The 140,948-nt window shown below is 52.4% G+C and overlaps 2 protein-coding genes and 1 pseudogene across 3 annotated transcripts; 2 read left to right on the plus strand and 1 right to left on the minus strand.

The window, feature by feature from the left end:
- Window positions 1-3,530: 3,530 nt before the first annotated feature.
- Window positions 3,531-3,806, plus strand: LOC131926094 (large ribosomal subunit protein eL37-like; annotated as a pseudogene).
- A 36,961-nt stretch (window positions 3,807-40,767) lies between these two features.
- On the plus strand, window positions 40,768-101,397 carry Col18a1 (collagen type XVIII alpha 1 chain). Its single transcript, XM_059281396.1, has 41 exons — window positions 40,768-41,633; window positions 58,702-59,246; window positions 66,739-66,825; window positions 68,380-68,436; window positions 70,091-70,220; window positions 74,586-74,662; window positions 74,941-75,126; window positions 76,253-76,279; window positions 77,278-77,340; window positions 77,444-77,521; window positions 77,780-77,833; window positions 78,000-78,158; window positions 78,620-78,682; window positions 79,438-79,464; window positions 81,154-81,285; window positions 81,843-81,905; window positions 82,756-82,782; window positions 83,761-83,796; window positions 84,317-84,388; window positions 84,629-84,664; window positions 84,928-85,017; window positions 86,073-86,102; window positions 86,203-86,229; window positions 86,564-86,626; window positions 86,889-86,963; window positions 87,822-87,848; window positions 88,055-88,108; window positions 88,465-88,539; window positions 89,818-89,886; window positions 90,315-90,357; window positions 90,886-90,948; window positions 93,855-93,898; window positions 94,252-94,380; window positions 94,847-94,991; window positions 95,078-95,151; window positions 95,440-95,571; window positions 96,646-96,678; window positions 97,717-97,965; window positions 98,516-98,713; window positions 99,259-99,374; window positions 100,164-101,397. The coding sequence occupies exons 1-41, from the start codon at window positions 40,928-40,930 to the stop codon at window positions 100,375-100,377; spliced, it is 4,575 nt and encodes a 1,524-aa protein (XP_059137379.1). The 5' UTR covers window positions 40,768-40,927; the 3' UTR covers window positions 100,378-101,397.
- A 1,899-nt stretch (window positions 101,398-103,296) lies between these two features.
- Window positions 103,297-119,116, minus strand: Slc19a1 (solute carrier family 19 member 1). Of its 2 annotated transcripts, none has more exons than XM_059281745.1 (6): window positions 119,051-119,116; window positions 112,445-112,680; window positions 110,053-110,806; window positions 109,632-109,824; window positions 107,930-108,071; window positions 103,297-104,228 (listed from the first exon to the last, which is right to left on the minus strand). In XM_059281745.1, exons 2-6 carry the CDS (start codon window positions 112,631-112,633, stop codon window positions 103,962-103,964), a joined length of 1,545 nt encoding a protein of 514 aa, XP_059137728.1. In that variant the 5' UTR covers window positions 112,634-112,680; window positions 119,051-119,116; the 3' UTR covers window positions 103,297-103,961. The 2 variants fall into 2 exon arrangements, with proteins under 2 accessions (XP_059137728.1, XP_059137729.1); XM_059281746.1 differs by lacking the exon at window positions 119,051-119,116 and adding an exon at window positions 118,550-118,633.
- Window positions 119,117-140,948: the final 21,832 nt, after the last annotated feature.

Here is a 140,948-nt window from a genome sequence, read left to right on the forward strand (position 1 = left end):
ACAATGAGATACAGAGTATAAAAGCTAGCTCCTTTCCATTCTGCCTATCAGTCCAGCACCTTCAGCCTCTGGGTGCCGCTCATGCCAGCCTCAGGACGACAGTGGGACTGGAAACATTTTCCTAAAGTCAAGTAGATGGCCGTGTGCCCAGCAGGCTATCAGTACTCCATCAGCTTGTCTGTGGACCAGCGGCTGCCAGACTCTGGTTTTCTGAACACGGCCCAGGCCTCAGCTGTCCAGAGTGAGTCACGTGTCCTCGGTTATCCAGAATGGACCTGACAAGCCCTTAGTCCATTGCAGAGACACAGTGACAGATGTAGATCTAGGAACTGGACCTTATTCCTTATGGAAGTGACCAAACTGCACCTACCACTGAGCAAGTGGGCCTTTAGAAATTTTAAATTCCGCCGGGCGGTGGTGGCGCACGCCTTTAATCCCAGCACTCGGGAGGCAGAGCCAGGCGGATCTCTGTGAGTTCGAGGCCAGCCTGGGCTACCAAGTGAGTTCCAGGAGAGGCGCAAAGCTACACAGAGAAACCCTGTCTCGAAAAACCAAAAAAAAAAAAAAAAGAAATTTTAAATTCCATCTTTCATTTGTGTTAGACCAAAGCGGCCATGTCAGGCTCTCAGCTTATACCTGGGGACTGGGACCTTTCCCTAGAGCACACATGATTGCAAAAGCCTCTGAGCCAGCCTTTGGCCAGGTGCGCAGCCTGGCTTCTGGGCCTGTCCAAGTTCAGGACGAAGTAGTGGAGTTTGCTTATATCCCGAGGGGAGCTGTGGGAGCTACACCCAGGGCCTGTCAACAGATGCTCCCTGTTGCATCTCCAGACTTCATCTGTCATGGAAGCTAACAGGTCTCCTTGTCATCTCTTGGGGTCTGCGATGATGAGTCAGCCATGTTAGCCTGGACTCGTAAGTCCCGCCAGCCCTGGCAACTCCTCTGAAGGCCACTAGCCGGCCAGAGGACCGGGCCACATGCAAACTTCGGAAGAGGAATCCTGTTGTGCCCAGGGAAATGGCACAAGGCTGGAGGCTATGGCCTGAGGACAGTAGGACCTGGTGGCATTTCATTTTTCTCCTCCAACTCAGGAATTGAGGGTGAGGATGTAGAGCCGTGTGTTATTAGATCAAGGTGGTGATTCTGAGCTCCAAATGTCTTACCCACCGGCCTCCTAACATTCCATTGCTTCCTTCTTTGCCTTCAAATATATCCCGTTCTTTCCCTACCAGATTCCCAGGATTCCTCCTCTAGCCTTCCCAGCGCCCCCATTCATTCCTTTCCCTGTCTTTCCATTGTCCTCATCCCTTCTTTTCAAGCCCCCCCAGTATCCCCACCCCTCTTCTCTAGGGCCCCTAGCGGCTTCACCTCATCTTTCCAAGCCCCCCCCCCCCCCAGTATCCCCCCATCCCTGTGGTCAGACTATATCTCAGCAGGTGTTAAGCTCAAGCCAAATTTGTTTCTGAACTTCAATTATTTAGCAACCGTTAATCGTTGAATTATAATGTCACAGCCAGCCCCTCCCCACATTGTGGCCTCTTTGTCCCCAGCCCCTTCGGAAGACTCCATTTCCTCCTCCTACATGTCATTGTCCTGGCCAGCCAGCATTCCTCCTGAGATAAGATGAAAGATACAATTCTGTCTGGTGCCTTATCTCTTGAGTTCTCAGGCAGTCTGTTTGACCTTTGCCCTCTAGCTCTAGTGAAGGGTTTTTTAACGTTTTCTCTCCTGTCCCGCTGGCTGGTCACTGTTCAGGCAATGTGCACCTTGGGGGACTGCTCTGTGCAGGATGCTGCTGGGATGGAGTGGTTCTGTGGCCCGTTGCTCTTCAACTCAGCGTTATTCAGCCTAGAGCAGACTCAGCTGCCTTCCTACTCTGGACTGGACACAGCTCATCTCCGTCCCGCCTGGGCTGTGTCCTGATTCACTCAGGCCTGACCAAAATGTCACCAACTGGCATCATCTAGGCTCTGGGTCACTTTATTCGATCCTCCTGGTGAGTTGTTGCAGTCTGGGCTGCCCTGCGACCTTCACTGGGGTTCCCCATCCCGTGTCAGCACTCACCTGGGGTTCTTTTTTGTTTGTCTGATTGACACAGGGCTTCTCTGTGTAGCCCTAGATACCCTGGAACTCACTCTGAGACCAGGCTGGCCTCGAACTCAGAGATCTGCCTGCCTCCGCCTCCTGAGTGCTGAGATTAAAGGTGTGTGCCACTACTCACAATTTGTCTGAGGTTCTTGACTTTCCTCTTTGGAGCTATCCCCCAGCAGTAGTTCCATGGACCTCCTCCCTGGCCTGCCTGCCTGCCTGCTGCCCTGTGGCTGGGCAGTTTGTGATTCTTCAGTCACTGTGGCTCTACAAGAGCCCCCAACCTTTGTCTATCACGGCCTGTGCCCACTTCCGCTTCCTCCCACACTTAAGGGGACCTTTAAACACACCTGACATCCCAAGCTGAACCTGTTATTAGCGACCACACAGCCTGAACACTGTTAATCTGATCTCAGCCAACAAGGCTGTGGTTTGGACTGATTTTTCTGTGTCGGGCAGAACCAGGCCACTTCCATGAGACTTCCTGCCCCAAAGCTCTCCCAGACCTGCGCACTGTGACCCTTCCTCAATACCTCCCTCCCTCCTCCCCAAGCCTTTTCCTGTAAGTCTTGGTGACCTCTGTGTGGCTGATGAGTCCTGCCCCCGAACCAGTGACATCCAGTTGTGTCCTTGCCTGCACTTACCCACACAGGCCAAGAACCTCAATAGACGCGGAGTCCCACGGGAATGCCTTGTATCATTGTCACCTGAGGCTTGCAGCTACATAGTGAGTGGAGAAAACACACATGTACCAGGGAAAGGAGATCCCCCACTAACGCTGAACCTGCTGTGGACATTTCTGGATGTCACCTTCTTTTATGAAAAAGGAAGTAAGTGACACAGGAGTGTCTGCAGTTATGGGACTTGTGTATGACTGGCCTGTATTCGGAGACCTGTTGGCTCAGTCTTTTCTGGCCCTGGACATGACCACAAGTATTAGTGACCATGCGTTCCCTCCTGGGTCCGGTCATCTGCCTAGAAATGTCAGCTTTAGCACGACAAATGCCTGTTTGAACAATTCCCCTTCTCTACATTCTCAGGGATCCTTAAGTTCTTTTTTTCTTTTTTTTTAAAAGGTTTTTTTTTTTTTTTTTTTTTTTTTTTATTATGTATACAGCATATATGACTGCAGGCCAGAAGAGGGCACCAGATCTCATTACAGATGGTTGTGAGCCACCATGTGGTTGCTGGGAATTGAACTCAAGACCTCTGGAAGAGCAGTCAGTGCTCTTAACCTCTGAGCCATCTCTCCAGCCCCGATCCTTAAGTTCTTAACATGGCCCCCCAGGGGTGTGGGTCCTCCATGTGGTACCTAGAGTCCCAGGTTCGAGAACTGAGTGCCTGAGGCATTCACAGGCACAGCTGATATTGAATAGTTAATGTCTTAAAAGATGTGTTTTTGAGCCCCTTCCCTTCTCTTTGGCCTCTGTGGTAGAAGCAAGATGACGAAAGGACAAACGTCATCCTTTGGAAAGCGTCGCAATAAGACGCACACGTTGTGCCGCCGCGGTGGCTCGAAGGCCTGCCCCCTTCGGAAGTCCACCTGTGGCAAACGTGGCCACACTGCCAAGCACAAGATCAAGTGTAACTGGAGATGAAACGGTACCGGGTGGATGGGGCACCTAAAAATTGTCTATCGAAGATTCAGGCATGGATTCCGTGAAGGGATAACACCTAAACCCCAGAGGGCAGCTGTGGCAGCATCCGGTTCATCCTGAGGATTTCAATCAGTCATTACATAAATGTTCTGGTTTCAAAAACTTACCAAAAAAAAGGATGTAGTTTTGAGCTAAATACTTAGAATTTCCCATCTAACCGTGATAAACTCTACGACAGAGTGGCTTTAAGTGGCTATGCTGCTGTCCAGCCGACCTGCAGAGCCGCCAGCTTTGCCAAGGAGCCCAGCTGCGGAAGGCACGTTTGCACCGGAAGTTCCCAGTGGGCCCTGGACCAGCATCTTCCTGGTCATTTTCTCCTGACACTGGTAAACACAGAGGCACCTCCTGCTGAGGGGATTTCTCACCTGTTAATCTTACTCATTCCTCTCTCACATCCCATGCCTGCCCTCCTCTGTCTCCTTCCATCCGTGACTCTGTTTTCCTTGGCTCTTGGCTCTGCAGGGCCACATCACCTCCCCGGGGAACCAGTGTATCTCTAAGACTGGCTCCCTATTAACACTGGCTACCTTCTGCAATCCCCCTGCATGGCTCCTCATGCAGCCCCTCTTCTGTGCGGGCGTGGGGGACATGGGGGGGGAGTGGAGTGGGGAGGATCTGCGTAGTCCCTCCTGGTGCATACTACCTGTGTGGCCCTTCCCCTGTTCATCCTCCCTTTGTGCCCCCCCATCCTCTGTGTGGCCCCTCCCCTGTGCATCCTCTGTGTGGCCCCTCCCCTGTGCATCCTCTGTGTGGCCCCTCCCCTGTGCATCCTCTGTGTGGCCCCTCCCCTGTTCATCCTCTCTGTGTGGCCCCTCCCCTGTGCATCCTCTGTGTGGCCCCTCCCCTGTGCATTCTAGGTGTGGCCCCTCCCCTGTGCATCCTCTGTGTGGCCCCTCCCCTGTGCATTCTAGGTGTGGCCCCTCCCCTGTGCATCCTCTGTGTGGCCCCTCCCCTGTGCATTCTAGGTGTGGCCCCTCCCCTGTGCATTCTAGGTGTGGCCCCTCCCCTGTGCATCCTCTGTGTGGCCCCTCCCCTGTGCATCCTCTGTGTGGCCCCTCCCCTGTGTATCCTCTGTGTGGCCCCTCCCCTGTGCATCCTCTGTGTGGCCCCTCCCCTGTGTATCCTCTGTGTGGCCCCTCCTTTATGGCCTGCACCTCTGGCATGAGAGGCTCCACCTATACGGATTCCTATAGAGGGGCTTATGTTGCACAGACCCACCTAAGGCCCTCTGGACTGCTCACAGAACCAGGGGATGGAGAAGTAATGCTCTCCACAGAGTAGCCAAGGCTGAAAGACAGTGGTGGAAGTAAACTGGCTTCATTTTGTCTTAAGAGATGGGTGGGTGGGAAGCTCCGTTGCCTAGGCACTCTCTTTCCTGTGTTCTCAGGGATAGGTCAGACAGCTTCTGGGTCTGTGAAAGGTATACAGAATGCTCAGGAGCCTGTTCTCTGTCCTGCTGAGCCTCAGGTCCTCTGGGTGGCCTGTTCTGTTCTTGGGGCAGATGACTGATTGGCTGGGAGTTCATGTGAGCACTCTCCCTGGGGCCACGGGGTGCTCCGCTGAGTCCACCCTCCCTGTTCTTGCCATATAGTGGAAGCTGGGATCTAAGTTGGACTTGTTATTTTCCACCAGGCACACATGGTTTTTAGCAGGTTTACTGGGCATTTCAAATGAAGGCCAGCAACACCGGCTGATAGAGGAAAACCGTGATGGACCCTCCTCAGAGCCTCAGTGAGCATGTGCTTGAAGGAGGAACTGTCACCAGACCGCATCCTGGCCTCAAAGACTTGATCCTCCTGTCTCAGCCGCTGAGGGCCCTGTGTGTGCGCTGCCATGCCCTGCTGCTTCTTTCGTTTATTTATTGAGACAGTGTAACTTAACGTGGCCTTGAACTCACCCTCTTCCTAGCTCTGCCTGCGTCCTCACGCACTGCCATGCCTGGCTGAGCTCCCATTTCCAGATGCAGACTGTTTAATCACATCCGTAGCCACATTCTTGTTATGGGCCTGGCCGCTGGTCCCAGGTGGGTCTGACTCAGACGAGCTGTTTAGATCCATGTATGGGCACACAGAATCAAGAATCAACCTCTGGAGGGCCAAGAACACAGGCACAGGTGTCCCCCCCACCTCGACCGTGTGTTGGCGATGAATTCTCACGTGCTTGAGCAGCTGTGGAAGGGCAAGGGTTCTCTCTCTTCCAGCCTTGGCTCCGTAGCCCTCCTGACAGTTGCCAGCTGAGGTGATGCTGTCGTAGGCTGGTCGCGAGAGGATCCCTGCCTGACTGGCCCTGAGCACCTGTTGGACATGTTTGCAGTGTGGGGTGAAATATCCGGTCATTAGCTCCTTGTGCCCATTGGCTGGCAGGACTGTGGGTAGCAGAGAGTTAACGGAGGGGGCTCCCTGCAGGCGAGCCCAGTGCTGGGAGGCCACTGGGAGGCCGCGATCTCCAGTTCTTTCTTCTCCAGTTCTTTCTGTGCTAATTGAAGACGTGACATTCCTGAGGATGAAAGCCTCTTTGTGTGGAGCCGGCAGGCAGCTGGGCTCACAGCCCTAGGTCGCCTGTGCCGCAGCAGCCCCAGAGCAGGTAGCGCATGGCCCTGGCTGAGGAATGTCCCCACGAGGCTCCAAAAACAACTTCCTCCTTTATTCGTGCTATCAGCTCGCGGTGCCTGCCGATTTGGGTCCCAATTATAGGTGGAGAACCAGGGGAAAGGTTGTGCTGTCTAGACACTAATCCTGAGATCGAGTTTCTTCTGCGCTGTATCCCAGCAACAGGATTACAATTGGTGGGAGGTGGGGGTGAATTCTCTGGGGCTGGGCCAGGGGACCCCAGCTCCTTCTCTGTTCCATACCGACTTTCTGGTGTGGGAAGTAGGGCAGGGGCAGTAAGGGAAACCCCTGTGGAGAAGAGGTTGCAGGACTCCACCAGGTGTAAAGCGAAGGCGCTGCCTGTTCCCCAAGGTCTTCAGTAAAGTGGGGGAGGCTGAGCAGTAATCCGAGGAGCCGTAGGCAGCAGAGACCTTGGTGGGGTCCCACCTGTGGTCAAGGGCAGGCACCTGCTCTGCTCTGTCGCAGGCTGCTCATGTGTCGGGACTGCAGATTGCTGTCTTTTCAGGGGCCAGAGGGCAGCCTTTGCTTCTGCTCAGAGGCTCCAGCCACGCATCCCTCACCCGACTCTGCCCCTTCTGATTGGTGTCCACGGTGACTGCGGTAGCGCGCAGGGCGAGGAGATTTGTGCCGCCTGTCTGCTCCACGCTTTGCAGGCTCCTTGAAGGAGGCGGATAGGCAGATGGCTGGCTTTACGTGGGACTGGATCTTACCTCAAGGCAGGACTCCTTCTCAGGCAGTGTGGCCCCCACGGGGGTTTGTTTTGCCTTTGCTACATCAGGGCGACAGTTCAAATCAGGTGCCAGGCGTCTGTGCCCCTGACATAGGGACTTACTGCTTTGTTCACAGCCCAAGAGCTTAATGGATGTCCTGGGTGAGAGTCAACATCCGCTGGTTAGACGAGGCAGAGCCACAGAGGCGCACAGACCAAGCCGTGGGGCTCACATCATCGTGTGGATGAGTGCCCCTGGGAAGGCAGGGAGGAGGCAGCTTTGTAGATGGACACTCCGACCTGGGTATGCGTAGATGCAGCTGCAGTAACAGTTAGACCCCATGCTTCACATGTGGAGCAGCAGAGGTGGTGGTCTGCTGTGGGCTGGAAGGAAGCTCAGGCTCTTTGGGGCCAGCCAGCTGTTTGGGGCCAGCCAGCTGTGCACATTCTCTGACTTTTATGGAGACCCTGATGCTTTTCACCTCCCAAGAATCGAGCAGCCAGATGGGTGAGTGAAGTGAGGACAGCTTTAAAACTCCAAGGCCCTGCCATGTGTGAAGGTGCTCACTTATCATCCCTGCGCTTGGGAGGCTGAGGCAGGAGGATTGCCTTGAATCTGAAGAAGCCAGGCTAGGCTACATAGTGAGCATGTGTCTCAAACAAACAAACAAACAAAAACAACAAAAAAAAAATAAGAACTAAACCAAGACAGAGCTCAGGTGTCAGTCTTCACTTCCACTTTCTTTTTTGTTTGTCTCTTTCTTTTTTAAAGATTTTTTTTTATTTATTATGTATACAGTGTTCCACCTGCATGTATGCCTGCAGGCCAGAACAAGACACCAGATCTTGTTATAGATGGATGTGAGCCACCATGTGGTTGCTAGGAATTGTCCCCAGGTCCTCTGGAAGAGCAGGCAGTGTTCTTAACCTCTGAGCCATCTCTCCAGCCCTTTGTTTCTGTTTCTTCTGATATGGGTTTCTCATTGGCTTGGAGCTCAGAGACTTGGCTAGACTGGCTGGCTGGTGACCCCCAGGCATCCTGTCCCTGCCTCCCCAGTACTGGGATTACAAGTGTATACCACCATACCCAAATTTTTAGTGGGGTTTTGGGGACCAAACTCAGTTCCTCATGTATGCATGGCAAGCACTTTACCAACTGCATTCCCTCCTCAGTCTCCCACCTTTGGGGTCTCTAAGCACTGTGTGTCATGTATGTAAAACCTGCAGGCTTTCATCCATGCTCCATGCTGCCCATGGCATGGTGGGCCTCCTCTCATCCCACACTGGCACATGCCTGCATACGCATACACAGTCAAGCTAAGGCTTAACGTCGGCAAACCCTGAATGCCTGGAATTGTCCAGAGACCACCTTCTGTCTTCCCTACTCTCTGCAGAGCCCCAGCTGCCATGACAGTGCCGTTATGGCCAACACAGAGCAGACAGGAGCAGAGCGGCAGGAGCAGAGAAGGTTGCCGTCTTAGCCCAGGATGGACATGCACTGGCTCCCTCCCTGGCTATCACTGGATCCAGGGTAGGGGTGAAGGCGGAGGGTGGGGAGGATGCAAGGGCTGGACTCTGTTCATGGTAGGGCAGCAGTTCAGGGACTCTGGCTTAGCACACAAGGCAAACGTGGCCACTTGGTGGGGGACTGTTGTGTAGGACCCTGTGGGGAGAAGGGAGTCTACCTGCATGTACTCTGACTGGTGCTTAATCACATGGGTGCAGCGGCTTCCTTTTCCTTAACTACAGGCAAACTGAATTTGTAAATGGCCTCTGAGCTTAGGGGAGTCGAGGAGGACCATGTGCATGTCTGATTTCATGAGTTCCTTGAGCTAGGCCGCCATCTTCTGCTGAAATGGGTGCCTTCGGGAGCTGCCAATGCTTGGCGGAGAGAAAGGTGTGAGAGACTGTGTGAGTCACACTTAAGCTGAGCCTTTGACTTCTGTGGAATGTGGCCTCATTCCCTTGAGACTACGTCTACCTGGCGGCTCCTCCCCCTCCTCTCACTAGCTGTGGCCCAGCGCTGTGGGCTCTAGGCCACTGAGTCACCATTAGTGTTGAGTTCCTGTCAAACATTAACAGGTGAAGCTGGACCCTGTTGAAGAATAACCCGCTTACCCTCCAGGCTATGATGTCCCAAAAGGCACGACTGACGGTGCCCTCCAGTTGGCCAGTTTGGGGTCCACTCTGATCAATAGTGTGCATGGTCCTTACAGGCAGTGGCCGGGCACACCCAGCTCCCCTGGTCAGAACACTTCTGTTTGGTGTTTTGATGAGGAATCTGAGACGTAGGCGGTGGGAGCAGTTGGTCCCCGTTGGCTCAGATGCTCCCCATTGGTTCAGATGCTCCCTGTTGGCTCAGATGCACAGGGCAGAGAGCCATTGTGTTGGGTTATCCGCAGCTGTCCAGCAGACAGTCAAACCTGGGAAGCTGGCAGCTGGGGCTGGTGGAAGAGTCCTGTAGGGCTAGGCAACAACCTGTGGGCTGTGGAGAGTCTCCAGTAGCATCTGACCCGCCCTTTGTAGTTCACCCAGGCCGCTGAACAGACTCACACTTCCTCGTGGGGCCTGGTGTGGCTGGCAGGGCTGCACAGTGCCAGCTTGCTCTTGTCTCTGGTGAAGAAGCAGCTTAGGTGTCTGTGGCCTTTTCTGTGACTTCTTATCCCATAAACCTCTCTGTTCCCCGTGTGGACCCTGGACCTTCCCACCACTGTCCAGTGTATCTACTGTGCAGCAACCCAAAGTGCCCTGCAAGGGAGGGATCCCAACCAGAGTGGGGAAGTCTTGTCTGACATCCCCAGCTTCTCCACCTGTCTAGACCTTGCCTTTGTAGGTCTGGCTCCTGGTGACGGAGGAGTGAGGACTCAAGGCTCTGGGCTTAAGATGGCAGGAAGGAAGTGCCTGGAACTGCTTATGGAGTGCCTGGGGCCCATGCCCCCACCTCCTTATACCCCAGGGTGACCAGACAGACCCAGAGCTGAGGGTTCTTCTCAGGGCCCCGAAACAAATGACTGAGCCTTGATTTGAACTTGGCTTTCAGTGTTAAACCCTATTCATATCATAGGATGCAGGGAGGGAGATGGAGGGATGACGGAGAAAGAGGGACCGATGCTAAAGGTCACCTCCAGGCATCTGTCCTCATTTGAGGTCACAGAGTGGTTCCTTGTGTGAAGGGTCAAGGTCCCACCTTGACGGTGGACCTGCTTCCCAGGCCTGGATCTACTATCTGTGCTGTGGCTGATTGCCACTGTTCCCTCTAATGTGGGAGAATTTAGGAAAGGGTTGAGTGTGCGCCATCTTGCCTCCTTCCTGGTCCCGGCCTGAGTGTAAATCAGTGCCTGTTTCTTTCTTTCTTTTTTTTTTTTTTTTTTTTTTGGTTTTTTCGAGACAGGGTTTCTCTGTGTAGCTTTGCGCCTTTCCTGGAACTCGCTTTGGAGACCAGGCTGGCCTCGAACTCACAGAGATCCGCCTGCCTCTGCCTCCCAACTGCTGGGATTAAAGGCGTGCGCCACCACCGCCCGGCCAGTGCCTGTTTCTTAAGCCACATGTTTTGCACGGGTGCTCTGTGAAGATTTGAGTCTCTTTGCAGCGAAGCGGGTTCCTTGGGCAGCTCCTTTCGTAGGTGACGCATTGTCTAATGCAGCTCCTTTTGTTGGTGACACAATGTCTAATGCACCGCGGGATTGCAGCAGCAACTGCTCAGTGAGCCTACAGAGCCCCAAGGCCAAGGGGTTCAGCTTACGGCATCTGCCAACTTGGTGGAGTCTGAGCTGACTTTGGGATGCTGGGGATGGGAGGAAGGAGCTAGACCCCAGCCTCACTTTATGCCCTGGGCTGACCGGTGTTCTAGGGAAGGCCAGTGGTCCAACAATGGTGGGGTGAGGACCCAGGTAGCAGGCTGAAGCAAGAATGTGGCTTTGAGTGCCCCTTAATAGGGCCACACCTGGTGTAAAAGGCTTAGCCTGGGGTCAGTGGCAGCTTTGGCAGTGTACCTACCTAGGTGGCCGAGGAGCCTTAAAGGACCCTGGAAACGTTGAGAGAGGTGGCCGTGCCCTGATAGGTCAGTAGGGGCTTCCTGGAGGAAGTTCCAGGGACTTTTCAACTTTGAGAACACACCCCTGAGTCTGCCTCCACAACATAGCCAGCCCTCTGGTACTCCAAGTGGCCAGCAGGGGAGCAAGTGGGCACTTTGGCTCTTAGCCATCAGGTACCTGAGAACGCCTTAGGGCTGGAGTCCCCAGGCAGAGGCGTTTTCCTTTGGTTGGTCTTTGTGGCCCTGAATGGTGGGGGTCAGCATCAGGAGATGGAGCTGACATGATGTCCTGACAGAGTTCTCACCACAGAGGAGGCCATGTTTCAGGGGTTCTCCCAGGCACTTTTCTCATTGCCTTCATGAAGATGATGAGCCAGAGGAGAGCATGGGCCTGGGCACTTGCTGAGCTGCAGCCATGATCCTGCCCTGTCTGAGAGATGATGGCCTGTCCCTTGGGGTGCTAGCTACCGCGGGGAGACCTGTCCTGTAGGTCTGCAGCATCTGCTGGGGAAGTGAGCTGCCATTGTCATCCTCTGGATGGGTAGGCTGGCCGGCCATTCTGTACAGCAAGTTTTAGGCTCTTGCCCAGCTCGCTCCAACTCAGGCTACAATGGTCTCAACTCAGGCTTCAGCCCTCCAGGAGATTCAGCTTGGCCTGGTCTCAGCTCAGTCAGTTTGGAGGGCTCTGGTGTCATGCTGTGCCCTTTTCTACCATGTTCAGGGCCCACTCCTGAGACCCACGCATTTCCTCCGTGGACGTGGTGAGGAGGCTGCCATGAGGGTGAGCAGCTGTCTTGAGGAGTTACGCCCTGCTCTACCTCTTGGGGGCCAGAGACTGTGGCAGTAGCTAGATCCACACAGAATCCCCTGGGGCACTGTGTGTTTCCCTGAGGCAAGCATTGCCTTTCTTACCTCCACTTCAGCCAAGAAGTCCTGAGAGGCTGTAGTCTGCATGTGTAGTACTGCCCCTCCCCCATGCCCTCCCCTGACCCTCTGCTTCCCCTGCAAGATTCTTTTGGCTGGGTGTCCTGGAAGCTATACTAAGCTGGAGCTAGGACATGCGCCCTGCGGCATGGGCTGAGCTTGTAGCAGCCATGTACCGACTGTGGGCTGTACGTCTGGCCCGCTAGGGTGGTGCCGCTTATCCATGGGACATGGCTTGCTAGCTGAGAATGTCATTTGGGTGATAACTTGGGTGTCCTTAAGGCTTTGCCAGGGGTTCATCTCCCAATGGCTGTGCTCCTTGGCATTGATGCCGCCTGTCTCTCGCCCAGCATGCTGCCTCTGTCCTTTCTCAGGGATCTGTGGTTCGTTTGAGGGCTACAGGAACCAAGAGAAACCGTGTGTGTGTGTGTGTGTGTGTGTGTGTGTGTGTGTGTGTGTGTGTGTGTGAGAGAGAGAGAGAGAGAGAGAGAGAGAGAGAGAGAAAGAGAGAGAGAGAGAGAGTGTTCCGTGGCACTGAGACTCCCACACATGCCCTTGAATGGGGGCTGAGTGGGGATGGGAGGAACTAGGTCAGGCTGCATGCTGCTCCCAAACCCTGCCCTATTGGCCGAGGCCCACCCAGGAGGATGGATTCCTAACAGCACCCAATGCCCCTCACTTTCCCTTTAGCCTCTTTTCTAAACTATACATGTATATATGCCATTTCTTAAGCCAGGCTCTCAGGTATGCTCATGAGGTTCCTAGTTCCAAGTCCATGGTCATGAATGTGCTGCACACCAGCAAAAGGACCATACTTCCTGTTTATGCTTTTTTGTGTTGCATCCCTTATCCTCTTTCATCTCTCTTTTTCAAAAACTATTTTTTAAATATTTGTTTATTAGGTATACAGTGTTCTGTCTGCATGTTTGCCTGCATGCCAGTAGAGGGCACCAGATCTCATTACAGATGGTTGTGAGCCACCATGTGGGTGCTGGGAATCGAACGCAGGACCTCTGGAAGAGCAGCTGATGCTCTTAACCTCTGAGCCATCTCTCCAGTCCCCTCCTTCATCTCTTACTCAAGGTTGCTATGGACCTGAGAGGCTGAGTGAGACCACCCATAGTTCACACGCTACCCCTAACCCCCATTTTCACCTAAGTGACCAGTGTCTACAGGGCCTCAACACTGCATTCTCCAGCTCCTTCCATACCTCTCCCCAAGAGGGGCCCCTTCTTGCTCCATGCTAACCTCTGACTTCAAAGCCTCTGCAGCTGTGTTGATGTGGGCAGATGGGCTTCCTGGGGCTCTGCACAGCTGCAGTGACCATGAACTCGGTTGTGGATTGCCAACCGTGCCGGCTTCCGCTGTCTGGACCTGCGGTTACTTGCTTCAGTCTCTCTTCCGTACGGGGAGGGTTCCCGGGGGCTTCTGAGCACCCCGCTCCGGCCGTCCTCACACTGAGCTCCCTTCTCATTTCCTCTCATTTTCTTGTCATCAGTCTGCCGGGGGCAGGTGCTGGGCCTGTGCTGGGTCTCCAGGCTGACAGCCTGTGAAGGGGGAGGCTCAGGAATGTGCTGGCACCTGGCCACTCCTGGGCTCTGAGCTCAGGTCTGACTAATGAGGTGACTCACCTGAGCAGCCGGAGAGCCTCAGGCAGCCTCCCTGATGGTTTGGTCCCTTACCTCAAAGAGCTGGGTAGACATGAGGCCTCCTGGGTGGGTCCCCCCGGGGACCTCTTCAGAGTGAAGAGTCAAGGCCATTAGTACCACTTCCTATGTTGTTCATCCCCCACGGCCACCCTTGGTCACCGTATGGCAGTGTGACTGTGCACCTTGCTATGTGGTTCAGGGTGGTGGCCTGCAACTCCTGTGGACTGTATTGAGTCCAGCTTGGGTTGGAAGGTGTCAGGCTTTGGATTTGAGCTGTCCCCAACAGGCGCATGTTTTGAATGCTAGGTCCCCAGATTTTGGTGCTACTTGGAAGGCTGTGGAGCCTTTAAGGGGTGGGGCCAATCTGCTGGGAATAGAGCATGGTGGGGAGGGGAGGGGAGAGCATTGAAGATTCTGCTTCTACTCTATCTCTACAGTCTGCTTGTGTCACGTGGGTAGCCACTGATAGAGCTGTGGATGGTAAACACCGCGTTTATGAAGTTTCAGATGGGAACAAGGACTCGATTGGGACCTGGGTTAGAGGACAATGAAGTTATATTCCAGAGAAGACCATGGTGGCATTCTTCCTATCTCCTGAAAATTGGAATAAAGTTGAATTAAAAAGTAATGGACTAGTGTATGTGGCAGAGACCCCTCCCATCGAAGACTCTGGGGTATCAAAATGCAGATGTGTTAGAACTTCATTTAAAAAGCAAGAGCTAAAGGGGTGCCCAGCAAGGAGCTACCCGGGGAAAGGTTTGTCCAAGTTTAATCAGTTGGACGCTCAGAGGCCTTGCAGCTGTGGTCCAGGGGTGCCCGGCTACTTCCTGAGTTGGCTGCAGAACTTGGTTGTTGTCTGTGCGGTGCTGGCTTTACAGGCATGAGGAACATTTAAGAGTTGTGAGGTTAGGGACTGGAGAGGTGGCTCAGTGGTTAAGAGCGCTGGCTGCTCTTCCAGAGGTCCTGAGTTCAATTCCCAGCAACCACATGGTCATCACCATCTATAATGGGATCTTATGCCCTCTTCTGTCATACAGACATATGTGCAAATAGAGCACTCATATACAAAAATATATAGATCTTTAAAAAAAAAGTTGTTTGGTTAAAAAAAGGAGGGGGGGTTGGACAGCGGTGGTGGCACACGCCTTTAAACCCAGCACTCGGGAGGCAGAGGCAGGCGGATCTCTGAATGTAAGGCCAGCCTGGTCCAGGACGGCCAGGGCTACACAGAGACTGTCTCAGAATGTCTAAAAAAAAAACCCAAACCAAACCAAACCAAGAAAAAAGGAGTTGTGAGGGATCGTGCTAAGGTTTAAAAACAAACAACAAAACAAACCCAGTTGTGAGGCCAGGCAGTGTGTGGCAGGGTCAGAGTGCCTGTGGAGGTCCCCAAGCAAGACAATGCAGGAAGCTTTGAGGGTGAAGCCCAAGGTCAGTAGGGACCCCGAGACACTGACAATGTCAAGACCGTGGAATATCTGCCAAGGAAAGCTGTAGCTGCCTAGTCCCAGAGGGAGGCTGTGTGTACTGCCAGCAGCAGGACCATAATGGCAGGGCTAGAGCTATGCCAGTTAAGCTCACATCCCACCGTGTCAGGGATGCTGGCCATGAGGCTCCAGGGCTCGGTGTTTGCTTGCTTTGGCCAGCTCTTCCCCTTCTATCCCCCACATTCCTCCCTCTGGGAGTAGGAGTGTTTATTTTGTGCATTGTATGTTGTAACTATGCACTTTCTTTCTGGTTTTTGACAGAGACTCACCGTTAAGGAGTTGGCCTTGTGCTTCAAGGGAGACTTTGGACTTTTGAACAGCGTTAGGGCTGTTAAAACATTTTTGCATCACGAGAGATGGCCGAGAGCCTTTGCGGGGCCAGCAGGAGAAATTTATGGTTTTTAAAATGGAAATGTCTCCTATGGGCTCATGTTTTGAGCACTGGTCCCTAGATTGTGATGCTATGTAGGAGGCTGTGGAGTCTTTAGGAGGCGAGGCCTGCCTGGCGGGAGTTCAGTTCCAGGGGTGGACCTATGAAAGTTTGGTCCCTGGTTCTGTCCCTTATTTCTCTGCTTCCTGACCACACCTGTGAACAAGCCTCTGCCTCACACTCCCATGGCCATGAACTCCACTGCGCTTTTCTCCCTCATGATGGACTGTAAGCATCTCAGAACCCCAAGTCCAGATGAACCTTTCCCCTTTGTTTCTGTCACAGTGAGGCAAAAGTCACGAACGTAGATGGGCGGGCCGAAGTAGATGAGGTTAAGGTATCTGTGGCTTCAGGTAGTTGCTGTGCTTGCTGGGAGACTTGACTGAGCAGCCTCCAGGGGAAGGTAGGTTGGGAGGGGCCACCCCGGCTGACTGGAATGCAGGGTGTGTACAGAAAGGGTCTGCAGGCTAGGAGACTTCGAGAAAGAAACCGTGATACATGGTGGCAGGTTCCCCTGGTGTCCCGTCCTTGGTCTTCTCTGCACGGGAACAGAGGGATCCTTCTACTTTTTCATTGAGGCCGAGTTCTCATAGCATAGGACTGAGCATCTCACAGTGAATGATTCAGGGATATTTGATGTTGTCCAATAATCACTGTGGTCTAGTTCTAGAACATTCTCATTGTCCCAAAAGGAACCCCTGTATCATAGATGGTCCCAGGAAGCCACAAATCTATGCCACCCCTGAATCTGTCTGTTGTTGCCTCCTGCTTGGGTAGAATATTCCAGGTGTGTCCTGGACTCTTGTATGTGTGGGACTTGCATGAGCTCCTGGCTTCTCCGTGACCTCAGTGTTTCTAGGTCTGCCTGTATAGTGAGCATCAGGCAGTGCTATGCTGGCTGGCTGGTCATCTGTTGGACTGCTCTCTCTCTCTCTCTGAAAATGTGTTTTCTGAACTCCATATATCTAACTAGAGACTGTGGCCTCTCTACAGCCCTGGTCTCTCTTCGCTTCCTTCTCTACATGGCTCCCAAGCTGCAGCCTTTGGGGATCACAGTGAAGGTCTCAAGGCACAAAGGTGCCTAGGAGGAATGGAGGGCAGGTCTCTGTTCCCTGGGTTGGAGCTCATCCATACCGTGGGAATCCATGCTTCCTGCTGTGCCCCTGTGAGAGAGGGATCATTCCCAGTGGAAGAGACAGGAGAAATAGGGAAGGCTGTCACACCACAGCCAGTTCTTAGGGGGTATTCATTCATTCACTGGCGTGTTTGCCCATCCATCCATCCGTCCGTCCGTCCGTCCGTCCGTCCGTCCTCATACTTGGTTAGAAAATTCTCCATGTGCCTGCTCTGAATCCAACTCTTCCTACCCATCCCCAAGGTTCACTAAGTGGGTGGAGGATCCTTCTCTAGTTCCAAGCTCATACATCCCACACCTAACAGGTCATGTGACTCCCTCAGGCTGCCAGCTGCCCTGTGGGGATGGACAGTCCTAGGTGTTTTCTTTCTTCCATGGTCAGGATGTTGCTTTCTTTTCAGGTCGTTGTTCCCACCGTTAATGTCCCTTGGACCGTGGTTTTAGCGTCTTCCTAAGGTGTAGGATGGCTGCCTTGACAAATGACAGCTTTGACACTAGGCTCTTCTGCGTTTCTGGGGCTTCTGCCTCAGCGCTTGGGCTACCCGACACTTCCTTCCTTGGTTTCTCAGTACACTCTACTGCCTTGCTGGGTACTTGTGTGGGGATGAGAGTTATGTCCATGCCCAAATATTGTGGGCCCATGGCTTATGGCTGGGGGTATCCTCCTCACTAGTCTCCTACCTTCCCTTTGGGTGCTGGACTCTCCTGTGGGTCAGAGCTATAGCCGAGGTCCCTAGCCCACGACTTGTAGTGCTCTGGTAGTCGATGGCCCCTTTGTGGAGAGTCACAGGCAGGAAGAGGTGGACCTCAGCCACCTGTATGTTTGAGTGTTTCATTCACAATGAATGTTCTGGGCTCCTCTGCTTGAGCCTGGACAAGCTGTCAAGGAGGGAGATGGGCTTAGGCCCACCCAGGGCACGCTCAGGGTCATTCTTTGTGACCCTGGATCTGGTTACAAAGGCAGATGGAGAGCGTGGGTGGCTGGCTAAGACCCTGGAAGCCCAGGAATGTGGAGCAGACTCCTCTCAGCCTGGGGTCCTAGGGTGGGTAGCGTGTATTTACTTTTATTCTTAGCAAAGAGCGCAGAGTGAGAGCTTTGAGGGCCGGCCCAGGTCTCCATTGACTGAGCACATGTCCAGAAAGGCAGATCCATTGTCAAGCACAGCAGAATCTAAAAGGACAGGAACAGCCCCCTGTGGAGAACAAAACCCCAGGGACCCTTCCATATCTAGTCCATGACCAGACCTAACTACTTGTCTACAGGGTGGGTCATTCCTCTTCCAGGTGTGTCTCTCTCTGGAGGATGGCTGGCAGGGGAGGGTCACATTCTGTTTACAGTGGCTTGTCTGGTCTGTAGGTTGCCCTAGGAGGGGTGTGACACAGAAAAGGGTAGGCTCCTTGTCCCCTCCACTGTGGACTGAGGGATGCCTTCACTGAGGTCTGAGAGCAGCAGTGACTCCCACTGAGAACCTGTTGGTACAGGGACTAAGGAGGGGGCAGGTACCAGCTGCCCCATGTGGTAGCTGTGAGAGCCAGGGAGAAGCCGAACCGCTGTGGCTCAGGGACATCATTCTAATACCTCTGAAAGATGGTGACTTTCCCAAGGCCCCTCAAACCCTGTTTTGATTCTCCTCAAGGCCTTGGACTTGGAGAGAATCATGTGCTCTCAGTGTCTGCCTTTGATGTGGTTTAGGCATGCTGCTCTGGATGGCCTGAGCCATGAGCGTCCGTCCGTAGGGAGAATAGAGCCAGTGCCTTCGGTCTCTGGGGCCACAGCAGAGACACCAGCTGGTCCTACTTTGGGTATCCTTGAGTTTGCTTCAGAATGGAGAGGGGCTGGTGTGGCCAACATGCTTCTGTCCAGCAGATGCTTTCTAGCCCAGGGTGTCAGCTATCTTTACTCTTCCCTTACCCGTGGACACCCTCTGTGGGCGTCTGCCCCCACAGGTGCCCCCCGCCACGCCCACTGGCTTCCCTCCCAGCACTTCAGAGCAGACCCAGGTTGAGAGCAAGGAAAGACAGTTATAGAGCCCATGGACAAAAAGCTCTAGGTTTCTTCCTGCCACCACCAGTAGGATGGCTTGGCTGGGTTTTTTTTTGGGGGGAATCCCAGCAGGATCCTGCCATAGCTAAGCAACTGGTACTCCCACAGGGTCTTGCCGACGGCAGGCTGGCAGTGGTGGGACTCCAGGAGAAGGTAATACCTCAGATGTTGACCCCAGCCTCCATGTCTTAAGGCCGCTTGGTCCAAGTACGTTGCTGTCAGGTTTAAACTGAATAAATACAAATGGGGTAAGTGGTCCATAGTCTGGGGTGATGAGTCATCTGCGGGAGGGACATTTCCCACCCTGACTCCTGTTCTGCTGCTGCTGCCTTGGCCACACAGGCTTTGGAGAGAGCCACATGGTCACTCTCATTTACATGCATTTTTATGTGAGGAACCCTTGTGTTCCAAATGTGTGGGGTCCTCAAGTTTGCCTCTTCTTGGGCTCTAGGAGGACTGTCTGGGCCGTACAGCCTGGGGAGCAGTCAGGACCAGCAGGAAAGCAGCCCATTTCTGTTTGGTCTGGTGGCAGAACGGCCTTCCATTCTATCACTGTGCATGTGGACGCTTCCTTGAGCCCTCCTTGGGCCGGAAGCTCATCTTTTAAGTAGGCAGTACAGGATATGTGCGGGCTGAGAAGGACGAACTCCTTTTTTACAGTCCTATATACCAAGCTGTGAGGACCTCAAGGCGCCTGTGAAGAGGAAAGCTTCTGCCTGAGACCCGTCCTGATTCCCACGACAGGAACCAAAGTCTGAGAGAGCACTGGAGTTCCCACCACCCTGTCTAGTCCTCTCGCCACCCTCTGGACTTCCAGAGTGACTCTGAATATGCCCTAAAAGTCTATCTGGAAATGTCTCCTGCAGGCAGAGGCCCCTGTGCCCTTCCCCGTACTGACGGTGACAACCCCTGATAGGGTCTGAAAGGCAGCCGTTCCCACAGATGATTGCCGTCTTTGAAACTCCGAAACGCTCAGCCAAAGAAAATAACAACAACCCTTGCCTTCTGAAAGGGTCCAGGATCCTTTAATGTTTAACTTCGTTTGACCTTGTCAGTTTCAAGAAGGACAAGGAGGGGCCCCCGCTGTTTGTTCAGATGGCGATAGACGCTTGGAGGGGAAAGGGACATTTTATTCAATTCTTAAAATAAGAAATGGTTTAAAACAAAACCAAAAAACCTCTTTACTTGTAGAGTTAACCATTCTTAGAAGATTTTAAAATACCAAGTCCACAGACCTCATCCCAGGGCCTGTGAGGAGGCTTAGGACCTGGGTTTGCCCTCCTGAGAGCGACCCTGGGGCGGGGAGTCCTCAGAGAGAGAGGGGCAGTGGGTGCAGCAGTGTACACTCCAGTCCTCAACCCCATGTGAGCTCTGTCCCGTTCTCCTTACACTGACCACTAACGCCCACTTCTTCCGTCGGAGGCCCCACTGGGTCACATGGCTTCTCTAAGCCCCAGTGTTCCTCTCCTGCAGATGTGCAGAGGCAGAGATAGGCCATAGGCACAGCACCCCTGGAGAGGTAGATGCCCCTTGTGGACAGGGGTTCTGGAAACCTCTCTTGCACTCTTCTATGGGTGATGTGATTGGGCGTGGGTTTGGAGGAGCAGCCATTGGACACCCCTCCCCTAACGTCCAGCTGCGTCAGAGTCCTGGGTGAGCCTGGGGTAGACCCAACTCAGCTCACACTTGTCGGGTGAGGTGCAGGAGGTGGAGAGGCTTGGTGAGTGCCGTATGCAGGGAAGGCGGTCCTCTGTTACTATGGAGTAGTTTGTGTGCTGCCCAGAGCAGCCCTGAACATGCTGCTTCCCAGGTCCCTCTGCTCCTCCCCTGAGCCCCTCTGAGCAGTATGTGGGTGCCCAGGCCTTGTCTGTTTGTCCTTCACACCAGAGTAGGAAGTGCTAGACAGAGCAGTGCTGAGTTCTGCTCATCTGGGTCTCGTTGGAGGGGAAGGGTCTGTGCACTGGGGCCTTTGGGTCTTCTTGGGGGTCATCCCTAAGGCCAAATGATTTGGGGTCCTTGAAGACAATGCCAAGAAAGGTTTTTAAAGATGTTTCAAAATCCCACCTACAAAGTTCTCACATTTCTCCTGCCATCCATATGAGTGAGTGATGGTGGTCCTAGCAGTTGATTTCTTCAAGCTATACAGGGGACCTCTTTGCGAAGTGGGGGTCAGGAAGGCCTTAGGAATAGATGGAGAGTAGCCCACTGTCTCACCTTTAACCTTTTCAGTGAGCATGCCCCATCTCTGTCTTGGGCATGCCTCCATTGCAGGGTACACGTGATGAAGAGCTGTGTGTAACACCTCTTATGAAACATGCCCGTCTTGTGCATCTTCTGTGACTCCCCGAGACCACATTCCTTGTGATTTTGAAGCTCAGTGTGGAACCCATTCCCCGCTCCCATATAGAGTGAAACAACTTTTTAATTGGGCAAAATGGGCTTTGTTGGGGCCTGCAGGCTGGGGCTAGCAAGGCATGGGCAGCTCCCTGTCTCACTGTGGGGGCTGCAGACTGGGAAGGTAGTGGAGTCCAGTGGACTCGTGGCCAGCAGCCAGGCAGGCAGAGGGAAACATCTGCCCACAGCCTCTGTTTCTTAGTCCTGTCTGCCTGAAGCATGATGGGTCAAGGCACCAGCGTTCTAGAGGTGTGTGTGTGGGGGTGTGTTCTGCATCTTACACGCTCACATATACACACACTCAAAAATACGCTCTTTGGGCTTTGGTCTTGTGTGTGGGCAGCTTCTCCTCAGCAAAGGGAAGGTGGGCTCCTGGGCTCCTGGGCCCTTTGATGGGTGCCGATCTCTGTGTGCTTCTGGAGGGCTCTGTGTGGGGCAAGCCCACAATTCCTGTGCCTCACGTGGGATGAAGCCTCCCCCGTTCAGTTCTTTCAGAGAACAGCTTGTTTGCCGAATGGCCTTAGCAGATCTGTCTGCAGCTGGAAGATGCTCCATGCTGACCTGTAAAGATGATTTCCAGATGGAACCCTAAGGCCCCTTGGGGTGAGGTCTGAGGCTAGGGCAGTTTACAAAGCTCTTGTTCAGAGAGTGGTATAAAAAGTGACGTGCTTGAAACCTTTATGGCTTCTTGGCATGGCCGAGACAGTTTTATTGTATTTTACAGGATTATTTGTCAATAACAGATGAGGGGCAGGACCAGCCCTTCCCATGATCAGAGAAGCTGGGGCCTAGAATCCTGATATGAACAGGAAGTCCGAGAAACACTCAGATCTCATTTAAGAGATCCCAGGGCCTCACACAGAGAAGTCCTTGCAAACGAGGCCTCAGAAGACAAAGGGGGAGGCCTGGGGACAGGGGGACAGAGGGAGTGGTGCAGGGTGGGGCGTGCACAGAAACTCTGGATCCCAGAGATAGGTCAAGGCTGCAGAGAAGGCTCACACAGCCACAGGTAAGACTGGGCCCTCCTGAGGCTGCTCTAATGAGTGACCAGGAGTCCTTGGCTGAAGTGTTTATCAGTACCCAGCTGGAAGCAGGAAATGTGTCTGACTGGCTACAGTCAGGAAGTGTGACAGGCAGGTTCCTGCTGGGAAGCCATTCTGCCTTTTCTATCTTTTAGAAGCCACTCACCCCCTGTGATTCTTCTGCCGCAGGGCTAGCTAGCATGGCCTTGGTGGGGAGTCCCTCTGGCTGATTCTCTTCCCTCTTCCCCCTGACAGAACCCCGTGGGTCAGGCTACCTCATCTTCCTGGCTTCCACAGTGAAGTCGCTGGCAAGGTCCTTGCAGATGAATCGCTCAGCAGTCACAGCTTCCAAGGATTGGGACGGGCACCTTGGCCATGGTTCTGCTGAGCTCACAGAGGAAAAGACAAAAATGGGTCATTTCCAGCCCATAAGGCTGGGCTGAGCTGTGGCTCAGTCAGAGAGCGCTTCCCTGGTTAGGTGGGCGGGAGGCCTGGCTTCCTCCCCAGCACTGGTGGAGGGGGCAAATCCACTCCCAGTGTGGACTGTAGGGCAAAGGAGCTGCTCTGTGCTTTGCCGTCCAGATTCTAGGGTCTCCGTCCCTTCATCCCCAGGGTCCCACTCTTGGAGTTTGCCCTACACACGAAAGGAGATGCCATCCACCAGGAGACAGCACAACATTATGCTTGTAGCTGTGTGGTGCTGGACCAGGCGGGTACCTGGTGATGCAGGTGGGGTGGAGGCTCAGAGACTTCTGTCAGGACTGGAGCTGCCCACATGCCTTCACCTGAGGGTGGCCTGACGTGTCCTCCATAAAGGCAGGGCACAGTCGTAGGGGACAGGCTCCATCTATGTCTATGGGCTCCTCCTGTGTGTGTGTTTGTGCAGTGTGCCTGTGTCTACTGTGTAGGTGTTCAGGTGTGTTTCTGGCACATATGGATGTGCCTGTGTGTGTGTCTGTGTGTAGTTTTGTGGGATGTATCACTGTGGTCTGTGAGTGTATCTGTTGTCTGTGTGAGCATGTGTTGCTCTCTCTGACACATAGTGTGTGTGTGTGTGTGTGTGTGTGTGTGTGTGTGTGTGTGTGTGTAAGAGCAGAGGAGGTGTGGACAGAGGCGCTGTGTGTGTTGTGGGCTGAGAAGTTATTCTCTCACTTTCTGCATTACTGTATGTGAATTTCTTTCCTGATACAGTATCCCACGAAGAGCGGAGCCAACTCCTTAGTGTTTTGAAAAGCTTGCAAGTGGCTAAGAAATGCTAGATCTGCGGCTCCCTCTGGTGGCTGGCGTCTGTCTGCTGGACCACACGTCCAGGGGATTGCAGATCCAGAGTGTTTTCCTGGGGTCCCTGCCTCAGTGGACATGTGGAGGCTGTCACACTTGAGGATGCCAAAGCCTGACTTTGGAGGATTCTCAGAAGATAGTCACCTAGGCAGCTCAGTGCTCACTGAGGTCCTGCTGAGTGACTCATGGTGCGTGCGGTTCAGCACCCTCAGTGGTGTGGGTGGAACTTGGAGAAAGCCCCTGGGAAATGTTTGGGTGAGGGCCTGGGCCACCCACCCACTTCTCCCATGTTGTCAGTGGTCCAGAGATGGTGGGAAGCAGATTTGGGGTGCCAAGGCTGGGCTACCTGACTCCCTGGTGTCCCCCACCTGCCTTCCAGGCTGCAGGAGATGGAGAATAGGGGTGTGTGGCCCGGCCCTGCTGGGTTGCTTGGTCTCTGGCATTGGCTGCACCTTTCTAATTGCATTCCATGGTTTCTGGGTGGAATTTAATGTGTTCCTTGACCGTGTGCCACCCGGCGAGGTGACTGGTGAACAGCCAGGAAACCAGCTTCCGGTTATGTCTTAGCAGGCCATAGGTGGGTTTCCGAGCTACCACTGGGAGGAAGTGGGGTGTTCAGGCTGGGGTCCAGAGCTGACCCAGTAACCAGGGACCTTTGTCCCTACCCTCCTGCTGAGGCTTCAGTACAGATCCAGCGAAACTTGAGAATCACTTAGACATTTTCAAAGAATCTGATGGCAGTCTAGGAAAACAGAACTGACCGTTGGCCATGGGCCCAGGCACAGCATGGCCTCTCCCTCAGGAGAGGTTAGCCTTTCTTCCAACCATGCTAAAGTAGCAATGAGTCCCCAGGACACAGACTATCAAGGACTTCCTGCCCTCGTTCTGGCCCTGGGAATTTCCACAGCTTCCGGTTGCCCCATGAGGGCAGAATTCACCACAGCTCCCAGACTCTTGTTGGTCACTTTCTAGCAAAGAGTTAGTGTCCTCAGATGCCCATCATATCTATCTATCTATATCTCTCTCTCTGCCTTGGGCATGTCTCCCTGCCTGGTCCTTTAGCAGGCTTTCTCTGAGGAGCTCTGGAGAGGGTGGTGTGTAGACCCCAGGCGGAGCACCTCCAGCCTCTGCTGAGTGAGTGGTATGGGAGATAAGCAGAGCTTTTGTACCCACGTGAGCAGCCCGAGTGAACAGCTCTCGAGGGCACAGGGTTCTCCTCCTGGGGAAGATGCTGTGGACTTTCAGTGTCCAAATAGCTCTCAGGCCTGTGTGGGGAGAGGTCCTGAGACTCCCTGGGGCCAGTTGGGGGATCTCAGAAGATGGAGGAAGGTATCATGGTTTCTCCTGGAGATAGATCTCAGGGTAGCTTTTGAGAGGACCAGATCCTGGAGATATATTGACATGCTTGATTAAAATGCCAGCACTGCAAAGCAACTTGTTAAAGAAGACAAGAGAATAGAGGAAGGAACGGAGAATGAGAAAAGCCCCAGCCCTGACGTTGGCCCTGGCATGCATGGGCTGGCTAGCAGGTGCCTCTGCATTGGCAATGTGCAGGCAAGCGCAGGTGGGCATGGAAGTGGCCTTGCGTGATTTAGTGACAGCATAGCCCTTTTACTCTTCCTGGTCCCATTTTTTCCACTGCTTTCTGTCTTTCCCCACAACTGAAAGAAGAAAGGGAAAGCCAGCTGAGGTCCCAGCTGTGGGCTCCCCGGGTAGTTTTCTGTTATCACCATGTATCTACCCATGCTACTTTAGTAAAGTTTTCAAACAGAACATTCTGAGAAATAAAAGGTGCAGAAGGCTCTGTTTATGGATCTAGGCAATGGGGCCTCTGACCTACATCAGGGTTACCCTCCCCCCCCCCCCCCCCCGTTGCTTAATGAGCACCCCTCCCTGTCTCCCTGCCTCCCCCACCCCCTCCCCAGCCAGTGCCCAAGACCCAGGGAGTCAAAGGGTTGCTCTGCATGGAGTAGAAAGGAGACTTGTGAACAGTGAAGCCCGGCCTGACACCTGGCCCCTCCTTGGCCAGGCCCCCTGGGGAGATGAGGTCACAGTCATGTGATGTGAATCAGCCATGACTACATGCCAGCCTAGGCTGCCTCCAGCAGAGGCCACTGTGACCCTGGAAGTTCAGCCTTTTCTTCCTGCTCCCACTGTGCTTTGGTGGCTGTGGGAGTCTCTGGGGCCTTATAGCAAGTCTCACATCCTAGGCAGCTGCAAACAGGACCTCAGGCCTCATCCTGGCTGCCCCAGGGTCCCTGGAATGTGGCCATGTCACTGTAACCCTCTGCCTCCATTCTCCTCTGGCGTCCTCTTGGGTCAGTATCTTACAATAATGATTGCCCAGTCCAGGTCCAACCTGGTCGTCCAAAGGGTCTCATCTTGGGGTCATTGACTGATTACATTTGCAAATTTCCTTTGTCTTTGCATGGCTGTCCACAGGTCCTGGGTGAGACAAGGATACTTCGCCTCCACAGTGTCCCTGACACTTTCCTCTCTCCCATTAGCCCTGGAACCCTGAAGAGTGATCAGCTCCGACCCCAAGTTTGTGCATCCATACCTGGCATTTAAGTCAACACACCCGAAGTCCAACAGGCCCACTTATCTATTTACCATGGACCGGGAGGCCCCAGGCGGGGGTGTCTCCAAGGCGAGGTTTGGGTGACCATAGGAGGGTCCTGCCTTAGACACAGTGAAGGAAGAGCCCCCATGTGCCCTCACAAGAGGGTAGATGGGATAGAGGGGCTGGGAACATCAGAGCATCAGGGACTCCCTTGCAGCATCTGCCTGGCCTCCATTATTCCTTACTCAGCTTTTAGATCCCCTACAGAATGCAGGAAGAGAGGCACATGGATAAGAGGAACATGTGAGACAGGGCTGGGGCAGGGGCCACTCAGAGGAGAGGCCAGGCCTTGCAGGGTGCTACCCAGAGTATGCCTAGCATTGTCCCCAAAAGATTGTGACCAGCTGCCCAACCAGTGCAGCTTTGCATAGATAGGCTTTGTTTCTGGCTACCTGGAGGAGCAGCCTGGGCCGGGATACTGCTATGAATGACTGGCCACTACCCACTTGACAACTGCATGCGATGGATGTGAAGAAAGCCAGGGAGTCCTCCTGGACCTGGCTCTTTGTCTCCCTGAATTTAAAGTCTGCTCGTGGGCTTTGAACTTGTGATTATAAAGAAGTCACGCGGCTGTGTATTCTCTGGCTACATCAGCTGCATTGCCAAAGGCCCCTCTGGCCTCCAGTTCGTCCTCACCTGAGCTCTTAGCCTGGCTAGCTCAGCCAGTTCCTCTGTGGTGGTAACTCTACCACGCTGTGCTGGTGTGTTCCCCTAGTCGATAGACTTGGATATATCCCAGGACCTGGAATAGTCTTGAAATGGAAAGGGAGCAAGATGGGTGTAGCTATATGACTGATGATGGCCCCTGTTGGGGCACTCTCCCTGCTATCACGGTCCTGGCTCACAGGGACTTCATTCTGCCCTGACCAGGTGCAGGTCAGGTGTCTGGGTAGCCTTGCTGACAATGGCCTTGACATGCAGCGGCAAGCTGTGGGTCCCTACTCCCATGGTGTGTGTACATTGGAAGAGACCCCTGTCTTGTGTCAAGTGATACCTATAATTCCAGGCCAGATCCGGTTTCTTCAGAAGCAATAGTGTGTCTGCTTAGCATAATTGTGAAGGTTCCCAGGCCCCAGAAAGTGGTGGTTTTACTCAACAGCTAGTCAACCTTATTTCTGGACAGCTGAGTGGCCCAAGCAGGCCCAGGCCGTGGCTGGGGGGGGGGGGGGGTCACAAAGATGTTAGCAGATTTGCAAGAGAATGTGAGTAATGCAGTGTGGGTCCTGGCTCCAGGGTGTGCCTGACCCCATGGCCCCACTAACCCAATTATGGCAAGTCCTCGTCTCCTCACCCTTGGGAATCGAGTGGCATGAACATGCCCTCCATCCTTCCGTGAAAGGACCCAGTTAATAAACAACTGTTAAATCCTTAAAAGCCAAATGGGACATTCACCAAGGCTGTCTAGCTCTACCAGGGGCATCCAGGAGGCAAGCGTGCTATTTACCATCTGCAACGCACAACTACTGAGGACCCCCACCCTGGGCAGGAGGTCTCAGGCTCTACCCTCTGCTCTGGCCTGCGTGTTCTCCTAGATTCACAGGTTCTGGAAGTAAGGACAGTTCTGTGCCTATCCCTGGTTCGTGTGAGTCATGTCTCACAAGAGCAACTGCCCTCCCATGTGAAGGATGAGGTGATTGTGTCCAGTCAAATATTAATTTCCTGGGTCAAGAGTCTTGGCTTGGGGCTGGAGAGATGTCTCAGTGGTTAAGAGCACTGACTGCTCTTCCAGAGGACCTGGGTTCAATTCCCAGCACCCACATGGCAGTTCACAGCTGTTTGTGACTCCAGTTCCAGGGGACCTGACACCCGTGGCAAAACGACAATGCACATAAAATAAAAAATAAAAAATTTAAAAAAAAGAAAGAAATGAATCTTAAAAAAAAAAAGTCTTGGCTTGAAAGAAAGCTCAAGCTCTCTGTGTGCAGTTACAGAGAGGGACAGTTAATTACAGGCAGCAGGGACAGTGCCCTTGGTATGTACATAGCCTACAGTGCATCTCACAGAGGTCCTGGCATCACTTAGCTCCAAGGCTCCTAGGAAGGAAATGTCATCCCTGCCTAGGAGGCTATTGCAGTTCCCCTCCCGTACTGGTCCTGATGGTCACCCACGGCCACCTTTCTGCATTTTGTAGTGGGCTTTTCCACAGCTGGAGCTCCAGGGCTGTGATACTGAGATACCCTGCACTGTGTTATACATCCAAAAATCCAGAGCAGCCAGGGTGTGCTTGCTGAAGGATGGAGGAAAATGTGTCCACGTGGCAGGGGGGGAGTAAAAGGGCGCAGAGTCCCGCCCTCCTTCTGTTGTCCGTGGTATGGGGTGGTCTGCATGGTAGTGGGCGAGAGAACATATGCATTAGTGGGTGGGTCTAACCCCAGCAGCTAAGTCTAACACAAGCGTCAAGTGCTGGGAGCCCATGCTGCTCCTTCAGGGTGAGGTGGATGGGGAGCTACAGAGCCCCTTAGCTGCAGTCTGGTTCCTGAAAAGGCCCCTGTTGAGTTTGGAAAGCATGTTAACTGTATCACTAAGGAAATCTATAATTTAAGGAAATTATGAGTAACTCCCTTAGAAAATGAGACTGAAAAGTTAAAAAAGAAACATTTCATGAAATCCTTGAAAAAAAAAATTCGGCCTCATTAAAGATCAGATATATGCAGATTAAGGATCTTGGGGTTTGGAAATGTGATGTGGGTGTTTTTCTTTCTTCCTTTTTACAGCTTTATTGGCATAATTCACAAGCCTGCAACCCACTCATTTAAAGATATAATTCATTGTTTTTGGTGCATTCCAAGATAACACTATCAACTTTAGAACATTTCCTTAAACAGTTTGGCTTTCAGCCCCTTCCCCAACCCCTCCCCTGCCCTGCACAGCCAGTGTTTGGCTTTCTGCCAGGGTATTGCCAGTTCTGCGTATTCTGTGTGAATGACTTACGGCGTCTGGCTCCTTTTACTCAGTGCAATGTACTCTGGGGAAGTCTAAATCGTCTTTCATCCACAGCATAGCACACGCCAATGCTTCATTCCTTTTTTTGTGGCTGAATAATATTCCACTGTTTGATCGACCACTTTGGCTTGCTGTTTACACTGGGTCATCTTCCCAGCTCTGCTATCCAGCCTCTCTCTGTGCAGGTAGTTTATCTCCATCGTAGTGCTGTTTATATGGATTCCTCCATCAATGGTAATGGAATTGTGCATGACTTTTGTGTTGTAAGTTCTCGGTATCTCTCAGATAGGAATCCTTATCAACTATACAAATGCAAGGCTTTCTTCCATTCTTGATGCTATTTCACTGTCCAAGGCGTGGCTCGCCTTTCTTTCCTTGTTACTGAAGCTGTCTGTGGTCATATAGAAGAATTCTTTGCCAAATCCAAGGCCACAAAGGTTTATTCTCATCTCTTCTTCTAAGACTTTGTGTTTTTAGCTCTTACCTTTGGGTCTTCTTTGGTAAGTGGTGTGAGGCTGGGGGTTGGTATCATCCCTGGCACATGGCTACCTTACTGTACTATCTGTTCAAAGAGGACTTCTTCGCCACGGACCAGTCTTGGTGCTCATGTCAAGAGTCAGCAAACCACAGACTAGTGGGTTTGATTCTCTCAGTTTTGCTGCTCCGATATGTACACCTCTCCTTGTCTCAACCCTGTGGTGCCTGGATGGTTCCTGCTTTGTGGTTAAGTACTGAAACTCTGGAAATCTAAGTCCTCCAGCTTTGCTCCCACATAGTGCTGCGAACAGATGGAAACCTCTTAGAAGACCAGTGAAATGAACACATTCCTAAGTGATACTAACTAGTCAAACTAAGTCAGTATGAAATAGGCGTGAGTGTCAACTATCAACTGAGAATCTAGAACCACTTGGGAGACCGGTCTCTGGGTATGCCTGTTGGGGATTGCCTTGATTACATTAATTAATATGGGATGGCCCATCTTAATTGTGGGTGGGACCATTCTCTGGGCAGGGGATCCTGGATTATATAACATGGAGAAGGCAGGCTGGGTGCTAACAAGCATGAGTGCTTCTGACTTGGATATAATGTGCCCAGTTGCTTCCAGCTCCTTCTTGGTGCATCTGCTTCCTGCTTGTGATGGACTGGAACCTAGAACTATGAGCTCCAGTAAGTCTTTCCTCCCTGAAGTTATTTTGTCAGAGTATTTAATCACAGCAACAGGAAAAGAAAGCGAGACAACATACCAAAAGCAGAAAGGCAGACTTACGGCCTGTCAAGAAAAACCAGAGCACCTCATAGCTGGTTAAACCACCTAAACACCTCTTCACAAACTCTCAAAAGACAGAACGGGGACTCCCCCCACCACACTCTCTGAGACAGGGCTTCACTATGTAGCCCCAGCTGGCCCACCCCCAATTCATTTTTGAGACAAGACGAGAATATCCCTGGCAGCAAAGATAGACAAAGACATCGCAAAAGGAAGGAAGGAAAGAAGGAAGGAAGGAAGGAAGGAAGGAAGGAAGGAAGGAAGGAAGGAAGGAAGAAAACTACAGACAAGAACATACAGATGTGAGCATAGACACAGAAAATTTTAACAAAATGATAGCAAATCAGGCTAGGCATGGATGGTACATTCCTTTAATTTTATCACTTGGGATGCAGAGGCAGGTGGGTCTCTGAGTTTCAAGGCAGCCTGGTCTACATAGCAAGCTCTAAGCCAGCCAGGGCTGCAAAGAGAAACCCTCACTTTAAAAAAAAGAAAAAGGATAGCAAATCTAGCAACACATAAGGAAGATTATATATACCCATGACCAAGTGGGATTTACCCCAGAAAAGCGAAGTTGTCTTAACATCTGAAAATTAACACATTGCATTATATATCAGTAGAGTAAAAATATCTCGTGGACTTTGCAACAGATCCAGAAAATGCATTCGGTAAAATCCATACCCTTCTGGAAAAAAACTCTATCAACTTATTAAATGACATTTATGGAAAAGGGAAAGCTAATGCAGCTAAGGCTGGGCAGTCCCCTTGAGGTCTGGAACAAGGCACGGATGTCCGCTCTCACTACTTCTATTCACCACTGTACTGGAAGAGCAGCCAGGCCAGTTAGGCAAGAAAAGAACATAAAAGACATCCACATTGGGAAGCAAGAAGTGAAACTATCTGTTTGTGGATGCCGGGCCTTGAATTAGGGAAAGGAATCCACTAAAAAACAGCCGGAACTCATGAGTTCTGCAAGCTTGCAGGACACAAGAGCAACATTCAAGAGCCAGCTTATGTGTATACTGTCAACAAACAACCCACAAAAAAAGTCACGAGAAAAAGCCTGCTTATAATAGCTTCAAAAATTCATAAAATATCAAGGGATAAAGTTAACAAAAGAAGTGTAAAGTGTATTTTAAAGCCGTGAAACAGCACAAACAGTAAACAACAGAAATCAAGGAAGTTCTGAGAAGTCGTCAGTAGTCCAGCCCAGCTGCTTACAGATCCCCAGAGCTCTCACCAGAATTCCAGCTGTGTAGAGCCTCATGGGACCCAGACCAGCCAAATGATCTTGGTTCTTGAAGGCTGTAAAAATAAAAGCCTACTGTGTTTGTGACAGGTGTGGATGGTTCTAGAGTCTGCAGTCAATCAGGGCACACTCAGATCAGCTTCGTGCAAGGGAACATTAAATTTCAGCTCTGAGAGGTAAGGTCCCTCGGGGTCCCCCACCCACTGCTCTCGCTGCCTTGAGTTTGGTTGTTAAGACACTGCCTTGCTCAGCTTCTCCTGGATCCTTGCCTGGTGGTTTTGAAGACTCTGCAGGAACAACTTCTTGAGCCCCGGGGGATGATGCATCTCTTCCCACCTCTGCTGAGTCATCTTGAGTCCCTGAGGTGAAGAGATGGAAGGAGTGTCCCAAGAGGATCAGAAAGAAACCTGTTTCCCCAACGAGCAGTTAGTTGCTGTACTCCTCTGGATCCACGGGAAACTTGGCCACATTTCTTACAGGCTCCCTCTTTCCTGAACACATATCCACACATATCCACGTACATGAATATCTTCTGTACACATATTATCTGTACATAGCATATACTATACCATATTATCAGGAGTTCTGTTGCTGTGAAGAGACACCATGACCACAGCAACTCTTATAAAGGAAAACATTTAATTGAGGTGGTGGCTTACAGTTTCAGAGGTGAAGTCCATTATCATCAAGGTGAGGAGCACGGGAGTATGCAGGCAGACATGGTGCTGGAGAGGTAGCTGAGAGTTCTACGTCTCGCAGGCAACAGGAAGTGGTCTGTGACACTGGGCATAGGAGACCTCAAAGCCCACCCCTACAGTGACACCCTTTCTCCAACACACCTCCACAGTGACACCCTTTCTCCAACAAGGCCACACCTACTCCAACAAAGCCACACCTCCTAATAGTGCCGTTCCCTTTGAGGACCATTTTCTTTCAAATCATGACACATGCATACATTCATGAACCCACCCATACATATGCACGTATACACATGCTATCCACATACACAGAACCACACGCGTCACTCTGCGCACTGCTGTTTATATGGAACCCGTGCACACGGAGCCATATGTATCTCTCTGCATACTGTCGTTCACACACAGCCACGTGTGTCTCTGTACACTGCTGCTTACATACAATCTAGTGTATATGCATATCCATGCCTGGGTCTGTGTCTCCTCACGGCCACAGGTGTCCACATGTGGGCTCACCTTCTTGTATGTCCCCTTGCCGACCTTTGTGACCCTAACCCTCCTGCCTGTGCCCTCTGAACATTCCCACACCTGAGGAGCTTGTGACATCTGTCTGCCATGCAAGAAAGGGGACATATTTCAGATAGTCTCATTACCCCATCATCCCGATAGGTACTATAGATGCTTTAAATATGTTTCTTTTTAAAATATTATATTATGCCGGGCGGTGGTGGCGCACGCCTTTAATCCCAGCACTCGGGAGGCAGAGCCAGGCGGATCTCTGTGAATTCGAGGCCAGCCTGGGCTACCAAGTGAGTTCCAGGAAAGGCGCAAAGCTACACAGAGAAACCTTGTCTCGAAAAACAAAAAACAAAAAACAAAACAAAACAAAAATATATATATATATATAATTAAAAATAACATTATATTATTACTTTAAAAAAACTGTGTGTGTGTGTGTGTGGGGGGTGGTCATCCACTGTGTCCCCTGCCATGGTGTCCTGTCCCGTGTTCCCTGCTCCCCCACCCCTTTTTCTTCTATCGGTCATCCTGATCGCCCTGGCTGCCTTCCTCAAGGAGGCTCAGCGGAGACCCCATTGGACACAGCCCTCTTGTGTGTTTCTAGACCCCCCCAGCCTGTAGGTGGGGAGACCCCATTAGACACAGATCTCTTGTGTGTTTCTAGACACCCCCAGCCTGTGGGTGGGACTGGGCACTGCTTGGCCTTTAATCAGGAGCCAAGAGCTTGTCACTGGTATGTCACCACTAGTGGAGGAATCTGGATTGAGGACTGGGAGATTCTCCTTCCCACTCGCAGTCTCCTGTGCTCTGCCATGCGACCCCAGAACCTGGGTGATGACGATTGGGGGCGGGGGGAGAGGATGGGGTTGACTTGGTCTCTTCCCTAGGGAGGGAAGGGTTACAGGACCAAGTGGAGACAGAAGAAGGGTTCTGTAGGCCAGTGGTTAAAAATTAGATAGGATGTTGCAATGTGCCCTCTTTTGCGTTGGATGTTGGGTTGCGTGCTTGGTGTGTGTGTGTGTGTGTGTGTGTGTGTGTGTGTGTGTGTGTGTGGTGGGGGGAGCTGTGCAGGTTTCTCAGGTGACTGAGCACTACCAGGAAGGGGGAGAGCCTGGAGCCCTGATGTGGGGCCCTGGCCACCTGGTCTCTCACTGCCTAGCTGCGGCTACTTTTCCTCCTCCTCCTCCTCCTCCTCCTCCTCCTCCTCCTCCTCCTCCTCCTCCTCCTCCTCCTCCTCCAAGACAGGGTTTCTCTGTGTAGCCTTGGCTGTCCTGGAACACGCCCTGTAGACCAGGCTGGCCTCGACCTCGCAGAGATCTGCCTGCCTCTGCCTCCCCAGTGCTGGAATCAAAGGTGTGTGCCACCACTGCCTGGCTAGCCACCTCTTCTTACTCTCCAGGAAAGTTCCAGGTGACTCTAACAGCCAGCCAGCCAGGGACCAGAGAAGGCGCTGCCTGGCTGGGGTAGAGCCCAGGCTGTGAAACCTAGGGAGCTTATCCAGCTTGTCTGTGAGGCCTTCCCGAGCTGAGGAGCCTTGAAGGGGCATCACCAGAGCTTTCGTCCTTTGTCCTTTCGTTGTAAACGTTGCCCTTAGCGCAGTGCCCTGCAGAGAGTTTACGGCTGCGCACAGATGATAGGGGTTGTGTCTGGCACAGGGGACAGTGGAGAAGCAGTGTTTGGATACTTTTTGGGTGAAATGTCACCTGATGGAATGACAGACACCAGGATGACAGGTGTCCAGGCTCTGTCCCTCATAGGCTTGGGGACAGTTGCCAGGGTCTGGCTGGGTCAGTGAGTGGGACCAGGACACTGTTCCTGTGCTGACTGGCCCCCTCAGCCCCCCATGTGGCCTCTGTATCCAAAGGAAGGAGTCCACAGAAGACCCGAATCTTAGTGGGGTGGTTTAGATCACGCTGGCCCCACATGGGGGACATGGGGGAGAGCCATGTGGAATGTAGGCAGTGGGCTGTGGTGACTTCCTGGCTCCTCCGCCATTGTTCTTTCCTAGTCAGCTTTGGGCTAGGCTGTGGCTAGCCCTGAGAGACCCATAGAGATGTACAGACTCCAGGGATACCATGGGCTAGGTCTCAGGGTGGCCTCCACACAAGATGTGACACCTGGCAGTGATGGATGAGCTTCTGACCCCCGAGCTCCCAGCTGACTCCCAGAGCCACTGCGAGGCTCACAGCCTCTTCTGTCTTAACGGCTCACTTTGCTAAGAGCCGGTTCCTGCTCAAATGTGGGTGTCTTGGAGTTTTTAATGAAAATAAAAGACTGCATTATTCAGGAATCCAAACCAGACGGTCCAACAAGACAGAACAAACCCTGGCTTGGGGCAGGGGTGCGTCTTGCCGCTGCAGAGAGAGGGCGGAACCTTCTGGAAGGGACTGAGTGCCGGGAGGAACGGTACACGCAGAGCTAATGACTCCTTTCACATGGGTGCTTGCCCCCTTGTCCCCATGGTGATGGGAGGAGGGCTTGGTCCCTGAGCCAAAGTGACCCTGGCCTGAAGAAGATTTGGTGTTTTCTGCGAGTGTAGAGGTTGTGCTTAGCGGAGCTACAGTGATGCCCTAGGGCACATGAGGAGGGCAGAAGATTTACAAACAGGAAGTAACAGGGTAGTAGGGGCATTCTGGGCTCCTGAGGGTTTCAGGGAGGGGGTGGGCAGTTTGCCAGATTGAAACACAGCTAAAAGGGGCGCCTTTAGGTTCCCAATTTGGTAGCTCTCTAGTTCCCAAGATTCCTTGTGTCCCTGTCATTCCTGAGCTGGGAATGATGGCGCAGAGGGAGTGGCTTCTTGCATGGCAAGAACTTGCTGTGGCACACCCAAGGACCTTGGCAGGCAAGGGTGAGGGACGGCTCGTGTCTTGGTACCTTGATTCTGAAGCTGAGATAAACTCATTCGCCCTCCCAGGTGCTTCTGGGTTCACCAGAGGTGATCGTTCCCCAGAGCTTTGCTACTGTCCACCTTGACCAAGTCTTGAGCCTTGCTGGCTGGCGAGGGCAGGAGGAGTCACATGTGACTGTCGTCCGGGAGGATCAAGAGAGGACCTGTATTGACTGCCTGCCATGGTAGGGGCAGCTTACACCAGTCCTTGAGGCCATATTGGCCCTCAGACTCAGGAGGCCCTCCACGCTATGCTGGCTGCTCAGTCGACTCAGAAGGGAGCTGGATAGACCATGGCTCTGTAGAGGTCAGCACAAGTGTGTTGCCACAGGCCCCATGGAATGGCTTGATTTCCAGGTTCCACACTATGGGAGCTCTGCCAACAGGAGCCTCAGCATGGCTTCCGGGAGGGTTATATTTGACAGACTCCAAGGGCTACACCAAACAAGTCGGGCCCTGGTGCCTAGGGATAGAAGTGACAGGTTCCCCTCACAAGGTGACGGGCAGCAGAGCAGGAGTGCCAGCCCAAGGTCAGACTCAGATGCAGTCCGAGAAGGCCTCAGGCATTTCCTCAAATCACAGGTTGCCAGTGGACACTGACTTCTAGGAAAGTTGTTCTCACAACTGCCCGAGAGAGGAAGGGAAGCTACAGGCCCACGGTTGGGAATCTGGAGCATGGGGGAGGCCTGTTTCTGGGGCATTGCTGTTCCTGGGGCCCGCTGTGTGTTGATTCTTGTGTTTCTGACCAATTCCTCCTGCTCTCTAGGAGCTGGAGTGGGGGCTCATGGGAGGTACTCTCAGTGGCTGCCTGGGGGACTGTGTGATTTAGCCCAGTTTGTGATGAGTTCCTTGAGAACGCAGATACGCAGATGTTTGCTCCAGGAACACAGTCTCCCCACTCCAGCCCCCCCCCCCCCCCCATCGTGTTCAGCATTCAGCCTGCCCCTGCCAGGGAATGAACCTGAGTCAGATGGGGAGGGACTCCAGACTGGGCCTCTCTCCTCTTCAGGTTCTTAGCCCTTAGACAATGTCCTCTCTTTACCTTTCCTTAGATGTAGGGATCTCTCTTTAGCATGGGTTCTCTCTCTGGCATTGTGGCTGTTATCATCTGGGCCAAGTAGTCTCCATGCTTCTCCCAGATCTTGCATGACACTATGCTGTCCAAAGGGTCTGAGGTCTCCCTTGACCAGGCAATGGCAGGGAAATGGGTTGGTATTGCTCCTGACTCCTCAGCTTCTCTTCTCTGTCCCCAAAGGGTGATACGGCATTTGAAACCCTGTCCTGTGCTCTTGTGGGTGATGCCAGATGGGACCCTTTACATAGGGCTGGGTGGGACACAGATGATGGCCTCTAGTAGGCTAGGACCTTGGCTCTCCCTGAGTACACACACAGGTGTTTCTATGAGCATGTGTGTATGTGTGAATGTATGAGCATGTGTGTTTGAGTGTACTGAGTGGGCATGTACGTGTGTGTGTGTGTTTGTGTGTGTGTGTGTGTAAGTACACCTATGTGGGAATGTGTGTCCATGAGTGTGTGTGCATATGCATGTGCAGTGTAAGACTCCCGATGGAAGCCAAAGCTTAGAGCCTGAGCTATGAATCCGTCCATGGTGCTCATGAGTGAATGCTGAATCTGTGATGTTCCCGAAATGAGCAACCAGGTGGGGGAGTGCTAAGCATGAGTGAATGCTGGATGAGGTGCAGGTACTCAGGGCTGGAGGGCCTCCTGCCCTCCTCCATAGGCCCCTTGAAATGGGACCTATTGCCATGGCATTGCCTCCATCCCTGGCTCGTGGCTTTCCCCGGGCATTTCATGCTGAGTCCCTGGGTGCAGGACCAGCCTTCCAGGCAAGTGGTCCCGGGAATAACCATCTGAATGAGGCAGGGGATGTTGAAGGTCTCTCCTCCCCCTCTTCCCTGCCATAGGGCTGAGTCCCTTTTTCCCATACATGCAGGGGAGGGGTTCTGGACTCTGCCCTGGGATTTTCCAGAGACATTTCGAGGCATGAAATCACATTAGGGAGTTTTCAAGCAGACTGTTCACTGGGCATTTTTAGAACAGATGTAAGCATCATGGGGATTAACTTGGAGACGTAGGACTCGGGGGCGGGGCAGAGATGTGTGCATGTGACTGCGCCTCTCCTAGAGAGGGACTTGGTCTCCGGTTGTCTGCAGCTGCATTCTGATCCCGACAACACAGCCCTGCCCTTTAGACAGCTATTGATCGATGACGCCCCACATTTTGATGTGGGGACAGTTGGGGACATGCCTGTCCGTGGGGCTGTTTCATCACACTGCAGCATCGCCATGGCGCTCAGCCTGGGGGGAGGGTGGCAGTGACTCTGGGGACAGCTTACAGAAAGCGGGGGCCAGGAGGGGAAGCTGGCCGAGGCTCTAGAAGGGGCGTAGCCTGGTGGTCAAGCTCTGACATGTGATTACACGAGCGTGTCTGTGTGTGTTCACGCACAGGCTGCCTGCCAGGTGCCATTTCTTCACTCCTCTGGGCTCTTGAGCCGGGCCCATGGCCTCTGTGTCTTTATTTCTTCATTCTGCGGAATGGGTTCTCACAGGGCCCTCAACATGTGCCTGGCTGGTGTGGGGACTCTGCTGGGCTCACCTTTGTACTCAGTTCTCTGGGATTCCAGCTCCATGGAGTATGGATGGGAAGAGTCTTTTGTCACTGGGGAAACTCAGGGAGGAAGCCAGGGACTATAAGGTAACAATTAGAAGCGGTGCTGGAGTCGTGTCCAGCCCTCATCATCGCTAGGAACCCCAGGCCAAGAGCAGGGAAGGGGCGAATGTAGGTGAGACCCAGTGCTGGGTCCCTCGAGTGACAGACCTCTGTCCCTCTGCTGGGCCCTTCTGAATGGGACCGAGGGTGGCCATCCTTGGCAGTGGCTGCTTCTCCAGAGTTCATCTCAGGGCGAGCCTTGCCACCTTCCTGCCTGCTGGCCATCGGACACTTGTGTTCGTTGAGATGTTTTGGCTTCTCATTCTCGGGTCTCTGCCTGAACCAAGCTCCTGCCCTTCCTCCTCTGTAGCTGACCTGTTTCTGCCGGCCTAGGCCCTTCCCCCTAATGAGGCCCCACTTCCCTGCAGGCTACCTCCTGCCTCCGTGCTCCTCCTGGTCCTGAGACTGCCCTCCACCCTCACTTAGGGCACAGACGCCAGGCACCATGCCTTCCTTCAGAGTCATTCTTTCAGCATCCTGCCTGGACACCGAGGGCCTGGAGGAAGTCTGAGCAGCTGTCCCTGCTGTCCCCGGATAGCTGGGATCCACACTGGCTTGAACTTGGTAAAGAGCTGGGCAGGAGCGAAGTTCTTGGATAAATGCCGACCTTTCCTGGGTGGGGGTCCCAGGTGCTGCTCTGGTTGGAAGTGTTCCAATAGATATGGGGTACCTACAACATCCTAGAGAGGCCAAGCCCATCCTACCGGGCCCTGTGAGAAGTGGGATCAGGACCACTCACAGCACCAATGCCCCTTACTCCAGTGCGTTTACCCATCTTGGGTGTGGCTGGGGTACATTTTTCACCCACTTCAGTAGTGATGGGAGCGAGGCAGAGAGCTGTGCCCTGTGGGGTCCGGGAAGCAGGACCATGGAATGTGGGAGCTTGCGGGGCATTCTGTCTCCTTGGCTTCATTTTTGTGGATGATGGGTTTGATTAGATACAGAGTGTCTCAGAAATGCGGAAACCCAGCTGTAGCCTGGGCCTCTCTGTCCAAAGCCCTAGGGTATGTGGGTCATGTGGGTGGTTGCCCATAGCCTAACCCCCAAATCTAGCTGTCGAAGAGGTCTCAGTGTTGTAGGGGCTGGTGAGACATGCGGCCAGGTAGCCAAGCAAGCGTGAACCTTCCCCACCTACGTCTTGCTGTTGCCTAGGGTTCACAGGCAGGAAGGTGGGCACTGAGGCAGGAGGATGTTCCTGGTGACCATCCAGCCTCTCTGAACTGACTGGTAGAAGCCTGCCTGACCTCATGGGGTCAGGACAGTGAAGGCTGGTAGGTATCCGTGTGCTGCAACCCAGAGCAGGCTGCGGGATTGACAAGCCACCTACATACAGCTCCTGATGCGTTCTAGATAGGGTGAAGTTTTATCTGAAGCTGTGTGAAGGAAAAGAACAGAAACGGTACGGGAAGCATATGGCTGCAGGCTGACCAGGTGAAGCATATACCTGAGCAGCAGCAATGCCCTGACATAGCCTAAGGGGATACCTGATAATGGTGGAGTCCCAGTGCACATGAACTTGGCCCCCAGCTCTACATTAGCCCCTGGGCTCCACCTAGGATGTGGGCAGGACTCACTCTCCAGCCTCACTTTGCAGGATTTAGGGTGATTAGTATTCACAAGCCCCTAAGCAATGCCATGCCCTCTACACACAGCCCGACTCCATAAGACAGGAGTCAGGGGCCTGCTACTGGATATCCCTTGGATAAATCCCACCCGTTTTCCTTTACCTTCATCTTGAGACTCAACCACGGCTACAATCTGTTAATTTGAAGCAACTCCCAAGAGTTAGTTTTGAAACACTTGCAAGGACCTAGAGACACCAAGGACAACGGAGCAGGTCACTGCAGAGAGAGAGCACCAAAGGCAGGTCATATGAGAGAATTTAAGAATGAATTAGAGAAAGAAGTAATGTGTCCACCAAGGCCCCAGTGGTCTCTTGGGGTCCAAGGGACAGGATGAATTGATGGCTTTAGGGTTTGAGTAGGTAGGAAGACTGCAGGTTAGGTTAACTGGGGATGGGGGGGAGAGGGGGTAGGGGGAGGAACAGACACCCACCCTGTCTCTGAAGCAACAGTTGAAACCCAAGAATTGAAACAGCAGCAAGCCGAGCATTTTTTTAAACTCCATTTCATCAGAGAATGGTGGCCAGCAGCCAGGACTTCCGGGTGTTCTCCCATGGAGGCAGTAGGAGCTGGGGCGCGGCCTCCATGTCCCCAAGGACCCTGGCCAGGCTCCCCCACGCCCACACACGCTCTCAGCAGAGTCTCAGCAGCTCTCAGTAGCACAAGCTGGCGTTCCACTGGGTGTCCCTTGACGGCCTTTCTGCTCTGTGGCTGCTCCTGGAGGTGCAGAAAGGAAGGAGTTAAATGGAATCTGAAGGTACCGGCTGGGGGGGTCACCTTGATTCTCAGGCTGGGTTCCTTCCCTTCTGCCAGAGGGAAGTGGCGGAGGAGGGAGACTGGGAAACGTGAATGGGGGAGGGTGGGGACCTGGCAGGCCCCACCTCCAGGACCACAGGAGCCGCCCCAGCTCAGAGGCTTGCACTGCCCCGATGGCTCCGGACCCCAGCAGACGCCTCCGGCTGCTGCTCCTGCTGCCGCTGCTGCTCTTCTGCTGCCTTGAGCCAGCCAGGGCTGACGGGAATTCCCTGAACCCCCTGAATCCCTTGAATCCTCTGGTGTGGCTGTGGCCCACCAAGACCGACGATCCCGTCTCCGAGCCCCAGATCAGTTCACCTGTGCAGCTCACAGAGAACCCCACCACGCACGTGGTCCCCCAGGATGGCCTCACAGAACAGCAGACGACTCCTCCCAACCCCAAGCTGCCCCTGGAGGATCAGCAAGCTGGCCAGAGTGGGACCCCTACAACCCAGGTCACCCCCATCCCCCCGACGGCCTCTGCAGCGAGCCCAGACATGAAGGAGGAGAATGTTGCCGGCGTTGGAGCCAAGATTCTGAATGTGGCTCAGGGCATTCGGAGCTTTGTCCAGCTGTGGGATGAGGACATGGCTGCTGAAAACTCTGCTGGGATGGAAGCCTCAGCTTCCCCCTTCACTACATCCCTCCTCACCCCTACTGAGCTCTCCAGCGCCACCCAGGAGGGCGAGACCACTCTCTGGCTAAGCAGTGGCGTTCCAAGTTCTCCAGATGTTCAGACAACTGAGGCTGGCACCCTGGCTGTGCCCACCCAGCCACCTCCCTCCCTGAGCAGCCTCCAGGCACCACTGAGAAGACCCTCAGTGCCACCAGCACCCCCAGGTAGAGCTTTTCTCTCTTTTACACAAATCAGGGCTCCTCCCTGGGGGAGCCAGAAGCCCCCCCGGCAGCCCCGGCATCTGGAGGGGAAAGGACTCTTGCCTATGGCAGCCAGGCCCAGCCAGCAGCTCCAACACTCTGATGCCCACTCTGACATCCACAGGCACATACCTCTTCCGCTTCCCCTGGTGACGGGTCCCCTGGTGACGGCTTCTCTGAGTGTGCACGGTTTACTCTCTGTCCCTTCCTCTGACCCCTCAGCCCAGCTCTCTCAAGTAGCAGCTTTACCTGGGTTCCCTGGTGCTTGGGTTTCCCACGTGGCTACCTCTTCAGGGCCTGCGCTTTCCAATGACTCTACCCTGCCGGGAACTGGCTCTCTGACCTCTGCCAGCCGATGCCTGCCCCTGCCGCCCACTTTGACCATCTGCAGCCACCTAGGCATTGGACACTTCTGGCTGCCTAACCATCTGCACCACAGAAGCAGGGAGGAGGTGGAGGCCACTGCCCGGGCATGGGGGCACCTCCTCCAGACAAACTGCCATCCCTTCCTTGCCTGGTTCTTCTGTCTGCTGCTGGCTCCCTCATGTGGCCCAGGCCCACCACCTGCCCTGCCACCTTGCCGTCAGTTCTGTGAGGTCCTGGAGGATGCATGCTGGAACGTCCTAGATGGGGGCAGGCTGCCCGTCCCCTGTGCCTCGCTCCCTTCTCAGGAGGACGGGTACTGTGTGTTCATTGGGCCAGATGCAGGTAACCAAGCGGCCTCCATCCTCCCCTCTCCTTTTCGCTTTGTCAAGAGAGCTCCGCCAGGGCCGATGAAAGTCTGGCACAGGCCCTCCTGCCCCTGCCTCACTCACTGAGCCTGGGTAGTGGCATTGGAGAGGTGCTGGGGTATGGTGTTCTGTGAAGGGGAGGAGGCTGGGGTCTGGGCGTGGCCATGACCACAGACAGGGTCTATGTCTGCAGCAGGTGTGACAGGTCATCACCTGCCCCAGGTGCTCCCTGAGTCACAGGGAGACTTAGTCCACACAGAGTTAGCCAGGGGCTGCCTCAGTGACAGGCTGGAAATTGAGAAACCAAGCAGTAACGGGACACGACCGAGGGAACTTTGATTCCTACCAAATTCCAGCTGCTCCGTCCTTGTCCGTAGCCTCTGAGCCACGTTGTCTGAAGTTCTCCCTGTGGCCCCAGCCAGGCTAGCCAAAGGGCTGAAAGGTGCCGGCCACACAGGGAGGGTTATAGGCTACGGCCTCCTATACAACCCACAGGCTTCTGCCCAGCCAAGCTCTGGCATACATAGCCTTTGATGGCTACGGAATGGCCACGTGAACAGAAGAGGGAGTCATTCTTCAGATTATCCCAGGGTCAAGGCAGGGCAGGGGCAGTTGGACCAGGCCCTAAGTGGCTTCCTTTTGTGTCTAGTCAGGGACCAGGCCCTTTGGATAGTGCTACCAAGCTGTGCTCCTGACCTCTCAGCTCCTGTTTGGGTTGGGAGCCCTTGGCCAGCCTGTAGGACGTGACATCTGTCCTCTGCGTGAGGGGAAGTGGCCTTGACCTTTAGTCAATGGGCTCTGGAGCTGGGAGGCTCTGCTGGACTCAAAGGGGTGTCTGCTGTAGTACTTTCAGGTATGTAGTAATGCAGCCATGAGGATTCCCTGGGATGCTGTAGGGAATCATCCTGTTGGATGCCAGCAGGACGGACTTGGGTGGTTCCTGGCAGGTTGCTGGCCCAGAGCCTGCACAGACCCTGTGCAGCAGGCCTAGGGTATAGCAAGAAAAGGGCTACAAGTAGTAGGACAGGGTCAAGCATTAGATAGATAGTACTCAGTCCCAGGAAAGGGCTGGACTGGAGGAACGTGTGGGTGGAGGACCACCCAGAGGATGAGCAGGTCTCTGGCTGAGAAGATGCATGCAGAGGGTAAGACACAGACCATGGGCAGAGGACTTGGATGTGTGAGCCTGCTCCAGGAAGGGCCTGGGCTGTGCAGAAGCCACGGAGATGCTCATGGCTTCATTAGGGGCCACAGCTGGACCTGAGAGGGTGGGGCCACCCCAGGGCTATTGGCTCAGATTTTACCCAGCTGGTGTCACAGGGAGTCAGTCCCACACACATTCCATCCTTGAAATAGCTGAATGTGGAGTGGCTCAGGCTGCTTCCCGGTGGAGGCCCGCACCTGGCCACAGCTGGCAGAGCCCGTCCTGCATGGATAGCTCCACGGGAATGTGTTTTGACAGGAGAACAGCCTACCACATCTTCTGTTAGGGCCATGCAAGATGATGGGGAGTCATGTGGGCTGCTATCCAGGGTGAGGAGGGCCTGGCTGTGTGTCTGCTTCAGGGGCAGCCAGAGGCTACAAAGGCATAGGTCCTGTTAGGTGCTGGAAGGAAGGCCAATCCTCCTCTGAGTGAGGGCTCAGCCACATGGGGTGCAGGGCCAGAGCTGGCGCATGTGGCCCTTACAGTGGAGCTTCATGGGACACTAATGTCTTTATCTGTACCTGCCTGGTCAGCCAGTGGCTGAACATCTGGACACACTGGGCTCCATCCCAGCAAGGTCCTGGGGACTGGTCCATCAGCACTCATGGTCCACATCTCTGCAGACCACATCTGGGTAGCAAACCTCACTGAGGCCCCTTTCCAGGCGAGGTTGGTGGGGGAGGCTTCCATGGAAACTCAGGGGTAGGAGCAGGAGAGTCCTTTACCTTCTCCAGCCTCTCAGCCTCTCTTTCCCAGGCTCCTTCACTCCAGGGTGAACCCCACTCCTGCTGGGCCTCTGTGGCAGACTGGTCACTCCTACCTCAGTGTGGAGTAGGGCAGGTGGAGTTCCTGGTGGGACCAGAAAGAAGATGAGGAGGCAGACTCGACCCCTCCCCCACAGTGTTTCCCTAACCCCTTAGTGGCAGCTCTCAGATTTAGACTGGGAGGTGCTGGGTTCGGCTCTTAGCCCCATGACCCTCTAGGGGCAGGGACAGTCCTTGACTATGAGGAGGTGCGGGGATTGGGAATAATGAGTTCCTACAAGGGAGCACACACTTCCTCCTCAGGGTCTGACCAGAACCCTGGTAGGTGTTTCCCCCTATAATGTGAGCCCACCCCATTCCCCTCATCCAGGCCAGGGGGTGTCGTCTGACTCGAGTCCTGCAGTCCCCTAAGCCTTGCACACCTGGCCTTGTCCTCCTAATTCAGCACCCCTACACACCTGGGCTTACACACCCAACTTCAGTTAACTCGAGTTTCTGTTTAACTTTGATCCGAAGAGACAAGACACTTTTATGGAAAAGTACCTGAATGCCTGTGTACACCTGGAGCAACAGTCCTGGCCTTACACATCTGCACACCTCGCCTTGCACACCCGGCCCTGCCTCGCACCCTGAGGCCCCTGTGCTCACGTGTCTGGCCAAGCTTGTCACTCTTCGCCCATGTCTTTTCTTCTGACCCCTGAGGGAGACCATGAGGCGGGTGGCTGGTGCCAAGGTATCAGGGGAAATGTTACAGCATTCAGTCGGTATGTGAGTTGTGATAGCTAGGAGGTAGAGGGTCACCTACCATGACATGGTTAGATCTGCTGGTCAGCATGCAGCTGGGCCCCTGGGAAGGGTCGTCTTATATAGGCTTGTCCTTTGGGTATGTCGGGGGAGAGAATGAGGGATGTGCAGGGTTACAGTACCCGGGGTTCTTGTCTCCCACGAGTACTGACCTCCTCCAGCTGCCCATGAGTAGGGCTAGTATTGGGCCTGCTCCTGCTTTCAGCAATCTGAGTGGGGCCTGGGGATGACACGGAGCTTGAGTCAAGGGGCAACATGAAGTCGGGCGTTTGGCCTTGCTCACACAGGCCTGGCCTACCCTGGGAATGAGAACAGAAGCAGGTACGATTCCCCAGGGAGCCTGAAAGCTCTCGGGAGAAAGCAAGGTCCAGGGAGTCCAAATCCTGCCTCTGCAACAGGCTTGCAGACATACTAGGTGTAACTAAGAGTCACTCACAGTATGACTGAACCTCTGAACCCCGTGGACCCTGCTGGACTGGTTGTGGAGCATTTGAACAGCAGTGGGAGTATGCTGTGGGGGGTTCTGCTGTGTTTATCGCTCTGGCAGTCCACAAATGCCATGGATACTCCCTCCATCGAGGACCCCGGGAGCTCCCAGCTATTCTCACCTTGGCTTTTATCTGGCTCCTTAATCAAATGTGAGACTTCGAAATGCTGCTGTTCTTTAGGACGCTTCAGTTAACTCGAGTTTCTGTTTAACTTTGATCCAAGGAGACAAGACCCCTAAATGGAAAAATACCTGAATGCTTATCTCTCCCTCCCAGCAACCTGCAGATAAATGTTGTGTGCAGGGTGCTAGCCGAGCTGTCCACAGACATCCCTTCCTCCCAGACACACCAGATCCACTGCGCCGCCAACTTGCTGGGGTGTCCAGGCTTAGGGCCCCGATGAGCTGCAGCCAGAGAAGTGTAGGAGCTTGGAGAGAGTCTGCAGGAATGGATGAACATCAAGGATTTAAAGTATAGAGTGCAACAGCTTCATATACAGATATGCTGTGAAACAGTCACCACTGAGTTATTTGGCATATCCGTCACTTGTCAGGGCTACATTTAAATCTACTCCCTGAGCAGGTGTGTGTGTGTGTGTGTGTGTGTGTGTGTGTGTGTGTGTGTGTGTGTGTGTGTTACTGGGGATTGAACCTAGGGCCTCACACATGTCAGGCAGTTCTCTGAACCACACACTAGCTCTCTCTAAGCCCTCTCTAAGTCTTTGCACATAGTACAGATTGTCATCTGTAGTCACCCATGGCCCACTAGGTCTGCAGAACTTGCCCAGCTACCAGACCAGAGCTCTTTCTCTGCCTTGGGTTAATGGCTCCCCATTTCTCTGCCTCCACCAGCCAGGAAGCCACCCTTGTGTGCCACATCTTTAGGCTGTTAGAGTCTACCTGTGAGTGAGGTCACATGGTGTTTGTCCTGCCCCCAGATTATTCCATTTAGCATGGTGTCCACCAGGTTTCTCTATGTTGGCACAGGACAGGAGCTCCTTCATGTTCGGTGCCGTGTATGAGCACAGCACCTTTTCTTCCTCGTGTCCAGGGACACCACAAGGGTTCTGTGTCATGGTCGCTATGAGTAGCGAGCGCTGCAGTAGGTCATAGTGGTGTGTGTGTGTGTGTGTGTGTGTGTGTGTCCCCGAGTCACCACGTCTCCCCCGGTGGCTGACCTAGATTCCGCTCCCACCAGCAGTGTAAAGGGTTCCTCCTTTTTCTACACCACCTGTTGCTTCTTGCTAACAGGTGTGGGGTGGCGTCCTGTTGTGGATTTCGTTTGTGTCTCTGGTGACCTGTGATCTGGAGCAAGTGTGTGCTGTAGACCACTCGGGTCTTCTTTGAGAAGAAGTGTCTGCTCAGGGTTTTTGCCCATTTTAAAATCCAGTTGCTTGCCTTTTTATTGAGCTGTGTGAATTCTGCATCCGCTCTGGAGATTTACCCTTTCTTCCTGTGCTGTTTGGCTGGCAGATTTCTTCCCAGCCTGTGGGTTGTCTCTTCCTCTTGCATGAAGGATGCTGGCACTTTCTTGGTCATTCTGTCAGCATTGAGGTGTCAGCGTCCTTGTCTACAGGGCTTATCTATGGTGGTAGCTTTTTGTCACTGCGGCGTGTCACCTGTTAACAGCTTAGGGGATGAGAGAGTCGTCCTGGCTCATGGCTCATATGTGTCTGGTGCCATTGCTTCTGTCCTGTGGTGAGGCACAACCAAGGGCATGGCAGAGCAAAACTGCTCACCCCACCGTATCTAGGAGTAGTGAAAGCCAGGGACAGGGACAAAGTGGCCTTCAGAGAGAGACCCTCCGCAAACCTTCTTCCCTCCAGGCTCTACCTCTAACAGCCCATTCCTGGATTAACCAACCAAAGACGTGACACCTTTCATGATCTAGACACCTTCCAGTAGCAACACCATGTGGGGACCATGCCTGTAACACAGGAGCCTTTCGGGGACATTTTTCATCCAAACCAGAACATTTGCTTCCCTATGGGGACAGCTGAGGTGGGGTCCAGCACAGAGGGCCTGGTCCCACTGCAGCAGCTCAGGCAGGTGGGGATAGTATGTGTTGGGATTCTGTCCTTGACTAGCTTTGGGAGAAGATACTTGAGGAGGAATGAGAGTGTGGCCTCTGCACTCCTCACCTGAGGGGCCAGCAGAGTCTCCAAGTGAGCCCAAAGACTGGCTTCTTGATATCATCCTTCCCATTGGCAGGTGATCCATCTATCCTTCTGCCTTAGGAAAACCACTGCGTTCGCATGTTTTTATAGTGATAAAATAGACTCAACATAAAGCATACGGCTTGACCACTGCTCCATATACAGGTCAGTGCTGTCGCCACTACTCAGCTACCTCCAGAGCTCCCATATCCCCAAGCTGGATCTCCATCTCTGTTATACACTACAAACTCCCCACCCCCTGCTATCCATGTATCAGCCTTTGGGGAGAATGCATGTTCAGGTCCTTGGCTCAGTTTTGAATCGGTTTCCTCTGTTGTCAGGTCTGAAATTAAATTAAATTAAATCAAGCGTTAAGCTAGTTACCGCGTGCACGCGTGTTGCTGTGACTAAACATCTTACCGAAGCCACTCAGAGGAGAAGCGTCTGGCAGGGGAGGCAAGGCTGCAGGACGGAGAGGCAGCAGGAGTTGCAGCCAGGAAGCAGAGAGCTCAGGTTGCCGTTTCCTTTTTATCCAGTTTGGAGGTTCCAGGCTGCTGTGTGGGAGCCACAGCATGAGTAAGCTATACAGCCAGGATGCTGTGGACAATGACAAGGAGGGTGCAGCCTGATGGTAGAGGAAGCATGGGATTTGGGATTGGGAATAGCTTTCAATCCATTTGAAATCCAACTGTGTGTGTGTGTGTGTGTGTGTGTGTGTGTGTGTGTGTGAGCGTGCATGCACTTATATATTCACAGTGTGAGGACCTGACAACATTAAAGCCTATAGCTTTGGAGGAAATAATCCTTTGGTCATATATGTGATTTCTGGATGCTGTATTCTGTCTCATTGGTCTGTAGGTCTGTCTGTCTTTTTTTCTTGAGACAGGGTCTAGTGTAGCTTAGGAGACCCTGCTTGGGCCTCCCGAGTGCTGGTTACAGGATATTTACCACATTGGGTCCACATATCTGTCCTTATGCCAGAGACACAGTGTTGGTGACTGCAGCTTTGGAGGAAGTTTTAAAACCAGAAGTTGTGAGTCCATCCACTTGCCTCTTTGTCAGGAGTGCATTGGCTTCCTTGAGATTTGGCATGAATTTCAGGATGGGTTTTCCATGTTTTGCAGAAACTACCATTGGGAAGACGGAGGCTATAGCTCTGTGGTAGAGCATTTCCCCGACGTGGGCAATGTCCTGGATTCAATTCCCAATGCTGCCAAAAACCAAACCAAACTACCTTGGGAGTTTGATAAGGATTGCTTAGAATCTGTAGTTCAGCTCAGATGGCTTTCACACTGGCTGTAGTTTGAATGTGTCGCTCCAAAATCTGATGCTGCTGAGGGGTGTGGCCTTGGAGAGGTGACTGTAGGCTCTGGTCTCCTGAATGAGCTTAACACCCCTATGAAGGTAGAGGGTGTGTGTGTGTGTGTGTGTGTGTGTGTGTGTGTGTGTGTGTACTATCCTCTGCTCTTTCACTTCTTCTGTGCAAGGACAGCCTTTTGTCCCCTCCTGAGGACACAGTGAGGTGGTGCCATCTTGGAAACAGAGACCAGGTCTCAAAACCCCTTGGCCTTGAACTCAGCCTCCTGTGCTGTGAGAAATTTGTTACTGTTGGGTGTAAGTTGCTGGTCTTGGTTTGCTTTAGCAGCACCATGAGCAGGGATGGCATTTTACTGATCTGCCTTTAATTTCTTTTGGCAGTCTTTTGTGGTTTTCACTGTACAAGACTTTCCCCTTCTTGGCTAAGTGAGGTCCTAAGCATTTGATTCAGTGTTGCTGTATGTGGAATTGCGTTGAACTTTGCATTTCGGACGGCTTGTTGCTGTGGATGAACACAGTGATTTCTCTGTTAGCGGACGTGTCCTGCTGGTTCATTTGTTTGTTCTGTTATCAAACTTGGAGGTCACAGCCTGTGCCCCAATTCAGGTCTGGCCACCCATTGTCAATAAGCCAATTAAAAGAGCCAAATTAAAGTGGAAAGCCTAAAAAGGAGATTTATTCAGTGGCCACATTGGGAAGAGGGAGGAGGAGATCCAGCAGACCTCATAAGTCTGTCTTTGGGTCCTGATATGAGGTCAAAGTTTAAACAGAGGGCCAAGGATGTGCACATCTAAGCAGCCCCGGTCAAGATGGTCCTGCCAGTCACTGGTCCATCATCCTCTGGGCTTCAATCTCATCCTGTAAGGTATTCTGATAAGGTGTTAGGATCTTGTAAAATCACTTTCCAGGAGATAAGATGTCCCTCTGGGGGGTGCCTTTTCCTTCTCCCAGCATGGGATTCCTGGGGAAAAATTCCCATTTCTTTGGGGTCCATTGTTTCAACAGTCTGACAATCAGATTGAGAGACACAAGGGTCTCTTTAGAGTAGCTTCATTTCTGCCCAGACTGCTTATAGTCCTAAGACGCTTGTAGACAACATTCAAGGTCATACTGAGAACTTTTTCCTTTCCAACCTGCTCACCTTTACTTCTCTTCCTTCTCCTCCTCTTTTCCCCTCCTCCTCCTCCTCCTCCTCCTCCTCCTCCTCCTCCTCTCTTTCTCTCTCTCTCACGAATGCACATACTCACCACACATATACTACATACACACACACCGCACATACACACACACACACACACACACACACACACACACACACACACACACAACTTGAACAACGGTTAAGAGGACAGCTTGCCTTGTTCCTGTTTCCTATAGACAAGGCTTCCATCCTCACCAGGGCACAGGGCATTTTTGTTTTCTGTTTTTGAGTCAGGGACTCATGTAGCACAGGCTGGCCTCAAATTTATCATGTGGCCAAGGATGACTTTGAGGTTCTCCAGTGCCCACCTCAGGAGTCCTGCAATTATAGATTAAGTACTATCACATCCACCTGGGAATTGAACCCAAGGCCCCATGCATTCTAGGCAAGTGCTCTACCAACTGAGCTACACTGCCCAGCCTGTACATGGTGCTTGTTGTGGGCTCTTCACACATGGCTTGTTTGATGGTGAGATCACTAGTGTTTTCACTATGGAACAGTGCTGCAGCTTACCCAGTGCTTGTCCTGCATCAGTGGAGATGGTTGATTATTATTGCATACAGCATGCAACATGATCACACTGATTGATTTCATGTGCGGACTGCCCCTGAATCCCAGGAATAGACTCACTTAACCGGCATGCACAAGGTCCTTTCAAGCTGAAAGGATTTGCTGGTATTTTTGTTGAGAATTTTTGAGACACTGTTCATTAGGGGATACTGGCCTGTAGATTTTTTTTCTTGTGTTTAGTATCTTTATCTGGCTTTGGGATTGGGGTAATACTGGCCTCCTAGAATGTGATAGAAAGTTTTCTCTCATCAGTATTTTGGGATAAGTTTAGAAGAATTGATGTAATTTCTTTGAATGTTTTATAGACATCTCAAAAGCAACACCCCTGGGCCCAGGGCTTTTGTTGGAGATTTTTTAAAAATTATTCTTCCAGCTTCCTTTCTCGCTGTGGGTCTGTCCAAACATTCAGTTTGCTCATGGCTCAGTCTGGTAGCTTTTGGATGTCTGGAAATTTGCCTGTTCATTTTGGTTTCATATTCTCTCACAGCCCGTTCCATTCTCGTAGTTAGCGATGGCCCTACTCTCCTGACCTTTGTCACGAGTCTCTCTCTGTCTCTTTTTCTCTTAGTCCTCTTTACAAGGTTCATCTCTTATGTTGATTTTTCCGAAGACCTGACTTTGGTTCCATTGATTTTCTTCAGATGTTTTCCCGTTCTTTGCTTTGTTGATTTTTGTATCATTCTTCTTTATTTCCCCCTCTGTTTGCTCTGGAATAGGTTTTTTTCCTTTTTTCTTTTTCCCAATTCTGTATTTACGACAGGTTGTTTATTTACTTGTCTGTAAATGAAATGTTTATAGCTATATAGTTTTTCTTTCAATGATTTATTTTTAAAATCGCCCCACTAGTTTTTTTTGGCAACACTCTGATTTGTATTGTTTCTAAGTATTTTCTCAATCTTTCTTGATTCTTGTATCCTCAAGTAGTTGTTTAGGAGTGTGAAGTTTAATTTCCACAGATTTTTAAGTATTTCAGTTTTATTTGTTTTTAATGTCTCACTTGATCTCAAAGTGGCTGAAGAGTATATGTTATATCTGAGGAGGTTTTTTTTTTTTTTTTTTTTTCCTGTGGCCTAACATGTGTCTGTCTTGGAAATGTTACATCTACACCAGAGAGAAGCTTAGATGCCACTGTGGCTGGCAATGCTCTGCGCATGCCTGAAGACCCAAGGAATTCTACCAGAAATTCTGCCTTATCTGGTTGTTCAACCCTCTGGTGAGAGGGTGTGGAAGTCACCTTGGTTGTAGAACTGTCTGTCTCTCCTCGTGTTCTGTCATCTTGCTTCATGTATGTTAGGGGTCTGTTACTGTCATACTCGCTCCTGTGTTGGTTCCTTTCCCTCTTGTGACACATTGGTTTAAACTCTGTTCTGATATTATAGTAGCTGCCTTGCATTCTCTCCACATGGGTGGTCCTTTCACTCTCAATCTGTTTGGATAGAAAAAGGTTTCAGGTAGAGAGCATATGATTTTTTTTTTAATTACTTGGCCAGGCTCTATCTTTAAATTTTTTGAATTATTTATTTTTATTTTTTTGTGTATGTGTAATACACACATACCTGTACCATGGCTCACATGTAATAATTGGAAGACAACTTATAATTGTCAGTTCTTTCCACCTTATGGGTTCCTGAGATCAATAGCATACACCTTTACTTGTAGATTCCACTGGCCCAAATCCCTTCTCTTTAGATTGACATTTAGTCCATTTACATTTATTGTAATTGCTGCTCTTGAGGACTTCTGTCACTGCTGTTGATATACTTTGTGTCTAATACTTCTGTTCCTCATTTCCTGCTCTACTCTCTGTTAAGATGACTTAAAAAATGATTTATTTGTTTTTATTTTATGTGTGTGAGTGTTTTGTTTACATGTATGTATGTGCAGTGCATGCATGCCTGGTGCCTGCAGAGATCAGAAGAGAGCTGTGGATCCCCTGGAACTGGAATTATGGACAGTTGTGAGCTGCTTTGTGGGTACTGGAAACCAAACCCAGGTCATCTGAAAAAAGCAGCCAGTACTCTTAACTACTGAGTCATCTCTTTCTAGCTCCTTTAGTTGATTTCGTAATGAAATGTTTAATTCCTTTCTTATTTTCTTTTTATGTACATTTTGTTATTTTTGTGTGTGTGGTTACCATGTATTGTTTTACAATTGTCATCCTCAAGCTTTACATGCTAATTTGGACATACACTAGCTTAACTTCAGTGGTATTCAGATGTGCTGCTCCCTTGTAGCTCTGTCTCCACCCTTTTTATTGTTGCGATCCCTTAATGACTTTTTTTTTGTTTTTGTTTTGTTTTTTGAGATAGAGTTTCATTTATCTATTTTTGTTATGGTTTGCTTTTTTTTTTTGCCTTTGGTTTTGGTTTTGGTTTTTCGATACAAGGTTTCTCTGTGTAGCGCTGGGTGTCCTGGTACTCTCTATTTGTAGAGTAGGCTGGTCTTGAACTGGCTGTTCTGGAACTTTCTTTGTAGACCAAGCTGGCCTTGAACTCAGAGATCCGCCTGCCTCTGCCTCCCAAGTGCTGGGATTAAAGGCATCTGCCACCACTCCTGGCTCCTGGATGACATTTTTATATACATGCATCCCAAAACAAAAATATAGTAATCTCTTGAGTATATTTAAATTGGGTAGAAAACAAAATGTGGAGTAGCCAGGTGTTCTTATAGTGGCACTACTTTAATGGTTGACTGTGTTTCGTCCTTTATGGGGATATTTGATTCTTCGTGTGGCCATGTGACTTCCAATCCCTGCCTGTCCTCTGATTTCACAGTGCAGGACTTGAAAGTTCCGGTATGAAGGGCTTAAGGAGACACTAAAGACAGATTGTTAGGGGTAAAGAGTCTCTTAGAAGATTTACTAATGCCGTGGACAGACGGGCAGATAAATACCACTATGAGGTGGACTGTGAAAGGGAATCAGGTCCTCAAGGCAGGAGTGGGGGCCCCTTGTAGCTCTCTGAGGAAGGAGATTTCACAGCAGGTAGGCTCTTAGATTCCTCTACAGGTACCAGGGAAAGGCATGGGGAGCAGGCCTTGCATAGATGCCCCATTCCCAGCATCATGTATTCAATGGACTTAGCAGCACTCTTGTCTGCTCCAAAGAGGCCATTCCTGGCTCTCTCTGCTCTGCCTGCATTTCTCAGAGTCCTCCGGGAACTCACTTTGAATCACTTTTCTTCAAAAAGGCAAACCATTAGCTCAGATTACATATCGGTGACTAGCCTGGGTGCCAGAAGGCAAGAAGCTCCTGTAGCAGCATCTCTGGCCCAGAACCCAGCCTCCCTACTTGAGCATGAGGCTCTAGCCTGGAGTAAGGACATTCATGAATGTGTGGGTAGATAGTTCATTCCCGTCTCAAGGTGTGCAACCCAAGTCCCACTGTGGTAGTCCTTTGTGGGGTAGAGTAGCATTCATTGCAGTGGACGTCTTTGGGGACCATTATTCTGTCCACCGAGGTCTTCGTGCACATGTGTGGATGCACACAGGAACGGGGTGTGGGCATTGATTCTCACTTTGCATGAGTGGCCTCTGTCTCTATGTGACAGCTCCTTTAACACAGTTCCAGTGTCTTGGGGGCTGCCCCGCCCCTCTTTCCTGTGGCTGCATGCTTCTGGCATTTTCTTTAACACCCTGGGATAACTCCGCCCACTGAGCACCTTCAGGTGTTTCCCCCTTCTTGTCTTAATGGCCTGCTTACCCTCTTGCACACTGGATTTTCTGTCTGTGTATACTAAACACTGGCCCAGCACCTTCAGTAGGTCTTGATCTGGGTCCGGGGAATAACCCTGCCCATGTAGTGCCCCATCCTCGAGACACAGGACCTTCCTCTTCAAAGCAGAATCACATCTGAGCCACCTCCTCACCAGAAAATACCCACCAGGGCCACTGAGCCACACTGACCACGTGGGGGTTTGGAATATCATTGGGGAGAGGGCACCTCAAGTCAGTTTTAGTATTTCAGGCAAGGTGCAATGCTGTTTCTGGGGATGTTTTGTTCTGTGTATTTTTCTTTTAATAGGGAGGTCAGATGTCTGCCCACCCTGGGCTTTTTACACTGTCTAATTGCTACTGAGTTACAAAGTAGCATTAAGGGACTTAGTATAAACACCTTTGAGGCTCAGGACCCCTCCATCTCGCTGAGATTGTTTCTTTCAATTTGAGCAGGAAAGATGCCATGGGGATGTCATTAAGATACCACTTTGTTGTGTGTGCCTAGGGCACCATTACCAGATACACGTGAACCGGCTGGTCAGCTCTCAGACATAGGTCAAAGGATGAACTCTGTTCTAGGTGGGATGGTTGCAAAGCTTACTCAGCTCTTGTGGGCTGTTTTGCCAGATTTTTCTTTGCTGGGCTGTTGTTTGTGTTTACCTCTACTTTTTGCTTTTGGCCTTACTCAATCTGTCTTCCACCTGAGAATTTCCAGTGTATTCAGGTTGCTGGTCCACTTGAACCCAAACCACTGGCTTTATGGTTTTTATTGATCGTGATTTTCTTTTTCCAGCTTTTTCCTTGCTCTGGATTGGTTATAGTTTCTCAATTCCATGAGGGCTCTGACTGTCTCTTAAAATGGCTCCATTCAAGGCTCCACAAAACTACCCTCCAAGGCCTCATTCCACAGTGAGTCTGGTGTAGCCGTCTCCCTCAGGTCAGCTGAGCCAGGCCTAGGGGGATGTCATAAAGCTCTCCATGCTGGCTGTTTAGTTCAAATAACTCCCTTGAGCCTTTCTCCACAGCAGTTTAGACAGTCTTACGCTGAAATGTTTGTTGGACTTATACCCCTAGGTTCTTCAACTATGTATTAGGTGACCACTGGGTACCCAGGGTGGGTCCGGCACGGAAGTTGTTACCATCCATCCTTGGCTCCCATGTCCCCACATAGCTATTGCATCTGTTTGTGTCTGAAGAGACCCCAGAAGTTAGAAGCAGGGAGGGGCAGCCATGATTCCCTCTGACTCAAGGGAAATGTTTGTCTGAAGAGCCAGTTTCTCCAGAAGATTCTATAGCAGTTACTTGGTTGGCAGTTGGGCATTTCAGACATACTCCCCTCTGGTACTGGACTGGAAGTTCCCTCATCGTGACATCTACCTGGGCTCTAGGAACACCAAATGCATATCCGGAACCCCTGGGCTCTAGGAACACCAAATGCATATCAGGAACCCAGGCCTAGGCTCTGTAGGGCAGGGCTGCCTTAGCCTGAGTTCTACAGGGTTGGGAGGCCAGAGAGAACAGGGACAGGCTGCCCCCCAGAGCATGTGTGGGGAAAGTCAATGGCTAGCCCAGGCATGAATGCACAGTCAGTTCCTAGGCCATATCCTTGGGAGAGCCAGTTGGCAAGCTTTGGGGCCCTGGATATCAGAAGCAGGACACATTTAAGATGACAGATATGCTCCATCTCAAGACTCCACTAGAGGAGTCAGGTACCCCTGAGCAGCCCACAGGGTACTGGCTTAGTTGGAGGCCATTCTCCAGGGTGGACCGATTGGGTTGACCAAGAGCCTTGCTGAGGAAGGAGGGAATGTCTCTGCTTAGAGGTGCCCTCTTATCCTGGTGCTGATGATCCTTCTTGCCAGGGTCCCTGTGAAGGGTCTTTTTCTCGTGATATTTGCCATACTGAGTGAGCCCTTGCTGAAGTCTAGCCCTTGCCAAAGGGCTGTACCGTTTGCCCTCCATGTTCCCGAATCAGGCCTTGCTGGTGAGGTTGGCAGTGAAGGTGCTGGGAGGTCAAGTGTCTGGAAAGCTGCACTTCAGCCGAGGAAATGGTTGTAGTCCAGGGAGGGAGGCTGACGGGCTCCTGTGCCATGGGGAGCTTGGTTCAGTCAGGTGGGAGCATTAGGCATTCTCTGTACTCGTCCCTCCAGAGCCAGGCCCTGGCTGTGTTTGTGGGGGGATGCTGGCTGTAATTGGTTCTACATGTAGCTAAAGGGTGTGCATGTTTAAACACAGACTTTTCAGAACTGTACTTGCTCACTTCAGGGGAGGTGGGTTTTACCCAGGTAGGACCCCCATTCCTGGATCTGAGGCCAGGTGGGTAACTAGAGGAGTCTCAACTTGCAGAGGGGCCCCCCTGTCCTCTAGAAGGCCTCTGAGCTCTCAGAGCATGGCACAGGCCTTGCTCTTTACAGGGGAATGAGCTTCCTGGCCTAGGCAGCCAGACCCTTCCCCCATCACAATGCTGTAATCAGAGAACAGAGCCAGTGATCTTATTGCCCTGGCATTTGGCATCTACTCCCAGTAGAGCCAAAAAGAAGTTCATAGAAAGGAAATGTGGAAGGACTTGGAAAGAGCTGGCTCTAGGTCTCTAAGGATCCGGGGGACATCGTGTAACACACTGGTGGTGCCTTCCAGCCCAGGAAGCCAGCAGCTGTAAGAGTCCTGCATGCTGGGCTAGTGGAGCACCAGGGATTTTTGCTGTCTGGAAGGAGGGGCAGAGTGGCCTCCTCATCTCCAGCACTCAGGCAGCGTGCGTGACTTGGCTTCAGAACTTCAGTGTGAACTCCGGGGCCCAGCATTGCTGGTGAGAAGGGAACACTGTAACAGCTATGATTGTGATGGATCACTGACCGCCCAAGGCTAGCTCAGAAGCCTTCTCTGCCCTGAGCTTGAAGGCTGCAGACAGTTCTTGCAAGCCACGCCCCCACCAAGCCGTGTGCACTCTGCACCCGGCCAGCACCATGTCTGGTTGGCACTCGGGGCTTAAGGAGAATGTGACAGGGTGAGGCTTAGGGGGACCCTTGTAGCAGTTCGGGATGTCTACATGGCACACAAAGCTATTCTTTGTCTCCTGAGGGATGTGCTGTATGGCGGCTCTTGTCTTCTGTTTTCAAGGGGATTAGTGAGTGACTCAGCTTGTCCTGTAAAGTTGGGGATTCAGCATTTTCCCATCTCCTCCTCTGTAGGGGCCTTGTCATTCTAGCCCCACAGCTGGAGCCTGACCTGAGGCATGGTGTCCTTACACACTTACATACTACTAAGCATGGCTCCAGCCGTCCCTTCCTAGAAGAGCCCTTGACCATGAACATTCCTGTTGCCCAGGCACCTCCTCTCAGGCTTTGTAATGCTGTGCTGCTTGAGTGCATTCAGTGGCCCTGGTGGCCCTTGCCTCAAGACAGGAAGGGCTCGTACATCTGTGTCCAACTCAAGATGGTGCTAGGAGTGAATTGAGTAAATGGAATGGGTTACTGGCTACTCTGGAACACGTCAGAAGAGCTGTGAATCTGTGAGAGTCTATAAAGGGTTGCTGCTTCCAGCCTTCGGGCGGCCTTCTACACCACAGTGTGGTGGCAACCTTCAGGGAGCAGAAATGGCCAAGGAGGAGCTGTCCTGTCTTCCTGCCCTGTAACATATCCTGAGGAACAGGCGTGTGGGGAACCAGAGGGAGAGTTTGATGTTAACTTAGAAACCACAATGACAGATGAAGCCTGGGAAAGCCAACTTGGGAGCCTGGCCATCTGAGTCTCCCAGGTTCAGTTTATCTCTAGCTGGCTCCCAGAGCAGGTAGAGCTTCAGGCAGGAGTACCGTGTGCCGCCGCCTCTCTCTTTGCCATAGAGAGGTCTTGCTCCACGTCTGTGCTCCTCCTGGAGCGTCAGAGTGGGGGACTCCATGCCCCAGCTCCTCACTCCATCTTGGGATATTTGCTTTGGCCTGTGAGCCCACGGAAGCAAGGAGAGGACCGAAGAGTGGGCCACTTAGACCTGGATAAGGGGTAGTTTCGTGGCCTGTGTCTCCTAGGATGCCACTGTGACCTTGTCTGTTCCCATGCAGCCACCTCACCAGATGCCCTTCTCTTTGCAGAGACTGTTGCTGAGGAGGTGGGGCTGCTGCAGCTCCTTGGGGACCCTCTGCCCCATCAGATCTCACAAGTCGACGACCCTCATGTCGGGCCAGCCTACGTCTTTGGACCGGACTCCAGCAGTGGCCAGGTGGCCCAGTACCACTTCCCTAGACTCTTCTTCCGTGACTTTTCACTCCTGTTTAGCATTCAGCCAGCCACGAAGGCCGCAGGGGTGCTGTTTGCCATCACGGACGCCGCACAGACGGTGGTCTCACTGGGTGTGAAGCTTTCGGGGGTACAAGATGGACAGCAGAACATCTCACTGCTCTACACGGAGCCCGGGGCCAGCCAGACCCAGACGGGTGCCAGCTTCCGCCTCCCTGCATTTGTTGGCCAGTGGACACACTTCGCGCTCAGCGTGGATGGAGGCTCCGTGGCTCTCTACATAGACTGTGAAGAGTTCCAGAGGGTACCGCTTGCTCGGTCCCCACAGGGTCTGGAGCTGGAGCGTGGCTCTGGCCTCTTTGTGGGTCAGGCTGGAGCAGCTGACCCTGATAAGTTCCAGGTAACCTATCCTGCCCTGCTGTGTGCTGGTCCAGGGGAGGAGGGAGCAATGGGAACCAGGGTTCCTCCAGTAGATGCTGCAGCCTGGGGCGCTAGCCCACTCTTCCCCTGCCTGTGGTTGGAATGGCATGTGCTCCCCCAACTCTTGTCCTTTGATACCCTGGAAGCATCACATTGGGCTTTTGTGAGTTCTCTGAGATCCCAGAGTCCACAAGATGACTGCAGGAGGCCATCCTTCCTCAGGCTCCCATCCTGAGTTGATCCAGACCCCCTTCTCAGGTATGAGCCGGGGCCTGTGGTGAGCTGGAAACACCAAGCTTAGACGAGGAGAGTGTGGGGCTTAGTCTAGGCTTAGCTACTCCACCTGAAACGTAAGTGCTCAGGCATCTGGTGGAAAAGACAGACTTGGAGACATCTGCCTGTGATCCCACCTGGGAATTGGAAGGAGAGTGACCTGGAGTTCCAGGTCCGTTTGAGACCCCGTCTCAAAACAACAACAGAAATTGCTCATTTAAAGCCCATAGGGTCTTCCTTGGGCTGCACACCCAGTTGAGGGAGCACCCTGCTGGCAGTGGGGACTGGGATTCCACACAACAGACCTGCTTAGGTCAGCCGTTCTGGGCTGTTTATTGTTTTAATGAAGACTAAGACTAGCTCCAGACTCACTGGGTGACAGTGACCAACAGGCCTGTGGCTCTCTCCCAGGTTCCGCAGGAAAGTCCCTCCCTTCTGGGCTCTTGTTTCTCACAGGAGGGCACTCTTCCTAAGATCCCAGCCGGGAGCCCAGCCTCTTGGGAACAAGTGCGTGGGGATCCTCAGCTGGCACTGACTCATGGCTCCTGAATTCAGCACGCCAGCTGTCTGCAGCTGGACGCCCCTGCCCAACCCAGACAGGGGTCCCTGTGTGTGCAAGGGAGGACATGTCCCCAGGGGACAGACACTCAATTATGACCCAGACAAGGGCCTCCTGTTGTAAGTTGTTCTAAGTCCTGTGGCCACAGCTCTGAAAGCTGACCTTCTACCTCTGGCAGGAACTTTTAACCCACGGGTTTCGAGAGATACCAGGACTTTGGCACCACACTGGGCCCCTGTGTGTTTTCCTTCTGATCTTCAAATGTGATTACCAGAAAGCTGAGCGTCATTGTTTCCAGAGTGGGACATTTGTGATGTGCTGTCCCCATCATTTCCCAAGGGGATGGCAGACCCCACAGGTCTCGTATATCTCCTACTTCACCAGCAGAGCTGGATGAGGAACAGTGTTCACCAGACTGCTGAGGGTACCGCCTTCCCCAGGGGTGCTGATGGAGGGCACGGCCTCCCTGAGTGCGGTGGCCTCGTCACTGACTAGGCCTTGCCAGGCTGTGTAAAAGAGGGTGGCTGGTTGGATATGTAGACAAGCTGTGTCTGGGCATTTTCATTTTCATTTCTTGGTGTGTTTGTGAATGAAAACTTTGCCTTTTTTCTTTTCTTTCCTCTTTCTTTCTTTCTTTCTTTCTTTCTTTCTTTCTTTCTTTCTTTCTTTGTTTTTTTTTTTTCTTTGAGTTTTGGTGGGGGAATTCAGCCCTTTCTTATTGATTTATACAACTCTTTATATTTGAAAGAAACTTATCCCTGGCTGTGTGTGCACAAATTTTATTTCCAAGTCTGCCATTTGTCTTTTCACTGAAAAAACAACAACATTGGGGACATTTAAAGTGTTTCTTTGGTTAATTTGGGTCTGGAGGAAAAAAAATCCCACAACTTTTGATAGGGAAAAAATTGGTTGGCAGAGAGTATTCAGGGACCTGTGCTGGTTCTGTGCAGAACGCAGATGCCTTCCTAACCGACCTCAGCAGTTTGACCCTGCCTGCTCCCGTGGTCCGGGTCTCAGCATCCTTTTCATTTAAACCAGATGCTGGCTGGAACCAGGGACATGTGCTGGTGGCACCAGATGCTGGCTGGAGCCAGGGACATGTGCCAGTAGCAGAACGGAAGAGTGTTGGGTTTAGCACAAGTTAGATTTGCAGACTTGTTGCTGAGGTCTTAGGGGAGGAGTCATCATGTCATGTGATCTATAACATGACCGAAGGTAGCCCAGGACTCTGGGAGTCAGGGAGCCAGGGAAACTGGAGAGCCAGCAGGATGGAGAGCTAGGCTTCCTCTGAGTCATCTCAAGTGAGGATGCTCTGCCCCGCCTGCGTCCACACACTGCCAGGGAGAGCCGGGCTGTGCCTCCAGCCACCCAGGCCTGGTCCTTGCTGGGTGACAGTCCTCACAGACGGCTGTCTTTGTCCTCTTGTCCCTTTGAGTTTGGTCACGAGCATCATCTGGTTATCAGTTTCCTTAAAGCCTGGCTTCCGACTGTGTTTCAGTACAGGTGTTCTGTTTGTTATTTTGTGTGTCTGGTAGTTATAACTCCTCTTGGCTATTTTTCCTTTCAGAGGTGCCTCTACTTCTTCTCATTCTCTTGGTTTTCTTTTGTCTTTCTTTCCCAGCGTGGGATGCTAGGGAGGATTAAACCCAGGGCCTCCCAGGGCCTCCCACGTGCTGGGCCGGTACTCCCTGTTGAGCCCAGCTCAGGCCTGCTTTGTCTGTATGAGTTCCATGGCTTCCTGGCCTAACCTTCTTTTGTGGTTCTCTTTCAACTCCAGCAACCCCTGCACCCCAATCACTGGTGTCTTTGACCCCAGGAGAGACCCTGCTAAGCATGGCTTTCCTGATGTTCTCATTCAGCTGTGAGCATCTTAAGGTCAATTTTCATTTCCTTCATTGAGACTTGAGGCTGTGAATTTTCCTCAGGGTGCAGCTATGGCTCCACTAGAAAAGTCAATGACGTGTGTGCTGGTGCTGTAGGTTGCCCCAGCCATCGAGTGTGTGACATCAGAACAGGCCTTCCCGTAGGAGGGGTGGAGCAGGCAGCAGAGGTCAGAATCTGACCCCATCAGTTTTCCTGTTCCTGATCAAGGAGAGTGGAACATTCATGGGTCTACTTTCAGTCCATCTCTCCGGGGGCTTCTCAGCAGTCTTTCCCACTGGTTCCTGCTCAGTGTTCTTACGTATAAAGCTCTGCAGACCTCTTCTATGTATCTGAAGTGAGAGCAACCTGTGGCGGGTACATTGCCACAGCATGTATGGTGTTTCCTTCCTGGGAGAGTTAGGAAGCCAAAGGAGGCTGGCTGTGATGAAGCAGCCTGTTGGGATCTGGTCACAGGAGCGGAGACCTGAAGCTAGAGGCCCATTAAGCAGTGTGAGAGAATGAGTGAGGGCAGTAGGGATGCGAGGCATTAGCAAACAGAGCAGGCAGCATGGCTGGGTCCCAGGGCAGCAGGAACTGGGCTGGCCATAGGAGGTAGAAAAGGGAGGGAGGGAGGGAAGGGAAGATGAGCTGAGGGAAAAGGGGTGGGGCAAAGAGGCCACCCTGAAGGCCACGGGGAAGCCAAGACACAGTCCATGAGACCAAGCTAGCCAGTGGCCCCACATCACGGCTTCAGCCTCTGACCGCTGCTAGCTGGTACACTGCTCTTGCTGTACCAGGTCCAGGTGAGCCAAGACAGTGCCCGTACCTCCTGCTACTGCTGGTCCCTTTTGGTCTCTTCTCCATGGTTAAAGCACTGTTGGTCAGCGTGGCAGGCAGAGTTTCACGTGGCACTCATCTATAAATGTTCACAGTCCCCCAGTTTCCAAGGTCTGGATTGCATAACTTTTGGGTCCAAGTCCATTAAATATTTGCTGTGGGTCTTAGGGCTTTTGTACAGCTGACATCTTCCCCATTGGCTGTTGGGAGAACTCCAGTTGGGGGTGGAAGAGTCACCAGGGTAGGACACAAAGCTGGACTCAGTGCAGACACAAGTCTTTTCTGCCCTCTGTAGGCCTTTTCCAGAGGCAGGCACCCGGCAGCCTTGGCAGAGTGTGTGGCATAGTCCACAGCCGTGGAATGCTGTGCGTCTGTTGCTGAGACCACCCCAAATGCCCCCAGCACCAGCATGGTCCTTAGGAAGCAGTGTTCTAGTATTTAAACCCAGTTCCTCCTGACCCTGGGGGCTCTCAGCTGTCACCATGGCACCTGCTGCTGCAGCTCTGAGCTGGCTTCTTGAGATGTCCACTCTGTCCACAGGTGTTGGCCTGGGAAGCTGGTTGGCAGGAAGTGTGCATCCTCCTGCCTGTGAATCCTGTGCTCAGTGTACTGGGCCTGTGACTGAATGGTGCAGGGCTCCTGAGCATGGGTGGTACTCTCCTACACACACACACACACACACACACACACACACACACACACACACTATCACACATACAGTCATATGTTCCTTCTCACACAATCGTATGCACTTTTATGCTATCCTGGTCCTAGCTTAGTGGAACTCCCAGAATCCCCTACTGGTCCAATACTGTCCCTCTGATCTTTTGGGGGTACAGATAAGAATTCTGTTTTTCCCCTGACCTAGAGGCCTCCTAAACCTTAGACCACCATAGCAGAGTCCCCACTGTCACAGTATTGGTCCTGAGTGATCAAGTCCTGTTTCTGTCCCATCGAGACTCACAGGGTTGACTCAGGCCAGGGCTTTCTTTCTGTTGCTCCTCCCCAGAGACTCACCTCCCACGATATTGGACAGGGCTTGGGTTTCCTGATGGCCAGTACATTGAAATCTGTGGCTTTTTGTTTGTTTGTTTGTTTTTGTTTTTCGAGACAGGGTTTCTCTGTGAAACAGTCCTGGCTGTCCTGGAACTCACTCTGTGGACCAGGCTGTCCTCGAACTCACAGAGATTCTCCTGCCTCTGCCTCCCGAGTGCTGGGATTTGTGGCTTTTGAGGATGGGCTCTATTGGCCTGAGGGCTTTGTAGGGATTCTGTCCTCTCAGCTGCTGAGGACACTGTGAACTATGGTGACTTCGGGAGAGTGTGGGGGTAGGCAGGTGAGGGTAGAGAGCATGTAAAAGGACCTGTACAGGGATGATAAGCAAGGGACGCTAGAGTCAGGCCTCAGTGATACCCTGTGTATCCCAGCTACTGAGGGCAGCACCTGGGAGATGGTGGTCCCCATATATATCCCAACATCCGTCACTGAGAGCAGGTTCTTAGTCTGCTGCTGTTGAGTTACATCACCACCTCCCGTAGACTCCAGTGATGTCTGTGCTCCCCTGGACATGTGAGGTCTGTCCTAGTTGTCATTTCCCTGAGGTGTCACTAGATGTCACCCTGATGCTGGCCCCTGGGCTGCACCTGAGACCCTCTGGAGAGCTAGTGCCTGTGGAGCTAGGTGTGAGTCAGCGTGGGAATGGAGGGGCATGGCTGCGGATCATGGGCATCGCCGTATAGCTTGGCTGGTGGGGGACAGATCAGCATCTTGCCTGCTGGTGATTTCTGCCATAGATCTTACTGGAATGTACCACAGTCAGGTGGGGTGAATGTGGCCCGCCGCCCATACTGCTTCTGCGATAACTGTGAGGATTGCAGTTATCTAAGAACTTGAAGCCAAACCACCCTCAGTGTGGGCCTGCTGGGAGGCTGCAGGTGTGATTCCCAAGCATGTACCTGCCTGCTGTGCAGTTACCCCTGTGTGCATGCCTGCTCATGGCCAGGGAAGGCCTTGTCCTAGCTGGAAATGACCAAGTCAGAGTGTTTGTGGGGTACAGGGCTCTCCCTGAAGCCCATCTCCTTTCCTCCGACTGTAATCATCTAGCTTCTCGTTCACCTACCGTAAGCAAGCCAAGCTGTGCATACACATGAGTGTGTGCGTGTGTGACACACATGTGCACACACACAGACTTTGCTATCCTCAACACTGGGAAGAGTTGTGGAACGTGGGGTCTGGGGCAGACCTATCTCCAGTGGTTTTGACCCCATGAGTGGTCAAATATTTCCCAGAGAAGCCATACTGAAGTGAGTTTTGAGAAGAGGTGAGGGGGACCTCAGGCCAGGACCCAGCTGGGGATGGAGGTGGGACTTTGAGTTGTCAAATGTCCCTTGTGGGGGGCAGGGAGGTGGGTTGAGTATCAGCTGATAAAAAAATCTGAATTCGGGACATTCCCTGGAATAAACAGGACACCAGACCTGTCAGCACAGCATGGGCCAGCCATCGCCTGCTCCTGCCAGGCTCGCAAGCTAGCATGATGGTTACATTTTCAAACGGCTGGGATAATCAAAAAGTTATTTTGTGATGTGTGAAAATTGGTATGAAATTCAGATTTCAGGGTCTCCATGTCAAGTTTCGGTAGGACAGTCACACCCTTCCCTTCATGTTGATATGTATTGTTCTCACAGGCAGACTGAAAATCCAGAGGGAGGCATTTCCCATCAGGCCACATAGAAATCTGCCCACCTCCACTCAGACCTAGCTGTGATAGGTGTTGTTAGAAAGCCACTTTGGGGCTGGAGAGACGGCTCAGAGGTTGAGAGCACTGGCTGCTCTTCCAGAGGTCCTGAGTTCAATTCCTAGCACCTACATGGTGGTTCAAAAATGAGACCTGGTGCCCTCTTCTGGTGTGCAGGCAAACATGCAGAATACTGTATATATATAATAAATAAATAAATCTTAAAAAAAAAAAAAAAAAGAAAGAAAGTCACTTCAGCTGGGTGGTGGTACACACCTTTAATCCCAGCACTCAGGAGGCAGAGGCAGGTGAATCTCAGTGAGTTTGAGGCCAGTCTGGTCTACAGAGTTGAGTCCAGGACAGGCTCCAAAAGCTACACAGAGAAACCCTGTCTGGAACCCCCCCCCCCCCCAAAAAAAAAAAGTCACTTGGGAATTGAGGAAGTGTGGTCTCTTCTTAGTAAACTGAAATTAACGTAATAGAGTACAATCAAAGTAAAAATGTAAACACAGGAGAAGCGTGTGTGAACTCTAGCATATCCTGTTGGAAAGCTTTCAAGGTGCCCTCAGACAGACACCTCGGAGCCTGCATGAGAGCCAGCCATCTAGACAGGAAGTGTGAGGTGCACATTGTCAGCTGCCTCTGATCCTTATGCCCTCCCTTGGCTCGGCCCAGAAACTGCTGCAGCTTGAAAGCCACTGAATGAGTTTGTGTCTTAGTCTTGTTGACAAAAGGGAGATTCCTTGGTAACATCAGGCCAGGCTGAGGGCCAGCATGAGTCAGAGACTCTGCCTGAGCACCTGCCTCCAGGGCCCCAGGGTCTTACTTTCTCTCCCAAATATCTGACCAGAAACCACTAAAGAAAGGAAGGCAAGTGTTTATTTTGGCTTTTCGGTTTGAGAGGAGGTAGTCTGTGACTGTGAGGGAGAGCATGGTGGCGGAGGCGTGAGACAGCTGGTCACATTGCAGTCAGGAAGCGGGAGAGTGGACAGGAAGGAGGGTGTGGCTGTAAAATGTCGAGGCGGTCTCCCAGTAACTTAATGCAGTGAGACTCCACCTCCTAAAGATCCCGAGACCTTCCCAAACTGTGCCACCAGTTGGTAACTGAGTGTCCAAACACCTGATCCATTGAGCGACATTGCGTTTTCAAACTAATGACCTTCTGCCCCCCCCCCCCCCCCCCCCCCCCCCCCCCCCCCTGTCTAGGGGATGATCTCAGAGCTGAAGGTACGAAATAACCCCCGGGTGAGCCCTGTCCACTGTTTGGATGAAGATGACGATGATGAAGACAGGGTGAGTGACTGAGGTGGTGGGGGTCTCCCCACTGTGAGCAAGGGTCCCAAAGTGATATGCGGGAAAAAGCCAAAAGATGCTAGTGGGGTGCCAGGAACCTATGTCTACCAACACCTGTCCCTGCCTTAACTTTCCATTTCAGACAGCCTGGGAAATGTCTATGTCAGAGACCAACCCAGAGTGACACAGTGTGTGATATAGGAGTCACACTGTGGAAAGTGCCTATGTGCTTGGTTGTCTGTATGTTTACATGCTATGGATGATGTGTGTTGAAGGGAAGGTATATCTGTCTGTTGTGTGATTGTGTGTATCTCTTGATGTGCTGCTTTTTTTTTTTGTCTGCTATTATTTGTATGGTATGTGTTGTCTCTGTGCACAGCGCATCTATTGTATGTGTGGTATGTGGTCTGTGTGTCTCTCTTTGTGTGTTGCTAGTGTGTTTTCTGTGTGCTGTGCATCTTTTGTATGTATGAGGTGCATGTGGTGTGGTCTGTATATGTACACTCTATCTCTGTGTGCTGTGTCTCCATGTGTTGTATGTATGGGGTGCATGTGGTGTGGTCTGTATGTACACACTCTACCTCTGTGTGCTGTGTCTCCATGTGTTGTATGTATGGAATGTATGTGGTGTGGTCTGTATATATGCAGTGTATCTCTGTGTGCTGTGTCTCCGTGTGTTCCTGTTGTCTGTGTGTGCATGTGCACAATGTCATGACCCCCAGGGAAAACAATCTACTTGTTACCAGAAGACAGGATTGGGGGTGGGGGAGGATGTCCCAATGGAGATAGCACATGACAACATCCCCATCACCAGTTCCTCTTGGGCAGAGCCTGGCTGTGTTTAGCTGTGAGCAGTGGAATTTGCCTACCTTACACTCCTGTTTTTATATTTTACTCCCAAAGCTATTACCTTTTCCAGGAGAGAAATCAGAAATGTAATTGGCTTCTATCTAGTACCAGTCTCTAGTGGATGGGTAACAGTCACTCTTGAGCATGCCACCCAATGAGCATGTACACATACTACCCATGCTGGGTGTCTGCACGCCCATCCCACCTGGGCCACCTTGACATCGAGATGTCACTATGGACTCTGTGGGTCAGATGGTATTTCTCCTCTGGGTCTATATTAAGTTATCTGCTTTGGTAGGAGGAAAAGCTGGCCCCTGGCCTCCCTAGAGTTCCTGGAGTCTGGAGGGAAGAGAGAGCATGAAGGCAGACAGACAGTCCACAGACGATGGGTGGGATATGATTGTGACGCACCTACACTCCATGTATGTTTCTTCAGGGTCATCCTGAACTGGAGCTGCTTAGGGCACCTCCCCACCTGCTTTGCCTGTCCCCCAAGGATGGCATCCTAGGACAGGGCAGCCATGTCACAGGATAGGAGTGCACAGCCTTCATCTACATCCTTCTGGAGGGTGCACCATCGTGGCTTGCCTGAGCAGCGAGTCTGACTGGTTTTGACCCAGCAGGTGTCTTGTTTGCTGTCCAGTTGCTGCCCTGTTATGGGGCCTCTGGTCCTGACTTTTTCCTCACTTCTCTCACACCCTGCAGGCATCTGGAGACTTTGGAAGTGGCCTTGAAGAAAGCAGCAAGCCTCCCAGGGAGGAGGTGAGTGTCTGTATGTGGTGAGGCCATCCCCTGGTTCAGGCAGATATGGTCTGTGCGTAGTATGTACAAATGTGTGTGACATCCCAGCAGTCCCTCTGGCTGTGCAGGTACATGCCCAGCAGGGACCAGTCTGAGGTTGATCTTGTGTCCTAGGCTGGCTCCACAGCCTCTTGCCCTGAGCAAGAAACTCTCCTCTGAAAGAGAGCGTTCTCATCAGAGGTGATTCAGCGTTTCGTTGATCCTGTTGGCTGGGATGGGACCGTAACTGGGTTGTGTCTAACATGAGGACCAGACGAATGGCATGGTAGGGAAGTTTCTGGACCAGCCACGTTGCATGCTTTATCCAGTCCAGGGTTCCGAGAACACAGAGGGACTCTGCATATGAGAAGGATGCTTGAGTGAACCTCCTGGGCTCCTCTGTGCCCCCAGCATCCAGTTTGCAGAATCTGTCTTTAAGGTGGACCTTGGGTATCAGGGCCAAGAAGACTGCAGGATGCTAAGTAGCTTAGGGATGGCCACCACTCCTAGAAGAGGTGTTGAGGACTCCTTGACATGTGTACTGGGATAGGGACAGGCAGGTTTTAGGAATAGGAGACACAGCCATCTGGGACTGCATTCTGTGTATCTTGATGGCCATAAGCCCTTCTCCTAAGAGATGTAGATTAGATCTGCAAACTTCTGCTTCTACACAGGGTACCGTGTGGCAGATGTTGGAAGTACAGATGTGCCTATGGGTGCCATGCCACACCAGTACTGCCTTGCCTGTAGACCAGAGATTGCTGATAACTAGTTTGAGCACTCACACCTCATGCTTCCTTGTGACCTGCTCACTCCAACTAGGAGTCTGGCCCTGCTGTCACAGCAGCTGTGAGGGGCTCCCTGAAGGGCCTGGCCAGTCGGAGGGTCCATGTGGCAGCTTCCCTTCAAAGATCTAAAGCTGTGGACTTCTAATGTCCCACACCCACTCTGGTCTGTGATGTCTGTGGTGTGACAGTGACATCAAGAGTGTCCAGGCCTCACAGCATCACCCTAGCCAAGGTACTTCCCGGGACCCATCTGCCTGGACCACGCTGTTGCTGTTAGGAAGTTATCAGGAATATAGGCCACGTTGCTGCCTCCCACAAGGTCCCCCAGCTGAGTATTTGAAACTGGGCGCAAGGCAGAGGATCTGCAGCTGCCTCCATTAGAACAATAAGAAGTCAGTGCTGGGCCAGTGCTTGGGCTGGGATCAAGGGGGAAGTTTCCGTCATGACCGTCAGTGAGAACACACCTGTTCCATACACCCTACTGTGACACCAGAGGACCCACTTAGGCGTCTCTGATGTTCTCCAGCTGCAGGAAGTATCTGTACTAGGCCTGGGAAGGCTTTGTCCCTGGTCCTGTGGCAATGTTGAGTTTTAGGAATTATGGACTATTGAAGCATATGACACCAACCTCCAGGCTGATGAAAAGCTTCAGCAAATAGCTCTGCAGACAGTCCTGAGGATTCATTCCCACCAGAGTGATGGTTTTCCTTATCTTCCTCAAAACCCTGTAAAGCATTCCATTTCATAAGCTGTAACCCCCAAAGCCAGGCAGAAATGTCAGCTCAACCATGCATGGGATAGTTGCGCTGCTGAATGACACAGCCAGCTTTCCTGTCCCCCTCTTGCAGGATACATCCTCAGCACCCAGGCTTCCCCAGCCACCCCCTGTCACCTCCCCACCCCTGGCTGGAGGCAGCACCACACAAGATTCTAGAACAGAAGGAACGGAGGAAGAAACCACGGTAGATTCTGTAGGAGGTAAAACTTTTCTAGATGTACTCTGTGTGTGCATGTGCGTGTCTGTGTGTGTGTGTGTCTGTGTGTGTGTCTGTGTGTGTGTGTGTGTGTGTGTGTGTGTGTGTGTGTGTGTGTGTGTGTTGGATGAGGGCTACGTCAGAGCCAGAACCATCCCCATCTGCAGCCCTTCCGCCTTCTAAGAAGGTCCTGTTCAGGCAGGCTCCTGGCTTGGCCCCAGAAGAATTCTGAACCCAGCAGTTGTGACATGTCTTTCATCCTCTATTGTCTCTGTCTGTCACATGTAGGAACCTTTCCAGATGTGCCAACACCTGGTTCAGGGCCATCAGGTTTGCTAGGAGAGACTGAATTGGTCCAAGTGAGGAGTAATGTGATATAGAGGAAAATACGTTCTTAGTCCAGGCTGTGCCACAGGCCAGCATTTAGGGTTGGATATGTCTCCCACAGAAGCCACTGTTGGGGAGACACGCACAAGGCTCCTGGTCTGCAGGAGACATGTCAAATATGAATTGTGTGTCTTGGGATGTTCTCTGTGTTGCTGGTTTGCAGACCTGGTAACATAACAGTGTAAATACTCCTTCCAGCTCTATGGGATTGAAGCACAGTAGAGCCTGTGAATGGTCTCTGGGGGTCCCACAGGTTCCCAAAGGACTTCCATAGGTTCTACGGAGAACAGGCTATGGCTCCTCCTGATGCTGACAGGACTCAAGTACTCACAGCCGTGAGATCCAGGGTCTAGATTTCCACTGATCACCAGCCCTGGCTGCCTTCCTTTGTTAATCCTCAAGTCAAGCAAGGCTGGAAAGTGGCCACTTCCTGGCTCATGAGTGGGGACTTACATCCCACCTGGGCTGTGTGAGCCCATGGGCCTTGAGGTGAACTCTGCCTTGACTCCCATCTGTGTGTGTTCTGGGATCCCAGGGAAGACAAGAAAACATGACCCCTACTCTGTCAGGTTCCCCTGGGCAGCCCCACCCCCACCCCACTGCTCTGCCTTCTGTCACCACAGACAGTTGTCCTTTCCCAGAATGTCACAGGTGGGGGTATGCAGTAAGTATCACCTGGGGTTGCTTGGCACTTGTCCCTTTTGTAAATGGCATTCACATAGCTAGTCCGTGGTTGACTTGTCATCCACAGTGTGGACAGACCACAATGTATTTGCCCATTTACCTAGTGGTGGGCGGATGCACTGTGTCCATTGAGGACCTAGCGATGGACATAGGTGCTATGTCCAGCTTGAGGACCTAGTGATGGGCATATGCGCTATGTCCAGCTTGAGGTGGTTTCAGAGGAAGTTGCCCTGGGACTTCTGTCTCAGCTGCCACCACGCCATTTGCAGGTGGCTTGTCTGTTTTCTACCCACCCTAGTGTGGGGGAGTCTCTGCACCTCACCTCAGTGAGGTCACTAGACATGACTGCCTTAAGGATGTGAGGTGGCCTGCCTCATGCTCTCATTTGTTACCATGATAATGAGTATCTTCTCGTGGGCTTATGTCTCAGTGTATGTCTAGATCTTACACCAAATTTTAATGGGCTGTATGATTTCTTATTGTTGAATTTTGAGAGTTCTTTATGTATTCGGGATTTAAACACAATTGTTGTCTTCTTCATATTCTCTTTCTCTAATATATATTCTTTCTACCTATCTATCTATCTATCTATCTATCTATCTATCTATCTATCTATATCTCCTTTCCTTTCCTTTTCTTGTCTTTTCAGGACAGGGTATTCTCTGTGTAACAATCTAGGCTGGCCTTGAACTCAGAGATTGGCCTGCCTGCCTCTGCCTCCTGAGTGCTGGGATTAAAGGCATACACCACCACCACCTGGCTCCCTTCCTTTCTTTGTCCCTTCCTACCCTGCCCTCGGAGGATATGGATATCTATATAATATATCCAAATATATAGATATAACATCTATATCTCTATATATGTATAGCAATATCTCCATGTACACACACACACACACACACACACACACACACACACACACACACACACGGGTTAAGCTGGCCTTGAACTTGTGACCCTCCTGTCTTGCTTCTCAAGTGCTAGGATTACAGGTGTGAGCCACAACTGTCCAGCTTCATCTTCTTAACAGCATCTTTAGGAAAACATAACTTTCTAATTTTTGCTGAAATGCAGGGATCTCACTTCTGGTGTCATCTGAGACTGCCCAAGGTGATCCAAAGACCTACTTTAATTCTTTAAAAACTTTTTCTCCACTTGCTCTGTCACTGTTCAAAGACCCCTTTCCCTGCTGAGCTGACTCTGAGATGTGGAAGTCAGCCTCCCACCCCCGAGTCTATTTCCGACTCTATTCTGTGCCGTCTTTCTTTACCATCCCAGTCTGTCTCTCTGAATCTCTCGGAGCCGTGGGTCTCCCTGCTGGTCTTGGCCGCCCGCTCCGCCTTCACCTCGCCCTCACCAGGTAGCTCAGCCCTCTGTCAACTGTTTGCATTGCAGTCTCGGGGTGTTTGCCGGTTCACCTGAATTGTGGACTGTGGCTGTTGCCATCCACACATCCACAGAGGAGAAAAAGCCTGCTGGGGTTTTGTCGGGGAAGAGTAATGGCCCTGGAGACCCATCATCCTTGCCTTCCGTTTAGGTCTTATTTGATTTCTCTTAGCAATGTTTGTACAGTTTTAAATATTCCCTGGGGCAGTGCTTTCAGGTTTGGGGAACCTCAAGTTCTAGGAAAGCCTTGTTGCCGTAGGGAGAGCCCATACTGCCCTCTTGTGGTCAAACAGGGCAGTTGGCTCCTGCAGTTGGGGCAGTTGAGCTGTGGTGGATGGGGCGGCTGGGCCATCCTGATCAGATACCTGGCTTACTTCTTACTAAGCAGATGAGCCTGTGACAGGGTGTGGGCAAAGACTGTTAGCAGCCCCCCCCCCCCACTCCACCCCGAGAGAATGACCTCAGCCTCACAGGCTAGGAGTGGCTTTCCCTCGAACCCTGAGAATGAGTAAGGGGCCTGAGCACGCTGTTTGTGCAGCTCTTAGAGGGGGGACTTCCACGTTTGGCCAATCCTCATTTGTGGTTGCAGATCCTCAATCCTGCCAGACACCGAGCTCAGCCATGAATAGCTGTGTTAGCATCAATTCTAACCCAAGATGGGGGCTCTGTGCCCCAGGCAAGGGGCACTAGATGCCTCTAAACAGTGTTCAAGAATTAGAGCCCTCGGTTGGTCTCCAAGAGATGTGACATGTTGACATGGTAAATTTTATGCTGTCTGCTGCTAGTGAGACATTAGGATCTACCTCCAGATATCACCCCACAACTCACTTATTAATCACAAGGGACTGGTACTTCATATTTTCGAGAAGGACCTACCATGTGGTTCCAGTGAAGACAGGCTCCTGAGCCAGAGCTGATGCCCAAGATGGGGGAGGCATAGGAAGGAATGACAGCTGGTAGAGTGGGCAGACTTCTCTTTCAGGCTTGGGGTCACCCAGGTTTCTGTGGCATTTTCTCTCTCTGACCTTTGAAGTCTTTGGTTTTTTTTGTTTGTACACATCTGTGAGAGTCATTCTTAATTCAAAGGCTGCCCAAAACCAGGCAGCGGGCTCACTGGGCCTAACTTTGCCTCCAGCAGCCCTTGTGTGTTAGACACATGAAAGACGTGAAACCAGCACAACAGGAGGTCCTGGGCTGGCGTCTTCATGGTTACCGTTCCCCGAGAAGAAGCCGGGGAGAACTGAGTGTGGGCCGTTTATCAGGTCACGACTCCTTTCTCAAGGGTGGATCCCTGAATGTGGCCGACTTGTAGGGACAGCCTGGCACTTGGGAAACACCACAGCGTTCAGGGCAGAGGTCATCACAAATGCCACAAATGTCCGGACAGTCTGCAGAAGAGGAAATGGCATGTGTGTGCAAGCCTGTGTGTGTGTGTGTGAGTTCACCACTGTGTGTGTGCCTGTGTATGTCACATACGCCTTTGTGTGTCAGAGGCACAGTGTGGATGGTGGGGTTTAGGGGAACCTCTGGGGTTCACCTCTCAGAACTGCTGTTGGTTTTCTCTTTTTCAAATTGCACGTTGGAAGAGGAGGAAGTGGTAAGAAGGAGTTTTGATGGTGAGGTGTTAAACCTAGGAATCTTGGGAAGGTTTCGGTTGTCACTGGACTTGCTTTAAATGGCTGTCTGTGGTGACTTTGGTTCTTCTCTCCCGTTGCCCATGCTAGGTGGCCATTCCCAGTCACCGTTCCCATGGCCCCTGTCCTCAGGGGTTTGGGTGGGTGGAAAGGCGGGTGGCCGTTCCCATAGACTCATCCTCGGGGGCTCTTGGGGGTAGAGAAGCAAGGCTTGAGGGGCAAGGCCGAGAGCCTGGGGCTGCTCCAAGCTTGACGGTGCCGCCTCTACCTCTTCCCAGCTGAGCCCCTTCCCGGCACAGATTCAAGCAGTGCATGGGGTGAGAATGTCCAGAACCATGGAGGTGACTTGATCAAGGTGAGGCCACCACCCCATGACCTTGTTCCAGGGCACCTGGGGACCCTCACTGGCTTCCATGCTTCTCACCCTGACTTTACAGGAACCCTCAGGTCCACACTCCCTCTCTCAGCCCCCTGCCCTATCCTCTGCACACTGCTTCTCCACCTCCCTACCATGAGCCCTCCCTCCATACCCCCCTGGAGTCCTTTCTGAGATTCAGTCCCCGGAGAATGTAGCAGCAGTGTGAGGTGAATTTGTATGTGGGTTGTGGCAGCCTATATCTTCTTTGTCCCTAGGGAGGTCTCAAGGGACAAAAGGGGGAGCCAGGTGCTCAGGGCCTACCTGGCCCAGCTGGGCCCCAGGGTCCTGCAGGCCCAGTGGTACAGAGCCCCAATGCACAACCTGTCCCTGGAGCACAAGGACCCCCGGGACCTCAGGGGCCACCAGGGAAGGATGGCGCTCCAGGAAGGGATGGCGAACCGGTGAGTACTGGCCTCTCTTTGTGATCTGGGCTGGAGCCGAGGTCTCTGACTGGGGAGAGTTGGTTGGGATTGGAGTAGCCACATCCTTGGCTACTGGAATTTCTACCAGCCTTTTGCCATGCATTGGAGCCAGAAGGTAGTTAGAGCATGGAGGCCAGGCATACCCAAGCGACCGCTGGACCTAAGCTCTGTTGCAGAATTGTGGTCTGTTGTAGGTGTGGGATCACTCAGAGATTCACCATGACCATGAATACATTTTAATTCAGGAGGCTTTATTAAATGGTGGTGCCGGATACTCATGGCACCAGGATTGCAACTGAGAGCGAGTTCTCCCAAGATACAGCATCTACTCATATTGGTCCAAGGCTTATGAAGTCAAACCTCACAAGATTACATGTATTCTGTGTACATGTAGGCAGGGTCTAATTTTAACGTGTATGTCAAACCCCACAAGATTACATGTATTCTGTGTATGTGTAGGCAGGGTCTAATTTTAACGTGTATGTCAAACCCCACAAGATTACATGTATTCTGTGTATGTGTAGGCGGGGTCTAATTTTAACATGTATGTCTTGCAGTTGTCCTCGTCATTGAGCAGAGCAAGCAAAGTTTGATTACAAAATCACAAATAGCAGTTCGTCTTATGACCCATCTTACTAAAACGGCAAATTTTACAAGATCAGTCCATTTAAGAAGAGTCTTTTGCCCAGGGATGGTGGCACACGCCGTTAATGCCAACACTCAGGGGCAGAGGCAGGTGGAGCTCTGTGAGTTCAAGGCCAGCCTGGTCTACAGAGCCAGTTCCAGGACAGTCAGGACTACACAAAGAAACCCTGTCTCAACACACCAAAACCAAAACAACAACAAAAACTCTTTAACGTCTAGGAAAGAAGGAAAGTGGATTGCTAGGTTACACGTTAAAGACACTTTTTGCTTTTTGGTCTCTCAAGCATAGTGAGGTTGTGTTAAAAGTAACATTAACCACCATGCTGTCAGCAGCAGACATCATCTAGGTGCTCAGCTGTACACCACAAGGGCACTGAGAGCTGGTGCGTTTCTGTGTCCAGTCTTGGGTAGTGGCGGCTGGGCTGTTTCCATTCATAGTGTCTTCTCTTGCACATTACAGGGTGACCCCGGTGAAGATGGGAGACCGGTAAGTTGGATTTTTCTTTGCACCGGACACAATAACATGCTTACAAAGGACCTGCAGGCCATCTGCAGCGACACAGGGTGACAGTTTCCCAGATAGGACACTGCAGAAAGACAGCTTTACTGGGGGTGGGGGTGGGAGGGTGCACTTCAGATGTCTGTCTGTCTGTCTGTCTATCTATCTATCTATCTATCTATCTATCTAGTTTAGTTTTTCTTGACAGTGTTTCTCTGTGTAGCTTTGGTGCCTGTCCTGGATCTCGCTCTGTAGACCAGGCTGGCCTCAAACTCAGAGATCCGCCAGGCTCTGCCTCCCGAGTGCTGGGATTAAAGGCATGCGCCACCAGCGCCCGGCTGTACTTTAGATCTTAAGCCTGTGTACTTCAATGCTTACGCGACTACCAAAACCACACAGTGTTGCTTCCAGAGGAGGTGGAGTGGGGGTGCACGACATAGTGGGGAAGTCAGAGTCCAAGAGAGGGGCTGCATGAGAAGATGGGGTCCTCCATGCTGCCCGAGTGGCCGTAGGGCGCTCTTTGTCCCTGACCGAGCCGTGCCGAAACTGCCCCCAGCCCAAGCTCAGTCGTAACTGGAGGTTTCCCTGCGCCCAGTGCGTCCATCCGGTTTGCACAGATGTATGTGCATCACACACACACACACAGTGGACTTACCACTCTGCCAAGGATAGCTGTGGTCCCCATAGTTGATGTCTCTGAAGAGGACGTGTGCTATCTCTAGGCATTGTGATAAGACCAGTGCCATCCATAGCCAGTGGTGTCACTTTTAAATCCTGGCTTTTTCTCTGGGGTCACCTTCGTGTCATGGTCTCTCCTGGCTTAGTAGGCCTCCATGAATCCCTGAAGGGCTTGGCTCCCATCTGCCCGCCACCCCCACCCCCCCGACCCCGCCAGCTCTGGAATGAGAAGCATTTGGGGCTCAAGATTCATTGTGTGAAGAAAGAGAGATGCTTCTCTCTGCCTAGCCCCTACCCTTGTTTTTCAGGGTGACACTGGGCCTCAGGGCTTTCCAGGGACTCCAGGAGAGGTGGGCCCCAAGGGTGAGAAGGTAAGTGTGTGCACATCAGGGCATGGCCCCTTTCCTGTCTCAGCTCCTGACTAAAAGTGGGGACCATGTGTCCTCAGTGTGACAGATTTATTTTATGTCCCAGGGAGATCCTGGTGTTGGACCTCGAGGACCTCCAGGACCTCCTGGGCCACCAGGACCCTCCTTCAGACAGGACAAGCTGGTAAGTTCCATCTTTGGTCTCCTCCACGCCAGGTCCTAGTACTCAACCCTAAGACCAGCTCCTGGTAGTGTTGGCCCAAGAGCATGGGTTCCTACTGCAGCCTTGGAACGGTGGCCAGGCTGTGGGGCAAAGCATGATGTCCCACCCCCCCATCTCAGGCATCTTCGGGTGGTTAGGGGATAGGATAGCTAGGGGCTGCTGTCTGGTACTCAGGATGATGAATCTATGTCCTGTGGTGATTCTCTTGCCCTCCCTCAGACCTTCATTGACATGGAAGGATCCGGTTTCAGTGGAGATTTGGAGAGCCTCAGAGTAAGTGGCTATACCCACCCTACACCTGCTGTCACTGGGCACATGTAGAACACGATGTCTGAGACATCAGTGGGGCCCCTTGGGGGTGGGACAAGACTAGCTGGGGATGTGATCATTATCCAGCATGGCTTTGTATTCTATGATGGACTGTATCTCTCATGTCCAGGGCCCACGAGGCTTCCCTGGCCCCCCAGGACCCCCTGGTGTCCCAGGACTGCCTGGTGAGCCAGGGCGCTTTGGGGTCAACAGCTCCTACGCTCCAGGACCTGCAGGCCTTCCTGGTGTGCCCGGGAAGGAAGGGCCCCCTGGAGTTCCTGGGCCCCCGGTAAGTTCTGCTTCCTCCCCTGCCCCAGAGCACCCTCTTGACTGGGAACAGGGCAGGGGGAGCACCGCATGAGGTCTCTCGCTGGATCTATCTCAGGATCCCCGTGCTCCAGCCTCCATTCCTCAAGGGTGGAGGCTGTCCCCATTTTGAGTCACTCTCACGATGGGGGTGGGGTAGGCTACCCTTTTGGTTCTAGGGGTGCTGACCCACTAGCTGACTCTGAGACACACATTTAACCACTCTAGACCGAATGGATACATGAGCCTCCCTGAGTTGCCCCAGCATACTCAGCCGCTCAGAAAAAAATAACCCACACAGTGGTTTCTACACTGCGGCGGCGCCTTCTGGGCATGCACCTTGTGGGGGAAACACCGTGTGGCTCTTAGGAAGTCTGGGTGCTAGCTGTCACCTGCTCACCGTGGATCCTGTCCAGCCCATCTCTTTGTTCTTCTGTCCCCCAGGGACCTCCAGGTCCTCCAGGCAAAGAGGGCTCACGAGGAGCGGCTGGCCAGAAAGGCAGTGCTGTAAGTCAGCTTCTGTAGGTGGATGTAACTCAGCACATGCCTGTAGCCAGCGGCGGGGTGGACACTGCATGCTTGGGGTCTGTGGAGAGTGCGTGCCATAGGGTGAGGCCGCGGACACGGCCTGCATCCTCAGCTTAGGGCCAGCAGGGCTCAGGTTCAAGTCAGGGTCTCCATATTTGTTTCTTACCACTACAGATGGGCTAGCAGCTTAGGAGTTGGTGCTTCCTTTGGTTTGAGAGGCTTATTTCAGGTTTCAGTATAGTTGGATTGATAGAAGTCTTCAGAGGCAGGCCAGCCTCTCCTGACCATGATCTACTGTGGCTGAGGGAGGGAGGGAGGCCATATGGAGAGCTGCTCACAGCACTTCCTGAGAATGGGATGAGGAAGACCTCGCCACTGATGCTGAGCAACAGAAAGTCCTTTTAAATGAACTATGCCTAGAGCTTGTCTCTGTTTTCAGCTAAACCTAAAGGGCTCCGTTGCTTGGGAGGTGTTCTGAGAGGCATTCGTGGGAAGATGCTTTAGATGCTTTAGGCTTGGGCTCTCCTGACTCCCCTTCCTGCTGAGCTTCCCAGAGCATCCCTAACAGACAAGAGAGAGGACAGGAACAGGCCCAGAAAACACTAGAGTCAGCATAAACAGAACACAGTACCCTTTGAGGGCAGGTAGTTACCATGGGGCTGTTGGTTTGCTTTTCTCTGATTGCTACACACATGTCTGAATTTATTATAATCCTGCCCTTTTTTTCCCCATAGGGCGATGTGGGAATCCCAGGACCCAAGGTACAAGGCAATTTTCATTCTGGCAGAGCTGGGGCTATCTGCTTGATAAAAGTACCTAGGCAGGATGTAGGGGGCACCTTGACCAGTGAATTCATAGTCTTTGGTGTGTGTGTGTGTGTGTGTGTGTGTGTGTGTGTGTGTGTGTGTGTGTGTGTCTCCACTCAGTTCTGTTCTGCTAATGCAATGGAACCAGAGGTGCTGTGTTTAGAAATGAGCTCCCAGTGGGCAGGTACAAGGGAAGGCTCCCTGGGAACTTAAGGGGTGCCTTGATCAGGTACCTCAGGATCATAGCTGCCCAACTCATCATGGTCCCCAGTGGCATTCACAGCATCCTCACCCATTGCTGTGCAGGGAATGCCATGCTGGCCCCCCTGTGCTCTGATAGGCATCCTGGCTGGTGTTCAAAGAAAGAGCTGGAGCAAATAGGAAAATCTAGTGGGGAGAGAGAGGAGAGCAACATGGGCATCAGAAGGTAGATGAACGTGTCAGAAGGAGATGAGAAAGAGATGGGCTGATGTGGGCCAAGTATGTCAATGTGCGTGCGCGCTCACACACACTTGTTTCTCTGTATAGTACGTGTGTATCTGCACACGACACTGGTATCAGCATTCATGGCCTCCTGTCTGTATGTGCGTGCACACACATACACACACACACACACACACACACACACACACACACACACACAGGGTCTTCAAGGATAAATAAATGAAGTTTTTACCGAGGTTAAACAGGAAGGTTAAAGAGCTGACAGCTGTACGAGGTACCCGCCTGAAATTGAGTAGCTACATCCACAGCTGGAGACCCCACACCCACACAGGTGCCTACATCCTCATCATACACAAAGGAGCTTGTTGGGAGAGGAAGCATCTCATGGAGCTCAGGCTGTCTTTGAACTCAGCTAGACCCTTTATAGGAAGGTTCATGTCAAGCAAGGCTGTCTTATGCTTCAGCTGGGTTCAGGGCATTTCCCATACTGTCACGTGTGCCTCTGAGCAGCCCAGGAGAGAGTGGTGGTAGTCTCATTTCTCACTTCAGAGAGGTGACTTGGCTGCCAGCAGGGTCCCTGGGGTATGCTGGCCCACCAGGTCTGACTTTAGGGCTGACCTGCTTGGAGTAGAGCTTTCTGAACCAGGCCTTCCCTGCCTGAGCTCCAAGTTCCTACCTCAGTCTGCTTCCTTGATCTGGTCCCTCCGACTCCTAGACAAGTCCTATACACATGTGCTTGCTTCTGCTCCCCAGGGTTTTCAAAAACCCAAAGTCATAGCAGCAACACCTGTGTCTGTGTGAGCCCAAGCACTTGGTGGCTACAGGGTTCTCCGCAGACCCACCCTGAGGCTGTCTCTCCCTGTACCTTCCAGCAGCCTGCCCCTCCTCCTTACCGACTTTATCTGCTTCCCTGTCCTCACTGTCAGAGAGCTGGGACCCAAGGTTACCGGCCATGGTGTACAGCATGCTTTGTGACATTGTGGCCAAAGCCAGGATGTCAGGCTTGTGCTCCTGTGACTCTCACTTGACCCTGCTGTTTTGAGTCAGCGAATTGCCTGTGTGCCTCGTAGAATGTGATTTATCTCTGGGTTTTCAGATTTTTGAAAAGCCTTGTAAGGAAGTGCGTGTTCCTTGAGGTTGCTTGTAGCTTTGCTGAAGCCCAGAGCCAAGAACAGTGACCTTGTCCTTCTGTCTGTGCAGGGGAGCAAAGGAGACCTTGGGCCTGTCGGTGTACCTGGAAAGACTGGCATGGCTGGACCCCCTGGGCCAACTGGGCCCCCAGGACCCCCAGGACCACCTGGGCCACCAGGACCGGGATTTGCTGCTGGATTCGTGAGTCAGGAAGCCTGGGCTATACCCCCACTGCTGCCTTCTCTCCAGGCAGCTCACACTCTGAGCAGAACCCCCTAAGCAGGGCCCAGATCCTGTTACCATGTGGGTTTCTCCTGTTCCCATCTTTGGGCCCCTACTTCTGAGCCCCAAATGCCTGGATGGGTTAGCTCAGGGCTGGATCGGCCTCAGTGTACTCAAAGCACAAGTGTTTGCTCTCAGATGTTCTAGTGTCTGTGGCTGCCATTCCAGCCCCTCCACCCTTAGCTGCTGAAAACCTGCTTATATACCCAGGTACAATTTCTCTTGCACACACGCAGGCCAGAGCCTTGTGACTGAGCAGGGTGCCTACCCCCATCAGTGTCTGATTAACACACACACACACATACACACACACACACACACACACACACACACACACATACACACACACACAACCCACGACCCAAGCTCTGTCAATCATCCACTTTACTTTCTCCCAACTCCACTTTCCTGGCCTCAGGGAAGGCTCCTTCTTAGTAAGGATCAGAGACTAAGCATCCCTTTTATGTTCCCTTCAGGATGATATGGAAGGCTCTGGGATACCCTTCTGGTCAACAGCCGGAAGCTCCAATGGACAGCAGGTACTGCCCATGAGCTGGGATAGGAGGCGGGTCCCTGGTCAGTGGTGTCACTGGGACAGCCTCATATAGGGCAGGGAGCCCTCAGTGGTGTGGGGATGTGGGCCATAGTACCCTCCACCCCAGAAAGACCTGATCACAAACTGTCCTGGGGGTTGGGGGTGGTGACAGGTAGATAGGTCCTTCCCTATTTGGTTCCTTCCATGGCTACAACTTGAAGAAGTGACAGATATGTGGCCAGAGTAGACTGGAGTTAAGGGGCATTTGGAGGAGTCCCCCACGTTTCCCTGTTGACCTGTGTGTAGTTTGGATTAGGTCAGCAAAGAAGAGCTGAGGTCCCAAAGTCCCCAAATGGTGGTGTATCAAGGCACATGTATGCAGGCATGCACAAACTATGGCCCTGCCCAGGATACCACCTTCCCAGAGACTACTGCCCTTCCCTGAGGAGTAGCAGCATGTCCCAGCCTTGGCCCTGGAGGACACCACGCTAACCTCTAGTCTCTGAGGTTACCACTGGCAGATGCTACTGTGATAGTAGTTAAAATAATTATTGTTATTGTTATTCTTTGTAATTTTTCAGTATATAGTTTTATTTGAAAACAATTTCAAATGTAGACAGGTTGTAAGGACAACAGAAAGAACTCCCGTTTGGCTTTGAACCGGATGATGCTCAGTTCAAGTTCAATTGCCCCTGTTGATAGCTTTTACAGTAGAAGGCTCTGCTCAGAGCTTGTGTCGTGACAGGCTCAGGCCTCAGTTTTTATTTTCACCGGAGCCATGAGGTTTGGAAAGGGTTAACCAACGGGGCATAAAGCAGATCCGGGTCACTAACACTTGTTTCCTTGACTCCCAGGGACCTCCAGGGTTGCCAGGACTCAAGGTGAGTGAGGGAGGCGTTTCTTGGAGACCTGCCTAGCAAGCGAATACTTTGTGAGTTCAGCCTGGAAGTTTGCAAAATACAGCAGGCAGCTTCATGGAAAAATAGCCACGTGCTTTTTCCCATGCACTGAGCATTAGTGGGGTCATGCCCTATCTTTCCAAAGCCCCAGGAATTGAGATTCCTGGCTTCACACATCTGAAGCATGCTAAAATTTTGAGAAGGAGCCCAGAACCACCCCCTGTGGTCTCAGCCTCGGGGCCAGTAGGCTGGTGTCCCCTGGAGGATCTGAGAGTTTTGTTCTTAGCTTCCCATGTCATCCTTGGGGACACCAGCCCACAGACTTGGCTGCACAGCTCCCACCTTCCCTCATGCTTGAATCAGGCTCCTCAGGGTGGGGACGAGGGTGGGGAACACCAGAATAATCCCCACCAGGGCGTCCTGACTTTCTAACTGGCCTCTGCTGTCCCCCTGGTCCCCCTAGAATGTTTTCTGTGACTTACAAAGCACTTGATGGGCATTTCAAAGGGCTGGATTTTCAGATGGGCCTGTGTTGGACTTTTTTTTTTCTCTGTATAGCCCTGGCTATCCTGGAGCTCAACTCACTCTGTAGACCAGGCTGGCCTCGAACTCAGAGATCCGCCTGTCTCTGCCTCTTGAGTGCTGGGATTAAAGGTGGACTTTTTTTTTTTTTTTTTTTTTTTAAAATATGTTAAGAAGTCACTTCAGAGAACTTGTTTCTTATAGTGGAGATGGTGGGACCTGCTACCAGCTTCTACACTATCCAGAACTGTCCAATCCCCCATGATGCTAGGATATATTTTGTACCTTCTACCAGCGTGGGCCTCTACTTTGTCATCTAGGGTTCTAGGACCCTTGGGAGGGCCAGGACATCCTGGGTAATTAACAGAGGAGCATGTAGCTTGGTTTGGGGTTGAGCCAGCTGACACCCCAAGCTCATAGAGCACTTTGTCCACTTAGGGAGATCCTGGAGTAGCAGGGCCGCCTGGAATCAAGGTAGGTACTTCACCCAGGGCTGGGTATATTGTCCACTGGGGATGGAGAGGGGCCTGTAGGGACCAGAAAGCATGCCCCACAAGCCTCAGTAGACAGGGTGTGTCAGGCACATCTCAGAGGCAGCCTAAGAATAGAAGACATGGAGTGAGGCCCCTGTGCCATCCTGGCCTCAGTCGTCCTGTCTTGCTCTCATTGTTCCTCATACTTTTGTTTCTTTATAATTGAACTGCTTGATTCAGAGAGAGCTACCCAGGTCAAGCCTCTGCCTTTGGGCACACCCCCATACACCTGCCCCAATTGGGGGAAATGAGCTTCCTCCCCTCTCCACCCCCTCTTCCCTGCCACCCTCCTCCCTTGTCTTCTTCCTCACCCGACAGAGAGAGCTATGTCGCCCTCCAGAGGTTTAGCCAAGCCCGCAGGAACCTAGGCTATGGTCATGCCCCTGGTTGCTGTGGCCTCCTCTCCAGTCTCTGCTGCCTGGCTGCAGGCTGACTCTCGTCCTTCCATTTGTCTGTCCCAGGGAGAAGTCGGAGCAGATGGAGCCCAGGGCATCCCTGGCCTCCCAGGAAGAGAAGGTGCAGCTGGGCCCCCGGTGAGTGAGAGGGGAAAGGTGGCCCTTGGGGTATCCTGGACATCTGTGTCCCCTACCTACTACATCATGCCCTGTGGAGCCAAATGCAAGTCTGGTCAGGGTTTTGGGTGCCTATCTCTATTCTCCAAGGTTCTAGGAAACATAGAATCCCTGTCTACATTGGAAGCCAGGCCCAGGTAGGCTGGTCCCTGAAGGGACTCTGGTTCTATCTACAATGACCCATTTTCTCTGTCTCTGCAGGGGCTAAAAGGAGACAAAGGGAGCCAGGGAGAAAAGGTGAGTGTCTCTGTAGCCATAGGTACCCAGTGGTCAAAGAGTTGACCTGCCTAGGCCTCAGGGAGAGGAATCCCATCATGCCCCAGCCTCAGGCCCAAACCACCTGGACATCCATGTAACCTCAGAGAGTTGAGCAGAGACCCTTAGTTCAGCAGGAGTAGCTCTCAGCTACTGTCTACAAACCTTGTACCTGGGCCATGGGTAGGCTCTGGGGTCCTGGCCAGAGGAACCAGAACCATTACCTCTTTGCCGTTCTCTTCCAGGGAAATCCAGGAAAAGATGGAGTGGGGCTACCAGGCCTCCCTGGCCCCCCAGGACCTCCAGGGCCTGTGGTCTATGTGTCGAATGAGGATGTAAGTTCACTGTGGAGTGCGGTGGGACTCATCTCTGGGTCTAGGAATTGCCCGTAGTTGGCCTGCCTCGTCAGAATGGCATGAGGAGCCATGGTTTCTCAAGAAAAGGCTGTGTTGGCAAGAAGCTCTCTCCTTGCCAGAGCTTCTCAGCCTTCTTGGTTGTAAAGGCCACCACTGCCCTTTCGTGGTGCCTCTAGCAACATACTCAAGTGGCTTAGCCCCGGAGTAAATGGGTCCCTCCCAGCCCCACCATAGAACCCAGGGGCCAAGCTGCTTCCCAAGCTCACTTCTCTGCAGCAAGAAGCCCAAGTCTCCGGGTGTCAGATGCAGGGCCCAGGGGAGCTGAGAATGCAGGGGAGAGGCTGCCCTAGGCAGAGCTGGAGTGTGGCGGGGGTGACAGTTAGGCTCAAATCCAAGCTGAAGTTGTCACCTGTGATCCTGGCTGGTTAGTTCCCCTTCTGGAGTCCTGGGACCCTCAGTTCTGAGATGGGGACAGTAGAGTCCTGGGAGCGAGGCTGTGAATGGCCACAGGAGTACCTGGCCCAGGCCTCATGCTTCCAGGACTGGACAGACGCCATGGGACTGATAAAAGAAGGTGGCATTTTAGTGAGGCCTGGGGGGGAGGCAGGAGCAAGGGCTCTGGGACCAGGAGAGCTCCAAAAGCCACAGCTGGTCATCTTCATTCAGGGGACATTGGTATGACAATGAGACATTGGAAAAGTCCCCAGTGGGTGGGGCTGCTTCCCCATGATGAACCTGAGCATATTCAGCAGGGTAAGCGTGTAACAGGACTGTAGAGTGATGCCAGCCCTGGCCGGTCCATGATGGGAGAGTCTTTCATGGGAAGGGGGACTCCCCAAGAAATGGGTCCATTGTCACCTGGGCACTTGCAGAGAGAGCCCGGGCATACTGCTGAATACACAGTTTTCCTCTAAATTCCACTTTGGACTTGCTTTAGTGTGCTTGCGGCTAATACGATGCCAAGTGGCTTTCAACTCAAAGGCAAATTTCTTTTCTTTTCCTCTAATTTATCTCTCCCGATGGCCTGGGGACAGAGAGCGGTAGTGAGCATGCCAGGACCCGAGGTAAGTGCCATCTTGCTTCCACGGAGGGTCCAGGGGAGCTGGGTCAGAACACCTCGAGAGCAGTGTGGCTCAAAAACTCATGGTGCTCTTCTTTCCATAGGGCAAGCCGGGGTACGCAGGCTTTCCTGTAAGTAGCTTTGCTGCAGAGCTGCATGCTTGCCCATCAATGCCCCGGCGTGGAGGGGCGGGGGGTGGGGGAGATGGGCTCTGCTCTTGGTACACACAGGACAGTAGTGTGAGCTTTGGTGGGGACAGTCACTGTCCTTGAGGACATGATGCTATCAGGAAGGTAATGGGGTCTGGAGGGTATAGCATGGTGCCCTTGCCATCTATAATTATTCAAGACCCTGAAGGGCTGGCACATAACCAGGGAGCAACCCCAGGGCACAGGATATGGGGGATATGGGGACTAAGGAACATTGGGGTCAGGGACCCTCATTCCTATCTGGTCTTTGCTGTAGGGACCTGCCGGGCCGAAGGGTGACCTGGGTTCCAAAGGCGAGCAGGGCCCTCCAGGGCCCAAGGTAAGGGGCTGGGGTACCATCTGCTCCTTTCTTAGGAACCACCGACCTGCTCCAGCCAAGGTGTGCTATCCTGTCTACCCAGGTGATGGCAGACTGGGCCCTGAGGATACTGGGACATGCCGTCTCTATTGCCCTAACTCAGAGGGCTCTGGTCATAACCTCTCCATGGCAGGCCAGGACCCCTTCCTCTGTTTCTGTTTTCGGGGGTATCTGAGGTCTTATGGCTGAGCCCTGACCTGCCCTCCCTGTACCGCCATTTCAGGGTGAGAAGGGAGAGCCAGGCGCAATCTTTGGCCCTGATGGTAGAGCTTTGGGCCACGCCCAGAAAGGAGCCAAGGTGAGAACTGGAGTTCCCTGTCATTGTGAAGACAGCATGGGTGGGGGGCATCCCGACAGAGAAGCAGGATCATGACACACGCGAACCTCTCCTGAATGGGGTTCCCACGCCTTCCATATCCTGATTCTGTTCCTTTCCTTTGCCTCTTACAACCATCCTGGCTGAGTCCTCCTGGCCCCCAAACTTGCCAGAGGCTTGCGTTATCCCCTTGCTACTGCTGGCTGAGCTCACCTGTAGGTTAGTGATATAGGTCAGGGCCCAGGGTGCTCACTCTTGTGCCTGGCCTTTGCCTGTGGGAGATGAAGGGGCCCAAGGCCTGCTGGGGCCACCCCACATGCAGGTATCCATCTACCCTGTGCGACTGGGGTATCTAGACCTCCTCCTTCCTATGGTCCTGAGCCTGCAGGAACCTGAACACAAGCCTGTGCTCAGCTGGCCAGGACTTGTTCCTCGGACTGTTTCGGGTTTCTCTCCAGCAGGTCTTCCAAGAAGGTACTGGGGGAAGGGCCTTGGAAAGCCTTGGTGGCTGTGAGGAATGGATTCTCGCTGGCCTACAGTGTTGTTAGGGAGTGAGCTAATGCTTCTCCAGGCCCAGAGAACCCTTTGCTCACAGGGGCTGTACAGCTGAGTAAGACCTGGGTGGCTTAGCTGTCCACTGCGTAAGTTGGATGCCACCCTCACAGACCCAGGGCGCATCCATCTGTGTCTCAAACTGGACCCAGTACCTAATGCTGGTGTCCATCCTGTTTTCCTGGCCTTGGTTGCCGACCTAGCACATCCAGATGGGTACAGGGGCTCTAGGAGGCGGTGGGTGGGGTTAGCCATAGCTCCCTGACCTACCACTGATTCTCTGTTCAGGGAGAACAAGGCTTTCGAGGACCACCGGTGAGTAATGCCCTTCTGTGTTACACTGAGTTCATGGCCCAGAGTTTGTATCCACTGCCACATTGAGAACGTGGGGTGGGGGCTGGGTGCTCCAGATGACAACAGGCAGTTTCTCCAAGATGGCAGCCCTGGTCCTTTCCTGGGATGGCCCCTCCCTCTTCACTAGGAGGCCCCACCCACCCTTCAACTAACCATTCTCTCTGTAGGGTCCTTATGGGCGCCCTGGGCACAAGGGTGAAATCGGCTTCCCTGGAAGGCCGGTGAGGATTTGGTGGCCTACAAGTTGGACATAGTGGGTGGAGAGCACCTGGGGCCTACAGAGGGCTTGGCCTTGGAGAAAATGGACAGCTTTCCCCTCCTGTCCTTCCCCTGGGTACAGCAATCATATCTATGTGGCCAGTGTCTTAATACTTATATGGGCTAAGAGTATCCCCTCATCTGACACCCCATAGAAGGCCCTGGGTACAAAAGGGACTCTGACCTGGGTCCTTCTAGTCAGTCTCCTCCCCTAGCTTCTGGGCAAGAGTGTGAATTTGAAGGCTTGACCATGGGAAGGATGGGGCTATGTACAGGCTGGGGCTATGTCCAACAATCCCTGCTGTTCTGTTCTGCCCAGGGTCGTCCTGGCACAAATGGATTAAAAGGAGAGAAAGGGGAGCCTGGAGATGCCAGCCTTGGGTTCAGCATGAGGGTGAGTGTCCTGTAATGGTGAATGGGTGGCTTAGAACACCAGGGAACAAGAATGGCTAGGCCAGGGCCCCTCAGGTCATCAGGCTGTTTCAGATGGCTGATGGTGTAGCTAGACAGGTTGGTTTTGACAGGTACACTTGCATAAATACCCACATGTATACATGGGCATACTCACAACTACATGTGCACAAACATTCCTATTCCCAAGAGAGAGAACCACAGGGCCTTAGGGCATACCTTCTCCGGATCCACCAACACAGCTTTGTGACTCTTAAAACACCTGCTGCCTTGGGGACTTGAGGGCTTTTGTCTAGTGGCCTCTCTTGCCTTTTTCTACTGGGGGCAGCCACTCAGAGACTCAGGGCCTGCCCGCAGGATGACTGCATCCAGCCAGTGACTCCTGCCTCCCACCTGCTTTGCCCAGAGCAGAGATGGGCGTGGAAATCCAGATATAATCCAGATATAAGTACTTCTGAGAGTTCACGCTCCTGACGCTCACTGCTGCTGCGGGCTTCTTGCCTGCTGCTGCCGCCGCCTCTGTGCGCTAACGGCTCCTAACACCATGCAAAATCAAGAGTGTTTGCAGAGCTGCTGGACCAGCACAGTCACAGGTTAATCCCATCCATCCCGATGGAAAAGACTGGCTCTTGGATTTCATCCTCAGTTAGGATTTTTAAAGTCAGGTTAAATACTGTTTTCCTTGCGGGGAGTATATATACCTTAATCTGAGGTGCCAGCAAGTACATAGTTGCTCACTGTGCCCCCCACCTCCCAGCCTCTCCCCCCCAGCTGTCCTGGGGAAGGCATGCCATGCAAGGTGCCTGGTCATGCCTATTCCTTTCCTGGGTCCTTGGGGCTCTGCACAGAGGTCCTTCACAGAAGCAGTGTGTGATCATCAGAGCTTGGGCCAGGCTGTCCCTTTCTTTGAATACATGGAAATGCAACTTCATTCATTCAAGTCAGAGCCTTGTTGAGTGAGCTAACTCCAAGTTTGCAGCTAGTGATCTCAGGAGGAGCACAGCTATTTCAACTGCGGTTATTCACAGCCTGTGTGGCTTCACTTCCCTGAGAGGCCCCCAGGCAGGAAACAGGCAGGCCCGGTTGGCAGGCACATGGACCAGAGTCAGCAAGGCATTCTTGATTTTTATGTCATCAAATGCATTCAGCTTTCTGATCTGACTGCTTTTCGGAAGAATTCCAGCCCATGTCTGCTGCCCTCGCCTATACAACAAGGCTTAGCTGTGACCTTGACTAACCAGAGCTTTCTGTCCCTCCACAGGGAATGCCTGGCCCCCCTGGACCTCCAGGCCCCCCAGGTCCTCCTGGGATGCCCATCTATGACAGCAATGTAAGTGGCCAGAGCCTCATTCTGTGGAGGCTTCCTCTCCCATCTCTGGCTTTGGAATCCTCTCTGAGTATCTCTGGGATGGGTCTGTCGGGGAGGCTGCACCTGGGGCCAGTGGATAAGCAGTGAGTTAACTCTTCGGCTTGAAGACAGCCTCAAACTGGAATGACTCAGGAGCCTGACCCAGGTGCTGGGGGTACCCCAGTTTTACCAGACATAGTAAAGGGAAGAGGTGACCTATGAGGGCCCGTCACTGTGACTAGGACTCTTATATAGACCCTGCCCTGCTTCAGAGCTCCTTGAAAAGGATTCTGGTTTCGCTCTGGAGAGGGGCCCTGGAATTTCTTGCCTTGGGGACCCTGGTAGTCTTGCTTTCTAGAACATTGTCCCTCAGCATCCCCCCCACCCCCACCCCTGCTTGTTCTTTGTAGGCATTTGTGGAGTCTGGCCGACCTGGACTACCGGGACAGCAAGGTAAGAGAGAGCTCCAGGGCTCACAGTGTATGCAGAAGTCTGGGCTCTGGCAGGAAGCTGGCAATGGCATAATAACCTCAAACTGATGAGGGAAATGGAGTTGTGGGACTTGACTCTCTCCTGCTCTGGGTATCTTGTTCCTGAGTCATGTCCTCAACCTTACCCTACTCCCAATATCGCACATACCTGGCATGGATGTCCAGGGAGTCTAACTAGGGGCTCTGGTGCTGGGGATGTCCACCCAAGATTTCTCAGAGTAGGTGCAGGAGCAGCCCCATCCATCTATCAGTAGGAACATAGAGCAGTACACACACACACACACACACACACACACACACACACACACACACACCCTGCCGCCTTTGTTCCTCATGAGCTCTGATGCTGACTGTGTCCCCCAGCCCCCCACCCATCTGCAGACTTTCTGGTCTAGGTCCATCCTGTGCACACAATAGTCATGACTGGGGACACTAGTGAGAGGGGCCTTGACCTCGTTTTCCCTGATAGCCTTGGGGTCTCTTCCTCCAGGTGTGCAGGGGCCTTCAGGACCAAAGGGTGACAAAGGAGAGGTGGGCCCTCCTGGGCCTCCAGGTGAGCATGGGCTGCAAGGTCCAGGCTGAGGGTCATTGGGTACAGCCAGCCCCAGGCTGGGGCATGAGAGCCTTGGGGTGCTGGACATCCACTACACCATGGTGGCTGCCCAACTCTCTGGAGGGACAAAGCACCTGGATCGAGGGACACTAATCAGCCATTATCTTGGGGCCCAGAGCCTGGGAGGGCTGCGGGGAAGAGCAGCTCAGTGGGATGCCCCATCACCCCATTTATTTATTGATAGATACCAGTGGGGCTGCTCTTCCCAGTGAGCAGTGAGTGTTCCCTGCCAGCGCCCATGTTGGTCTGACCAACCTCCACCAAGACCATCTGGGAAAGCAGGATAAACGCTGAGAAGCCTCCCGTGAGATAGAGGGAGGACCAGTGGGGAAGAGAGCTGAGGCCACTCCCCTTGAACCACAAAAGCATTAGCATTCATGTGCCAGTGGGATCCCTGCTCACTGTCCAGCCCCAGATTCTGCCCACGCACTCAGAGTGTGCGACGTGGTAAGGAAGACACAGGCACTGGAACAGAGACCCAACCAGATACCCAGGACTCCTGGGAAGTGGTTACGAGGCTGGGACCAAGACTTAGAGGGTACCGTGCCCCAAAGCTAAAAGGAAGGAGAATCATCTCAGAGAGCAGAAGGCTGTCTGGGTAAATCCTGGGACACAAGAGTTCAGAGTACTAGGGGATACGATCCCCCCCACAGACAGCAAGGGTAAGCCGGGAGAGGCCCTCTCAGCACCTAGCCAGTGGAAGCACAGGAAGAGAGCGGAAGGTCCACAGAGGGAGGTCACAGCGATGGTCTAGCACGCTTGCCACTGAGAACCAAAGAGAAACAGCAGTTGAGGGCAAAATGGCCCAGAGTTTCCGAAGCTGAAAAAAAACATTTGCAGTGCGTCCCGTAGTCAAAAGATGCCCAAGAAGACCGGCAGAAGTGAGTGAAGCCAGAAGCCCCTGCGAGTTTCAGAGCCTCAGAGGGAGGCTTGTGCTACAGAATTCCACAGCCGGGATTATGACTGTGCATAAAGCAGTGGGCAGCCGGATGTGCAGTGTGAGCCTCCTGGGAGAGACTGAAGCGGTGCCCAGGAAGGGTGGGGAGGTCGGCAACAGCTGAGCAACACAGCAGGGGGATTCCAGGCTGTGTAGCCTCCGGCCCAGACTCCCCGGAGCGCAGGCTCTCTCTGATGTTCAGCTGAGGTCAAGGGTGCAGATGACCTTGAAAAGAAAGCCAAAAACAGAAGAATGTGCTGCTGGATGCCTGATGCACAGATAAATGACACAGAAACACAGAGCAGAGCTGGATGCACATGAAGACGAGAAGGAGGAGGAGCAGGGACACATAGGAGACATTGGACGAAAGAGATTTGAACCCAGGTTGTCAGCAGTTGAACGTGGGTGCTTCTGCCGGAAGTTGGGATGGGAGTGGACTGGCTGCCCAGAGAGACACAGGGGGACCCCTCCCTTAGGATGAGGGTAAGCTAGAAGATCAAGATGGAGGGAACTGTCCCAGGAGAAGGGAGCTAGCGATGGCCAGCAAAGTGTGTGTGTGTGTGTGTGTGTGTGTGTGTGTGTGTGTGTGTCCCCGTGTCCAAGTGGATCTTAGGAAACATGACTGGAATTTAAAAAGCACTCATCTTGATCAAAATCGATCTGCCAGAACAATCCAGCAACCGAACTCGTGTGCCTACAATAACAGAACCCCAGGATACAGAAGATGGCTGACAGAAAGTAAGAAAAATGTGCCGTCATCAGAAAAATGTAACCTGGAGACGGAAGGGCTCAGCAGCCACCGATGCTTGTCTACATCACTGCTGGCCACATGCCAGCCACAGGGACTAGTGCCTGCAGGCCGAAGCGTGTTCTGCAGGTTTAGGGGGTGGAGTCTTGTGAATATAGCAGAAGTCCGTGGTGAACGAGCACCTGCATTGGAGGACTGCCCCAGCCGTGGTACTGGTCCAGGCAGTTTGCATGTCAAAGGAGAAGCCAAAGGCCCTGGGATGGTGATGCTGGCAAAGTATCTCAGAAGCCTGAAAAGCTGAGTCCTCTAAGTCCCCACTGGGCCGAGTGAGTGGGACCCACAGACCATGGCCCGGTTCTACAGAGGTCCTAGGACAGGGGCTGGAGCTTGGGTCCTGCTAGTGGCCACTGTCACCTCCAATCCCAGGTGACACACCTGAAAGGTGGCTGGGTTGAGGGTTGGCATGACGACAGAGTGATTCCACAAGGCGGGGGCTTCCGGGAAGACAGAAACAGGAAAAACTAACCCAAGGTTGCTATCCCCTGGAAAAGTGGGTTAAGTCCTTTGTTCACAAAATTACAGCCTTATAAATGGAATGTTTCTGTGCCTCCAGCCCAAGGTACTAGAAAGCAAACATCACATTTGATGAAAACAGGAAGACATTTTAGAGACAGAAATAAATGAAGTTATGTTTTATTTATGTATGAAATAACAAAGATCAAAACAAAGTTCCAAAGATCAAGTTAATTCTTTGAAGATGCCAAAACATCTCCCCACCTCTGTGAACTGACAGAGACAACAGGGTCCCCTGGGCCTTGCTGACTCTATGCCTGAGGGAACAGGACCAGACAGCTTGAAGCAAGGAGCCTAGAGAAAGAAGCAGCCAGTTTACACAGATCCCAAGCACACACCGGCCCTGAGGATCTGTAGGGTGACTGTCAGAGTGAGTGAGTGCGTCTCTGCAGGCCACTGGATAGACAGGGTACACATTGGCAAATGCAACTGTGGGGGAAAAAAATCCATTCACCAGGAGTAAATGTAAGAATATGTGTGGTCCCCACACAAGTCAATGGAGGCGGGTGGGGTGGGGGAGGGGAGCACAAATGCTATAGTCAATACTGTCATCTTAGTAGGCTCCCAACCTGCCTTCCTACCCTGCAGGGCAGTTCCCCATCGACTTCTTCAGTCTGGGAGCTGAAATGAAGGTGGGTGAGATTGTTGGTCAAGTTGAGGGGAAATGGATGTCCTGATGGAGTGAGTAGTGTCCGGGCAGGTGTCTTTGTCCCTGGTGACAAGAGTCCACTGACATTCAGCAATGCTGCTTTCTTCTGGCTCCATGAGGAACCCTGGCCTTGTGGTAGTGGGTAGTGTCCTTCCCTCCAGACACCCGTTTGTCCTAGGCCAGTGGGGGTGGGGCTGATACAACAGGAGGTGGGAGCCCAGCTGGATCTGGGGGGGGGGGGGGCAAGCGCTAGGGACCAAGGAGATGCCCATGAGTCACGGGGTCAGTGCTAGCCTATCACCCCCACCTGGCTCACATAACCTTTTTCACCTGTAGGGTGACAAAGGAGACCGAGGGGATGCTGGACAGAAAGGAGAGAGGGGAGAACCTGGGGCGGCTGGTGGTGGATTCTTCAGCTCAGGTGTGCCTGGACCACCCGGCCCCCCTGGCTACCCTGGGATTCCGGTAAGCCTGAGCCCCAGGCCTCCTGAAGGTGTCCACACACTGTGGGGTTGTGTACCCTGAAAGACTCAGACCAAACCCTGCCAGCTCAGCTGCCTAAGACCCTACATTTATTGGCTCCTCTGTGGGCATGACGCTGGGTGGGCACAGGAACCAGGGTGGCCTCATTTGTGCCTTGTGGCCACTCCCCTGCTGTTACCCATCTGCTGCTGTCCCTGGCTTTGAGCAGCATTGAGCAGACCCCAGGAGTGTAGCATCACAGCTGTCATGAGAACTCAAGGGAACAGGAGTCCTGGGAGGCCTTGGGGCTGGTGCTTTGTCCTGGGACCGCATCTCCAGCAAAAGGGGCCCTGTGGTAGGCAGGGCTGTACCCGTCTCAAAGGCTGCTTCCACTTCTGGGGCTCTGAGCAGGTACAGTCCGAGCCTAGGGTGTGTAGGGTACAATGGAAGATTTCCTTGTTGTTCCTAGGGTCCAAAGGGAGAGAGTATCCGGGGCCCACCTGGTCCTCCTGGCCCTCAGGGACCTCCTGGCATTGGCTATGAGGGGCGTCAGGGCCCCCCAGGACCTCCAGGGCCTCCAGGACCTCCATCGTTCCCTGGCCCTCATAGGCAGAGTAAGTATGTGGAGAATGGGGAGTCGGCCTGGGTCCCTGAGGGCTACCCATGTGGCCAGGGGTTCCTAGCTTGATCTTTCTTACAGCTGTCAGTGTTCCTGGTCCTCCGGGCCCTCCTGGCCCCCCAGGTCCCCCAGGAGCCATGGGTGCCTCTGCTGGGGTAAGTGTCTAGTTGGCCAAGGTCTGAGGAGGGGACCAAGGTCTGAGGGCTAGGGAGGCAGGTGGTACGTCAGGAAGTCCTCACTATCAGTCCACTGGGTGCAGAGACCAGTGTCTGTGAGACCATGGGATCCCCAAGGCACTCACTGCTACATCCTCCCTCTCCTTCATGGGGACAGCCTGACAAAGAGGGGTGCCTACCCAGGGTCACTCTTTGGCCTCCCAAATCCTGGGAAGTCTGGGTGCTCTGGGCAGTAGGTCCCACACTGGGCTTGGGTTGGGATTCCAGCAGGTGAGGATCTGGGCCACATACCAGACCATGCTGGACAAGGTGCGTGAGGTGCCTGAGGGCTGGCTCATCTTTGTGGCCGAGAGGGAAGAGCTCTACGTGCGTGTTAGAAATGGCTTCCGGAAGGTGCTGGTGAGTTCTCGGGGACCCTCCCTCCCACACCCATCCACAAGGATGGACGGATTTCTGAACTTTAAAGAATAGTAAGCGGGTTCCTCTGCACTTTGAGGGTTAGCGGTAAACGAGTGTTTATTAGTTACTTTGATTGTGGCTGAGACCAAATACCCAACAAGAAGTAACTCGGGAGGACAGGTTACTTCCGGTCCATCGCAGCTGACTAAGCGCAGTGGCAGGAATGTCAGGCAACTGGTCACATTGCTTCTGTAGTCAGGAAGCCGCAAGCAGACAGGAAGTGGGGCTGTGACCTACTGCCAGCTGGGGACCAGGGGTGGGGTTGGGGGGGGCGTGAGTTCACATCCCACCCACAGCAGTGCACCATGAGGTAGGGTCCTGACACTAGACCCCAGGCGGCTCATGGCCGAGGTTCTTGAGCTATCCTGTCAGGGTGATGTAATGGGATCGAGCATCAGGGCTCATCTTGGCATGATGGCCTCAAGATGCATGGAAGCTACATATGCTTGGGATCCCGCCACTGTACTGTATGAACACCACTGGGGGGCTGGCCGGATGGCTTAGTGGGTACAGACACGTGCCACACAACCCTGTCAACCTGAGTTTGATTTCAGAACTTTCCCCAAAAGGTGGAAGGAAGGAGAGAATCATCTCTGCAAGGTTGTCCTCCGACCTCCACATGCACGCCATGGCATGTACACATAGATAATATGCATACACATGTACAATAATAAATACCACTATGAGGAACATCCTTAGTATTGGTAGGATATCTCAAGATGCATGATGGCTGCTGGGTACCAGCTTTTGGGTTCTGGGTCTGTGGGCCTGGCAGGCCTGTCCTACAGTGCCTTCCTGACTACCAGCCCTTCTGTCTGGCCTGGGAAAGTCTCTGGTGTCCGCAGTAGGTCTAACCAGTGCCCACTGTTCACTTAGCGCCAAAGAGTGGGGGGTGTAGTGACATTTCTCTTTCTACAGGCCTCTTCCAGAGGGAGGGGCTGTGGGAAAAGGGTGACCAATGAGAGGCTCTGGGCCTGAGGCATGCTGGAGTAACCCCCCATTGTTACCTTTCAGCTGGAGGCCCGGACAATACACCCACATGGGACGGTAAGGAACAATTTGCCTCTGTACAGCTGTGAGAAGTTAGCATGGATAACAGAGCTCAGGAAGGCCACACTGTTCCTTGAAGTCCGGGAACCAAGTGTTGGTGGCTGGAGGTTGATGATGGTTCTGTACAGTGCAAAGAATGATCTACAATAGCTTTATTCCCAGTTCAGGATGAGTGGATTTATTGCGTATACAGCACACTGAAGTTAAAGGATAATTAACAGAGGATAGATAAATAAAGCATTACCAAATCAAGACGTTTAGCAGCAGTTGGTGACTGGAGTGGGAGGGAGTGCTTTAAGGCAGCCAGCTGGAGTTCCCAGGAGAGTCCTGGGGAGGTGACGTCACTAAATTGGATACTCACAACATCCAGCACAAACTGACTAGGGAAATGGATATCAGCGGGAGTTCCCGCTGGGCTTTCTCCCCATGGCTGAACTACGGCTGAGCTTCCCACAGCTGCCCGGCAGGCACGTTCATGCCATGGGATCAACCATGGTCACTTTGGTTGGAGATGGTTCACCTTCCAGTTGTCCTCCAGGGCACCGTGTTTTACTCTTGGGCTGTTTTGCTTCTCTCTTCCCTCCATGCCACAGTTAGTGGGGCCATCTGCAGACCTTGGAGGGACCTTGGAGGATACTTTGAGACGAACATGCTTGAGTGTGAATGGGGGGAGGAGGGGGCAACTCCACTTCTGGAGTCAGCCTCTCAGTGAGTTCCAACAACATGTGACAGTTGACTAACACAATGTAGGGTCTTAGCCTGAGCAGCAGCCAGGAGCCCTAAGGAAGCTAGTGAACCCTAAGTGACGAGTGAAGACTGTCTTCTGAGCACAGGGAGGAATAGGGGCCTGAGCAGAGGGCAGTGCCACCCATTCAAGCATCTTGGGCTAGCTCATGCTTGCACCCAAGGCTCAGGGTATAGCTCCCTTCTCAACACCATGGGCCTAGCCCCGTCCTACCCAAGAGCACAGAATAGATGGGAAGGGAACACCCCAGGGGAGGAGCTACTCCAGGCACTGTGCACTTCCGTTCTCAGGGCAATGAGGTAGTGGCTCTGCAGCCCCCTCTGGTGCAGCTTCACGAGGGCAGCCCATATACCCGGCGGGAGCACCCCTACTCCACGGCTCGGCCCTGGCGGGCCGATGATATCCTGGCCAACCCACCGCGTCTGCCAGACCCACAGCCTTACCCCGGAGTTCCACACCACCACAACTCTTACGCACACCTGCCGCCAGCCCGCCCCACACGCTCACCTGCCCACACTCACCAGGACTTCCAGCCAGTGGTGAGTGTCCAGGGTGGAGGGGCATGTGTCCATCCAGCCCCAGGTCTGGCAGGACAGGGGGAATCCTCCCAGAGCTGTCGGAGGGAAAACTCTGAACAGGGATCTATGGGTGGGCTTCTGACTGATATGGGCCACATCACCTAGGCCAGGGACTTGCCTGGTGGCTTAGTGGTTGTCAATGAAATCAAACTCTTAGGAGCCAGTTCCTGCTAGCCCTTAATATGGCAGAGGAGAGAGCACTGGGCCATGCATGTGCTGTGCCTCTGCCCTAGAGGAGGCTGGGATAACCAGGGGTGGGCAGCTGCTCCAGACCCATCATGCTCTGGCCCCTGTCTCTGCTCACAGGAAAGGGTATTAGAGGCTCTCTTAGGGTGCTGCTGGGACCACAGTGACTCAGACAGCCTCTGATATCAGGGTGGTCACTGAAGTTACTGTTATCTTGCCCATTCAGCCCTCAGTGGGCTCTGCCTGTGTTCACCGTGCAGCTTAGAGGCTAGAAGGTTACATGTGATACTGCTCATGGTGTAATCATATACGACCTTTCCTGCAGCTTCACCTGGTGGCACTGAACAGCCCGCTGTCGGGTGGCATGCGTGGCATCCGTGGGGCCGACTTCCAGTGCTTCCAGCAGGCCCGAGCCGTGGGGCTGACTGGCACTTTCCGTGCCTTCCTGTCCTCCAGGCTGCAGGACCTCTACAGTATTGTGCGCCGGGCTGACCGTGGGTCTCTGCCCATTGTCAACCTGAAGGTGGGTGGAGCCTGTCCTGAGGGTCCCGGGAGGTCAAAAGTATGTCTGTCCCCAGATGTACCCACGCCCTGGCTTTAGGTGTGAATTCGTAGCAGGGGCTCAAGATGCCCCCAAGGTCCCCAACAAAGCCACTCTTACCCCTGCACCTCCCAGGGCCTGCTCTTGTCCCGTGGATGTTTCTAGTGGTTCCTATGCTGCTGACCACACAGCTCAAAAGTGGCCTGGAGCCATTTCTATTATGTGCCACCTAGTCTGTCCCCTCTGCCCCAGGACCTGTCATGTGGCTTCATTCCTGGGTCTTACCGATGAAAAGAGCCGGGATTCTTGGTGCTCTTGCAGCAGTATTTCCCACAACCAATGATGTGGACTTACAGGTCCCAGTGTCTCAGGCTTGGGAGAGCAGGGTGTCCCCCACTGTAACAGGCTGGACCTTTGGAGAAAGGGTCCCTCTGCTTCAACGTGTTCCTTGGTCTCTTGTGCTCTCCCCGATACTTTCCTCTGGCCTGATGTGATGGTGACTGATTTCCCTGCTGTGTCTCCTGTAGGACGAGGTGCTATCTCCCAGCTGGGACGCCCTATTTTCTGGCTCCCAGGGTCAACTGCAGCCTGGGGCCCGCATCTTTTCTTTCGACGGCCGAGACGTCCTGAGACACCCAGCCTGGTAGGTCTCCCGGCATTAGATGTGGCAAGACCTGGGTCTCTAGATATAGTCTCTACAGACAATCATAGACCCTTAGAGGACCATGATGAGAACAATGGTCACAGTATGTTTGAACACGAGCCTGTCAGCACTCTCAAAGCCATGGCAGATTTGTGCATCACCCGTGACTACTTAATGACCTCTACTGCTCAGCCATGTCAATGCCACAGACAAGTATGGATTCTACAAGACAGCTCCCCAGCATAGCCCTTGATCACAGAATGCACCTGAAAAGCTCACAAGCAGCTGGACTGTCCTCAGAATGGTGTCAGACCCAGGGTCTCTGCACCTGGCAGTTCAGGCACCTGCTCCAGTGGTCCTGCTCTCTGAAGGGTGGCTTGGGGAGCTAGACAAATGTGTCCCCAGGTGGTACTTGAGCTCTGACCATCTGCTTTCCCCGAGGCACCCGTGAGGGCCCTCCTGACCCCTCCATGAGCTGTAGGCAGAGCTGAGTGGCTTAACCCTGGCAGCAGAGTTCACTCCTAGCATTTATCAAACCAGAAGTTCCAGCAACCAGGTCTTGTCAGTGGGTGAAAGGCCAGCCTAGAGGTCCCCTGGCCCAGGCTGCACCCCAATACCCTCTCCCTCTGCAAGAGTACACATCTGGGAGGCGGACCCAAGTCCTCGAGATCACAGGGGCCTTTCACTGTCCCCAAATATGGTGGCTGGCCTCACAGCTTCTCTGTCCCAGAGGGCAGACCTGGAAGGACAGGCCTGCAGATAGCTGACAGTCTTTATGCCTTCTTGCAGGCCTCAGAAGAGTGTATGGCATGGCTCAGACCCCAGCGGGCGCAGGCTGATGGAGAGCTACTGTGAGACATGGCGGACGGAGGCTAGCGGGGCTACAGGTCAGGCCTCCTCACTGCTGTCAGGCAGGCTGCTGGAACAGAAAGCTGCCAGCTGCCACAACACCTACATCGTCCTGTGCATTGAGAATAGTTTCATGACCTCTTTCTCCAAGTAGGGCCTCTGCCAGCTAGGGTGGTGGACAGAGGCGGCACAAAGGATGGACACAGTGCAGGGAGCATCTGGCCAGCGCCTGGGGCCTGGCTGGGCTACGATCCTGTATAGTTCACATTTTATGTAATCCTCAAGAAATAAAAGGAAGCCAAAGAGTATATTTTTTTAAACATTTAAAAATAGACTTCCTGCCCTTCCTCTCCCACTTGAACTGGTGGCCAGTCTGTGTCACAGATCTCCCTCCATGCTTGGTGGAGCTCTATGGCGACGTCAGGCCACAGCTGGGTGTCAGCAGTTTGCTGCCTAAAGACCTGCAGACTTTCTCTAGCCTGGCATCTTCCTGTGCACAGACCCTTCAAAAGGCAGTCACATGTGAGTGCTGGGGACAGACCCTGGGACAGCACAGGGCAGCTGGGACTCTCCTCTCACACCACCTAGTTACTGCCTGTAGTCCAGGCAGGTAGTAACTGGGACCATCCATGCTGATCAGCAGGAACCACCTCCTGCCTCCCCTACTCTCCAGGAACAACACTCCCTGCCAGAGCAGGTTTCCAAGCCCAGTACTCACTGTGACTCCCGGATCTGAACCCTGTCCCCTGTCACTGTGCGTAGAGGACAGGAGTGTGATCAGATGTAGCCCACATGCTTATTTTGCTGGTGGCCCTACGTGACATGGGGCCCACCCTCAGGCTTGTCTCTTGGACTGGCCTCCCTGGTGACCCATGAGATCCCGTCCAGAGCAGCACCCAAGCCCAACCAAGTCCGAGAGCCAGGGTCTGACAGCGCCCTGTCCTTCCCTGCCCACCAGCCTGAAGTCCACGAATCTCGCAGCAGCTGTACGAAGCACTCGTCCTGTGGAGGGACATGTGTGCTCAGGGCCACAAGTGGCCATCATAGCCACTGTGCCTGCCTCAGGCTCTATTGTCCAAGGATTGGGACAAATCCAGTGGGGCTAGTTCTGTGACTCTGTGTGATATGAAGCCATTTCAAAGAGGCACCAAATAAAAATGACCTTTTGTACAGACACTTGGTTTATAAGCTGCCTTCCCTGTTACGAAAAGGACAAATCATCCAAAATGAGACCTGGGAGCCCCTGTCCCTGCACTTCCCAGCTGGAGTCCTGCAAAGGAAGTACAGGTGAGCCCGGTCACAGTCGTGTACGTGGATACAGGCCTGTACGCACACGTGTGAACAGGTAAACACAGACATGCATGTGTATGAATACACTGGTATACATGGTTAAGTGTGTATGTGCACAGGTTTGGACGGGTATATAGACTATGTAGTTATACACAAATGGGCGTGGCTGTGCACAAGGCTGTCTAGGCATGCATGAATGTGTGTGTGTGTACAGTATACCTAGTTACACAGATAGATGTCTGTGTGCAGTGGTATGCAAAGGCATATGCAAATGTGTTTATGTACAGGTGTGCAGGCATACACAGTGTATTGTACAGATGTGTACAAATGCTATCAGTATCCTCCACCTGGTATCCAGCAGTGTACACAAGGTGACTTCAAAATCATGTAAAGGAGGCTAGAGACAGAGCTCAGCAATTAAGAGTACTTACTGGTCTTGCAGGGGACCTGCGTTCAATTCCCAGCACCCACATGGCAACTTACACCCATCCACTTTCAGAAAACCTGACACCCATTTCTGGCCTCCACAGGCACCAGGCACACATATGAAACGCATATATACGTGCAAGCAAACACTCACACGGATAAAATAAAAGTAATTTTTTTGCATAGGATCTGTTCCCTGGGCCCAGACCTACCACCTGTGTTCACTATCATTCCCTGGCTAAGGCTGACCCTAAGGGACCGTGCTTGCCGGAAACCATGTCCAAGGCCTCAAGCCAAGTAAAGAACAGCTGATGGCTGACAGAAGGGCCCAGGAGAAGAGGTGACTGTCCTCAGCCAGGCCAGGATGCCAGGTGAGGGCTACAGAGCTGCAGGTCAGAGTGGGGGGGGTGCTGTGAGGGAGGGCTTTTGCTGGGAGAGGCTCTGAGGGCGAAGGCCAGCAAGCCCCATCTTGCTGCACTGGGTGCCACGGAAGGAATGGCCGTAGGGTGGGCTGGCATCGCAGGGCTAGCCACACCCCGTCTCTGCCTGTGGCAGAGGACACGCCTATGGCCATCAGGCGTGTCCTACGAGAACCCCAAGCCCAGCAGGGATGGAACTAGCCCTCCCCTGCCTGTAAGGCTTCCAAGGTGCTGTGATAGACATGTGGATGCAGCCGGACCAGTGTTCTGACCATCAGGCCAGCCCTGCTCGCAGCCTCTTCCTCAGCCCGGGGTCCCCAAGGTGGACCTTCGGGTAGGTCCAACTGAGGCACAGTTGGCTCAGCAGACCCCATGACAAGCAATTGTGTTCTCTGCTGACCTGGTTACTCATCACAGCCAGGAGGGATACTACTTGCATGCCCTAGGGGTGTCAGATCTTGCACTGGAGTTGGAGGTCAACTCAAGGACACTGAGGGCTTAGTCTCTGCCGTGCATCCTTGCTTTGGTTGAGGCTAATCAACCACAGCCCTTATGTACCAGGCCAGCATGGAAACCCCCTCATACTGGTGTCTGTTTAAAGGATCGGAGAAAGTCCTCATGCCACAGATAGTCTCAACCTCATGGCTGGCTCTGAAGGCTTTCAGGAGCTGAGCAAGGAAACATAGTCACCCCCCCCCCATGTAAGCCCCCAAAGGCATTCCCCTCTAGGACCTCGATTCCAATCAAGGCTGGTACATCTGCAGTCCTCTGGGCTGCCTGTGCCTGTCAGGTCAGTCCTAACTTGTTCAGGGACGGAGGGAAGAAGGACTCTGGGCTGAAGTCTGCAGGGGAAAAGGGCCCGTTCCTCAGGCCAAGCTGCTACTCCATCAGACGGAAATGTGCCCGATGCCCACCTGACTCCAGCTTTTCACAACAGATGTAGTTCTCCATTTTAATATCAGTTGATTTTAAAAAAGGATCAGATAGTCATTCAAACAAGCACCTCCAATGGTGGAAGTGAGTTTGACAGCATAGCCAGGAGCCACGACAGGCATCTATCTACCCCACACAGAAGGACCAGCACCCTGCAGGGTCAGCGTGCCTTGGCTGGTGTCTGGGCTACCTCACTAGCCCTGGGATTTGTCCTGAGCTTCCAAGGGCTAAGGGCGGGCTGGCCTGGTGGGCACACTTGACCCCCAACACAGGCTCCTCTTGGCAAGCAATAGGCAACCCAGGCTCACAGTGGCCTGGCATGTCACAAGGCCAGCCAGCTGCCCTGAGTGTCCCCAGCAGGCTTTGGCCACAGCTAAAGCATAAAGTAGGCTGGGTTTAGGGTCCTCAGAGGCTGTCAGTAGGGACAAACTCGTCCCTCATTTAAAGCAGGTGGCCCCTAAGGTGACCTCCTGTGGACATACCGAGGGTTCCTGAAAGGCAACACGGGCCCCACATGTCTTAGGCCCTGGGACTCAAGACAGTATAGACTGGGAGTCTTGTCTGTAGCATCACGCCCAGGCTGGGTCATGATGGAGCGCATATGGGAAGGGTTGCTTGAGTCAGGAATCCTCCCGCTGAAGTGGGATGAAGCCAGGAAGGTCCGGATGGGTCAGGCCTTGGCTTCGACTCTCAGGTCTGCCACGCTGTCCTCTATGCCATCCTCTGAGAGCAGCGGTGGAGCTGAGGGCTGCGGTCCCCTTAGGCCTCCATCCTGTACACTTAGCACCTGCACAGAACTCTCCAAGGGACTCCTGAGCTCCTGGGCCAGGGGCAGGGGCTGGTGGTGACCACGCCGGCAGTATCTCCAGCCATCCAGCACAGCCCCCACAAAGCAGATGATGAACAACACCAGGAAGTACAAGGAGTAGATAAGAAACTGAAAGAGAGAGTTTGGGAGTTTGGGTGACCTCAGGTTTTGTACCCACCACCCTCTCGCCCTTGCCCAAACCCAGGGAATCCCACTGAGGTTTGCCATCATTCGGCCTCCAGGGAGCCAGAAGAGTCATAGGCCTTACCCAGGGGGCAGATACCATGGGGCTTGGTTCATTGTTCTCTGTCCTCCACAGCATGTTCAATCACAAAAGGGGTGCCTATCACTTCCCCAAAGATTCCCAGAGAACTCAGTATGTGTCTGGCATCCGTGTGGTCCTCAGAGACTGGTACCCTGGCTCTAATTCATGGAACTAACTTCCTTGGCCACCAGGACAATGATCCAGGGCTTCTCCTAGGTCCTGGCCTTAGTCAAGACTGGGCATAACCTTGGCCTGCCCTGCACAGCAGTGACCAAGAGGAGCCAGGCAGCCACAGGTCATGTCCCTTCCTGAAGGGCCAGGTGAGCTTCCTGGAGCAAACTCAGAAATGGCTCATTAGAGACGTTTGTTCTCCCAAAGACAGGGTTGACATCCTTTTCCCCATTCTCCCCATGTCAATCAAACCCCTGGATGCTGTGGGCAACACCCACGGGTGGGGGGACACGGGTGGAGAGAAGTCTCAGCCAGCCAGATCTCAGGATCCACTAAAGGTGTGGCAAGTGCTGGCTGGGTGTTTCTTTTTGCTTCATGGATCTTGGAACTGAAGCAGCCAGAAGTCTAGCATAACTGTCTAGCATAACCGCTCGCTCTGCCCACAGAGCCGGCACAGATACAGCCCTGCTAGAGGGCAGGTACCAGGACAAGAATATGCAACTCCTGGAAGCACCTGACCCTGCCTCTGGCACACCAGACTCAAGGGAGGACCTGTTGGTGGGGCCCAGGCAAGACTCCTGGGAAGAAACTTGAATCCTGCTGGGTGGTAATGACTCCACTTCTTAGCCTTATCCTCATGAAGTCAGCAACAACCATTCAGGGTGAGTGGACCCACCATACTCGCACGCACGCACGCACGCACACAACTGGCAGTCATGAGGTATTCACTGCCCTCTGCAGTACAGGGAACCACATGGAATTGACAGTATGCCACTGAGCAGAAATAAGACGCCCTGCCCTCGGGCAGTGAGGGGGCCACTGTGGGAGTCAGAACTCCTCTTCTACCCAGAGGGCACCAACCTGCACTGCCAGGGCTTTAGACCCCTTGGCTTCAACACACAATACCAAGAGGCCTTTGACCTCTGCTGCAGCTCACCACAGCTGCAGACCTCACACCAAGGCCTCTGGAGACACTAAAGCCAGCAGTCAGCAGGCACTGAAGCCATCTGAGCAAAGTTTTAGAGCAAGCGCCATGAAATGGGTCAGCCAGCAGTAACAATACTCCGGAAATACAAAAAAAGGAGACCGTATCAGAAGAAATACGGGATGAAAGAGAAATGGAGACATTCAGGCCAAAGAAGGGAACCAAGAGGAAATGATGGAGTAAGAGGGGAGACTCTTAACAGGAGACACCACAGCAAACGAAACCCTTCCCATCCATCCCTTGATATCTCTGTTTGCTCTTGCTTCTGCTTTTTGAGACAGGCTCACTATATAGCTAGGGTGGCTTTGAACTCATGGTCTTTCTGCTTCAGCTCCCCGAGTGCCAGCATCCACAGCATGCCTGGCTTGTGTCTTCTAAGTTATATTTGATGGTGAAAGCGAAATTGATTCACACTGTCTTACGTGATTCTGAAGGTCCATGTGCAAAGCATCAGGGCAACTGGCCTGTCAAGGATAGCGGGAACAGTGATGTAGTCCCCACACTACACATAACTGGCAATGGAATACCCATGCAGCCACCAAACATCAGACCATTATTGGCTCCTAAAGGCACAGATAGCGTAAACTAAACTGTGGTTTCACAAGCGAATCCAAGAGAAAAACGCAAATTAAAACAACCCTTGAGAATGGCTAATAGGAAAAAGTAACATCAAGTGCTGATGAAGATTTGGAGAAATGGGTCCTCACACCCTGCTGGTGCGATGGGAATGGCCCCCGATGGGAACCCACAGCTCCACTTCTGGGCTCTCATTCCAGAGAAATAAAACCTACATTCACACAAAACCTAGGAGAGAACTTGGACTATCCAAGGACTGACTGAACACAGCCCACTGCGCTTCCGAGATCAGCAGCTATCCCAGGCACACTGACCGCCTGCAGTAGTGACAGCAGCCACCTGCCCTTGTCTCAGAGGAGAAGGCCAAGGGCACACACATGGGAGAATGGAGCCACGGCCCGGGAGAACACCTATACCCAGGGCACACACATGGGAGAATGGAGCCACGGCCCGGGAGAACACCTATACCCAGGGCACACACATGGGAGAATGGAGCCACGGCCCGGGAGAACACCTATACCCAGGGCACACACATGGGAGAATGGAGCCACCGCCCGGGAGAACACCTATACCCAGGGCACACACATGGGAGAATGGAGCCACCGCCCGGGAGAACACCTATACCCAGGGCACAGGCTGGTAAGGGAGTGGCTATAGCTATGAAATGACCCTAAGTGTCCCCCAAGGGGATGAAATGTTCTGGATTTTGGCTGAACATCAACATCCCGATTAGGATGCTGAGCTAAAGAACCAGGAGAACTGAGCCCAAGGCACCTGAATCTCTGCATGATCTCTTAAACTGGGTGGAAGGAAGCCAAACTTAAAAACCGAGCAAATATCCAGGCTGGCTCCCAGCCAAAGTCCCAGGTTCCACCCTGGTTCTCAGTGGTTTCTGGCTCTCTCCCACGGCCTGGGCTCCTGCCCCAGCCCTTCTCCCAACTCGGGATGAAGCGTGGGGGGGCAGAGCAGGAGCCTGCATCTCTCAGTCACTATGAACAAAAACGCAGAAAACTAGCCAGAGAGAAAAACCAGTACTCATCTCATAATCCGACTGGATGAAGCGGGGACCAAAGCCAGAATGCCCCTCGTCCCTCATGGGGCCCCTCCATATAGTCTGTGCCAATGAGTGGGGCTGACCAAGGACCCCCAAGAAGGGAAGGAGTTCTCTTGTGGCTAGCTCTTTGGGAAAGACCTGATCCAGTCCCCTTCCTACTGAGCCCCTACCCCATTCCTGAGGTTCATCGGCAAGGGGGCCTTTGCAGGGCAGCTGGAACGGGGCGGTGCGGGGGAGCAGAGTTAGCAAGAAGGGGAGTACAAGGTAGCACCTGTCTCTAAGGAGTCCCTCAGGCTCCACCCATTTGGCTCCCAAAGGCTGAATGTGAGGCAGGCTATGGCGGGAGAAGGAGGGAGAGAGGGAGCATAGTGGCCTTAGAGATCAGCGATTAAGACAAATCACATGTTAAGTGTAGTACAGCTGGGGCCACATTAGGTTCCTCCTGGGGTTTCTCTGGACAGCTCCCTCTTCTTTAGGGGCCACCACTCTTCTAAGGACAGAGACAGTCTCCTCTAGGGGACACTTACGCCCTTCCTAGCCCAACCCACCCTCGACCTCACCCAGTACCGTGGGTCAACCCAAGACTCCTATGTACCCAAGAGCCTGTCCCCAACAGTCTCACCTCCTGCTCCAATGGGGGCCACATTCTGTATACTCTAGTGACAATGGATCTGAGTCCCCTGGGAATGGACCACAGAAAGTGGATGCCAGGAGGCCCTGCCAAGACCACGCGATGGGATTCCCTCCCCCAAGGATAGGAGACCGAAGTTGGGGCTTACCTGACTTTCGACTGTGAGGCCCAGACCCCGCTTGTCAGAGACTACCAGTGTGATGGAGGTCTTGAGCATAGTGGCAAGGAATGTGTTGATCCCGAAGACCAAGGCACAGAGCTCTTTAGACAGGGAAGATGCAATCTGAAAACTGGGAGGCAAAAAGCATACTGTGATCAAACTCACTGAGTAGGACAGGGGCAAGAACAGAGTCAGACTGGGCATGGTGACAATGTCGTTCTTCCCAGCATAGGACGCAGAAGCAGGTAAACTCTGTGATTCCAGACCAGTCTGGTCTACATAGTGAGACCCTATCTAATTAAACAAACAAATGAATAAAGAACACAGAGCCAGGGAGACTCCCACATCTACTCAAGGATACACCAACGGACCAAGTTATACAACCCTACCCGCCACCAGACTCAGAGCTAAGTTCCCGGGTACACAACTCTAAGATCCCCATCCACAGCCATAAAGTCCCCTACCCCAGCCCCAATCCAGCAGATCTGTGCATAGCGGCGCTGCCCCAGGTCCCAGCCCTCCCCTCCCTCCCTCCACCCACCAATCATCAGTAGCTGACCCAGGGAAGGAATGGGGCTCAGGACATGTTTATAGAGAGACTGTCCAGGAGATTGGGCAGAGAAGTGTGCCAGTGGCCGCATGGCCAGAAAATGTGAGAAGGCAGTCCAAGCAGGGAAAGAAGCAGAGTTATGCAGCCCTGGGAGGTTAAGAGCCAAGGTCTTCCCGGAAGGGGTAGAGAATGGGGAGACAAAGAAGGCAGGTGCCTGAGTGTGGTGTGAGTACATGTATATGCTACTCACAGTGCAAGTGCTAAGTACAAATGGTGTATGGAATCTGTGCATATGTGATATGTGTGTGTGTGTGTGTGTGTGTAGGATGTGGTATGCTAACCCATATACATGTATACTGTAAACATAGATTGTATAGTGCCAGTGCACATGTAGTGGATGTGTGTTGTCTGTCTGGAGATATGAGTACATATCTGTGAGCATATTTTGGGTTTCCTTTAGACAAGGTCTCACCATGTATCTGGCTGGTCTGGAACTCAAAGAGATCCACCTGCCTCGGCCTCCTGAGTTCTGGGATTAAAGGTGTGCACCACTACACCCAGCTCTGTCTGTCAGGCTGTTTGATGCCTATGTGGCCTGAGCTGTGTGTCCTCAACACAGCAGGATGTGCTGCTCTCTCAGTTCCAGCCTGGACAGGCTCTCAGGAAAAGCATGTCCGTGCAATCTGGAGCGATCACCTGCAGTCAGTACCAAGAGTCTCTGAAACAGTGTTCAGAGGGGCAACTTGGAAGCCACGTTCAGAGGAGCTGGGTGAGCAAGTCCAGGCGGGGGGGCGGGCCAAAAGCAGCGGGAGGGATGCCGGTAAAAATAGTGTAAGAAGGGTCTCCAAGGTGAGGATAAGGGACAGCAGGGGAGGGGAGGTGGGATGCTAGTCAACTTTAGGTGGTCTCTGGGTCAGCAGCACTATAGAGAGGTTCAGGAAGGACTGGCGGAGATGGGAGGGAACTCGGGGAGGTAGGGGAACCATTGTCCTGACAGGGGTTGTGGAGCCTGGGGAAGCCAGTACAGTGGACACAGCCAAGAGTGTCTAGATGGATAGGGCCTCCCACATAACTGTCCACATTGCTTTATGCTCCCCAACAGAACCTTCCAGAAGTCTCTCCCCATACCATCCTACTCACGTGGCGATGGGCACAAGGAACTGGTAGGCCCCACGGAAAAGCACGAAGGCCACGTAGAGCATCCAGATATTTTTGACCTTGCACATACAGAAAACCAGCCCAGCCTGGATGGCTACAACACTTGCGATGACCGACTTTGACCACAGAGCCCAGCGGATCTTCACAAAGCCCGCAGAGAAGGACGTGATGGCGCCTGGAGGTGGGTGGGAGGCATCAATCATGGCTGAGCTTGGGCTCAAGTAGACCCATGGGAGAGATGGGCAGGGATTCAGACTGAGTTAGGGTGGCCCTGGAACAAGGGCAGGGTAGGGCAGAGGATAGGACAGCCTATGTTGGTGGTCTAGCCCAGGGCAAGGGGTAGGGCTGGACTACAGGCCTGCTGCAGTCCAGCTGGGAAGGGCAAGGGGCCTCCAGTGCATACTCAGCAGTGTGGAGGCTGCATCTACGGCGCCATTGTAGGTGAGGTTGTTGTTAGTGTTCTTCCACAGGACGTGTACGTAGTAGGTGATCAGGTAGTAGCCCGCCGAGTTGAAGATCCACCAGAGGCACCAGAGGCGCAGCTGTGGTTGCTGTGCGTTTTCCACCAGTTCGCTTAGCATGCGTACCAGGAAGGAGTCCCTGCAAGTGCCCAGCACCCGCTCTAGTTTCCCAGGCTCTGGTCGGCCAGGGCCCGGGTGCATCTGGTCCAGCTCACAGGGCAAGGCTCCGCGCACAAGTGCACTGCGGTTGAAAAAGAGGCTGTGCTTAGGGCGCTTTAGGAAGAGGGAGAGGCCCAGGCTGAAGATAATAAAACCCAGGGAGATGTAGTTGAGCATGGTGGTGGAGACATGTTCCCAGGTGAACAGCACCTGGCCCAACACAGAGCTGGTGAAGACTCCCAGCAGCACCGATGCCCTTGAGTAGCTGGCCATGCGCTGGTAGCGGGACGGGTGCACCAGGGAGAAGATGTAGGAGGAGTAGGCGATGCGCGCGGCCATGGTGATGCTGTAGAAGAACTCCATGAGCTGCATGTGCACTACAGTGCGGCCCAGCAGCAGCAACAGCCAGACGCTCACAAAGCTCAGGCATTGCAGGACCAGGATTGGCTTGTATCGCAGGTAGTCCGTGAGCAGGAAGATGGGGACCAGCACGGCCAGGTGGGAGTAGGGCAACACTGGAATGATCTCGTTGGTCACCTGTGGATAGGCAAACACTGGTTATTAGCGACATGAGTACTGAGTGAGCAAGCCAAAGTCTATCTACCTTGCCCCTGTCTCCCCACGGACCACACATGTCCCTTCCACGTCCACACCCAGGCTGTTCAGGGTACAAGGGAGTCTAGGAACTAAGACAGTCTTCCAGCCCAAGAAAGTGCAGACCCCAGGCACAACTCGCAGAACGCTAGCCAACTGTGGGGGACACCACCATGCATTGCGTGTGGACCGCATTAACCTAGGCTTTCTGCTCTGCACTCTTCTTAAACCTATGTAGAAAACAGCACGGTGGCCAGTAGACACCAACACAGATTGGTGTCCTCAGTCCTTTACAGGAGGAAAAGCAAGAGAATGGTAAAGGGGTTGGGGTGGGGTGGGGGTGGGGGAGCACAATGGACAACTAGGCAGAGGACACACGGGAGGGAGGTAAGGCCAGCGGGGAGGACAAGGCCATCCCTCCACTCCACCCCATAAGGCAGGACTGGGCATGCTGCCTGCAGAATCCAACCTTCACAGCCTTTACTGAGGCCAACTTCTGGTGGCCACCTTCACCTGGCTCCTGCTGTGGCACGTGACGGGGGAGCTACCCGCTGCAGGGCAGAGGTCAGAAGGCATCGCCTCAGACTCCACATTGCTCCCTGGGGAGGTGCCAGGGCCCGCTGGTAGCGTGGGCAGGCCAAGCCAACTAACTGCCTTAGGCTCTGTGGATGCTCTGCAGGCAGAGCCTCCATCCCAGTGAGGCCCAGATGTCCCCCTGACCTCTCCCCGGGAGGTGGATGTGCTTAGAACCTCCTCCTAAGCCAGGATGAGTTTCAGCAGGGGCCCCCTTAGCTCTCACTTTAGATCCAGCTCATGTGCACACACAGGGGAGCTGGATGGGCACTCCTGGGTTCCCAGAGACTGGGACTCCGGTCCCATCGACTCCCACACTAAAGCTGACTCAGCCCAGTCACTAGCAACAAGGACCCGAGACAGAACCTGGGTCAGTCAGTATGTAGGGGAGGCGTCAAGCTGACACCCCCCCCCCCCAGGCCAGCTGCAGGCCGCCTCAGGCAGCTGGTGAGCCGGACCTCAGAGACTTCCCCTCATCCTTCTTCGTCTCGCCCTACCATATAGAGCGAGAGGTGCAAGTTCAAAAATAAACCGCCTCCATGTCTGCTTGGATTTAAGCTCATTAGCAGAGTTTCAATAGGACCCTCTGTCCCCATGGCTGAGTAAGAGGGAAAATGCCTTCAATAATCTCTTTACATAAACGGCTAAGTCCCTGCGGGAGGCAGGTGCCAAGCGAGGAGGGGCGTGGCTGGGCACGGGCTCTCTCACTAGGATGGCGGATGAGCCCCCTGGCATTCCTTCCTTTGCCTTCTCCCTCAGCCCCAAAGCAGGCACAGGCTTCCTCTCTATGGACCCCAGTGACACACTCTCTGGCTGGGTTAACGAATCAAACCCAAGCCCCTCTGTGTGCTCACTGAAGCAGGCAGGAGGTTAGGGTGGAGCCAAGCCCACAACCAACCCAGTCTCTCTGGCCCCTGGAACCTCCCACAGCCTCGGCGGCCCATAGATCAAACCAGGAAAGAACCCCAGCCCACACCGCTGCTCCCCTGCCCTCCGGTGACAACATGCCTGCTCCGCTGTGAAGTTATGGTCCGGTCCCAGGAGGTAGGGTGTGATGAAGCTCTCCCCAGGCCGCAACTGTGCCATGAAGCCAAAGAAGCAGAGATAGACTACTAGGCATCGCCAGGACTGGAGTTCATGGTCCTGCCTGGGCTCCTTGCATGCCTGCTTTTCTGCCCCCTGGCCAGTGGGCACCATGGTGCCCAGGTCCTCATGAGACTTGGTGACCAGAGATGATACTCCACCTGGAAGGAAAAGTCAAGTATCTGGGGTTAGTGAAGGAGCCCACAGGTACCCTCTCCCTCCCAATCTTTCAGTTGAGACCCAGGGTTAGCCTTGGGTGGCTGCTGGCCCCAGACCCAAATTGTCAACCTGCTCTGCCAACCTGAGAACTACCAGAGGCCTAAATCCTTCAGAGCAGGCCAGCACAGCTCAGCCTCAGGAGTCTTCAAACCAATCAAAGCCTCGGCCACCTATTAAATTGCAACCACCCCCGCTGACCTCCAGGTTGTGTCTTGGTGCACACCTGGTGTCTTAGCCTAGCAGACCCTCCTGTTTTCTCGACACTTGGGATACTGCTAGAGCAGTAGCTATCAACACCGGCTGAGGCCAGCTGTTCCCATTAAATATTAATATTAAATATTAATCGGAGTCATGTAAACTGATTATCTTACTTTACTAAGTAAATTAGTAACATTTAAAATTCAGGTTTGGGAGCACCTCAGACTCATTTCAAGGGCTTGGCACCCTATAGACCCACAGGTCTTGGGAACAGCTACTGCTCTAGCAGTATCCCAAGTGTCAAGAAAACAGGAGGGTTTGCTAGGCTAAGACTCCAGGTGTGCACCAAGACACAACCTGGAGGTCAGCGGGGGTGGTTGCAAATACACCGATCTGCATTCTCCCCACAGCAGGGGAATGCAGTTCTAAAGGACACTTGTCATGGGAAGGAGGGGCAGTGGGAGAGGCAGGTGTCCCCCAGGAGCTGACAGCCACCATGGGCAAGGCAAAGCAAGCTCTGGGAAGGGTTCCGGGACACAGTAGGAGCTGACCTGAGGGACTCCAGTTTCCTCTAGGACTCCTAGAGTCAAACAGACCGAAGCCTGAGGAGGGGCTGGATCTGACGTTCAGATGACTACAGGCCTCCTCCCAAAGGCAGGTCAAGTCCAGCCACCAGTGGCCAGTCCAGTTGCTGACCTTCTGACCTCACCACACCTTACAGGCCCAAGGTTATTTGTGGTGCATGAGAGAACTCATCTACTCAGTGTGTTTTCCTCTCGCTGATTCTGTCCCGGACACAGGCTGCTCTGGTACAGGTGAGTGCTGCCAGTTTCCCAACAGAAAGGCAGGAGCTGCATCTCCTCATCAGGACTCCAAGTTATCCTGGCTCATTTGTACATCTGCACCTCTCTATGTCATACGTCCATGCGCTTCAGGCTTTTTGTATGAGGCACTGGTGTAAGTCAAAAGGGAGCTGACATAAAGCTGCGTGCCTGATCCTGGAGTAAAGGCTGGGCATCGTATATAGGGACTAGTGGGACTAAGGTAGGTCAGCAGTGTGTGATGCAGAGTAGCCAGAAGGGTGGAGGAGGAGCTATGCTCACGGCCTGCCTCTCTACAACAGGCTCTTGGATGTCCCTTCCGCTCCTCGCTACAGGCTGCTCTAGGAAGTGTCTGCAAATCTGGACTAGGGTAGCACCCTCTCTAACCCCTGAGCAGGGGGCAAATAAAACTCCCTAGATGTAAGAACTTAGGGGGTCCAGATTCTCAGCCCATGGACCCTACACTGAGACCTAGGGCATCCTCTGAGTTCCCACGAAACACGGAGGCACAAGAAAAAAAAAAGTGACCAGTGGGCCTTCAGTGTGTGCTTTCCCACGGGGACTGCAAAGTCATGCCATGCAGCTCTATGGACTGCCCAGGATCCCTTCCTTAAGTCCTGTCTCTGTGACAAGGGAGAAGCCAGGTAACGCCTGGGCCACTAAGGAAGCAGGGGTTTGTGGGCTTGCTTGTTGGGAGCTGCAAGGAAGGGTGAGCCAGGGTGCAGAATTCCAGAGGTCCAGAAGGAAAGAATGCCTGGGAAAAAGCTAGGGCACCAAGTGGCCCTGGGAAGCTACAGGGCCTGGGACAGAACCCAAATGGAAACAAGCAGCCAGGCAGGGGGCCTGGCTGGAGAAGATACAAACACAGGCTACAGCACTTCAGCTGGACGGATTCTGACCTCTGATCTGCTTGGCCTCACTTCTCAAAACTTCCCTCAGAGCTACACAAACAGCCAAGGAGGACACAGCACCCAGGAGGTCCAGCCCTTGGCATTGACCCCTCTAGAGAGGCCAAGGCAGGTGCAAGCAGAGCTAAGCCATTCCCCAACACACATTGCTGGGGCTGGCCAGGTCAGGCAATTAGTTGTCCATGGCAATTGCATTTGTCCAACTAAAGCAGCTCCCAAGCTAAGGGGCGGCTGAGAATGTAGCCGATTCTAGGGTTCTGTGCCCAGTGTGGGCTTAGGGATCCCCAGGAATTGGCCCTCATCTGAAAGGTGCCGTCCCCAGAGGTAAAAAGAACACCTTTACTTGTGTCATTTGTATCCAGGGACAGCAGACGTTATCAGACACCATTAAAGAGCAAACTCCATATTATTCCATACATACAGCCTCACAGACTCCCGGGGCTTCTACACCACAGTGAGAGTTCATCATGGCCCTACCCAGGGGTCTGTCTGAAGATCTGGCTTTAGAACTTGTGTCCCACCACAGCTGGTAGAGGGTCACTCAAAGAACTCCTGGAGCCCATATGACTTGCATATCTAGGATTATCAGACTGGCAGAGCTGTACCACCCCGACTGATGCTCAGATGGGCAAGCGGTCCTGGTGCTCATCAAGGCCCAAGAAAGGGACTCCTGTTTGTCCTCTGAGGTCCTGAAAATACCCACCCACCCAGCCTGTAGAATATTTTAAGGGGTGTGACTTTTGTTTCTGTTGCATTTGCTTAACTCTGTGAATCTGTGTTACTGTGCCTGTCTAAAACACCTGATGGTCTAATAAAGAGCTGACCAGTAGAGAGGCAGGAGAAAGGACAGGAGGGGCTGGCAGGCAGAGGGAATGTATAGAGGAAGAAATCTGGAAAGGGAGATCAAGGAGCAGCCAGAGAAGGAGGAGGACTCCAGGGGCCAGCCACCCAGCTGCACAGCATGGAGTAAGAAACAAAGAAAGGTATACAGGAATAGAAAAGGAAAAGCCCAGAGGCAAAGGGTAGATGGGTTAATTTAAAGTTAAGAAAAGCTGGTAGAAACTAAGCCAAGCTAAGACCAGGCATTCATAAGGAATAATAAGCCTCCGTGTGTGATTTATTTGGGAGCTGGGTGGCGCCCCCACCCCCCAAAAAAGAGTAAAAAACAACACCAGCCCACACTCAGATCTGTTCAAGGAGACAGTACTACATCACAGTAAGATCCACTGTAATCTTAGTGACTAGCCCAAGCCTCTGGGCTTCTATTCTCAGACCACATGACTGACAAGGGGGACACAGAGGGGACACTCGGGCATCTCCCATTCTCTGGGGAACCAATTCCATGTCTACAGTCCACTGCTCAGCTCATGCCTTCCACCAGGAACACCCGTTCAACAGAAATGCCTAGTTGCCTGGTGACTGGGAAACGGCTCCTGATAAAGTCATAGACTCCATCTCTAGTCCCCACCCTAAGCTCCTAAGACACCCTCTCGCTCTTCCCTGATCTTAGCCAGGAGGTGCTGCCTAGCTCTGAAGAAAGGTTTGCCTGTTCTATGGTAACCTTTCCTTCCAAAGTCAGCCCAGGGACCCTCATGCTAGGAGGCAGGAAGAGGAGCTGCCAGGCCTCTTGGCCCCCTCCAGCTGCCATTTTGCTCAAACTTGAACCATTTTGTCTTTACAATATGCCTTCCCCAGTTCCAGAGCAGCAGGCACAGCTCGGCCACCCTCCCACAGGCTAAAGTGCACTGGATGGAACTAGGGGCCGAGAGCTTAGAAATGCACACTTCCCAGAACCTCGAGGTCCCGGAGGTGACAGCTCCACTGTGTCCTGGGCTAAGCATAGGCCAGCCAGAAGAGAAGCTGCTGTTCAAGATAATGGCCCAGAGTCCAGGGTCCTCCTCAAAAATCTACCTTCCGCACCAGCACTGATGGAAACTCTTGTTTGGCAACGTCTCTCATGGCCTGGGGCAAGATGGCTTCAGCCTGGATTCTCAGCACCTCCAGGAAGGAAGGCTAAGGTGAGCCCCCCAGGCTGTTACCTATGCAGAGACTGCCCCTGTCAGTTTATTCCACTCAACCTATGAAACAATGCCTTCCCTCTCTACAGCAGAACCCAGGCGGCTCCTCTTAGCAAAGCTAGGCTCAGCTCAGCTCAGCCAAAACGCATTCTGAGAGGCAAGATGGGAGATCCTGTCATGTGCTTAGTTGAAGAAACTGGGTGTAGAAGCTTACGGCATGGCAGGAATCAAACGGTTGAACCTGGACTCCAGATGCCATAGGAGCACAGTGTTGCTCCATAACTTGCAACCTCTTCCAGGCAACTGGAAGAAATCCTTGGCAGCCCAGGAGGGTTGTGTTGTGGGGGAGGGGCAGGCACTACACAGTCCTTTCTGACCAACCTAGCACCTGCATGAGAGAAGAGCAGGGAGGGAGTGTGGAACACAACTGTTCCCAAAATTCCACGGCACCCCGAAAATCAAAGCGAAAAGCAAACAGCACCTTCATTTTGTCTTAAAACAGGAAGGTTCATTTTAATCTTGGAATGCCCGTGTTAAGAGGATAGAGGGGAGCACTGTTGCCTCCCCTTGTGGAAGCTGAGTGCTGAATGTAGCTTTGCTGCAGGCTCAGATGCCCAGAAAATCAACCCTTTCCTGGGCCTATCCAGAACACGGGCCTCTCTGAAAGAAAGAAGTGGACAGGTGCTTTGTTAGAGGCGCATCTGGCTCCCAGGCCTGGAGGACTCATGAGGCTCTGCTAAGTCGGAGGGTGTGTTCTGCTCAGTCCATCTGGGCTGCTGGTGTGTGTGTGTGTGTGTGTGTGTGTGTGTGTGTGTGTGTGTGTGTCCTCAAGTCTCCTCGGGAGAAGGCTACTTTTTAAAAGTCAGCTAAGTCAACTGTGAGGATTTCATCTGTCTTCACTGAGGGAAGCCACAAAACAACTTCCTTAATGGCCTGCTTAGGTTCTGACCTGCATACTGAAGACAGGCAGATTGGGACTGGGCACATTTACAGGGTGAGGAGTTTCATGAATATGGTTTACGCCTAGGCTATTAGCCAGATTCTCCAGGAGTTTTCAATGGGAATGTGGACTGAGCCCTGGGAATCATTCCTGTCCAGAGATGCTGGAAGCACCCGGTAAAGACTAGCTAAAGACAGCTGTGCAGGCTGCAGGCATCGCTTGTTCCAAGGGGAAGTTGTTAGAGCTGTCTGGTGCCTAAAACCTCTGAGCTAAACAATGGGGCTTGGAGGCGTGCCACGTACCAGGCGTGGACAGTGGGGTTTCCTTGCGGGCAACACGTGCTCTACGGCGGCGGAGGCAGGCGCACATGGTGATTCCTGACCTGAGGAAGGTACTTTGAGGGCAAAAGAACTCGGTTCCAGGGGGACGACAAGGAGAGAAATGGCGCTCTGAGGTCCCACTAGGCGGCTTGGGGAATTTACCCTCGCGAGGGTTCTGCAACCATGCGCCTGGGGTGCTCGCCAGCACTCAGATCATTGCGCCGGAGCGTAGGCTCGCAAAGCGGAGGTCCTCGCCTGTGCCTGGCATTCGCACAAGGACTATGACACCTCACAGACACCGGCCGGGGTCCCGCACCCACCTAACTGCTCCTATGCATCTCAAAGACCTCTGCCGGTCTTCCACCCAGCGGACCCCGCATGCGCCTTCCACTCACTCCACGGGCTCTAGGCACGTCGCAAACCTTGCCCAGAGCTCCTCAGTACCCCCAGGGATCCTTTGGTCCCCTGTCGTGTAGAACTCAGCCCGAGCCCCGCTTTCATCGCTAGGACGCCAGAAAGACGGAACCGCGCCTTGCACTATCCCGTTGCTTCCCAGGCATTCAGAATCGATCCATGTCCCCAACACTACACCCCATAGGCCCGTACCTGGTTCAACTGGCAGCGGCGGTCTGGATCGCGCACACGCGCACTACAACACCCACAAACCCGCGCAGAGGCCCAAGGGCAACATGGAGAGGCGTGGCTACCTAAACTAACCACGCCCCGAAGGCGTGGCTAACGTGGCGGGCCGGAAGCGCAGCCGCGGGACTACTAGGGGGTGGAGCAAACACCTGGTCACACCCGCAGCTACGCCCACAATAGACTTGTGCATGCGCCCTCCACACTTTGCGATTAGTTACCGCCTGCATCACGTGGTTCCCTGAGGCGTGGGCGACCCGCGGCGCGTCGGCCAGTCCCTACTCTCCCTACCTACATCTCTAGACTCGTTTCCCCTTCAGTACGCTGTTCCTGCGTCCCTGCTCCTATACTTCCTCCTTACGCCACCTCTCTCCGTTCCCCGCCCCCCTCCACCCAGACTGCTCTTCACCCGATCCCTCGGCGCCGCAGCTCGCCTGGCCGGCCTGAGCTCCATAACGAGCCCCTTACCCGGCTGGACTAGGTCGTGCCTCACAGCAGACTGCCTGGTCTGATCGAGCGCAGAGGACAGAGGTGACTGCCCGGCCTAGGACCGAGGCCCCTCCCTGGACCCGCCCCTGACCCTGCAGGCGCGCAGAAGTCTGCTCGGGCTCTTTCAGGCTCGTCTGAAAACGCGTGCCCGGGGCCCACCTGCTAAAGCAGTCCAGGAACTAGGGCATTGGCTAGCCACGGACTGCGGGCTAGAGTTGCGCTGCTTGCACCAGCTCTGCATGCCCCTCGTTTGTGTATCAGTGTCTTTGGGTCCCAAAGGCACCAGTGGATTGTGTTTGGCTGTGCAGGGAGACCCCAGGCCCCAGGCACGGAGCATCAGTCGCGTGCGCGCGCGGACACACACCTGTCAACCAGACTCTGTTAACAGGGACAGAAGGCTGGCCTGACTGTGTTAGGCCACCCACCTCACCCCCACCCCCATCCCCATCCTCTAACATCCCCCCACCCGCGAACCCGTTTCCAGCAGAGATACTAAGCTAATGCTCAGGAGATGGAAGGCCCCAGGCAGCTTGGGGTGAGGTAGGAGGGGGCGGGGATCCCCGAAGCCAGCCTCTTTCCTGATGGGCTTTGGTGGAGTACTTGTGCAGGGCAGGGGTCACCGCCTAAAGCACATTAGGAGCAAAGTAGAACAAATGGGGAGGGGCCTGGGTCCAAAGGGGAATGACTGACCAGCAACCTTGGTCCAACACATGAGTCCTTGTGATTAGATAGCACAGGGACACATCTCAAATTATTTGCAAGTGATGGTCAGGTAGCTTGAAGAATTTCAGGGAGAGCTGGAGAAACTCCCATATCTGCTTGTATCAGTTGTCTGTACCCTCAGGCCACTACTTACGGCCTGGAGGACAAGGCCTCAGAGCACCTGTCCTGAGTAAGTAGCAAAGAGGAGCCTGTAAGAACTCACCCCATGGACAAGGTGGAGGATGGGGAAGAGTGACGATCTGGGTGCCAGACAGGTCTGTGCCCTCGTAGGGCTCAGTGAGGAGCACCCTACCCACAGGATCAGGTGGTGGTACCCAATCCACACGACCCATATGTCATGGAGGGGTAGGCACTCGGACAAGCTCAGCATGTACTCCAGGATACTGGGCTCCCTTCAGCCCTGTCTCTCACTGTGTTAGGATTCCTGAAGGAGCTGTTCCTTGGGATGGACTAGGGGTAGAATGGCCCCTGTATCATTTGGAGACAACCACGTAGGGAAGAAGAAGGAGGCTTCCAGAATGCTCCCTAAGATACCAGATGCTGGCACCAGGAAGGCTCCACAGGACCAGCACAGTTAGTTTTGGGAATGGATCGAGTGCTTTGAGGAATGGTTTCTTGGATATATAATAATCTATCATTTATTTAAGTGCTGGTATAAGCATGGTAATTGCCTTCTGTCTGGGCCGTGAGGGTGAAGGTTGGGACCCATGATGGTGCCACGTGCTGGAAGGGTCAGGATGAGCCGGGAGCCAAGGCCCAACCAACCTCAGCAACTTCTAGCTTTCAGTCACAGTTGTCATTGCAAGATCTGAAGTTTATAGACCCACAGACATCTGGAGGAGCATGGGTGGGCTCTGCAGCTCAATCCCATATGGTTTGCTCCCTAATAACAGCATTATTACCCCCAGAGAACAAGTTCCTTGCCCATTCAGCATCATCTAAAACCAGTCTGCCAATGCCCTATCTTTCCAACTCATTTCCCAGCTGGTCTGTGAGAGGCAAGGCTGCCTGGTGAGATCTGGGCTCTGGGGTTAGGAGCAAGCAGTCCACCTCAACTTAGGGGTGCCTCTGGGAAGCCCTTTAGCCCCAAACCTCCTACCAGTGAGACAGAGTGGCATGCAGGAGAGTTTGAAGAATGAGATGGGCACTTGGTACTGTCCTTGCCCCTGGCTGGCAGGGCTCATGAAGGAAAGAAACCCACCTATCACTTCCTCCCACAGTCCAGGCTCACTTGAAAGTACTTGGGCCCACCTTGGACAGATCCAGGAAGAGAAAGAACAGAACAGGGTTACCTTGCCGTGCCCACTCCAGCCAGGGAACCCAGCAACCATGCTCACTGTTAATGGTCCCAAAGTCCATAGTGTTCCAGACCAAGGACCTGGCCCCTGGGGCCAGCCTAGCCTTTGCCCAGCTCCAGAAAAGCCAGGCCTCACATCTATCTCCATAGCACCAGGGCCAGGTCAAGATCTATTGGGATGACTGCTCTCCAAGAGCCCACCTTCCTAGACTAGCAAGCAGCAAAATGTACCCCACACACAGTGGAAATCTAGGTGTCTACTGGTGGGAAAGGCCATCCCTCCCAGTCTGAACCATGGCCTTCCCTTTATGTCAACTTGACACAAGCTAAAGTCGTCGGGGAGGAGGGAGCCTCAATTGAGAAAATGACCATAAGATCTAACTGGGGGGGTTTTCTTAATTAGTGACTTATGAGGAGAGCCCAGCCCATTGTGGGTAGTTCTGTCCTTGAGCAGGTGGTCCTGGGTTCTATAAGAAAGTAGTCTGAGCAAGCCACGAGGAGCAAGCCAGTAAGCAGCACCTCTCTGTGGACTCTGCATCAGCTCCTGCCTCCAGGTTCCTGCCCTGTGTGAGTTCCTGTCCTGACTTCCTTTGGTGATGAACAGTGATGTAGAAGTGTAATCCAAATAAACCCTTTTATGGTGTTTCATCACAGCAATAGTAACCCTAACTAGGACAAATTGGTACCAGGATAGTGGGGTATTGCTGTGACAGACCCGACCATGTTGTTTTTGGAAGGATTATGGAAGGACTTTGGAACTGGGTTAGAGAAGCCATTGAGTGTTAAAAGTTCAGTGAGATGTTCTGTAGGAGCTTGGAAGAAAAGAATGATGATGGAGGTCTGGTTTGTGAATTTTCAGAGGGAGCAAAGACTCTACCGGACCTTTTGTGTGAAGGATGTGTGGTTCTGGTCTACTGGAGCTGAAGAATCAGCTGTGATTAATAAGAGACCAGAACCAATGAGGTAAAGTCTTCTGGGAAGTGTTTCCTAAGAGTCAGCACACAGAACTGTGTTCCAAAGGTGGCCAAGATTGCCCCTTGTGCTGGCCGTCAAACTTGGTAGTGTAAGAGTCACCCAGGTGGTGCTGGTTTTGAAGGTGTGAAGGGGTCATGGAGAGCCCTGAAGCTTGGCACTGTGTGGCAGGGCTGGAGTCCCTGAAGAGAGCCCAGGAGAGGCTATTGGTGAACATGCAGCCCAGTGGCAGCAGAAGACCCCAGCATTTTAGAGATGCCAATGCCACGGGAAGACCACCAAGGACAGCAGCAGTGGACGAGTGGAGCCAAGACAAGCTAGAAGACAAGCCGTGTGTGCTGCAGAGGGCAGAGCCAGGGAAGTGACCTTTTGGAGGAGCCCAGAAGACGGTGAGTAAACCCCAGACATTGGACATGGAGTTTCTTATACCGTTGGAGTTTGGTTTTGCTTTGAGTTGATTGTGGTTGTGCCTTGGCCCTTCCCTCTGGAAGTGAGAATTATTTAATTTTTATTTTACAGAAGCCCTTAGTGCCAAAGGGCAGCCAGATGGCCTTTAGCCAGTGGAGAAGAGGAGCATGGGGAGGAGTTGAGCCCCATATAGGATCGGGGGCAATGGTCAGTTTGAAGCACATTCAGTGAAGGGGGAAGGGAGCTAAGGTGACCATCCAACCTTGGCGAAGTGAACCCTGGGCCTAAAGTGGAAAGTCAAGGGAGGGGTGTATGGAAACAGAGAGAAAGAACAGAGCGGGGCAGGCTCTGGGAAGTATCCATAGCACACTGTAGAACACTTGGGGCCTGGTGCTGTGTCCTAGAGGAACACACCTTACCATCCCAGTGGCCAGGATGACTCCTGAATGCCTTAAAGGCAGCAGCGAGATGTGACTGTCCATTCTCCACAGCCCCTGCTTCAGTGACACGCGGCTACTGAAGCAAGGCTTAAACCAGCACGTGGACATGGACACACAGGCTCATGGGCTTAGTATGGCCTTTTATCAGCACTGACATGGGCATGGGGACAGGAGTGCAGGCAGCTGTTTCCCTGCCTGGGAGCCCTACAGTCCCCTCCAGGTCAGTGAGAGCCTCAGGGCAGTGTTTGAGAGGCCATGGTGGAACAGAGGCTCCCAAGCTCAGCCTAGGAGGTTCTGCTTCCCTACCCTGGGCAGGTCACCTCAAACCTGTCACCGTGGATGGTGTCTCTCCTCCCCAGGATTCTCAGAATGGTTCTGAGTGGGCGCCGCAGGGGACCTGCTGCCCACTCCCAATCCTTAGGTCCCTTTAGGTAGCTTCCTCTCTAGCATAGGTCTGGATGCTTCCAGTGGGAAGGAAAAAGGCATATGCTAGGCCCCGTCAGCAAGGAAGTAGGGTATAGCAGGCAGAATGGTGAAGGGCCTACTGTGCTACACACACACACACACACACACACACACACACACACACACACACAAACGGTGAAAGGCCTACTGTCCTACACACACACACACACACCCCTCTGAAGTCCTGAAAGGTGATGACTGGGGCCCTTCTTGCCCTGGACCCTCAGCACAGCCAGTGCTGTGTCCTGTGTCACTGCAGGTTTTAGCAGCTGGGCTGGCCTGGACAGTCCTTTCCTCCACCCTTTTCCTAGACATCGATCTTTCATCTCATTTGTGGCCAGCAGCTCCCCAGGGAGAAAGTGAGAGGGAACTAAAGTGGTCGTGTCTTTTCAGAGTTCAGCCCCGCCCCTCTGGTGTGTGTGGGGGAGGTCAGGCACACTTCTGAACTTGTGATGTGCATGTTTCTCCTGTTAGCACCCTTGCTCTCTTTCCTCATTCTGTGGGTGCCTGGGCTCAGGCACTTCTTTGTTCATTTATTTGTTTCGTTTTGTTTTTCCAGACAGGGTTTCTCTGTGTAACAGTCCTGGCTGTCCTGGCTGTCCAGATTAGTCTTGAACTCACAGAGATCCTCCTGCCTCTGCCTCCTAAGTGCTGGGATTAAAGGCGTGCGTCATCACGCCTAGGTTAGGCACTTGAAATGCTGAGGAGTTGGTTTCTGCTGGATCAGTCTTGTACTTCTCAGAGCCACCTGGGCTGGGAGGGGTTAACTGGGAACAAACAAACAATTAACAGTGAGTCCACACTGGGCTGTTCATAACACGTGCTCCCTAACTCCTTTTTACAATGTGGAGTTCAAATATGTCTTCATGATACAGAGTATGAAGGTGCCCACATCCATCCCATCATCCCCTATGAGAATGGGATGGTTTATTCTGAGCCAATATGAGGGACCATGGCTCAGGAATGCAGATTCAGGTTCCTGAATAACATGTTCCAACATAGAAGCAGTTGCATGGACGTTTATGCTCACAGAACAAAAGAAAGTCATACACCAAGGCATTTTCCAGACACATTGCTGGAAACATCAGGTAGGTAGGTTACAGAAAAGCAGGGGAGTTGCTGCTATAGTCTGTCTGATGACATTCTTAGCCGTGGGTTTGGCAGAAGCTGTTAATATATTCTAAAGGGGAATCCAATGGAAGACAGGGAGGAAGGACTGAAGGGTCAAGGAAACCACAAGAAAACCCACAGAATCAACTAGCCTGGGCTCATAGGGGCTCACATACCTGAACCACCAACTAGGCCTGCATGGGACTGACCTAGGCCCTCTGCATATATGTAACAGTTGTGTAGCTTAGTCCTCTTGTGGGACTCCTAACAGTGGGAACAGAGGCTGTCTCTGACTCTTTTACTGACTTTTGGGACCCTTTTCCTCATACTGGGTTGCCTCATCCAGTCTTAATACTAGGGGAGGTGTCTAGCGTTACTGTAACTTGATATGCCATGTTTGGTTGATATTCATGGGAGAAGGAGTAGATGGGGGGGCGCTGGTGTAGAGGGGAGGTTGGGGGAGGGGCTTGGGGAAGAGGAGGGAGGAGAAACGGTGGTTGGAATGTAAATAAAATTATATATATATAATTATGTATACACGCCATTTTGCATATATATTCCAAAGGTTTTACTTAATAAAGGGTGTTGGGTCAGACACAGCCAAGGGTAATGACTTGATATTCAGGAGACTAAACATAGCCCAAGATAAATTGGCTCTGGTTGTGCATCCTGGCACTTCACAACATTAAAGCTGTAATTAGTGGGTCAGTCTTGTGAAATCTTCAACACAAGCACGTGGGATTTCTTTGCTTTTCTGAAAACTAAAGTTCACAGTGCAAAAATTCTAATAAATCTATTGGTAATCCTGGGACTCAGGAAGTAGAGACAAAAGGATCAAAAGTTTCATGGTCAAAAAACAAACAAACAAAAACACACACACAAAAAAAACAAAACTAAATGCTGGTCATGGTAGTGCATACCTTTAATGCCAGCACTCAGAAGGCAGAGGCAGGTGGATCTCTGTGAGTTAGATGCCAGTCTGGTCTACATAGTGAGTTCCAGGATAGCCAGGGCTATGTAAAGAGGCCCTGTCTCAAACAAAAAAACAAAAAGTTTACATTCAACCTCAGCTACATAGTGATTTCAAGGACAGCCTAGGGTTACATGAAACTGCCTTTAAAAAAAAAAAAGGCACCTAAAGACCACAGGACAAGAAGGGTGTTTGTAAAGGCCTTACTCTCAGGAAAAGTGTCTCGATGAGGAAAGATAGTCTTGAGAAATCAAGAAGTTCGGGAACAACTGAGGTCCCTGTGAGAACAGGTGAATGCCAGAAATTCAGGGAGCTCCATGGCAGGAGCTTGCCCAGCTTGCCGGATGCCATACCCAGCCTGTGGGGAAAAGCAATGCTTCTGTATTTAGAGCTTCAAGTGGGTCACGTACCGAAATGAGAAGATAGCGCCATTTCCATTTGCCCCGTTGAGCTTCAATTCCCTAGCCAATTTCTTGGGCTTGCCTGCTGCCGGCTGCTGGTGGCTGAGGACTGGAAAGCTTGCGTGTGGCCCGTTTCTGTCATCACAAGAAGTCCTCTGGTGGTCCATGTGCCACCTTACCGCTGAATAGAAGTCTTGAGAGGTTTATCTTGGGTGATAGCCACTTGGCCCCATCGCTTTGGGCCTGTTGCTTAAAAGTACCATCGCCTTTCTGTACTACCACACTGGGAACAAAGCCTTCAGCACATGGGCCTTCAGCACCCAAACTATTGTGCTAAGTTCTGGGATAAAAATGGAGACCTCATCTTCCCAAACAGAATGCTAAGGGCAAGAGTCCATGCTTTAGAGCAGGCATTCAGAATCCAGGAAGCGAAGTCTCCAAAAGGAAGAATTATCAGCCCAGACATCAAAGGGTACCATTAGATGACCAACAAAGCAAGCCACACCTGGGAGAAGATATCCATACGGGGCGTGTATTCAGAATACATTAAAAAAAACCCTCATAGCTCAAGACTAAGAAGATGAGATGCCCAGTTCTTAAAATATGAAAGAGCTGTGCCAACAGGTGGGAATAAAAACACTTGTTACCAAGCCTGACAGCCGGAGCTCAATTCCTGGGACCCACATAGTGGAAGGAGAAAACTGACTACTGCAAATTGTCTGCTGACCTTCACGTGTGTGTTGTGGCAAGCACGTGTGTGCGCATGCACACACACACACACACACACACACACACACACACACACACACAATAAACAAATATAATAAAAATAGATTATGCAAGATCTGAACAGATGAGTACTTGTGGGAGCCCGTTCTCGGGTTCCTCGTGGCTTTACCCAGCAGGTCCTCATAGAGGATGATTAGACCACGGGCCTGAGTGCAGGTGTCTGAGATGGTCTGCACTTGGCTGTGCTGGGGAGGAGGTCTTTTGCTCCACCCCTTGGCGTCTCTATAAAAACCCTGGGGCAGAGACAGTTGGGGCCCATTGGAATAGGTTCCAGGCCCTCTCGAGGCTATCCTTTATTTTCTATCTGTTTATCTCCGCGATATTCTCCGCAATAAATCCTTCTATCTAATATTTCCTGCTGCTCGCACTCAAGAAAACTCTGGGGAACTGTGGGGGTGGTTGGGTAAACGCCCCACAAGTACTGAGCATGTGAAAATAAGTCTGATAACATTATCATTCATCACCAACCAGTGGGACACCACAGCATGCCCTCAAAAAGGGCTAATATTTAAAATCAGACGATGCTAAGTGCTGACCGGGTGACTCCTCAGAATTACGGGAATGCTGCGTCTTGGTGACAGGATGCCCAGAACAAGAGTCCCTCCTGTGTGTGGTGTCCAGGGGCAAGGCTCTGTTCTAGCAGGAAGCCTGTGGCTAGCAGAGGATACTGGGGAGGCCTGGGCTCTTGGGTTAAGTGGGAACTCTCTCTGACGGGCAGAACGTGAAGGGCATGTTCATTAGTCACAGCCGCTTTAATCACACAACTGTGTATGTGGTTCTTGCCTATAAATTGCACCTCAATAAAATTGATTTTTCCGTTCTGTTGTACATGGGCAAAAGGCCTGGGGTGGGGGCAGATTGCAAGCTTTTCCCTGCCCTACTGGGATTCAGGCCAACCCAGCTATGAAGGAGACAGCAGCAAGAAGCGGGGCCCTGGGAGACCATGGGTGGTAAGGAAAGTGGCCAGCTGGACAGTGGTACTCTGGCCTTTGGGCACAGGCGGGACACAATGTCCTAGAGCCAAGATGTAGGGGTCAGGTCTGGTATGGTTTAGCCACACAGATTTCCACATGAATAATAAAACTAAGGAACACTTAACGATTAACTTTCTCCAGAGGGTTCTCTGGTGAGGTGCATCAGTATGTGTGATGTGCTCTCATGGCCGTTAGTCTACTAACAGGATGCTGGTTTTGTTTGATTTCCTCAGGTCCGTGCCTCCATTAGAAGAATAAATTATATATATATATATATATATATATATATATATATATATATATATAGTGTGTGTGTGTGTGTGTGTGTGTGTGTGTGTGTGTGTATGCCATGGAGCACACGTAGTGTAGTGATCAGAGGACAACTTGTGGAAGTAGGTTCTCTCCTTCCACCACATGGATCCCAGGAATTGAACTCAAGTCCCCAGGCTTGAACCGCAGGCACCTTTACCCTCTAGAGCTATCTTGCTAGTCCTTCTGTTTCCACGTTGTTGTTTAGTTAATGTTTGGTGTTACAGAGTTAAGATCTGTGGTCCAACAACTTTTTTTTTTTTTTAATTTAGGGAGCTGGAGAAATGGTTCAGAGGTTAAGAGAACTTGCTGTTCTTACAGAATCTGGATTCTGTTCCCAGCACCCACATGACAGCTCACAGCAGAGACAGGGTAGGACAGAATAGTTTTGGTCCTCAGTGATGGTAAGACCTGGGGCCCAGCCTGGGGCAGGGTCACTTCTAGGCTTTGAGGATTCTAATTAGCTGTTCTGGGTGGTCCCTCAGCTGTGTGCACTTTCTGTAGCCAGCTGGGGATGGGGACAGAAGATAGCCTGGCAGCATTGTCCCGAAGAAAAAGTCGAGTCTTTTCCTCAAGTTCTGTGCTTTTTTTTTTTTTGTAAATCCCAAGGCTGGTGGCTTCTGATTTATGATGAAGCTGCCTTTTTTTGGGGAAAGCCCTGACCCTTGCTCAGCCACGAGAGAACTAACAGCAGGAAGAAGCCTCACAGCTCTCTGCTTTGTGTTTGTCTTCTTCCCTTTGGATCGGACTTCGGCCTACTACACACGGGCATGCTAACCACCCAAGGAATGTGTCCTACCGAACACCACAAAGAGCACAGAAACCAGGAACAGTCCTCAGAACACAACCAGGGTGTGTTCTCCAGATACTGTCCCAGACCTGCAGTCACCTTAGGTTCCAGGAACAGCGGAGCCACATAGTCACGTCACCTGCAGTGATATCATCCTCTAAGCTGAACAGTCACCTCACAGGCATCTGCTGAAGCATCAGGCAGTAAGAGTTCTCAGAAGACTGAGCCCGAGATCAAGCCAACCGCACAGCAGCAAGGCTGCTGGGTCCCAAGCACCTCTCTCCCCTCCCCCAACCACAAAGGCTAAGATGCGGGGGTGGGGGGTGGGGGGGGTGTTTCTCCACCGTCCCAACATGGTTAAAAATCCTCTCCTGCTTTCTCACTTTTCCTATGGTGTTTTTGGTTTTGGTTTTGGTTTTGTTTGTGAGTGGCTGGACCTGATGTGATGAAACCCTCCAGCATCGGCAACTGGTCTAGGATTCCAGTTATGTGATCTTGCCATAAAACTCAGCAGCACTCCCTATGGGTCACAGGATATCCTTCACCTGGATGCTGGGGGACTTTTCTGTGTCATCTCATACAACTGCCTGTGAATCTGTAATGACCTTAAAATAAGGAATCAGTCAGAAGAATCACACCATGGGCCTGTTAACCAGGAAAGAAGCAGGTACTTAAGAGAGAAATGGGATCTGCAGTGGCCCACATCTGTTGGGGGACATGTTGTAATCAGGCACAGGTTGGTGTCATCGTCTAGTCTCACGCCACTGGCGTCCAGTTGAGTGCCAGACTTCTTGACCCACTTCCCAGCAGCCATGTTGCTGCCGCGCATGGGTACAGATGGTGAGAGCTCAGGAGCTGACAATCAGCCACCAAGTGTGTTCTTCCTGCACCCTGGGGAGCCGAGGATGGGGAGGAGGGAGCTTGTCTATGGCTCCCAGCTGTACTGGGCCCTGCATGTTCTTCCTCCCCCTCCCTTTGTGTTCCTGTTCAGTGTGGACTCTGGTCCTCTCACCTGAGGGTCTGCTGTCACCACGGGGTCTCTCTGGATTTCTAGGATGCCGTCTGTGAAGGGCAGGGATTGTCCCCTAAGCGGATCCAGAGTGCAGAAAGGGGTAGCATGCTGGGCGTCACTGAGCAGGAGTTGTCGTACAAAGAACCCTCAAATCTCACTGTTTGTGTCCCTCCACCGTGGCAGGAAGCATTCTATTCGCCGCTGTAAGCGGACTGCCGTAAATGGAGTTGTTGAGCTAACAAAACCCAACAGAACTCGTTAGAGATGGTTGCCAGTGCAGGCAGGTGTATGATTATGCCACTAGGGGGCAGTGTGGTCACACGGTGGCTTCAGGGCATGTCGGGGTCTTACCCTTAGGTCAGGTTAGGCCCAATGGAGCAGGTAATGGTAATGCCTTCCCAAGTTCAGGCTAGGGTAATCCCAAGAGACCTACTACCTCTGGCTTCCAACCCCAGGATGCAACCAAATGTCCAGAGACTCCCAGAATGAGGGACAGATCACCAATCACCATCCACAGTGGCATACAGGAGGTACTTTGCTCAGGACAGGAAGGTAGAGCCCTTTGGCCTCCAAAATCGTGGCCTTGACTCAGGGGTTTTCCCTGGGGTCCCCAGACAGAAGGAATCAGCTGCTTGCCCTCATTGGTGCCAGCAGGAAGACATTTCGGGAGATAAAGAGTGTTGGGTCTCTTCTGCACTGGCCTGGGACACAGAGAGCCCCTAACCTCCCAGCAAACCCAAAGGTCAAAATTCCTCAAATTCAAATGTGTGTATGCACAACACCCTAACAGAGCACCCCTAAAGCTTGCTTGGCTCTATCCAAAGATGGCTCTGAGGACAAGGAGAAGCCTCTGTTGGCCCTTCACCAGGTGCCAGGGCTCAAGGAAGTTTGTCCTTTGACGTGGCCCTGCCGGAGCTGGTTTTTGGCAGGCTGTGGGGCCTTCCCTAGAAGGTGCTTCTTCCCCAGGAGGGTCTGAGAAGCCAGTGTGTCACCAGGAAGGAACTGGCGGTTCATAGGGATCAGTCATTTTTTTGTTCTAAGGCATTGGTCCTCAACCTGTGGGTCGTGACCCCTCACCAAACTTCTATCTCCAAAACTACTTACATTACGATTCATAACAGTTGCAAAATTACATTTCTGAAGTAGCAATGAAAATGATTTTATGGTCGGGGATCACAGGGACATGAGGAACTGTATTAAAGGGTCACAGTGTTAGGAAGGTTGAGGACCACTGCTCTAGGGAGACCAATTGTTACACACCCAGGACTTATCACCAGGCTGCAAGAGGGTGCAGTGAACACGTCTGAGACTACATCCCCCTGCTAACCTGAGAGGATCAAGTCCCCGGGGACTAAGAGCAGGGTGGTCCTTGTTCTCACAGAAGGCCCAAATCCCACCCTAACCTGGGCCCCGCTGTTGTTATGAGTTTATTCTTTTTAATGAATGGTAAAAATACATGTAACATGAAAGTTACCATTTGAACCATTTTCAGGTGACCAGCCAAGCAGAAGTCCTTCACATTACTATACAATCATAACCACCATTTCTAGAATGTTCTATCACCCCAAGCTAAAGCTCTGCCCCCATTAAACACTGACACCTCCCCCTTTTCCAGCCCATGCAGCCTCCTCTCTGCTTTCTGTGTCAGTGGTCTGATGATGGCAGGACCCTCATGAGTGAAATCGATGGCATCTGTGGTGGTTGGAATAGGTATGGCCCCCATAGACTCATGTATTTGAATGCTTGGCCTATAGGGAGTGGCATTATTAGGAGGTAAGGCCTTGTTGGAGGAAGTGTGTCACCAACGGAAGGGCTTTGAGACCTCATATATGCTCAAGTCACACCCAGTGAGACAGTTCACTTCCTGTTGCCTGTGGATCAGGATGTAGAATTCTCAGCTTCTTCTCCAGCACCATGTCTGCCTGTGTGCTGCCATGCTTCTCACCATGATGATGATGGACTAAGCCTCTGAAACTGTAAGCCAGCCTCAATTAAATGTTTTCCTTTGTAAGAGTTGCCATGGTCATGGTGTCTCTTCACAGCAATAGAAACCCTCACTAAGACAGCATCTTTCCTCTGACTGGCTTGTTTCACTTAGCACAGTGTCTTCAAGGTCCTCCCACGCTGTACCATATACCAGAATGCTTTTCCTTTTTAAGGATGTGTAAGATTCCATTGTGTGGATAGGCCTCATTCCCTTTATCACCCATGATGGATGCTTGGGTGACATCTGCCTCTGACTATTGCTAATAGTACTATTATTTTTCTCCTGTTACTATGGCCAAATTGGTAAGAATTACCCCAGTGTTCAGGTTTTTCTGTGTTCTGTCTTGATTTAACCAACTCTAACACTGTATGCTGATTCTCTATTTCTAGTGAAAACTGCTAGAACCAGCAAGATTCCTCTGCCTCCCTCTCTCCCTGAGGGTAGCTGTTACCTGACAAGGACCAAAGAACCATAGTTTCCTATTTCCAAAATACTGTGCCCTGATATTTCACCAGTATTTCTAAGCAATGTTTCCTCATGCTGAGCCTCAGGAACTTGATTTTCTCTAGTTGTTTTTCCTGAAATTCAAGGTTGGCTTAGACTCCTGTCAAAGTCTGGCACTGGGTCCCTGGCTCAGCCCTTTCTTTGGAGCAGAGGAGCTGAGATTGGATGCAGGCTCCAGGCAGGCCCACTGACTAGGGACACCTGAGCCTTTGAGAGTCAGGAAGTGAACTACAAGAGGCAGGACAGCTGCAGGGACCGGAGCTCCTAGGAGCCCTGGACTATGTGCTCACATACTTCCTGGCTAGGCTGGGCTATGATCTAAGGTGGAAATGTGAATAAGCATACCTGCTCATGTCCAGTAGGGTAGGCTGCCCTCTGCTTTGCCCATGTGTGCTGAGTGCCTCTAGCTGTCCTCTCTACTGGAGAGACCCCTCAGCCCCCCACCCAATGCCAGCCAGCTTGAGGTACAACCCAAGCTGGTGGGGGTCACAGCTGTTGTAGACAGAACTGGGGATCCATAGTCACAGAGGTAAGTGATGTTGCTTAGTGAAGGGAAATCACCCAGCACAGACCCATGCCCTCATTGGCCCTGCCTGCCTGCCTGCCTGCCCACCCAGGGTCCTTGAGGCTCTCACCACCCCACAGCCTGAGAGGCCTTGAGCTAACATGGGTTCCTGATGTGGCCACTGAAGGCAAGGTGACCCTCCTGGATCCAGGGCTATGACTCCAGACCTAGAGGTCTTTCTCACCATGTCCAGTCTCTGCATTCTCTGTCTTCTAAGTCCCCAGGACCAAGACAGGTGGGGAAGGGCAGGGTATGGGAGAGGAATGGCAGTGGGGAGGAAGCCAGGCAGGAACAGTCCTCTCCCACTGCCTCAGCATCCAGCTATTTCAGGGGGTGCAGATGAGGTGAGAGGGGCAGAGGTACTGAATTTCAGCTCTTTTGCGGGCAGGGACCCAAGAACAACCTTTCAGAAGTCATAGGTCATGATAAAGAGCCCCAAAGCACACAGGCACTGGTGGAGGAGTACACAGAGCTGGGAAGCAGGACCAGGGACTTGGGGAGCCAGGAGGAGCAGCCATTCAGACCCCAAAGATTCTGTGGAAAGAGCAGGGAGAAATAGGGTCCTATCATGTAGACAGAAGCCTTTAGGACCCAGTCCATGTGATCCAAGCATCACACAAGCATCCCCAGGTGGGAAGGTAAGATGACAGGCATATTGCCTACAGCCAGCGAGGGCCATGGGCCTTGTGAGGGAGTCAGGCCCTGACTGCCACCCTCAACATCTGCCATGACCACGTTGTTTCCAACTTGTAAAGAGGAGCCTCCAGTCTGAAATTCTTGGGTGTAAAGCCTGACTTTTTACTAATTAAGAGCTTACAATTAGTTAAAACTAATTAAAATGGATTAAATTTGTGCTAATTAAAACTAATTGAATTCTTTTCGAAATGCTGCACAGACTGAAGCAAGCGATGCAGGAGCTTCCGGGATGTAGCAGAGGGGACAGCAGCGACAGTGACAATGGCCTGGGTGAAGGTGGCTGTGGGGGACTCCTTGCCAGGCTATCTGTCAGTTCTGCTATCACATGGGCGTACTCAGGTGGGAATGCGCCCTTGAGCCCACCTTGTGACTGGTGTGGAGGTGTGGCTAGCCACCTTCAGTCACTGAGTTCTGCTGCTTTTGCCCCAGGGAAGAAGGAAGGACCTGATTCTATTGTCACAGCGTTGGGGACTCCTGAGAACCCCTGGGGAAGTGAGAGGATTCACAGAGGGGCTGGGGAGGCAAGTCCACCAGGGCTCATTCAGCAAGCTGGCAAGGGAAGGAGCCATGTTCTGGTGACTGTCGTGCTGGGGTGTGGGGTGGATGGAACTGGGATGAAGCGGCCGTTGCCGTGGCTCTGGACTCTCTTTGATTCCCCTGCCACAAGCAGCCCTCACCTGTCCTCTTGTGGCCAGAACTTTGGGCTAGGGGATAATGGCTGGCTGTACTGCTTCTTTTCACCCTGCACTCTGTCTTTCCAAAGAGTAGGAGCCCTGGGCTTAGCTTGGCTGCTGGTCCCTGAGGTGGGCCAACTATACCAGGGCAGGACTGAGGCAGGGGCTGTTCCAGGTGTCCCCAGGCTGGACCACCTCTGCACTGTCTAACTAATTAATTAATTAATTTTGAAATTAATTAAACAAAATTCCTACTCTGGCTTTCCTGAAGCCAGCTATATTCTGGACACTTGATCGCTGCATTTGGACAATGGACATTCTACTGTTCCCATTGTCCGGTGAGCCCTCAGGTAGCACTGAGCCAGAGAGGCTCCACAGCCTCCTAGACATGCCTCTAGTGAGCATCACGGGGGCTTGAGCCTGAGGGGGCTGCCTCTGCCCACCTGTCCGCCTGTTGGTGCTCCTTCTGGGCAGGGCACAGAAACAGCATGAGGGGAGCAAAGAAGACATGGGGGATGATGGTGCCCCAACACGAGGTGTGATTGGACACTGGTTTCTTACCTGGATGGCTACTGGGCTGTAGATTTGGGTCCCCACAGAGTGAAGGGGAGCACTGCCGGTCAAGACAGGGAACTGTGGAGAAACCAGTGTGAATGCAGTAGCTGGCAGAGATGCAGAACACGCACATAAAAACAGGTTAAAATACTTAGATGTGAACTGCTGAAACATAGATCAGGTATGAGGAAACTGCTGAGACAGTGGAGACCATGTCCCAGCCTGGGCAGCACTCCCTGGAGTCAAGATTTGTGTCCCACAGGTGGATCGAGACATCCCACGGGGCTGCAGCAGAAGCCAGTGAGCAGGCTTTGGATTTGACTCTCCAGTGCATGTATAGGAGATGATGTATTGTGGTATTGTGAAAGGAGTGTGTTTGCTTGTGTCCGTTTGTCCGTGGGTCAGTGAACAAGAGGGAACACACACACACACACACACACACACACACACACACACACACACACGAAACCAGGCTGGCAGCTTCCAGAGTTTGAGAGATTTGATTCCGATTGCTTTTATTTATTTATTTTTTTGAGGAGATTTTACTATGTAGTCCAGATTGAACATGAACTCACGATGATCCTCCTGCCTCTGCCTTCTAAGTGCTGGGATTATAGGTGTGAGCCATCATGGCTGGATTTTTTCCAGGCAAATTTTAAAGTCTTTGTTCTAGTAGATGAATAGTTTATTTGCATGATTCAAAGGTTAAAAAAAAAACCACAAACCCACACACAGTGAGAAGTCTCCTCCTGCCTATACCCTGTACCCAGTGTGGGTAGCTGCCCATCCGTAGCTTCCATTCAGCTCCTATTCAGAGAAGCATGTGGCCTATGTGGAGTGGAAGTTCCCAGGCAGAGCTCTCAGGTAGAGGCTTCCAGGTCTAGGTGCACACACACACACACACACACACACACACACACACACACACACACAGAGTGGATAGCCTGCACTGCTGTGCATTTTCACTTAACATCTCGGAGATTGTTCCACACTAGCACACACAGCACTTCCATCCTCTTTAACAGCAGTGAAGAACGAATCGCCTGAATATTCATGGCTTCACTCACACACCGGGATATTTATAAGGCAAATTGCTAGACACAGAGTTCACTGCCACCCTGGCCCAGGGCAAAGCAGAAATATATTTTAACTCCATCGTTCCACAGCCCATGCTTCCCACTGTGGGGTAGGCACCCACCCAGCGCTCCACAGCTTGAGTCCCCCACATGGGGACTGAGCCCAGTATTGGGATAATGAGAAAGAAGGGAGCCAGGGATTCAGACGAGCTCCAGAAGTGTTGGGACCACCATGGCATTGAGTCAACTTCTCTGAGGCCTGGAGGGATAGTCCTGGTAATGACTAGGGGCTTGGTCTTTGAGAGGGCTTTAGAAGGTGGTTCTGAGATTCTCTACCCCAGCTGAGGAGTAGCTATAGATCCTGAACCTAAATTCCTCCTACCTCAAATAACTGAAGGTGGGCACTTGGAATTATGGTGCTGGGGACCTGGATGTCAGGCATGTGGTGTTGCTCTTCCTGGTGGTGGTGGGAAAATAGAGATAGACCAGGATAAACCAGGCCAGGGAGGCCTGAGCTCTTTGGAGATTAGTGTCCTACCCCTGGGAATATAGAGGTAGAAGCCTGAGAGGCAAAGACGCTGAAGTCATAGGTAGAGGTCGGAGATAAAAGGAGGCCTGCCCAGCTCTGATGACTGCCCCACCGCCCTGCCCAGAATCTAGGTGAATGTGAACAAGAGAAGAACCCAAGGTTAAAGAAACCATAGAGAGGAAGAGGACACAGTCCTCTAAGCTAGAGAGGAGAGCATCGTTGTAGGGCAGAGTACTCAGTGGTCTTTCCCCCCCCCCCCCCAGTTTGGAGAAAAACTTGCTCCTGGCTGGATACTGCTATGACCTTGCCAGAAGTCCTTGCATAGATACATGGGGTCCTGACCCATCCTCAGCATCCATCAGCATCCTCAGAAAGGAGGAACCCAGGGTAGAACCAGGAATGCGACAAGACAATCACCCGTGTTTCCCATTCACGAAACGTGCCGATGTGGGAGGGACAGAAGCCAACCTTGTAGGGGTTATGGTGATATTTTATTTGTATTACAATGTTATTTGTATGTTAATAAATAAAGTTGCCTGGGGGTCAGAGCTATTAGCAAGCCATAGGAAAGCAGGGCAGTGGTGGCGTACGCTTGTAATCCTAGCACTTGGTAGGCAGAGCTGGGTAAGTCTCTGTGTGTTCAGGGATACAGCCATTATTGGATACACATGCCTTTAATCTCAATACCAATCATGGAAAACCTGGAGGCCTATACAGACAGGCTGTGACGAGGCGGTCATGTGGTTGGGTTTACAACCAATGAGAAGGCAGAACAGGAACTCTATATAAAGACTTTAACACAGGGGTAGCTCTGGTTCGGAGAGGTAGGACCACTGCAGGAGGAAGGGTAAGGTTTTAGCTCTTAGCTCTGACCTCTTGGCTTTCTTCTTTGCATTGGTTCTGTGTTTCTTATTTAATAAGAAGGTTGGTTACATCTACAAGGGGTGATGACTAACTTTGGCAGGGTCAGGAGAAGAAGGGCCCTGGGTTCTGATAGTAAAGTCATCCCTCAGGGGTGTGGCCAGCAATTCCCATGATGCTATGCATTGTTTGAACAACTGGATAAACAGCTGGCGGCATCTCACAGGGGTTGTGTGAGAGACCACATGGGCAAAAAGAAGCCACAAGGGTCCCTGTGGTCCCTTCAGCAGACTGAGGCTGGGGACATTAGGACGGACTGGTGCTTCACTAACACACTCTAGGTATGTACTGAAGCATTCCCGTATGTATGTACACATGGACATACGTATGCATAGTTCCCTTCAGTCCACTGAGGGGCCCAGAGTACTAGTTCTGGTGCAATGAGCTATCCAGAGCTTAGCGCTCTGTTATTGTTTCCCTCCCTCCCTCCTGTTCTTCCTTCCTTCCTCCCTCCCTCTCTCCCTTCCTTCCTTCCTTCCTTCCTTCCTTCCTTCCTTCCTTCCTTCCTTCCTTCCTTCCTGAGACAAAGTCTCTTCTAGCCCATACTTGTCGTAGAATATTATTTTAAGGTGTGTTACTTTTGTTTATGTTGCATTTGTTTAACTCTGCGAAGCTGTGTTACTGTGCCTGTCTAAAACACCTGATGGTCTAATAAAGAACTGAATGGTCAATAGCAAGGCAGAGGAAGGATGGGCGGGGCTGGCAGGCAGAAAGAATATATAGGAGAAATCTGGGAGGAAAGAAGAAGTAGCCAGAGAAGGAGGGGGACTCCAGGGGCCAGCCACCCAGCTACACAGCAAGCCACGGAGTAAAAGTAAGATTTACAGAAGTAAGAGAATGGGAAAAGCCCAGAGGCAAAAGGTAGATGGGATAATTTAAAGTTAAGAAAAACTGGCTAGAAACTAAGCCAAGCTAAGGCTGGGCATTCATACGTAATAATAAGCCTCCCTGCATGATTTATTTGGGAGCTGGGTGTCAGGCCCCCTCAAAAAGTAAAAACAGCAAAACAACACATATTGTCAACAAAATTCCCATGCAGACAATGACTTTGAACTTTTACATGGGTTCTATAGTCTGGCAACACTTTGTGGGGCTCATATTCCCCAGTGCTGGCCTCTGGTGTGTCCTTAACCACTCCTGTGCCTCTCAGCTGCCTTTACCTCTTGAATGCTGGGGCAAGGTTCATGAGGTGCTGGGGATGGATCCCAGAGCATGCTAGGCAAGCAGTCTACCAACTGAGCTGCATCTTTAGCTAGCTGGATCTCGGTTTCTAATACCACTTTCTATGACAGGGTTCCTCGGATAAGTGACTGATACCCAAACCTGAGCAAATAATGCACATGATGAGCCTGGAGCGTCTGTGCCAGAGGGGTATGAAGTCCTGTAACAGTGAGTGAACACAACAGTGATGGGCAACAGCAAGACACGGAAGTGGTTAAGGAGACACCAGAGGCCAGCACTGGGGTAATATGAGCAACACGAAGTGTGCCAGACTATATATGTAACCCGTGTAAAAGTAGAGTCCATAGATGAGTATAGTCATAGATGAGCCAAGGTGATCGGTGAGTTAATATGTAAGGGAGAAAACAGACAGGGTTCATGAGACTGTGTTCTCTAGGGGTGAGTGCCAAGCCCCACTCTGAGTGTGCTTATACTGAGACACTTCCTTCCAAAGAAGACACTGAGAAAGCTGGGCGATGGTGGCGCACGCCTTTAATCCCAGCGCACAGGAGGCAGAGACAGGCAGATCTCTGTGAGTTCGATGCCAGCCTGGTCTACAGAGTAAGATCCAGGAAAGACTCCAAAGCTACACAGAGAAACCCTGTCTCAAAAAACCAAAACAGGAGGAGGAGGAGGAGGAGGAGGAGGAGGAGGAGGAGGAGGAGGAAGAGGAGAAGACACTGAGAAAAGAGGAATAGAGCAGTTGAGGGACCTGGACACCTTCAGCAGGGCCAGGTCTGCAACCCAGGGTTGAGTTGGGCTTACTGTGTGCTTCCTAACGTGATGAAAATGGTGCTCATGTGTGGTCTTTTGTTTTTTGAGACAGGGTTTCTCTGTGTAGCCCCTGCTGTCCTGGAACTCACTCTGTAAACCAGGCTGGTCTCAAACTCAGAGATCCACCTGCCTCTGCCTCCTGAGTGCTGAGATTAAAGGCATGGGCCACCACTACCTGGCTGCACTTATGGACTCCCCCCGCCCCCCCAACAACCAGGAGCCCAGATGACTCAGAAGAAAACAGTGGACACCAGCAAGTGTTGGTGCAGAACATTCCGCAACAGCATGGTCAAGGTCATTGAAAACAAGGGAGTGTGAGAAACTGTCACTGCCAGGAAGGGTCTGAAGGAGATATGGATTACCTGCACTGTGTCCCCTGAATGGGATCTCAGAGCAGAAAAAGATACTGGAGGGAAACTGAGGAAAAAGGAAGGGCAGATTTTGGAAGCAGCCCCTTAGTCCTAGCTGGTAACCAGGGCGAGTGTGCCTTTCCAGTGGGAGGTGCTTATGGTGGGACTGGTGTGGGACCCCCGGGAACTCTGAGACAGCTTCAAAATTCCCTGTACATCGAAAGCTGCTATTATATTGAGGCAGGGTCTCTCATTGGCCTGGAACTTAGCGATTAGACTAGTGCCAGCAAGCACCGGGAATCTGCCTGTCTGTATCTCCCCAGTCCTGGGATTACAAGTATGAACCACCCTCTTCCCAGGATTTTTTCATGGATTCTGTGGATCAAACTCTGGTCAAGCTTGTGCAGTGAGCATTTTACCCGTGAGCCATCAACCCAGCCCACGATGTCGCTCTTAATGACAGTTTTATAAGAGCTGATATGCCAGACTATATTTTTAAAAGTGCCATTTTGGGGTTCACAGCAAAGCTGAGGGGATGGAAGAAGACAATGGACATGAGGATTTGGAGGCAAATTGTGATGTAGTGATGTTGTTTCCAGGACCATAGTACTTGGCTGTTCTCTGTACTTCACAATATGTTCATTTTCTTTCTGGATTTTATTTATTTATTTTTTTATCATTTTATCTTATGTATATGGGTATTATGTCTGCATGTATGTCTGTGCACTATGTGTGTTCTTGGTGTCCTTGGAGGCCAGATCCCCTGGAACTGGAGCTACAGACAGTTGGGAGCCACCATGTGGGTCCTGGGAATTGAACTGGGTCCTCGGAAAAGTAAGAGCTCTTAACTGCCAAGCCACTTCCCCAGCCCCTCTTTTTGGATTTTAAAGTGGTAACTAACTCCAGCCCCACAAATCTTCAAACCCAGCAACCCATGCTGGTTCACATAGCAGAAGCTCTCACACTGGAGTGGCCAGGTTTTGTTCACCTTCCTTACACAGCCCACAGTCCAGGGGAAGCGGAGTTGAGGCCGGAAGTTGTGTGCATCTCCTGATGTCTGTCTTTGGAATGTGTTTGGGTTTGAAAACAAACTGTGTTGGTTACTCCTTTGGCAGACCCAGGATAGGTGCTGGATTGATGGCTTGGAAGGAGGACTGTAGCCTGTAACAAAACCTAATGGGGGTGACCAGGCTGGGTCCCCACCACTGGCACGCTAATGGAAATTTCCAGAGATGTTTCTACCTCCCTCACATCTTTAATTTTTCAAATGGACCTCTCTCCAGTTGCCAGGTTAACTCTGCTGCCAAGGCCAGGCGAATGCTGGCAGCTCCCCAGGGAAGCATTTTAATCTCCAGCATCAAACCA

This window comes from Peromyscus eremicus, chromosome 16_21, assembly GCF_949786415.1.
Source record: "Peromyscus eremicus chromosome 16_21, PerEre_H2_v1, whole genome shotgun sequence".
Taxonomy (NCBI): Eukaryota; Metazoa; Chordata; class Mammalia; order Rodentia; family Cricetidae; genus Peromyscus; species Peromyscus eremicus.

Bases quoted from the DNA above. Each gene is read 5' to 3' on its own strand.
- Col18a1 (XM_059281396.1), top strand. From the start codon at position 40,928: ATGGCTCCGGACCCCAGCAGACGCCTCCGGCTGCTGCTCCTGCTGCCG. The intron at 86,103-86,202 runs GTAAGTGCCATC...TTCTTTCCATAG, and splicing joins TGAGCATGCCAGGACCCGAG to GGCAAGCCGGGGTACGCAGG. The intron at 86,964-87,821 runs GTGAGAACTGGA...TTCTCTGTTCAG, and splicing joins ACGCCCAGAAAGGAGCCAAG to GGAGAACAAGGCTTTCGAGG.
- Slc19a1 (XM_059281745.1), bottom strand. From the start codon at position 112,633: ATGGTGCCCACTGGCCAGGGGGCAGAAAAGCAGGCATGCAAGGAGCCC. The intron at 110,807-112,444 runs GCATGTTGTCAC...GCCTATCCACAG, and splicing joins ATAACTTCACAGCGGAGCAG to GTGACCAACGAGATCATTCC. The intron at 109,825-110,052 runs GTATGCACTGGA...ACCCACCTCCAG, and splicing joins TGCAGCCTCCACACTGCTGA to GCGCCATCACGTCCTTCTCT.